The 130,537-nt window shown below is 40.2% G+C and overlaps 2 protein-coding genes across 3 annotated transcripts; one reads left to right on the top strand and one right to left on the bottom strand.

The window, feature by feature from the left end:
- Window positions 1-22,869: 22,869 nt before the first annotated feature.
- MRPL1 (mitochondrial ribosomal protein L1) lies at window positions 22,870-94,582 on the top strand. Of its 2 annotated transcripts, XM_007519830.3 has the most exons (9): window positions 22,870-23,022; window positions 30,972-31,083; window positions 53,478-53,736; window positions 57,547-57,630; window positions 59,070-59,141; window positions 64,890-65,001; window positions 77,466-77,572; window positions 92,018-92,099; window positions 94,301-94,582. In XM_007519830.3, exons 1-9 carry the CDS (start codon window positions 22,992-22,994, stop codon window positions 94,402-94,404), a joined length of 963 nt encoding a protein of 320 aa, XP_007519892.1. In that variant the 5' UTR covers window positions 22,870-22,991; the 3' UTR covers window positions 94,405-94,582. The 2 variants fall into 2 exon arrangements, with proteins under 2 accessions (XP_007519892.1, XP_060043896.1); XM_060187913.1 differs by lacking the exons at window positions 22,870-23,022; window positions 30,972-31,083 and adding an exon at window positions 42,184-42,207.
- Window positions 29,516-30,054, bottom strand: LOC103110661 (small ribosomal subunit protein eS19-like). Its single transcript, XM_060188623.1, has one exon. The coding sequence runs from the start codon at window positions 30,001-30,003 to the stop codon at window positions 29,647-29,649; it is 357 nt and encodes a 118-aa protein (XP_060044606.1). The 5' UTR covers window positions 30,004-30,054; the 3' UTR covers window positions 29,516-29,646.
- Window positions 94,583-130,537: the final 35,955 nt, after the last annotated feature.

Here is a 130,537-nt window from a genome sequence, read left to right on the forward strand (position 1 = left end):
ATCCTTACTTTTTCTGGCAGAGTTAGGCTTAGAGTGATTGAGGGAAGTGAAATAGGAAGGATATCTAGGTCTATGTAGGAAATATTTGATTAAGTTCTTTTTTTTAAAATCTTTTTATTTATTTTTATTTTTCCCCCTTTTGTTGCCCTTGTTTATCATTGTCCTGTTATTATTGTTGTTGGATAGGACAGAGAGAAATCAAGAGAGGAGGGAAAGACAGAGAAGGGGAGAGAAGGCACCTGCAGATCTGCTTCACTGCCTGTGAAGCAAACCGCATGCAGGTGGATAGCCGGGGCCTCAAACTTGGATCCTTACACCGGTCCTTGTGCTTCACACCATGTGTGCTTAACCTGCTGTACCACTGCCCAGCTCCTGTAATTAAATTCTTTATGGTGTCTTTTTTAGGTCTCTCAACTTGCTTGCTGCACTTATTGAGTCACTGTAGATTGCTGCATACTTTTACTTTAAGACATATATTTCCCCTAAATAATGGATACATATGCACATGTGCCCTGTCTCATGGGCCCTAGTCTTGATTCTGTGACTATACCAGGACCAGGAAAGGTTCTCTGTACCTTGATACGCTTTCACTTGTGGCAATAAAGTATTGAAACAACAGACCACTCAGCTGGGAGAAGCATTCAATGTTGACAATATATTCATTATTGGCAATCTTAGAGAGTAATTTAAGATTCCCCTGGGTTCTTCTCAATAGAAGAGTTTAATTTATTTCAGTTCTCTCAATAGAAGAGTTTATAAAATGATTTTTTCAGTATCTTGAAAATTATTAACTTCTGAGGTCACCTGTAATAATTTAAGGTATAGAATAAAAGTCCAGATAACTAAACATGTTCATGGTTATTACTCTTGGGAATGAGACTGTCATTTTCACCTAAGTATCTATGCTACTTTTTTAAAAATAATTTTTTAAAAAATTTTTTTTCGGCTGTGACGCGGAGAGAGAGGAGATCCGGAGTGGAGAGGGAATACAATTCTTTATTCGTGTGGGCACCTCAGAGTTGGGTGAGAGTGCAGCAGTTTGGGTCATGTGGCGCTAGCGAAAATGGCTGCCTCCCGCTATAGCACCCTTCTCTGCGTCCATTCACTGAGGTGAAAAGCAGGCAAGAAAGAGAGAGGCAGAAGCAAGAGGGCTTTATAGGGCAAAAACCAGGAGTGACTAGTCAGGACAGGATTGGTTGGGAAAGGTACTCTGAGAATATCGAATTAACTCTGTTGGGAACTGGCAATAACCTGAGGGGACAACATGGTGGAACAGGCACTCTGAGAATATCGTCTAACTCTCGTGGGAACTGGCAATAACCTGAGGGGACAACATGGCGGTGGTGACTGCATCTGCACAATTTCCCAGCAAAATTTTATATATATTTTAAAAATATTTATTTATTCCCTTTTTTTGCCCTTGTTGTAGTGATTATTGTTGTTGTTACTGATGTTGTTGTTGGATAGGACAGAGAGAAATGGAAACAGGCAGAGAGAAAGATAGACACCTGCAGACCTGCTTCACCACTTGTGAAGCTACTCCCCTGCAGGTGGGGAGCCAGGGGCTTGAACTGGGATCCTTAACTATGGTCCTTGTGCTTTGCACCATGCGCGCTTAACCTGCTGTGCTACCTCCTGACTCCCAATTTTTAAAAATATTTTATTTATATTTATTTATTTTCCCTCTTGTTGCCCTTGTTTTTTTATTGTTGTTGTTATTGATGTTGTCGTTATGCATGATAAAGTATGTGCTTTACCCAGTGAGCCATCTCCCAGCTCCCAATTCTAGAATTATTATCAAAACTTTGAGCTCTTTATATATTGTATATGTGTCTTTCATCAAATATGCAAATTGGTGAGCGTTTTATCTGTCTCTTCTTATTCTGCTAAATATTTTAAGTTCAGGATTTTTGTTGCTATTTTAATTTATTTATTTAATTAATTAATTTATTTATTTATTGCCTCCAGGGTTATCATTGGAGCTTGGTGCCAGCACTGTGAATCCACTGCTCCTGGAGGTTATTTTACCATTTTTTTACCCTTGTTGTTGCCCTTGTTGTGGTTATTGTTATTGCTGTTATAGCTGTTGTTGTTCTCAGATAGGACAGAGACAAATTGAGAGAGGAGGGAAGACAGAGAGGAGAGAAAGATAGACACCTACAGACCTGTGTCACCACTTGCAAAGCGACTCCCTACAGATGGAGATCCGGGGGCTCGAAAGGGGATCCTTACATCAGTCCTTGAGCTTTGCGCCATATGAGCTTAACCCTCTGCACTACTGCCCATCCCTCAATATTATTTATTTATTATTGTGTAGAGACAGAGAGAAATTGAGAAGGGAGGGGGAGACAGAGACCTGCAATTCTACTTAACCACTTGTGAAGTTGTCCCCCTGCAGGGGGTGCTAGGGGTATTGAACCCACATTCTTGTGCACTGTAGTGTGTGAGCTTAACCAGGTACTCCACCACCTGGCCCCTGATAATATATTTTCATAGGTCAAATATTTTGTTGGAGTCTCTACCGGATTACTCTGAACAGGACACCTGCAAATATTGTCTGTGTATCCTGTTGAGCTGAACTTCATGGGATAAGGCCATCCTTTTATGTAAAGAAGGCATTTCAGCCCAGACTAGAGTAGAATTATATTTTGGAAGTAAGATGAAAGTGGTACTCTTACAATGCCGGGCTAGTGTGAGGGTGCCTCTTCCCAGGCGCATACTCTCTGGGTTGGAGAGAACTTGACCGGACAGAGCCAGCCTGGGCTGCTACTCACTCAGCGACACAAGGGAGATGACTCAGGAACCAAACACATGGTGGTGAGGCAATGCAAATATTTATTGATCAGAGAGCCAAGGCTTTTAAAGGGCAGAGCCAGAAGTGGCAAGTCAGAAATGGAAATGGCTAGGAAATTGGCGGAGAAAGGCAAAAGGGGGCTGGGAAGGTAGAAACTTCCTTAGCAACTGTTGCGAGGGTTTTAACTGGTAGGATTAATAATACCCTGCAGGCAGGGAGGTCTTGAGGGTAGAAAGAAGATAGATCAAAGGAATGGAATGGGTGGGGATCTTTCAGGCAAAACAGTGATTATATAGATAGGCCATAGTACCAGTAATGCAGGGTGCTCTGCTGAGCTCAACCACATCCTCACAATTTCCCGACATCTTCCCCTTTCTTTTTATCTAATGGCCATAGTATCCAGAATGTGGGGTACTTTGTGAGGCAGGGAGTTTGATAAGACAGGGCAAATCTTTGGGTTTACTCCTGTCTTTTCTTGCTCAACCTCTCGGTAGAGAGAGAGACTGACAGGATAGACACACTCCTCAGGTCAAGCCCTGCCAAGCTCATCCACATCCTCACCATTTCCTGACATTACAATAGCACAGACATCTGGACAGAGTCAAGAGCTAAAGGCAGTTATGGAGGACCTGCTGTGAAGGATTTGACACTCGCCAGCATTTCTTTGAACTATGGAAATTGTTATTAGCATACTGCTAAGTTTGTTTCATTGGTTCATATATACATATTTATCAAATATGTATATACATGGTAGAGATAGAGACATTTAGAGGGAAGGGGAAGACAGAAAGGAAGCAAGAAGGAGAGATACACACAGTGTTGCTTCACCCCCATGAAGCTTCCCCCCTGCAGGTAAGGACTCAGGGCTGGAACTCAGTTCCTTGTGTACTGCAGTGTTTGAGCTCAACCTGGTACACCACCACACAACTCCTTTGTAATTGTCTTTGTTTATTCCAACCATCAGTTAAAGTCTGATGTATTGATAGCAATATATTAAAAGATATCTGGTATCTATATTAGCCAGGAATGATACCATTTAAAGTAGTGGGTTTCTTTTTAAAAAATATTTTTTATTTATTTTATTATTGGTTAGAGACAGAGCAATTGAGGGAAGGAGATAGACAGGGAGAGAGACAGAGAGACTCCTGCAGCCCTGCTTCACCATGTGTGAAGCTTTCCCCCCTGCAGGTGGTGACTAGGGGCTTGAACCTGGGTCCTTGCACACTTTAATTTGTGTGCTTAACCAGGTATGCCACCACTTGACCCCAAAAGAGTGGTTTTCTTTTTTTCTTTTTTTTATTATGTTTATTTATTTATTAGCTAAAGGAAGTCAGAAACTGAAAGGAAGGGTGGATAGAGAAGGAGAGAGACAGAGAGACACCTGCAGTCCTGCCTAACCATTCATGAAGCTTCCCCTCTGCAGGTGGGGTCAGGGGGCTTGAACCTGTTTCCTTACACATTGTAAAATGTACAGTCAACCAGGTGCACCACCACCCGGCTTCAAATAGTGGATTTCTAATGGTACATTTGGAAAAGTGGAAGGGGGTGAGCAACAGATATGGGAATACATATTCCATGCAGTGATAAAGACAGAAGCCAGGGAGGGCCAGCAAGATAACACACTGCTTTTCCACATGTGAGACACTACTGCATTAAAGGCAGGTTTCTGCAATCTCTTTCACTCTCTTTCTCTGTCTCTCTTTTTGTCTCTATTCAAACAAAGAAGGAACCCACACAGAGGTAGAATCCAGAGTCTTCTGCATGAATTATGCCACTAATCTACTCCCTTAGCTTTTTTTTTTTTTTTTTTTTTTTTTTTTTGCTGTTGTTTTTGACCTGGGCAGCATTTAGCTCAGGTTATTGGTAATACCAGGGATTGAATTTGGGATGTTTCTTGTGTGCTGTATCTCTGTAGCCCTCCAACATAATTAAAATTTATCTATCTATTGATAGCTAGCTATTTTTGCAGCACCAAGGCCTTATGCATGCACAATTCTATTGATCCTAGTCCACTGTCTTCATTCTTTTCATTTTCAGATAGAGGCAGGCAAGAGGAAAGATAGAGGGAGAGAAGGGAGAGAAAGAGAGAGAGAGAGAGAGAAACCAGGGACCAGGTGATGTCTTATCTGGCTAAATGCACACAGAACTCAGGTTCAAGCCCCTGGTCCCCACCTGCAATGGGGAAAGCATCACGAGTGGTAAAGCAGGGCTGTAGGTGTCTGTCTCTTTCCCTCTCTATATTCCTCCTTCATCTCAATTTCTCTGTTTCTATCCAATAGCAAATAAATAAAGCTATAAAACATATTAGAGAGAGAGACCATACCATTGCTCTGGTAAAATAAATTAACAAATAATATATAATAAAAAAAAGAATATTATGGTATAAAAAGCTGTCACCCCTATTTTCAGACTTAAATAAATGAAACACTGGTGACCCGGGAAGTGGCACAGTGGGTCACAATGGGCTTGCAGGCAAGAAGGCCCTACATTCAATCCCCTGCATTGTGTGTGCTGGAGTGATGCTCTGACCTCTCTCCCTTGTGAAATAAATAAAGCACATATTTATTTTATTTTTATTTTTATTAGTGATTTAATAATTATTGACAAGATTGTGGAATAAGAGGGGTACAATTCTACATAATTCCCACCACCAGAATTCCATAGCCCATCCCTCCATTAGAAGCCTCCCTATTCTTTATCTCTCTTGGAGTATGGAACAAATTATTTATGGGGAAAGCACATAGTTTTTTATAATTAAACCTTTTTTTATATTTACTTCTTGTAACATGTGTGTTCAACCAGGTTGAGCCACTGCCTTCCCCTGCCTTTTTTTTTAAATTTTTTTATTTAGTCTTGGAAAAGATAGGGGAGAGAGAGAGAGAGAAAGAACCAGACATCTCTCTGGTACACGTGCTGCCAGGGATTGAACTCAGGAACTCATGGTTGACAATCCAATACTTTATCCACTGCGCCACCTCCTGGACCACTTACTTTTTTTTTTTTTTCCTCTTTTGTTGCCCTTGTTGTTTATCATTGTTGTTATTATTGTTGTTGTTATTGTTGTTGGATAGGACAGAGAGAAATCGAGAGAGGAGGGGGAGAAAGAGGGAGGAGAGAAAGACAGACACATGTAGACCTGCTTCACCACTTGTGAAGCAACCCCCTCCCCCCGCAGGTGGGGAGATGGGGGCTCCAACAGGGATCCTTACATGGTCCTTGCGCTTTGCATGTGCGCTTAACCCGCTGCGCTACCGCTGACCTCCCCCTTTTTAAAAAAATACCATGAAGGCTATCACTGGGACTCAGTGCCTACATGATGAATCTACTGCTCCTGATGTTTTTTTTTTTTTTTGGGGGGGGTGGGGAGGTTTACATGACAGTGAGAAACTGAGATGGGGGGGAGCTAAAGGGAAAGAAAGAGACACCAGCGGTACTGTTTCACCCTTCATGAAGATTCCCCCTTATAGGTGGGGCCAGAAGCTTGAACCCAGGTTCTTACACATGACAGTATGTGCACTCAACTGGGTGTATCACCATCCAGCCAAAAATGAAGCAGTGGATGGGATATAACAGTGGATGGAAAAAAAAAACAAAAAACAGTGGATGGGGTTGGCCAAACTGAGATGCCTGCCCTGCACCTCTAGCTGCCTGTTTGTTTCTTAAAGGATGTGTTCTGCTTTGAGGTGCTTTTGTTGCCATTCTTCTCACACTGTTCATATTCTACCTCTGTCCCCTTCTAATTGTAAGAAGAGGAAAAATGCTGAGCCAGGAGCAACAGCAGAACACTTGTTAGAAGGAATAAAACAGCTTAGACAAAGATGAGATGTTACTGGATGGGTGAATAAGGGAGCATTTGGACTCAGTATTTTTCAGATAAAAGTGATCAAGAAGTAATTCCCAGGAGTCCCTGAAAATCTTGGACTCATTTCCTAAGGCGGTGAAAGGGGAAGTCCAGAGACAGAAAAAGGTTTTATAATTATTTAAAAATATCTCTATTGAGGGGGTTAATGGCTTACACTGACACATGAGTACAGTTTCATTATGCAACAGGACCCCAAAGTTCTCTTCTGCCCTTCCCTCCACCTTCCACAGTCCTTTGTTTTGATGCAATACACCAGAAAGTTTTTTAATCCATAGGGCTGGGGCTTGTGAGGGACAGCCTCAGTTTGACCTAATCAGAAATATAAAGGACAGGACCTCAAAAGGAGTTTAGGAGCTAAATGTCAAATTCACGTCTGAGTCCACAAAACAATAAAGGCCCATAGTACAAAAGGGAGGAAGAGAGTCACATCCTCTCAGCTAACAGCCTGCCCTGGTGAGACGTGTACATTCTTCTATAAAAATAAAACTGCCTTCCTGAGAAGTGCTTTGTCAGTGCTGTTACTTTTCCCACATCTGAAAAAAAGAAAACGGGTTTTTTAAATGCCTTACTATATTTTAAATAAATGCTGCAAACAAGTTTTCCTTGTTTGCAAATAAAAATAATTAACCCCAGGTGGGGGTAAATAGCATAATGGTTATGCAAAGAGATTCTCAGGCCTGAGGCTCCAAAGTTCAATTCCCTGCATCACCAGAAGCCAGAGCTTTTGCAGTGCTCTGGTTAAAAAAAAAGAATTATCCCTAGTTGTTAAGTGCTTTGCTGCTGCTTGTGATTTATATGCTTGACTTTGAAGATCAAATAATAATAATAATGAATATGTGCTTACATATTACTTACTTTCTCCCACACATGCTGATGTTATCTGGTTATTTCCTAATTTAAAACATCAGCATGAAAAACATTGAATCATGCATGGGTATATGTCTGTTTAGCCCTGAAAGTTTATCATGGTGGTGAAGCTGGAGGAAAGTTCAAAGTCAAGTGCGTTGGTTCTGATGTTAGGAACTAACCTTTTATTTTATTTATTTTATTTTTAAAAATTATTTATTTATTTATTCATGAGAAAGATAGGAGGAGAGAGAAAGAACCAGCCATCACTCTGGTATATGTGCTGAAGGGGATAGAACTCGGGACCTCATGCTTGAGAGTCTTAGCCTTAGCCACTACACCACCTCCCGGACCACGGAACTAACCTTTTAGCTGTCTGACCTTGGGTAACTCCTAACATTTTTGGAGCTTTAATTTCTTCACCTATGAAATGGGAATCAAAGAAGATACTAAATGATGCAATGTACTTAGAACAGTGTCCAGCATGAAATATGTGTGGTAGTGGTTAAGGGTATAGCTTCTGGAGCCAAGCATCCTGGGCTCAAATCCCAATTTAATTTTTTATATTTATTGAAAAAATATTATGACTATATCAAGTCAAATACATTTTAAAATTAATTTTACTCGTTTTATTTCACTTATTTATTTATTTATTTTTAAACGTTATTTATTTTTATTAGATAGAGACAGAGAGAAACTGAGGGGAAGGGGCGATAGAGATGGAGAGAGACAGAGAGACACCTTCAGCCAACTTTCCCCCTACAGGTGGGTACCAGGGGCTTGAACCCCGGTCCTTGCTCACTGCAGTGTGTGCGCTTAACCAGGTGTGCCACCGCCTGGCCCCGTTTTATTTAACTTTTTAAATATTTATTTATTTATGTTCCCTTTTGTTGCCCTTGTTTTTTTGTTTGTTTTTAATATTTTATTTATTTATTCATGAGAAAGATAGGAGGAGACAGGAAGAACCAGATATTACTCTGGTACATGTGCTGCAGGGGGTTGAACTCAGGACCTCATGTTTGAGAGTCCAATGCTTTATCCACTGCGCCACCTCCAGGACCACAACCCTTGTTGTTTTTTATTGTTGTTGTAGTTATTACTGTCGTTATTGATGTCCTCGTTGTTAGAAAGGACAGAGAATTGGAGAGAGGATGGGAAGACAGAGAGGGCGAGAGAAAGATAGATACCTGCAGACCTGCTTCACTGCATGTGAAACGACTCCCCTGCAGGTGGGGAGCTGAGGGCTCCAACCCAGATCATTAAGCTGGTCCTTGTGCTTCGCTCCATCTGCATTTAACCCGCTATGCTACGGCCCGGCCCGACTCCAATTTTATTTCACTTTTTAAATGTATCTATGAAAACACTTGGAAATATCTATGATTTGTATTGTATTTGAATTGTACAGAGTTACTCTAAGATGCAAAAATCTTAAGTATTTCACAAAAAAGGAAATCATCATTTGTTTAGCTCAAAATCTATGAGATATATGGTAGCTTTTCATGATAAGTTAAGAAGTATTGGGTGGGGGTAGGTAGCATAATGGTTATACAATGATACTGTCAGGCTTGAGGCTCCAAAAGTCCCAGGTTCAATCCCCATATCACCATAAGGCAGAGCTGAGCAGTGCTCTGGTTAAAAAAAAATAAAGTACTGAACACTTGGAAGTAGTAAGAGGTATGTGTAGGTGTGACTTAGAAAATAAGTGAAGACAGGACTGTAGAAAAACTGGGTGGTATAGATAGATATAGATATAAAATATAAAGTCAACCCAAATCTGTGACTTTAGGAGAACTATTGCAGTTCTGCTGGAAGGGGATGGGAACACAGAATCTGGTGGTGGGAACATTGTGGAATTACATACTTGTTATCTTATCATTTTGTAAATCATTAATAATGTTTTAAAGTACAGAACAAAGGAATCAAAAAGTACTAAGTGAAGTTTCTAGAACTGCCAAAGAAGTTGCTGCAATTCTAGGTTGCAATAATTTTTCCATGAAAAACTCTCTCCCTGGAGAGTTCTGTCCAGTTGGGAGAATACATTTAAAGACATATGCAAATTACATCATATCTTGGTAAGGCTTCTGGTAAGATAAGAGATTGTCATTGGTGTCCCACAGAGGGGAGGAGCTATGTGTGGTGTAGTATATAGGTAAACACAACCCAGAGAAAAGGCACAAATAGCATTAACTATGAGAGCCATTTGACCATTCCCAGTCAAACACAAGGAAGCTTGCTATGTGGAAATGGAATTGAGCCAAAGAACTCAGTCAGGTCCAAGCTACAGAGATGGTGGCTTAAGTTTTTTTTTTTTTTTATTTCTTTATTGGGGAATTAACGTTTTACATTTGACAGTAAATACAATAGTTTCTACATGCGTAACATTTCTTAGTTTCCCATATAACAATACAACCCCCTCTAGGTCCTCTGTCATCCTTCTTGGACCTGTATTCTCCCCCCACCCCCACCATCCCCTAACCCCACTCCTGAGTCTTTTACTTTGGTGCAATATGCCAATTCCATTTCAGGTTCTACTTGTGTTTTCTCTTCTGATATTGTTATTCAACTTCTGCCTGAGAGTGAGATCATCCCATATTCATCCTTCTGTTTCTGATTCACTTCACGTAACAAGAATTTTTCAAGGTTCATCCAAGATCGGCTGAAAACGGTGAAGTCACCATTTTTAATAGCTGAGTAGTATTCCATTGTGTATATAGACCACAACTTGCTCAGCCACTCATCTGTTGTTGGACACTTGGGTTGCTTCCAGGTTTTGGCTATTACAAATTGTGCTGCTAAGAACATATGTGTATACAGATCTTTTTGGATGGGTGTGTTGGGTTCCTTAGGATATATCCCCAGGAGAGGAATTGCAGGATCATAGGGTAGGTCCATTTCTAGCCTTCTGAGAGTTCTCCAGACTTCTCCACAGAAGTTGGACCAATTTGCATTCCCACCAGCAGTGTAGGAGGGTTCCTTTGACTCCACACCCTCTCCAGCATTTGCTGCTGTTACCTTTTCTGATGTATGACATTCTCACAGGAATGAAGTGGTATCTCGTTGTTGTCTTTGTTTGCATTTCTCTGACAATCAAAGACATGAAGCATTTTTTCATGTGTTTCTCGGCCTTTTGGATCTCTTCTGTGGTGGATATTCTGTCCATGTCCTCTCCCCGGCTTAAGTTTTAATAAATAAAACAAACTTAGCAATTAAAGTTGTCTAAAATTGAAATTAACTGCCCTATAGGGTATGAAGACTTTGTCACCAGAAATTTAAGCAGACTTTATTATGATAATGTTAATATCTTATTTATTTATTTATTTGATAGGGAGAAAAATCAAGAGGAAGATGGGAGACAGAAAGGGAGAGGGGAGAGGGTGGGGAAAGAGAGAGAGTCATGTACAGCATTGTGTCACCCACCACTAAGGAAGCTTACCTCCTACAGGTGAGGATCAAGGCCATGAACTCAGATCCTTGTGGATTATAACATGCACACTCAGCTGGGTATACCACAAGCTGGCCTCTAAGCAGAGACTTAATAAGAGAGAGTTTATATTTCAGGTAAATAAAAGACCCCCTGAAACTTCTCAAGCTCTGAGAATCCACAATTAAACTGTTTACTATTCTATGCTTTATAGCCAGAAAAACTAGAATCTCAAACAAATGTATTATTATTATTATTTTCTGTCTCTACCTACAACAAAATCAGGCTGAGACAGCTGCTCAATGATATCCTATAAGCACAAGACTCTGGATTTATTAACTCCTCAGTATAGCATTAGAAAAAAAATAAATAAAAGACTATTAGGAAACTTCTAATAGTATGCTGTAGTCATGCAAGAGCTTAGTCGTGCCAAACTGTGGAGTTGATTGCTTTTATGTGGAAGCTTGAAATTGACTCCTGTCAGATTACAACACCATGGAGATTGGCCAATGCTACAACGTTGTTCATTTGATACTGAAGAACCAGTGGTTAAGACATTAACTTGGATATTTCTTTCTTTCTTTCTTTCTTTCTTTCTTTCTTTCTTTCTTTCTTTCTTTCTTTCTTTCTTTCTTTTTCCAGCACACTGCTCAGCTCTGGCTTATGGTGGTATGGGAGATTGAACCTGAGACTTCAGAGCTTCAGGTATGAGAGTCTGTTTGCATAACCATTATGCTATCTACCCCCATTCTGTGTAGTCTAGATATCCTTCTTCTTCTAGCGTTTGCCCTTCTTCCGTAGCCAGTCAACAGCGTCAGGTTGAAAGCTGTCAGGAGCTGCTTGTTGCTGGCTTTGAAAGTGACTGGGATCCATGTGGATTCAGTCAGCTAGGAAGGAGCGTCAGTTTCCCCAATGAATGGGTACTCACGGGATGCACCACGAGAAGGTCGATCCAGTGCATCCCTAGATATCCTGATCCAGTGCACCCCTAGATATCCTGATTCAGTCTGACACTAAAATAGTCTCCTATGACTTTGTTTTGGGCAAAGAATGTCCCATTTATGGAACAAAATGAGTTCTTGCTTTTCATCAAACTTTTAACCTTATGAGCCTAGAACAATGATTCTAACAGGTCATTTATTTATAAAAAAATTAGTCTGAGGATGGAGAGTAGATAGCATAATGGTTATGCAAACGGACTCGCAAGCCTGAGGTTCCAGAGTCCCAGGTTCAATCCCCCACATCACCATAAGCTAGAGTTGAACAGTGTTCTGTTTAAAAAAAAAAAAATTAGTCTGAGCCTCAATACAAAGAGGGATATGTATTAGGAACTGGTGACACTTCAGATGCAGACAGACAGATGGATTGGCAGTCCCTCAACGTTCTCCCAGTTGACAACTGGATAGTTTTTGAACTGAAAGCCAGGTGTGGGATAGTATCAATAGCATCTGTTCCAAGGATGTGAAAACAAGGGTGAGTAGATTTTGTTCCAAGAGATAAAACACAAGGCAAATTCATACTTTTTTTTTTAAAAAAAGATTTTATTTATTTATTAGAAAGATAGGGGGAGAGAGAAAGAACCAGACATCACTCTGGCACATGTGCTGCCGGGGATCGAACTCAGGACTTCATGCTTTAGAGTCCAAAGTTTTATCACTGTACCACCTCCCGGATCATGCAAATTCATACTTTTACTGTCTATATTGTATTAACCATTAAATCGTTCAACAAAACAACTCCCCAAGTTCATGGCCGGCATGCATGCAAATGTTTTATGGTACTACTTAGGGAGTAGCTCTTAAAGTGCAATCTTGGGACAACCACATCAACATCTCTGGAGAAGCCATTACCTATGTGAAGTCATGGGCTCCACCAGAGGTCTACTGGAGTAGAAAGTCTGGGTGGTAGAGCATTTGAGTTGTCGAAAGCCTTCAGGGTGATTCTGATGTACATTACTGATGTAGGAGGTGTTGTGGAGTTCCTAGTTTTTGTCCATTAAGAGCATCTACCTTAAAATTGAACCAGGTTCAATTCCCCTCACCACCATAAACCAAAGATGAGCAGTGCTCTGGCAAAATAAATAAGTAAATAAATAAACGAAATTTAAAAGAAAGAGAGGGAGAAACTCTGCACTGGTCTATTCGTCAAGAGATAGGCAGCTGGCGTGTTGTTACGGCTTCCAGAGAAATAAACCTGCCTCAAATTCAACTACATAAAGTTTCATTTAAAGTGAACTCTGAGGAAGTCTATTCTTCTTCTAGAGTTTGCCCTTCTTCTGTAGCCAGTCAACAGCGTCAGGTTGAAAGCTGTCAGGAGCTGCTTGTTGCTGGCTTTGAAAGTGACTGGGATCCATGTGGATTCAGTCAGCTAGGAAGGATCGTCAGTTTCCCCAATGAATGGGTACTCACGGGATGCACCACGAGAAGTCTATAAACACAGTTAAAGACTTTCTGCAAATACTGATAAATGTTCTGATATAAAGAAAGAGACATCCTAGCAGGTGCAGAAGAAATAGCTATATATATCTCACCATTAAAAGCAGATATTGGAGGAAGGGCCATAAGAACACCTTATTCATTTGCCTCTCTTGTTGAGCTCTCACTGGCTTCTTGCTAATGACAACATTGAACGTATAATGAATGTTTACTCTGTGCCAGGTACTGAAGTAGTTTCACAAATTATTTCATTTTCAGTCTCATACCCACAGCCCAAGGAAGCTGAGCCCAGACTGGTACAGAAACTTTTGCTTAGTAAATGACATTATTGAGCTTCAAACCAAGCATGTTTAGCGCCAGAGTATCATAGCTTAATCAAGACTGTCTTCACTGTGAATCTCATTTTGTATTAAATAGAGGCTTGACGTTCCTAATTTCACAATATAATCTCAGTCATTTTTATAAAATTCTTTGCCATTTTTATAAGAACTTTATAAGCTAAAGACTTTCTTCTTGTATATTATAGATAGAACTGGATTCTGGAGCTTATCTGACTAATTTCATCAAGCTCTCGATCTCCAGACAGGTAATCAGGTCTGCTGTCTGCACCTCTGCGAACATGGCTTTAATAAAATCCCTGCTGCAGTGGTCTGGTGGGTGGAATAGTGGATAAGGCACTGGACTTTCAAACATGAGGTCCTGTGGTCCAGGAGGTGGTGCAGTGGATAAAGCATCAGACTCTCAAGCATGAGGTCCTGAGTTCAATCTCGGCAGCACATGTACCAGAATGATGTCTGGTTCTTTCTCCTTTCTCTCCTCCTATCTTTCTCATGAATAAATAAATAAAATCTTAAAAAAAAAAACACATGAAGTCCTGAGTTCAATCCCTGGTAACACATGTACCAGAGTGATGTCTGGTTCCTTTTCTTTCTCCTCCTATCTTCTTCATAAATAAATAAAATCTTATTTTTTTATATTTTATTTTATTTTAAATATTTTATTTTATTTATTCCCTTTTGTTGCCCTTATTGTTTTATTGTTGTAGTTATTATTGTTGTTGTCGTTGTTGGATAGGACAGAGAGAAATGGAGAGAGGAGGGGAAGACAGAGAGGAGGAGAGAAAGATAGACACCTGCAGACCTGCTTCACCGCCTGTGAAGCGACTCCCCTGCAGGGGGGGAGCCGGGGTTTGAACCGGGATCCTTATGCCGGTCCTTGCGCTTTGCGCCACCTGCGCTTAACCCGCTGCGCTACAGCCCGACTCCCTTTATTTTATTTTTGAGAGATGCAGAGGGGGCGGGGGGGGCGGGGAAGAGACGGAAACACCAGAGCACTGCTGAGCTCTGGCTTATGGTAATTCAAGGGGTTGAACCTGGGACTTTGGAGGCTCAGGCATGAGAATCTGTTTGCATAACCGTTATGCTATCTCCTTCACCCAATAAATAAAATCCTTAAAAAATTCTTTAAAAAATTAAAAACAGGACCGGGAGAAATAAGTAGTTAGGTCCTTTTTACAATTATGACACCAACCCCCTAGACAATAGCTTAGGTCACCTGCACATTAGATGTCAGACACAGGCAAAAACTAGATGGGTCATGGGCCCCTTGGAATAGACCTAAAATAGACCTGCTAGCTTTTTCCAAAATGGAGATCCCAAATCTCCATCTGTAATATTCTTGCCTTTAGGTTCATAATTGGTCAACAATTTGCTCTGCTTTCTATCTTAACTGTTTTTTTTTTTTTTTAACTCATTCCCTTTTGTTGCCCTTCTTCTTCTTTTTTTTTTTAATGTGACAATTCTTTTTTTTTTTAATTTTTAAATATCTTTATTGGGGAATTAATGTTTTACATGTGACAGTAAGTACAATAGTTGTACATGCATAATATTTCTCAGTTTTCCATATAACAATACAACCCCCACTATTCTATTTTTAGTGTTTTAAGAAATCACTGTACTATCTTCCAAAACAGCTGTGACATTTTATAGTCTCACCAGCAATACATAGGTTTCAATTTTTTCAAGTCCTTGCCAATGATTGTTATTTCCTGGGTTTTTGATGTAGCCATTATAGTGGGTATAAAATTTTGAGTCACAGTTCTGGGATGATTAATGATGATGAAGATCTTTTCATATATATATCTTCTTCTTTGGGAAAATTTCAATCCAAATATTTTGCTCACAATTTAATCTAGTTGTTTTCTTATTGAGCTTCGTGAGTTTTTTATATATTCTGAATATTATTCCTTACTAGATAAATTATTTGCAAATATCTTCTCCTGTTGTTTGGGTTTCATTGTTGATTGTATTCTTTGTTTATGATTACAAAAGGTTTTTAAAAATTTTTTTTTGCACATCCTAGTTATGTTTAGTGGGGAATTAAATGCTGGGAGGGCAGCAACTATGTCTGTCACAGCTGAGGACTTGGGGTCAGAGTCCCCTGTTCTATTTCTTTTTTTAAAATTTCTTTATTGAGGAATTAATGTTTTACATTCAACAGTAAATACAATAGTTTGTACATGCATAACATTTCCCAGTTTTCCATATAACAATACAACCCCCACTAGGTCCTCTGTCATCCTTCTTGGATCTGTATTCTCCCCACCCACCCACCCCAGAGTCTTTTGTTGCCCTTCTTAATTCTTTTTCAGACACCAGGTTCCAGATGCTATCATGATGCCAACCTGATTTCCCTGGGCAGACAACCTCACCATGTGTCCTGGAGCCCAATCTCCCCAGATCCCCATCCCCCTAGGGAGAGAAAGAGAGACAGGCTGGGAGTATGGATTGACCTGCCAATGCCCATGTTCAGCGGGAAGCAATTACAGAAGCCAGACCTTCCACCTTCTGCACCCCATAATGACCCTGGGTCCATACTCCCAGAGGGTTAAAGAATAGGAAAGCAATCAAGGGAGAGGATAGGATATGGAGTTCTAGTACTGGGAATTGTGTGCAATTGTACCCCTCTTATCCTATGGTCTTGTCACTATTTCCATTTTATAAATAAAAATCCAAAAAAAAAAAAAAGAGAAGAAAAAAAATCCCTGCTGCAAACATGCTGCATGCCCTTCATGTTGTTGTGTTTGTTTATTTATTTTGGAGGCCTCATGCAAGTTTTCCCCCTGCAAATTGGGACTGGGGGCTGAAACCTGGGCTCATGTGCATTGTAACATGAACCTGAGTCTTGTGCATTGTAGCATGTGAGCTCAACCAGTTGCGCCACCTCCCAGCTCTGTCAGACCTTTCCTAACACATGGGACGACCTAGTTCCACTTCAAATGCTGCAGTTTCTAACAAAGTTACAGACCCTAGATATACGCCAGGGCCTAGGGAACTGGGTACATGTATACACATATCCTTAAGTTAGGGCAACTATATATATATATATATATATATATATATATATATATATACCCTAAAGTAAAAGTTTGTGATCAGAAACGAAAACACAAGTAGAACCTGAAATGTAATTGGCATATCGCACCAAAGTAAAAGACTCTGGGGTGGGTGGCTGGGGAGAATATAGGTCCATGAAGGATGATAAGTGACATAGTGGGGGTTATATTGTTAAATGGGAAACTGGGGAATGTTATGCATTGACAAACTATTGTATTTACTGTTGAATGTAAAACATTAACTACCTGATAAAGAAATAATTTAAAAAAAATAATAAAGTAAAAGTTTGTGATTAGACTTAGACCTAATTACTGTGGTTCACTTTGATTAGACTTAGGCCTAATATGCTTGGCATGCAAGTAGAAAGGCCTAAAGAAGGCACCATACATTATCTAATCCAATATTTACTACATAGGCCTAGATACTCTCCTCTCCTATCCCCTACTTCACTTCCCTCAATCACTCTACTCAACTAACTACACAAAATAAAGTAAGACATCGTTCCTAATTTCTTCTGACAGCATCAGCATTATTGTCAACCCCTAATTATCTTTATTATTTTATTTATTTATTTTTATTTTTAATTTTTCTATTTTTTGCCTCCAGGGTTATCGCTGGAGTGCCTGAACCATGAATCCACTGCTCCTGGAGGCCATTTCTTCCCATTTTGTTGCCCTTGTTATTGCCATTATCCTTATTGTTGTTGGATAGGACAGAGAGAAATTGAGAGAGGAGGGGAGACAGAGAGAAGAGAAAAAGATAGATACCTGCAGACTTGCTTCACTGCTTGCAATTCGAGCCCCCTGCAGGTGGGGAGCTGGGGGCTCCACCGGGATTCTTTCGCCAGTCCTTGTGCTTTGGGTCATGTGCATTTAACCTGCTGCTACACGGCCCCCTATTTTATTTTTACCAGAGCACTGCTCAGCTCTGGCTTATGGTGGTATGGGGGATTGAACCTGGTACTATGGAGCCTCAGGCAAGAGAGTCTCTTTGCATAATCATTATGCTATCTACCCTCGCCCACCCCCCCATAATTTCTAGAAGAAACCCTATTATACAATTGGCCAAGAGATATACTGGAGATATATATATATATATATATCAACTAAAGGACAATTATTGTCCATATAGCAACCTTTAGCAGAATCATCAAAACAAGTAAATGCAGTAAAAGTTAAGGTTAACTTAGACCTCACTAAAATTCTAGCTGTATTTCCCCAAATTTTCTTTTTTTAAAAGTTTTTTATTATCTTTGTTTATTGGATACAGACAGCCAGAAATCAAGAGGGAAGGAGGTGATAGAGAGGGAGAGAGGCAGAGAGACACCTGTAGGACTGCTTCATCACTCACAAAGCTTTCTCCCTGCAGGTGGGAACCGGGGGCTCGGACCAGATCCTTTCCTATTGTAATATGTGCACTCAACCAGGTGCGCCACCACCCGGCCCCTCCAAATTTGCTTTTTTTTAAAATTGTTGTAGTTATTGTTATTGTTGTCTTTATTGATGTTGTCATTGTTGGATAGGACAGAGAGAAATGAAGAGAGGAGGGGAAAACAGAGAGGGGGAGAGAAGATAGACATCTGCAGACCTGCTTCACCATCTGTGAAGCGAATCTCCTGCAGGTGGGGAGCCAGGGGCTCGAACCAGGATCCTTATGCCGGACCTTGCGCTTTGCTTAACCCACTGTGCTACCGCTCGGCTCCACCAAATTTGCTTTTATGGCTTGCAAAATAGCTTGTCTGTCTCAAGCCTGGGCCCTACAACAGTGGAAGAAGCTTAAGTGCTATCATCTTTCCTTCTCTTCCTCTGTCACTGTGTATCTGAAAAGTTGGCTTGGAGCAGTGAAACCCAGACAGCAATAACAACAACACAAATGGTTTGAATACCACAAGAATTGGTTTTGCTCACTGCATTTACATACAACCAAGCACATTACTTGATACATGGCAGGTACTCACATGTTTGTAGAAAGAGGGGAGGGAAGGGCAACAAAAGGGAAGAAATAAATAAATATTAAAACATACACATAAAAAAAAAAAGAAAGAGGGGAGGGAGGGAAAAAGAAGGGAGAAAAGGAAGACAGTTATAAAGCCGGACTCCAGTCCTTTTATTCTATTTATTTTATTATTTTTTTTTGTATAATAGCCACACATGAATGGGATGTAGAACCTTTGAAATAACTGTTTAGGTGCCAACAAATAGCACAATAAATTGGAGATATTATCCTTCCTATAGATGGTACATTATATAAATATGAAACTAATAACCTTAAATTCCCACTTTGATCCAGTCCAACTTTTTTCAGGCAGCTTTATGCAAATATTTGCAGCTAGCCTTGCCACTAAGTCACTCATTCATGTAGGCATATATTCATTCATTCAACAGATACTTTCTTTCTCTCTTTCTCTGTCTCTCCCTATCTCACCAGAGCACTGCTCAGCTCTGAATTATGGTGGTGTGGGGATTGAACTTGAGACTTTGGAGCCTCAGGAATGAGAGTCTTCGTGTGTGTGTGTGTGTGTGTGTGTGTGTGTGTGTGTGTGTGTGTGTGTCTGGAGTGAGAGGCCTGGGCAGGGACTGAGGTCAGCTCCAGAGGCAGTCACTGGAAGGCTTTATTTGAACTGTAAAGCAATATAATACATGGTCAGATTTGTTTTAGGTAAACCACCCCAACAGTTGTGACATAAAGAAAATGACTCCCTCCTCTGTCAGAATAATGCATGCCAAGGTCTCAGATCTGCCATTTTAGGGCTAGGAGTGTTCTATAAATTTGTTAATAATGTTATTTACTATTCCATTGATCTTAATGGCACAGAAGAGGTGATATATGTCAATTAATGTAATCAACTTTATTTTTATTAAAAGATTTTATTTATTTATTAATGAGAAAGACAGGAGGAGAGAGAGAAAGAACCAGCCACCACTTTGTTACATATGCTGCCAGGGACTGAACTCAGGACCTCATGCTTGAGAGGCCAATGCTTTATCCACTGCGCCACCTCCCAGACCACTGTAATGAACTTTAGATGGACTTTTATTGCACCAAAGTAAAAGACTCTGGGGTGGGGGGGAGGGTTCAGGTCCTGGAATATGATGGCAGAGGAGGACCTAGTGGCGATTGAATTCTTATGTGGAAAACTGGGAAATCTTGTACATGTACAAACTATTGTATTTTTTTTTAAAGATTTTACTTATTTATTAATGAGAAAGATAGGAGGGCAGGGGTAGATAGCATAATGGTTATGCAAAGTGACTCTAATGCCTGAGGCTCCAAAGCCCCAGGTTCAGTCCCTTGCACCACCATAAGGCACAGCTGAGCAGTGCTCTGGTTAAAAAAACAAAACAAAACAAAACAAAACAAAACAAAACAAAAAGGAATCTATTAAAAAAAAATAGGAGGAGAGAAAAAACTAGATTTCACTGTGGTACATATGTTGCTGGGGATTGAACTCAGGAACTCATACTTGACTTCAATGTTTTATCCACTGCACCATCTCCCAGACCACCAAACTATTGTATTTTACTGTAAACCATCAATCCCCCAATAAAGAAATCAAAACAAACAAACAAAAATAGATGAACCTTAAAAGACACTGATCTTGCGCTGAGTTAAATAGAAAGTTTGGGAAACCCACTTTGGGGGGATATGAGAAAATCTACAGATTTCTTCTTTTTTTTTTTTTTTTTTTTTTACATTCAACAGTAAATACAATAGTTTGTACATGCATAACATTCCCCAGATTCCCATTTAACAATACAACCCCCACTATGTCATTCATCATCTTTCATGGACCTGTATTCTCCCCACCCACCCACCCCAGTCTTTTACTTTGGTGCAATACTCCAATTTCATTTCAGGTTTGACTTGTGTTAATCTACAGATTTCTAAGTCTCCTCCCCTTCCCCCCTTATTTTTTTGCCTCCAGGGTTATCTTTGGAGCTTGGTGCCTGCATTATATTAATCCACTGCTCTTGGAGGCTTATTTTTTCCATTTTGTTGCCCTTGTTTATCTTTATTACTGTCGTCGTCGTTGAAATGGAGAGAAATGGAGAGAGGAGAGGAAGACAGAGGGGGAGTGAAAGATAGACACCTGCAGACTTGCTTCACTGCTTGTGAGGCGAACCCCCTGCAGGTGGGGAGGGTGGGGGCTCAAACCCGGATCCTATGCAGTTCCTTGAGCTTCGCACCATGTGCGCTTAACCTTCTTTTTTTTTTTTTTTTTTTTTTACAAACTGGACAGACAGACAGCATTATCATCAAGATTTACTATTAGAGGTGGACCAGAACATCACTTGGCACACGTGATGGATGCAGCAGTCAACTTTGGGACCTCCATGCCTGAGCGTCCAATGCTTTATCCACTGTGCTGTTTACCTATTGTTCTTTTTTTTTTTTTTAATTTAAGAAAGGATTAATTAACAAAACCATAGGGTAGGAGGGGTACAACTCCACACAATTCCCACCGCCCAATCTCCATATCCCACCCCCTCCCCCGATAGCTTTCCCATTCTCTATCCCTCTGGGAGCATGGACCCAGGGTCATTGAGGGTTGCAGAAGGTAGAAGGTCTGGCTTCTGTAATTGCTTCCTCGCTGAACATGGGCGTTGACTGGTCGGTCCATACTCCCAGTCTGCCTCTCTCTTTCCCTAGTAGGATGGGTCTCTGGGGAAGCTGAGCTCCAGGACACATTGGTGGTGTCTTCAATCCAGAGAAGTCTGGCCGGCATCCTGATGACACCTGGAACCTGGTGACTGAAAAGAGAGTTAACATACAAAGCCAAACAAATTGTTGAGCAATCATGGACCCAAAGCTTGGAAAAGTGGAGAGGAAGTATTAGGGAGGTACTCACTGCAAACTCTAGTATACAGAAGTATACTTTCTTACTTTGGTGCCATACTCCAAACTCAGTCAATTTCTGCTTTGCGTTTCTACTTCTTTTTTTTTTTTTTTTTTTTTTTTTTTACATGCATAACATTCCCCAGATTCCCATTTAGCAATACAACCCCAATGCGCTTAACCTTCTGTGCTACAGCCCGGTCTCTTTTCCTCTTCTTTTGTACCAGAGTACTGCTCAGCTCTGGTTTATGGTGGTTTGGGGCATTGAACCTGGGACTTCGGAACCTCAGCCATGAGTCTCTCTTTCTGTCTCCCCCCGCCCCTCCAGTGTTATCATTGGGGCTCGGTGCGTGCACTACGAATCTACTGCTCCTGGAGGCTGTTTTTTCCATTTTGTTGCCCTTGTTGTGATTGCTATTGCTGCTGCTGTTGTTGTTGTTGGACAAGACAGACAGAAATCGAGAGATGAAGGGAAGACAGAGAGGAGAGAAAGACAGACAGACACCTGCAGGCTTGCTTTACAACTTGTGAAGCAACCAGACCCCCATGCAGGTCCGGGACTCAAACGGGGATCTGGTCGTTGCGCTTTGCGCCATAGGTGCTTAACCTGCTGCGCTACCGCCCAACCCTCCCCATGAGAGTCTCTTTGCATAACCATCATGCTATCTCCCCACCTCTGTTTTTCCATTCTTCATGTTTTCTTTTTTCTTCTCTTGCAGGGGAGTCGCTTCACAGGTGATGAAGCAGGCCTGCTGGTGTCTATCTTTTTCTCCCCCTTTCTGTCTTCCCCTCCTCTCTGCATTTCTCTCTGTCCTATCCAACAACGATATCGATAACTACAACAATAAAACAAGAGCAACAAAAGGCAATAAATAAATATTTTTAAAAATCTTAAAAAAAAAAAAAAAAAGAAAGAGGGCGGAGGGTAGATAGCATAATGGTTATGCAGAGACTCTCCTGCCTGAGGTCCAAAGTCCCAGGTTCAATCCCCCGCACCACCATAAGCCTGAGCTGAGCAGTGCTCTGGTTAAAAAAATAAAAAAAGAAGAAGAAAGAAAAGACAGCTGCAGAATTAGAAATTTTAAAAAGGCCACAATCGGGTATTACTACCAATAGCACATTTTTTCAGTAAGAGCACTTGGCACTGAAGATGGTTCAAGTAGTCGCACTGGAACCACTAAACACGGGGTGCTAGTCCGCACGGAGCGCAGGAGGTAACACTGCCAACCGGGCACTTACGCCCTCCTCTAAGAGGCTTGAAAGCCTCTTTTGGTTCCCGCCCCCTTTCCTCTTGCTCTGTCTAATCCCTTCCCCTCTTGTCCATTCCGGAAGGGAACCTTTTTCAGACTTTTCCAGTTGACACGTAGGATCACTTTAGTCGACACAATCCGGCATAGCCAACATGGCGGCGGCCGTGAGCTACCTCCGTAGAGGTAAAACGGGAGGGGTTGTCTGGGCCTGCGGGCAAACCAAGTCTGTCTCCGAGTCTCCGGTTGCAGCGAAGTGCAAACCGGAATCTCCTAGCCATTGGTCTGGTCTGCATCGGAGACTCGAAAAACCTACTGTTTCTGGGTTCTAGATTGTCTGGAGGGTCATTACTGCTTAGTAGCGATTTTATTATATTCCTTTTGAAGCCGTCCATTCTCGCGGTGGCATGGGAGGGGGACCTGTATCTCCCATAGAAACGGAGGCAAGTAGAGGATCTGTCTCCAGTAAGGGGCTGTGGGGTGGAGGAGAAACATGAAGCTGGTTCTGACAAAGAAAAGGTGGTATATTTTGAGTGGTTTACATCTGTAAACTCTAAGTTTGCAATGCTCTTTGATACTTTTGCTCTCCAGTTCTTAAAATTCCATTCATTTGGAAACTAGTTCTGCAATGCTGCTTAGTAGCAGCGCTCCTTCCCCCACCGCATGCAGTTTATAAGGTTCGGTTTTCTGCTTGGGATTACAACCCCCTCCTTTTTTTTTTTGGTGCAGTCCTTTCTTTCGGTTTCGTTTCGTTCCCCCCCTTTTAGCATTATTATTTTAACTTATTTTATTTATTGGATAGAAACAGCCAGAAATCAAGAGGGAAGAGGGTGATAGAGAGAGACAGACACCTGCAGCCTTGCTTTACTATTCATGAAGCTTTCCCGCTGCAGGTGGGGAGCAGAGGCTCCAACCTGGGTCCTTGCGCATTGTAATACATGCGCTCAACCAGATGCCCTACCACCTGGCCCCTAACATTATTTTTTAACCAGAGCACTGATCAGCTCTGGCTTATTGGTGTTGCGGGGGCTTGAACCTGGAACGTCAGAGCCTCAGGCATGAGAGTCTCTTGCATAACCATTGTTATCTACCCCCGCCCAAAAAAACCAATTAAAATTTTTATTATTTTTATTTATTGGATAGAAATGGCCAGAAATTGAGAGGGAAAGGGGTGATAGAGAGAGACACCTGCAACACAGTTTCACCACTCATAAAGCTTTCCCCCCACTAGGTGGGCACTGGGGCCTCGAACCTGGATTCTTGAGCATTCTTGAGCACTGTAACATGTTCCTTCAACCAGGTACGCCACCACCCAGCCCCTAGTTTTGTGCTTTTCTTTTTCTTAAATATTTTTATTTTATTTTTATGTATTACTGGATAGAGACAGAGAACTTGAGAGGGGAGGTAGAGAAACAGACACCTACAGCCCTGCTTCACCACTTGTGAAGCTTTCCCCCTGCAGCTAGGGACCAGGGGCTTGAACCTGGGTCTTTGTGCACTGTCATGAGTGTGATTAACCAGGTGCGCTATCAAGCACAGTGGTGCAAATTGCTATTTCATTAAGGCAGATCTTTAATTGATGACAATTAAAGATGACGATTGATCCACATTTTAAAGAGAAAGAAACTATCCTGTTAGGTATGCAGCCAAGTTCATGTAACTATTAAATATCAAAGAACTGAGGCTTACATTCCTAGACCACTGACTATGAAAAAAAAGAAGCAACAAGGGGCCAGGTGGTGGTGGCACCTAGTTAAGTATACACATTGCAGTGTGCAAGGACCCAGGTTCAAGCCCCTGGACCCTACCTGCAGGGCTTCAGGTGTCTCTGCTTCTTTCCCTCTCTATCTCCCCGCATTCCCTTTCAGTTTCTCTCTGTCTCTATCTGATGATATACATAGAAATATTTAAAAGGAAAAAAAAAAGGAAAAGCTGCATAATAGTTTTCAATTTCAGCTTTTCACAAGAAATTTCACTGTCGAAACCAGCATTTTCTACTTGGTATAGTTGTTGAACTTTATCAAAAGTATATCTTTATAGAAAAAACTTGCATTGTCTTCATGTGGGACAGAAATAATGTTATTTAAACAAACCACCAAAAGAAGTAGCCTTTTTTCCTTCAAGCATTGCCTTTTCTTGTCAGTCAGGATGCCACATTCTTACTCTTCTTGTAGTCTCACATGCACCTCTCACATCATGTTGCTATTTTCAAATATTTATTTATTCATTCCCTTTTGTTGCCCTTGTTTTATTGGTGGTGTTATTGCTGTTGTCGTTGTTGTATAGGACAGAGAGAAATGGAGAGAGGAGGGGAAGCGGGGAGGGGCAGGGGGATGAGAAATATAGACTCTTGCAGACCTGCTTCGTGAAGCAGGTGGGGAGCCGGGGGCTCGAACTGGGATTCTTATGCTGTTCCTTGCGCTTGGCACCTCGTGGCTTAACCTGCTGCGCTACCGCCAGACTTCCAATGTTGCTATTTTTTTCTGTCATTCATTCATTCATATACATCTTTCATTGCCACAAAGGCTATTGCTGGGGCTCAGTGCCTATACGAAGAATCCACTGCTGCTTCCAGCAACAGTCTTTTTTCCCTTTTTCTTCCTTTTTGCATAGAGACAAATTGAGATGGAAGGAGAAGATAGAGAAGGAGAGGTAGACACCTCAGCATTGGTGAAGCTCTCCCCACCACCCAAAGGTGGACAACAGGGGCTTGACTGTCCTAAATATTTTACTCTGGAATGTTCCAGGAGCCAAGATTCTGTCCATCATAGCTGTAGTGATCTTTTCCAAATCTTGTAATCTTTGTCAGATAATTGACATCGTTTTTTAAAAATTTCTTTATTGGGGAATTAATGTTTTACATTAAATACTTGACATCTTAATGTCTCTAAAAAGTAATGGGGGCCTTGCTATTGAACTTTAGATTCTTTTTTTTTTCTAATATTTATTTATTTTGGAGAGAGGGAGGGAGGGAGAAAGAGAGAGGGTGCCACCAGAGCACTGCTCAGCTCTGGCTTTTGGTGGTGCAGGGGATTGAACCTCGAACTTCAGAATCTCAGGCATGAAAGTCTTTTGCATAACCATTATGTTGTCTCCCTAGCCCAGACTTTAGATTTATTTATTTATTTGTTTGTTCATTTATTTAGTTTTGCCTCCATGGTTATTGCTGGGGCACAGTGCCTACTCTATGAATCCACTGCCCCTGGTGGCCATCTTTTTTCCATTTGTTGCTGTTGGGTATGACAGAGAGAAATTGAGAGAAGAGTGGAAGACAGAAAAGGGGAGAGAAAGATAGACACCTGCAGACCTGCTTCACCGCTTGCAAAAAAGCGATCCCAGGTGGCTCGAACCTGGTTTCTTGTGCTGAACTGTGATCCTTGAGCCAGGACCTTGAGCACACTTTGCATTATGTATGCGGTAACTTGGTGTACTACCACCTGGCCCCCAAACTTTAGATCCTTAAACTAATCTGCCCATTAGACAGGTCTTTAAAGGTCATTCCAGATGTCATTCTTGTATCTTCATAGAATTCCAGCTTTCCTGTGGAAGATTAGAGATAACACTGAGTTTATTGATCAAATAACTTTAGGGAATTCTGGGCTGATAACAAGCCATGGGAAAATAGATGTTGCAACCCCTTAAAATGATACTTTAAATGTAAAAGCCCCTAGGAAGGAATTAACTTGAAGGGTTTAAGGACCAGAATAAAGGCTTCTACTGAGCAAGTAGGAGAGTGGTGTTGATAGACAAGGAGGAGCTAAGGACTTGTAGCTAGCTTTTTATTTTTTTTAAATAACTTTTTAATTTATTTATTCATGAGAAAGATAGGGGAGAGAGAGAAAGAACCAGACATCACTCTGGTACATGTGCTGCTGGGGATTGAACTCAGGACCTCATGCTTGAGAGTCCAAAGCCTTATCCACTGTGTCACCTCCTAGACCTCAGTAGCTAGCTATTCTGCCAACATAGTAGTGTGTACCTAGAAACTTAAACCTACAAAAAATTCACTTGCTATGTTGCTGAGTCTTAGAATTTCCATATTATTGGTCATTACATGGGTATATAAGATAAAAATTTTTTAAAGATTTTATTTATTTATTTTATTTATTAATAAGAAATGATAGGAGAGAGAAAGAACCAGACATCACTCTGGTACATGTGCTGCCAGGGATTGAACTCAGGACCTCATGCTTGATAGTCCAATGCCTGATCTACTGCTCCACCTCCTGGATCACTGTATAAGATAAATTGAGTTTTTAAATTTTATTATTATTGTTATTATTATTATTTTTTTTAGCAAAGTACAGATCTATTTAGGAAAAGACACCTAAGGTCCATGTCATCTTAGTTGTTAAGATAAAGCAGCGGGCAAGGTTGGAGAGTATAATGGCTATGCAAACAGACTCTCATGCCTGAGGCTCCAACGTCCCAGGTTCAATCCCCTGTACCACCATAGGCCAGAGCTGATCAGTGCTCTGGTAAAAATAAATAAATTAATTAAATAAATTAAAAAGTTAAAAAAAAAAAAGAAAGCAGCAAGTGGAACAGGAAATGAAGTTAAAGAAAGGAAAAGATATTACATTCTCCATCCAGTCAAGCTTGTCTCCAAGTGACAAAATGCTACCCCTGGAGTAGAATATGTACCTAGTTAGAGAAAAAAAGCAAAGGAAAAAGGAATAAGTGAGACAAGCCTGAAAATTTTAATCTTCACTGCATTCTTTTTTTTATTTCTTTTTATTTTTTTAAATATTTATTTTATTTATTTATTCCCTTTTGTTGCCCTTGTTGTCTTATTGTTATAGTCGTTGTTGGTTAGGAAATGGAGAGAGGAGGGGAAGACAGAGAGGAGGAGAGAAAGATAGACACCTGCAGACCTGCTTCACCGCCTGTGAAGCGACTCCCCTGCAGGTGGGGAGCCGGGGTTCGAACCGGGATCCTTATGCCGGTCCTTGTGCTTTGCGCCACCTGCACTTAACCCGCTGCGCTACAGCCCGACTCCCACTGCATTCTTTTTATTAGTGTTTTATTGAAGCAACATTGCATTGCAACATGTTTATCTTTTTAAAAAAATTTATTCCCTTTTGTTGCCCTTGTTTTTTATTGTTGTAGTTATTATTATTGTTGTTGATGATGTCATTGTTGTTGGATAGGACAGAAAGAAATCAAGAGAGGAGGGGAAGCCAGACGGGGGGAGAGAAAGATAGACATCTGCAGACCTGCTTCACCGCCTGTGAAGTGACTCCCTTGTAGGTGGGGAGCCAGGGGCTCTAACTGGGATCCTTACAGCGGTCCTTGTGCTTTGCGCCATCTGCGCTTAACCTACTGCACTACCGCCTGACTCCCCTATTTCTTTTTAATTATCTTTTTACTTATTTATTGGATAGAGACAGTCAGAAATCAAGAGGGAAGGAGGGATAGAAAGGGTGAGAGACAGAGACATCTGCAGTACTGCTTCACCACTTGTGAAACTTTTCCCTTGCAGGTGGGGACTGGGGGCTCAAACCTGGGTCCTTGTGCACTGTAACATGTGCACTCAACCAGGTGCATCACCACCCGGTTGGATAGATAGAGGGGAAGAGAGATAGACACCTACAATACTGCTTCAACACTCTCAAAGCTTTCCCCCTGCAGGTGGGGGTTTGGGGTTCAAACCTTGGTCCTTGCACGTTGTAAAATGTATTCTCAAGCAAGTGCACCCTCACCTGGCCCCACATAAGTTTCAAATGTGACTCATTGAAGATTAACGTGCTATCTACCCCTGCCCCACTTACTAAATTTCTTGCACCATGATTTAAAATAACATCCCTGCCATATTTAATTAATTAATTAATTTTTTTTACCAGAGTACAATTCAGCTCTGGTTTATGGTGGGTGTGGGGGATTAAACCCTAGGACTTTGGAGAGTCAGACATGGCAATCTCTTTGCATAACCATTATGTTATATACCCCTTACACTCCTGCCCCCACTTACTGAATTCTTTGCATCATGATTTAAAATAACATCCCCTGCCATATTTCATATCCTGTAGATATGCTTTGGTCTTTCACTGGGCTAGTTACTCTTCAATCTAATGCTCTCCCAATTGAGCTATTTCGGCACACTGGGCTAGTTACTCTTTTATTGGCTTGTCTTTCTTTTCTCTCCTTTTCTTTTTTTTAAATTTTATTTATTTATTAATGAGAAAGATAGGAGGAGAGAGAGAAAGAACCAGGCATTAGTGTGGTACATGGGGATTGAACTCAGGACCTCATGTTTGAGAATCTAATGCTTTATCCATTGTGCCACTTCCCAGACCACTAGCTAGTTTAGAAAGGTGTTATAGGTGTTTTTTTTTAATGCCGGTCATTGCTGCCATGTGCTTTTAAACTGCTGCGCTACTGCCAAATTCCAGTGTAGTCTTTCTATACTTGTGCCAATATCAAAGTATTTCAGTTGTCATAGTTTTATAAGAAGTCTTGCTCTCTGGTAAGACAGCTCCCTTCAGAAATCGTCTCAGCAGCTCTGAATGCAGAGCACAATTTAAATTATTTTTTAAAGATTTGAGGCTACAAATACATATGCTGTCACAGTAGAAGTAACATACTCTAAGCCTGAGCCATCTTAAGTTAAAAATATGTGAAGACAAAATTGTTCTGTTAGATGTGTTTGCTCACTTTAGTGCAGTTTCCATGATTACACTTTATTTTTTACTTTTATTTTATTTTATGAATGAGGCAATTTATTAACCCAGCATAATTTGTTCTAATGCTTCTTGTTGGCAGCTGCCACCTGTCTGGCGATTCTGTCCAGATCTTTCTGTCCCTGAGGTGTCAGTTTGCGGCCCCATCTTGGTCCTTTTCCACCATTTTCAGCCCTTCTAGGGCTTGGAGGACTTGGCGGGCCATACTCTTGAAGTGGCTGGGCATGACACCTTTTCTCTGACGTCCTCCATAAATCTTGGTCATGGAGCCAACCCCAGCACCACCCCGAAGGTACAGGTGCTGTGCTGTGGAAGCAGCTTGTGTGTAGAACCAGTTCTCGCTGAAGGGAGCAAGCTCTTTATGCTTAGCCAGCTTGACCGTGTTCACCCATTCTGGGACCTTCAGCTTCCCGGACTTTTTGAGGAAGGCTGCCAGAGCTCGAAAGAACTCCTGTTGGTTCATGTCTTTTACAGTAACTCCAGGCATCGTGCAGCCTCTGCGCTGCCAGCCAGGGGAGTTATTTTAATTTTTGTCATCACTGGAACTTCACTGCTCCTGGATATTTTTCAGATGTCTAAAGAGGCAAGAGAGAGAAAGAGAGAGAGAACTCACCACACCAAAGTGCCATACAGTGCAGTGGGAGCCAAGCTTGAACCTGGGCCGCACATATGCCAAAACCATGCACTAAGTGAGCTATTTCTTATTTATTTAGCCCCCCTTTTTTTGCCCTTGTTGTTTAACATTGTTGTGGTTATTATTGTTGTTGTTACTGATGTTGTTGTTGGATAGGACAGAGAGAAATGGAGAGAGGAGGGTAAGACAGAGAGGGGGAGAGAATGAGAGACACCTGTAGACCTGCTTCACCACCTGTGAAGCAACTCCCCTGCAGGTGGGGAACCAGGGGCTCGAACCTGGATCCTTATGCGGGTCCTTGCACTTTGCACCACGTGCACTTAACCCACTGCGCCACCGCCCCACTCCCCTAAGTGAGCTGTTTCTCCAGCCCTCATGATTACACTTTAAAAGACTAGTTAAGAACCACACAAAAGGACCACGAGATGGCTCAGTGTGTAGAGTGTGGGCCTAACTATATGTGAGAACCTGGGTATCATATGGGAGCGTCATGGACTGCACTGAGAGCTCCTTGGACAGTGGTGAGCTGTTTTGGCAGCTTTCCCTTCTCTAATTTAGAAGGAAGAAATTGGTCTAGGGAGGCAGCTCATTGTTGTAGTGTGTGTGCTTAACCAGGTGTACCACCATCTGGCCAGCAAGGCAGCTCATTGTTATCACACGTGTGCATTGTCCTTGGTTCAGACCTGGTGCTGCACCATATTAAAAATTCCATTGACTATTGAATATTTTTGTTGTGGAATAAATGGATTGGAAATGTAAAAATTATATAGGTAATATTTATTTAATACTAATGTTTTATATGTTCTTTTTTTTTTTGCAAGTTTTGATGCATCATCAAAGGCATAGTCTTTCCAAGATCATTTATCAGGCGCCCCTTCATCCTTGTTCCCTATGTAGTCAGATGTCCAGCAGACATTTTGCTACTGCTGTAAAGTAAGTATTTTAACATTTTATTTTATTTGCTATCATTTAAACTTTTTATTTCAAAGTATGCCTCATTTCATAAAGACATATAGGCCCTATACTTGACTTTAGCCAAAAGACTAAGAAGCTGTCATTAAGACATAGGGACATGTGTTGAATAGTTGTAAAAAATTACTGTATCTGCTTCTTTGACCTGTGGTTCTGAAGCAAAGTTATGACTTGTTATAATACTTAATGTTTATTGATCACTGACATTCAATAAATTTAATATGTAATTTATATCAAAGTTACTGCTTCTGGCTTCTTTTTTGAGATTGAAACAAGGCAGGCACAGATAGATTATATAATTTGTCTGAGGCCATAGAATTAGTAAATTTTGGAGCTGGGATTTTGTGACTTAATATGGGCAGGGGTAGATAGCATAATGGTTATGCAAAGAGACTCATGCCTGAGGCTATAAGGTCCCAACTTCAGTCCCCCACACTACCATAAGCCAGAGCTGAGCAGTGCTCTGGTTAAAAAAAAAAAAAGAGAGAAAAGAAGTACTTAATGTTGTTCTCTGCCCCCGACTTTGACACAGAACTCTTAAGCCCCTTATAATCTGCAGAGTAATATGAATTCCAGGAGCATCTATTCTAATATTTTACCCAGCTCTTGAAAGAGAGTTTCTAAAACCTTTTTAATACTCTGGGTTTTACAAGCACACTTTGTTCAAATGCAATTACTCGTGGTGGGCTCCTGAATAGTCACCAGAAAGGCCAAGCTATGATTAGAAGCTTGGAACTTTTAGCCCCACTTCTCATTTTCCGGGCTGGGGAGAGGGGCTAAAGACTGAGTTTATAATTGGTCATGTCTATGTGATAAACCTTCATAAAAATCTCTTGAGTTTTGGGGCTCAGGGACCTTCTGAGTCCATGAACGCATTCACATGCTGGAGAGATTCAGTGCATCCTATCCTTATGGGGCCAAAAGCTCCTATATTCCAGATCTTTTGGGGGTGTATAGTGAACAAGCAAATGTTAAGTAAGGGTTTCTCTGAGTTCTCTGTGCATTTTTAGCAAATTATGAATGTGGAGAGAATGTGGGACCTACTGATTTATAGTTTATTGTTCAGGAATTTGAAGCCCTCAGTTTGAAATTGGTATTTGAAATTGGGGTTGAGCCCTTCTTCTTCTAGCGTTTGCCTTTCTTCCATAGCCAGTCAACAGCGTCAGGTTGAACCTGATATAAAGTTTCGAGACCTCCTTTGAATCTGGAGAGGTGGCAATCGTTGACTGTGGGTCATAGTCTGTCTGTAGCCGCAGGGGCAGTTCGGGTCGTCTCTGGCTCCCCAGCGATGGAACATAGCGGCGCACCGGCAATGGCCTGTTGGATAGCGATTGAGGAGGGCCCAATCATAACGTGCTAGGTCAAAGCCGGGTTGACGCTTGCAGGGGTCTGTGATGAGGTGTTTGTTCTTTACCTCAGCTGACTGCCAGCTCTGTTTCCAAGAGACTGGAACAGAGAAGTTCAGTGTAGGCGTAGGGGACCAGATTGGGTGACGAGACGTCAAGCGTTGGACAGGGTGGGTGAAGACATCCGCGTATATTGGCAGGTTCGGTCGAGCGTAGACGTGGGAAATGAACTTAGATGATGTCGCATCCCAACGAATATCTGGCGGGGTGATGTTGCTAAGAACTGGCAGCCATGGAACGGATGGTTCCAGAAATTATCCTCATGGAGGAATATAATTTGGAATCGACCAAGTGGACATGGGGGCTACGGAACCATACTGGGGCACAGTATTCTGCAGTGGAATAGCATAATGCCAGAGATGATGATCGTAGTGTGGAAGCGCTCGCGCCCCATGAGGAGCTGGCCAGTCTTGCAATGATGTTATTCTTCACGCCCACCTTTGCTGCAGTTTTTATGAGATGTTCGTGAAATGACAGGGTGCGATCGAGAGTAACACCAAGATAGACTGGCTGGGCTTCATGCCGGATTCTCGTATCGCCAAGCTGCACATTAAGCTCACGTGAGGCCGAGGCATGGTGTAGATGGAAAACAGATGATACCGTTTTTGCAGTGCTAGGGATTAGTTGCCATTTTTTACAGTAATCAGATATCAGAGACATGTCTTTCTTGAGTGTTTCCTCGAGGATGTCGAACTTTGATGCCTGAGTTGCACAGCAGATGTCATTGGCGTAGATGAACTTCCTTGAAGAAGTTTCTGGGAGGTCATTGATGTAAATATTAAATAGCATAGGAGCCAGAGCCCTGAACAGTGGGGTCTGATGTTAAACCTACATATATAGGGTCAAAATTATATTGACTGATAAATAACATTGTGAAGTGAAAGGATGTGTACATTTCTAATTCTGATAAGTAATAACAAACTTCTTTCATAGAGGTTTTATTAATTTACATACTTGCCAGTAAGATTCAGAATGACAAAAGTGAAGCAAGCACAAGCTTGTCTCCAATCTAATTTTAAAAATCAGCCAAAAAAAAAAAAACCTGTTTCAAGGGCTGTGGAGATAGCATAATGCTGATGTAAACAACAACAATGATAACAACACATTTAAGGTCTGGGGCTCTGAAATCCCAGACTCAATCCCAACACTACCATAAGTCAGAGCTGAGCAGTGCTCTAGTATAAAAAAAAAAAAGTTTGCGGGAGCCTTTAGAGTAAGGTATTTCAGTGAGGTAGAGGCATGAAAAGTGAATGATAGGGAGTCAGGCGGAAGCGCAGCAGGTTAATCGCACGTGGTATGAAGTGCAAGGACTGGCATTAGGATCCCGGTTGGAGCCCCCGCCTCTCCACCTGCAGGAGAGTCGCTTCACAGGTGGTGAAGCAGGTCTGCAGGTGTCTGTCTTTCTCTCCCCTCTCTCTGTCTTCCCCTCCTGTCTCCATTTCTCTTTGTCTTACCTAACAAAGACACCAATAACAACAACAATAACTACAACAACAATAAGATACAAGGGCAATAAAAGTGAAAATAAATAAATATTAAAAAAAGAAGTGAATGATAATGGATATCATAGAATAATCTGATATGGTTTGAATATAGGTTAGAGGTGGCTATGTAGCTTTTTTTGTTATTAATAATAAGTATTTAAAACAACTTTTTAAAATTATCTTTATTTATTTATTGGATAGAGACAGCCAGAAATCGAGGGGGGGACAGAGAGGAAGAGAGACAGACACCTGCAGCACTGCTTCACCGCTTGTGTGAAGTTTTCCTCTGCAGGTGAGGACTGGGGACTCGGACCTGGACCCTTGCACACTGTAACATGTGCGCTCAACCAGGTGCACCACCACCTGGTCCCTTAATAGTAAGTTCTATGAGTGTAAGATTACAATGTATAGTTCCCCACCACTAAAGTTCTGTATCCCCAAAGTTTACCATAGTTCTTACAAGTCTTACAGTTGGTTTGGCTTTTTTTTTTTTTTTTTTTGGCAACTTCATGTGAATCAAATCTTTGGATCCCACCTATGAGTGAAACCATCTGCTAGTTGTCTTTCATCTCTGTTTATTTAGCTAAGCATAATCACCTCCAGTCCCATCCATTTGTCTCAAGGGACACAATATCATCTTTTCTGATTGCAGAGTAGTTTTCCATGGAATAAATATCCCATGACTTCTTTAGCCAATTAGTAATGTAACTATTGATATAAAAAAGGCTGGCCTTCTTTCAGTGTAAATATTACCTGGGTTCTTTTTTTGTTATTGAAAAATTGAAAGAGGGGTGGGGGTGGATAGCTTAATGGTTATGCTGAGACTCTGAGGCTGAGGCTGCAAAGTCCTAGGTTCAGTCCCTTCACCATCACGAACCGGAGCTGAGCAGTGCTCTGGTTAAAAAAACAACAAAACAAACAAACAAACAAAAATGACGGAGAGAGCCCACATTCCTGACAATCTTGGATGTCATCAATCTCTATTTCTTCAATGTATTTTTTTTTCTTCTTCTTCTTCTTCTTCTTCTTCTTCTTCTTATTAGTAGTATTTACTAGAGTACTTCTTAGCTCTGGTTTGTGGTGGTACAGGGAATTGAACCCAGGATGTTGGAGCCTCAAGCACGAGAGTCCCTTAGCATAACCATTCAGCTGTTTCCCCCTACCCCCATTCTTTGTATATCACTGGTCATCTCCATCAGGAACAACATAATGAACCCCTTTTGGTTGTTGTTCCTGATGGAGATAACCAGTGATAATGGAGGGAGGGATCTATTTGAGGTCTAGGCTCATCATGTTTGCGTGGGAATCCCAGGACTCCCCCACTAGGGCCACAGATGATGGGGTAACCTGATAGTGACTAAAGAGTCATCATTAAAGTATGCCAGTCTCTTGCCCTTATTCAGCTTTTGTAATAGGAAGTATTGTATTAATTTTATAATATATTGAAGCATTGTTTTGTTTGTTATCAGAGCACTGCTCAGCTCTGGCTTCTGGTGGTGCTGGGAATTGAACCTGACACCTTTGGAGCCTCAAGCATGGAAGTCTTTTTATAGAGGCACTATGCAGTTCCCACAGTGCTTGAAACAGGTTTTTTTTTTTTTTTTTTAAATGACTGATCACTGCTCAGCTTACCTTTTAGTGGTATAAAGAATTGAACCTGATTGTGGTCTATATATATACAATGGAATACTACTCAGCTGTAAAAAATGGTGGCTTTACCATTTTCAGCCGATCTTGGATGGACCCTGAAAAAATCATGTTGAGTGAAATAAGTCAGAAACAGAAGGATGAATATGGGATGATCTCACTCTCAGGCCGAAGTTGAAAAACAAGATCAGAAAAGAAAACACAAGTAGAACCTGAAATGGAATTGGCATATCGCACCAAAGTAAAAGACTCTGGGGTGGGTGGGTGGGGAGAATACAGGTCCAAGAAGGATTCAGAGGACCTAGTGGGGGTTGTATTGTTATATGGGAAACTGGGGAATGTTATGCATGTACAAACTATTGTACTTACTGTTGAATGTAAAACATTAATTCCCCAATTAAAAAAAAATCAGAAAAGAAAAGAATTGAACCTGAGACTTTGGAGCCTCATATATGGGAGTCTCTTTATATAAAGGCTATGTTATTTCCGTGGCCCATGACTGATTTTTAAAATCAGGAGCGAAGGCAATGCTTGTGCTTGCTTCTCTCTTGTCATTCTGAATCTCCATACCCCTCCATGTATGTGCTTATATACATGGTTTACCACTAGCATTTTTTAAAAATATTTTTTTCTTTTTGTTGCACTTGTTGTTATCGATGTCATTGTTGTTGGATAGGACAGAGAGAAATCAAGAGAGGAGGGGAAGACAGGGAGAGAAAGACACCTGCAGACCTGCTTCACTGCTTGTGAAGCGACTCCCCTGCAGGTGGGGAGTCGGGGGCTGGAACCGAGATCCTTACTCTGGTCATTGCCCTTTGCGCCACGTGTGTTTAACCCGCTTCCCTACCGCCCGACTCCCCGGCATCTTTTTTTTTTAAAGACTTTCTGGTCTGAAGCACCAAAGGGCACAGGTTGTTTATTAGTTTGTTTATATTTTATTTATTTGTTCATGAAGAATGATAGATGGAGAGAAAGAACTAGACTTCACTCTGGTACATGTGCTGACATTGGGCTAGCTCTGACTTCTATTTCTCTTTTGATGATAGCTTCTTTTTCTTTTTCTTTCTTGGATTTCATAATTGTTTGCTGATTGCTGGACATTGTGTGCTGAACAGTGAAGACTGAAGTACATGCCCTTTATGCCCGGAAATGAGTGTAGCTCTTCTGACAGAGCATTGAGTCAGTACAGCCCCAAGTTGAGCTAGGTTTCGGTTTTGTTGTTGCTATGGTTACCACTAGCTTCACATTTCAGTGCTGTCACCTTATGCTGGAAGGTTTTTCTGAGTATTCCTTCCCTCACTGTTTTCTGCCTGCCTGTGCAGCTGTGTCTCAGGAGCTGGAGGTTCCTCTCCACCCTCCACCCTCCCAGCCCCAGGCGGCTGTTCCTGCTACTCACTGCTTGTCAGGAGAGGCACTGCTGAGGAGGCCTTCTCTGATTTCCACACCCAACCTGTATCTTAAATGTGGCTGGGTCTTCATCCTGGTGTCCCCATACCCCCCCCCCCCATTGTTTCTGTCCCTTTTCCTTGTATGTGTTTATTGAGATCTTGTGGGAAAGTGCCTGGACTTGTCCCCAGGCTTTTTTTTTGGGGGTAGGGTGGGGGGGGTAGGGTGGGGGAGATCACTGCTCAGTACTGTTTCTTGCCTTACTTTGCAGGGGAGAAGGTATTGTGTGATCTTTTTAAAAAAGATTTTATTTATTTATTTATTCTTTTTTTAATATAATTCTTTACTGGGGAATTAATGTTTTATATTCAACAGTAAATACAATAGTTTGTACATGCATAACATTCCCCAGATTCCCATTTAACAATACAACCCCCACTATGTCATTCATCATCTTTCATGGACCTGTATTCTCCCCATCCACCCACCCACCCCAGAGTCTTTTACTTTGGTGTAATACTCCAATTCCATTTCAGGTTCGACTTGTGTTTTCTTTTCTAATCTTGTTTTTCAACTTTGGCCTGAGAGTAAGATCATCCCATATTCATCCTTCAGTTTCTGACTTATTTCACTCAACATGATTTTTTTAAGATCCATCCAAGATCGGCTGAAAACAGTGAAGTCACCATTTTTTACAGCTGAGTAGTATTCCATTGTATATATATACCACAACTTGGTCAGCCACTCATCTGTTGTTGGACACCTGGGTTGCTTCCAGGTTTTGGCTATTACAAATTGTGCTGCCAAGAACATATGTGTACACAGATCTTTTTGGATGGATGTGTTGGGTTCCTTAGGATATATCCCCAGGAGGGGAATTGCAGGGTCATAGGGTAGGTCCATTTCTAGCCTTCTGAGAGTTCTCCAGACTGTTCTCCACAGAGGTTGGACCAATTGACATTCCCACCAGCAGTGCAGGAGGGTTCCTTTGACCCCACACCCTCTCCAGCATTTGCTGCTGTTACCTTTTCTGATGTATGACATTCTCACAGGAGTGAAGTGATATCTCATTGTTGTCTTGATTTGCATTTCTCTGACAATCAGAGACTTGGAGCATTTTTTCATGTGTTTCTCGGCCTTTTGGATCTCTTCTGTGGTGAATATTCTGTCCAAGTCCTCCCCCCATTTTTGGATGGGGTTATTTGTTGTCTTGTTGTTGAGTCTGGCAAGCTCTTCATATATGTTGGTTATTAAACTCTTACCTCATGTATGGCATGTAAAGATCTTCTCCCATTCTGTGAGGGGTCTCTTGATTTGGGTAGTGGTTTCTTTTGCTGTGAAGAAGCTTTTTAATTTAATGTAGTCCCATAGGTTTATACTTGCCTTAGTCTTCCTTGTAATTGGATTCGTTTCATTGAAAATGTCTTTAAAATTTATGCGGAAAAAAGTTCTGCCAATATTTTCCTCTAAGTATCTGATAGTTTCTGGTCTAACATCCAAGTCCTTGATCCACTTGGAATTTACTTTTGTATTTGGTGAAACAGAGTGATTCAGTTTCATTCTTCTGCATGTTTCAACCCATTGTTTCCAACACCATTTGTTGAAGAGACTCTGCTTTCTCCATGTAATAGTGTGGGCCCCTTTGTCAAAGATTAGATGTCCATAGGTGTGGGGCCTCATTTCTGGGCTCTCAGTTCTATTCCACTGGTCAGTGTGTCTGTTCATGTTCCAGTACCAAGCAGTTTTGATGACAATGGCCCTATAATACAGTTTGAGATCTGGGAGTGTGATGCCTCCAGTTCTGTTCTTTTTTCTCAAGATTGTTTTGGCAATTCTAGGTCTTTTCTGGTTCCAGATAAACATTTGTGTCATTTGTTCTATTCTCCTAAAAAATGTGCTTGGGATCTTGATGGGGATAGCATTAAATTTGTAGATGGCTCTGGGTAATATATTCATTTTGATGATGTTAATTCTTCCAACCCATGAACATGGAATATCTTTCCACTTCTTTGTGTCTTTTTCAATTTCTTTGAGTAGTGACTAATAATTTTCAGTATACAAGTCTTTCACTTCTTTGGTTAGGTTTACTCCTAGATATTTTATTGTTTTTGTTGCTATAGTAAAAGGAACTGATTTCTGGATTTCAATTTCTTCTTACTGTTTGCATAGAGGAATGCCACTGACTTTTGAATGTTAATTTTGTAGCCTGACACCTTACTGTATTGCCTGATGATTTCCAAAAGCTTCTTGCTGGATTCCTTAGGTTTTTCCATGTATACTATCATGTCATCTGCAAATAAAGAGAGTTTGACTTCTTCTCTTCCAGTCTGTATGCCTTTAATTCCTTGCTCCTGCCTGATTGCTATGGCAAGAACTTCCAACACTATGTTGAATAGTAATGGTGATAGTGGGCAGCCCTGTCTAGTACCTGATCTGAGTGGAAATGCTTCCAGTTTTTCACCATTGAGTATGATGTTGGCTGTAGGTTTGCTATATATAGACTCCACTATCTTCAGGAATTTTCCATCTATTCCCATTTTTTGTAGTGTTTTGATCATAAAGGGATGTTGTATTTTGTCAAAGGCTTTCTCTGCATCTATTGATATGACCATGTGGTTTTTGGTCTTGCTTTTGTTGATGTGGTGGATCACATTGATTGATTTACGTATATTAAACCAACCTTGCATGCCTGGGATAAACCCTGCCTGGTCATGATGAACAATCTTTTTGATATACTGCTGTATCCGGTTGGCTAGAATTTTGTTCAATATTTTCGCATCTATGTTCATCAGAGATATTGGTCTGTAGTTTTCTTTTTTGGTTGTGTCCCTGTCTGCTTTTGGTATCAGGGTGATGTTGGCTTCATAGAAACTGGCAGGGAGTATTCCAGTGTCTTCAATCTTCTGGAAGACTTTTAAAAGTAGAGGTATTAGTTCTTCTTTGAAAGTTTTGTAGAATTCATTTGTAAAACCATCTGGTGCAGGACTTTTATTATTGGGTAGATTTTTGATAACTGTTTCAATTTCATTAGCTGTGATGGGCCTGTTCATGTTATCCACTTCCTCTTTACTTAGTTTTGGAAGTTGGTAGGTATCTAGGAAATCATTCATTTCTTCCAGGTTCTCTAGCTTGTGGCATATAGTTGTTCATAGAAGCCTCGCATGATATGTTGAATTTCTGCAGTGTCTGTTGTGATATCTCCTCTTTCATTTACTATCCGATTTATTTGGGTCTTCTCCCTTTTTTGTTTTGTGAGTCTGGCTAAAGGTTTGTCGATTTTGTTTACTCTTTCGAAGAACCAACATTTACTTTCGTTGATCTTTTGTATGGTTTTCCTATTCTCAATGTTATTTATTTCTGTCCTTCTGGTTGCTTTAGGATTCCTTTGTTGTTCTTCTTCTAGGTCTTTAAGATGTGCAATCAGGCTGTTTATTTGTGCCTTTTCTTGTTTCCTACTGTGTGCTTGTATAGCTATGAACTTCCCTCTTAGGACTGCTTTAGCTGTGTCCCAAATATTTTGATAGCTTGTGTCTTCATTTTTATTGAACTCTCGAAACATTTTGATTTCTTCCTTGATTTCCTCTTTGACCCAGAAGTTGTTAAGAAGTGTACTGTTGAGCTTCCACATTTTGGCACTGTTACTAATCTTTTGTTGATTGTTAAGTGTTAGTTTAATTCCACTGTGGTCTGAGAAGATGCTTGGGATGATTTCAGTGCTCTTGAATAGGCTGATGCTGTCTTTGTGGCCTAACATATGGTCTATCCTTGAGAATGATCCATGTGGATTTGAGTAAAATGTGTATTCCAGTTTCTTGGGATGAATGACTCTGAAAATGTCCAATAGTTCTAGTTTATCTATCTCTTCATTTAGCTCCCTTATGTCTTTACTGATTTTCTTCCTGGATGATCTGTCAAGTTGAGATAGTGGGGTGTTGAAGTCCCCTACTATGATTGTGTTACTGTTAATATATTGCTGTAGCTCTTTTAGTAGAAGTTTGATGTATTTAGATGGCTTCTCATTGGGTGCATAGATATTAATAATTGTTAAGTCCTCTTGATTGACTGATCCTCTGAGCATTAAGTAGTGTCCATTCCTATCTTTTTTAATCTTATCTATTTTAAAGTCTATCATGTCAGATATGAGAATAGCTGTTCCTGCCCTTTTTTGTGAGCCATTGGCTTGTATGATAGTTTTCCATCCTTTCACTTTAAGTCTGTGTTTGTCTTGTTGAGTTAGGTGAGTTTCCTGTAGACAACATATTGTTGGGTTGTGTTTTCTGATCCATCTTCCTACTCTGAGTCTTTTAATAGGTGAATTCAGGCCATTGACATTTATTGATACCAAAGATTGAAGATATTTTAACACCATTCTTGTAGAGTTTTAGAGTGTTTTGATATATGTCCTATTTGTGGTGGTCTGGTTGTTTATAGGAGACCTTTCAGAACTTCTTTCAGGGCAGGTTTGGTGATGGTTGCTTCCTTCAACTGTTGCTTGTCTGAGAAGGTTTTGATGCTTCCATCTAGTCTGAATGACAGTCTAGCAGGATATAGTATTCTTGGCTGAAAGCCTTTCTCATTGAGCACTCGATAGATATCTTGCCATTCTCTTCTGGCCTGTAGTGTTTGTATGGAGAAGTCTGCTGCTAATCTTATGGGTTTTCCTTTGTAGGTGACTCTTTGTTTTTCTCTTGCAGCCTTGAGGATCCTTTCTTTATCCTTATTCCTTTCCATTCTAAGTATGACATGTCTTGGTGTCTTTAGGTCTGGGTTAATTCTGTTTGGGACCCTCTGGGCTTCTTGAATCTTTATGTCTTTGGTGTTGTCTAGACTAGAGAAATTTTCAGCTATTATGGCCTGGAGAATGCTTTCTTCCTCTCCTTCTCTTTCTTCCTCTGGTAAGCCAATAATGCGTATATTGTTTCTTTTGAAGTCATCCCATAGGACTCTGTTGTTGTTTTCAGCATCTCTTAATCTCTTTTTGAGATCTCTTACTTCTTTTTTAGTTGTCTCTAATTCATCCTCAATCTTGCTAATTCTGTCTTCAGCCTCATAGATTCTATTCTCTCTGCCCTCTACTGCTTTCTGGAGTTCATCTATTTTGTTGCAAGAGAGAGAGACACTTGAAGCACTGCTCTACCGCTTGTGAAGCTTCATCCTTGCAGGTAGGGACCGAGGGCTTGAACCTTGGTCGTTGAGCGTGGTTATGTGTGTGCTCTACCAGGTGCGGCCCCTCTACAGTTTTTATTTTTTTAATTTTCATCTATCTGTATTTTAAGTGAGCTTACTCTGTCAACTCTTAGAATGTAGAGGTAGAACTGTTGCATTTAGCTGAATAACTAGACCAGTATTAGAGATGCCAGAAAGTTATTTATGTGATTACATTGAGAAAGGAGAGTCCCAGACATTCACATTCCATTTTTATTTACCTATCCTATCTCTTTTGTCCTATTTACTTAAAAAAAATATTCATTTATTTATTTATTTTCCCTTTTGTTGTCCTTGTTTCATTGTTGTTGTAGTTTTTATTGTTGTTGGTGTCATCGTTGTTGGGTAGGACAGAGAGAAACGGAGAGAGAAGGGGAGAAAAAGACAGACACTTGCAGACCTGCTTCACCGCCTGTGAAGCGACTCTCCTGCAGGTGGGGAGCCGGGGGCTCGAACCAGGATCCTTACGCTGGTCCTTGCACTTCGTGCCACCTGCGCTTAACTTGCTGTGCTACCGCCCGACTACCTTGTCCTATTTACTTTAACAGAAGTTATATTTTGATCCCTTACCTCATCCCCACACCAATTCCTTAGTATGTTATTTAAAATAAAAAAAAAAAAATTTTGTGAGAAAAGGGGCTGATGGGGAAACACCAGAGCATCTCTCCAGCACATATGATGCTGGGGATCTAGCCCAGGACCTCATGCTTGAGAGTCTAAGACTTCATCCACTGTGCCACCTCTCCAGCTGCTCTTGAAAAGACTCGGATTGGTCTCTCTGGGATTACAGATCCTCAGTGATCTTAAATTGAACTAAATTATAACCCCTCTCCTCCCCTCATTCTTAGGCTTTGCTTGAGTATGACAATGGAATTCTTTCTCTTTTCTTTCTTTTAAAATTTTATTTATTTATTTATTTATTTATTTATTATAACCAGAGCACTGTTCAGCTCTGGCTTATGGTGGTGTGGGGGATTGAACCTGGGACTTTGGAGCCTCAGGCATGAGAGTCTGTTTGCATAACCATTATGCTATCTACCCTCCACCCTTCTTTTTTTAAAGATTTTATTAATTTATTAATGAGAAAGATAGGAGAGAGAGAAAGAACCAGACATCACTCTGGTACATGTGCTGCCTTTTAGTATGAGTTATTTTCCCTGAAAATCACTGCTGAAGCTCTCTTGATAGGGCTTTTTAAAATTTAATTTAATTTAGGGAGTCGGGCTGTAGCGCAGCGGGTTAAGCGCAGGTGGTGCAAAGCACAAGGACTGGCATAAGGATCCCGGTTCGAACCCCGGCTCCCCACCTGCAGGGGAGTCGCTTCACAGGCGGTGAAGCAGGTCTGCAGGTGTCTATCTTTCTCTCCTCCTCTCTGTCTTCCCCTCCTCTCTCCATTTCTCTCTGTCCTATCCAACAACGACGACAACAACAATAATAACTACAACAATAAAACAAGGGCAACAAAAGGGAATAAATAAATTAAATTAAATTAAATTAAAAAAATACTTAAAAAATTTAATTTAATTTAATTTTACTTTTTAATTTTATTTATTTATTTCTTTTAAAGATTTTATTTATTTATGAGAAAGATAGGAGGAGAGAGAAAGAACCAAACATCACTCTGGCACATGTGCTGCCGGGGATCGAACCCGGGACCTCATGCTTGAGAGTCCAAAGTTTTACTACTGTGCCACTTCCTGGACCACCTGACGGAACAAAAGTTCTTCTGGATATGATTCTTATGAATAAAAATAGACTGTTATGGAGGGTTGTGGAAAACTGGCAGAACACCTTTAAGGTTAATTATTGACATTTTGTTTGTTTTATTTGTATGTTTACTTTTTGGAGAAGGTATTTTCCATAGAGGCCTATTTGTTCTGTGTTATAATGATGTTATATATGAGTAACTAAAATAATTTTCATTTATAGCTTTAACATTTTCACCAAACCACCTCAAATATTTTGTAAGTCCAAAGTATAAATAAGTAAACTGCTATATTCTCAATTCAGTCTCTGTATGTCAAACTTTTATTGGGTTTTACAAATATTAATTTCAAAATCTTACTTTCGCTCCTGGGAAATTTATATTACCTGCAAATTAAATGAATAGGTTCAACTATGTGTTGAAACCAGCATTTATATAAAGTAAATCTGTGGGCAACATCTAGGACATATTTACTTTTCTTATTTTAGATAGGAGAGTTTATTACTAAAACAGACTCTCTAGGCTCCTCCTCCTATTGTCTTCTATGCCCTTGGACTAATGTAAATTAAAAATGTGCTTTCTCCGGTTTGGAAGGTTTTAGGACTTTGTGGAATTATTCCAAGTAGGTGTAGAGGCATGTTGTATCCATCCACTAGGCTCATGCTTAGACTTGTACTCAGTCCAGAAGGACACCTGTATCCTATTAAAGAGGAGTGTTGTCATTATCTGCTAACCTGTTGAATCACTTATTATCTAGGAAGATGTAATTAATAGTTGAGGTGATAAGACTCCATTGAGTGCTGAGAGAATGGAATATGTTAGATTGGTTTTGGGGCATTAAAAGAAAACAAACTCCGGAGTTGGGAGCTAGTGCAGTGGGTTAAGTGCACGTGGCACAAAGCACAAGGACAGGATCCTGGTTCGAGCCCCCAGCTCCCCACCTACAGGGGAGTCGCTTCACAGGCGGTGAAGCAGGTCTGCAGGTGGTTTTTCTCCCCCTTTGTCTTCCCCTCCTCTCTCCATTTCTCTCTGTCCAATCCAACAACGACGACATCAATAACTACAATAAAACAAGGGCAACAAAAGGGAAAATAAATAAAATAAATATTAAAAAAATGAAAAAAATACTCCATTGTTAGCCATTTCTTTTGCATATGTTTTCTAGGACCCCATATTTGTTTTCTACTGCTGACATGACAAATTGCAATAACTTATTGGTACAGTATTCCTTTTGTTATCTTAACAGTTCTCCAGCTCAGAAGTCTTGTGGGCTGAAATCAAGGTGTCAGCTGGGCTATAGCGCTCTGTAGAGTCTCAGGGAGCATCTTAGCCGTTCCCAGCTTCAAGAGACTGCCCATGTTGCTTTGCCTCTTTCCTCCATCTTTATTGCCAGGATTGAGTCATTCAAACACCTGGATTTCTGCTGTCTCTCTCCATCTTTATTAGATGAGTAGGGGAAGGGGCCAAGTTTCTCTGTTTTCAGACTCGTGATCAGTTAGTTATAGCTCAGCAGGATAATCGTGGATAACCGTCTCCCTTTCTGGAAGCATTTTAACCTTAAGCATATTTGCAAAATCCTTTTTGTCCTGTAGAAATGAATTTCTTGGAAAGGCATTTTTCTGCCAATCTTTCTAGAATATTATGTACTAATTTAAAACTTTTATGGTTAATAGGATCAATAGATTATCAGTATGAACTCATATAACAAGGAGATGAGAAATTGTGTGTCAGTCATTGCCCTATAATCCACTGTTTTCCCCAATAAAATGATTTGGATAAAAAAAAATGCAGGGAGTCGGGTGGTAGCGCAGCGGGTTAAGCACACGTAGCCCAAAGTGCAAGGACCCGCAGAAGGATCCCGTTTTGAGCCCTCAGCTCCCCACCTTCAGGGGAGCCGCTTCACTGGCGGTGAAGCAGATCTGCACGTGTCTTTCTCTCCCCCTGTCTTCTCCTCTCTCTATTTTCTCTGTGTCCTATCCAAAAATGACATCAATAACGACACTAATGCAACAGTAAAACAAGGGCAACGAAAGGGAATGAATAATAAGTAAATAAATATTTTTTTAATATAAAATAAAAGAGGGGAACACATGGGGCCAGGTGGTGGCACCCCTGGTTAAGTGCACACATTTCTGGTGCTGAAGGCCCTAGATTCAAGCCCCTGGTTCCCACCTGAAGGGGGGAGTTTCACTAATACTGAAGCAAGGCTACAGGTGTTTCTCTGTCCCTCCCTATCTCCTCCTCCCCTCTCAATTTCTTTTTTTCTAAATGCCTTTTTTTTTTTTTTTTTTAACCAGAGCACTGATCAACTCTGGTTTATGGTGGTGCAGGGGATTGAACCTGGGACTTTGGAGCCTCAGGCTTGACAGTCTGTTTGCATAACCATTATGCTATCTACCCCTGCCCTAAAGATGATTTTGACTTTTTTTTTTTTTTTAACCGGAGCACTGTTCATTTCTGGCTTATGGTAGTGTGGGGGATTGAACCTGGGACTGTGAAGCCTCAGGCATGAGAGTCCGTTTGCATAACTATTATGTTATTTACCCTTTTCTCCCCTCTCAATTTCTCTGTCTCTATCCAATAATAAAATAAATTAAAAAAAATTTTTTTTAAAGAAAGAAAACTATTCTTTTAGAAAAAGAATCACTAAGGGTTTGGGAATGTGTTCAATTTTTAAATATTTTTATTTATTTTATTTTAATAAGAAAAAGTAGATATGGGGGAGGGTGGGGGGGGGGCAGAGAGACCAACCAGAATATGGCTCAGTTCTGGCTTTTGATGGTGCTGGGGATTGAACCTGGGACCTCAGAGCTTCAGGCTTGAAAGGCTTTTCATAACCATTATGCTGTCTCCCCAGCCCTGGGATGTGTTCAATATCTTGAATTTTATGATGACTTCACAGACTTGCCAAAAGTTATCAAACGGTATAAATTAATTTTATATAATTTGGCAACTGGGAAAAGGGCTCAACTGTTAGAGTATTAGATTTTTTTTTTTCTTTTTCTTTGAATTGCCGCAAAAGTTAACTCTGGAGCTCTGCCTGCACCAGAATTACTGCTCCCAGTGACTTTTTATTTTTTTATAAAGACAAATTTTGAAGGAAGGGGGGAGATAAGGAGAGAGAAAGAGAGACACCTTCACTGCTTCATCATTGACCCAGGGCTTGAACTTGAATCCTTTTGCATGGTACTGTGTGTACTCTCCTAGGTGAACCACCCATGGCCATGAGTATTGGACTTTTATTTTATTTTTATTTATTTGTTAATGAGAAATATAGGAGGAGAGAGAAAGAACCAGACATCACTCTGGTACATGTGCTGCTGGGGATTGAATTTAGGACCTCGTGCTTCAGAGTTTAATACTTTAGCCAATGTGCCACCTTCTGGACTACAATATTAGACTTTTATACGTGAGGTTTCTGGCTTGATCCCCTACTTTGCCACTTACCAGAGTGGTAATCTCTCTTTTTAAAATTTATTTATTTATTTATTTATTCATGAGAAAGATAGGAGGAGAGAAAGAACAGGCCATCATTCTGGTACATGTGCTGCCAGGGATCAGACTGGGGACCTCATGGTTGAGAATCCAGTGCATTATCCACTGCGCCACCTCCCGGACCACTCTGGCTTCTCTCTTTCTCCTTCTTTCTGGCTTATGTGAAACTCTTTCTCATATGCAATAAATAAAAAGTAAATCTTAAAATGTACTTTTTAAGATTATAGGTGTTATTTAGTATTTTTATCAGAGCACTGCATAACTCTGGTTTATGCTAATAGGGATGAAGCTGAGCCCTTTGGTGCTCCAGGCTTGAGTCTTTGTGCAGAACCATTAAGCTATCTCCCCAGCCCTAGGTGCGATTTGAATAGATGTTAAGAAAATCTATCATCCCTACTTCCTGTATTTTCTTGGTAGTTTCTGACTCTTATCTGCAATTATGTGTCAGTATATTTTCATAGTTATTTTGTGAACACCTTGTTAGCTTTTGCAATGTAACAAACTACCCCACAATTATTTATCACCACCCACACATTGGTGGGTCAGTGGGTCTAAGCTAGGTTTAGACACTGGATGTCTCTGATGACCTTGGCCGGGCTAGCCAAACAGCTGAAGATCAGCTGAGAATTGTCTCAGCTGCCTGGGGCTATGTGGGGGCAGATGTTACATAGCTCTCTAATCCTCCCACGTTGGGCTAAGCCCAGACATGCTCTTGTGAAAATGGTAGAAATACATGGACATACAAGCAGAACCATATGAAATCTCTAGTGGGCCAAGTTAGAACAGAGAAACTCACTTTTGCTTTATTTGATTGGCTAAAAATAGTCACCTGGCTAAATTGAGGTTATGGGAAATGAAAGGATAAAGAATTATGGAAGCATCAACCTTTTTCTTTTCTTTTATTTAAATATTTATTTTTTTCCTTTTTGTTGCCCCTGTTTTATAGTTGTAGTTATTATTGTTGTTGTTCTTGATGTCATTGTTGTTGGATAGGACAGAGAGAAATGGAGAGAGAAGGGGAAGATAGAGAGGGGGAGAGAAAGATAGACACCTGTAGACCTGCTTTACCACCTATGGAGTGACCCCTCTGCAGGTGGAGCTCGAACCGGGATCCTTACGCTGGTCCTTGAGCTTGGCGCCACATGTGCTTAACCCGCTGCAGTACCGCCCGACTCCCTTTTTCTTTTCTTTTTTTTTTTTTTAAGATTTTATTTATTTACTCATGAGAAATGATAGGAGAGAGAGAAAGAACCAGACATCACTCTGGTACATGTGCTGCCGGGGATTAAACTCATGCTTGAGAGTCCAAAGCCTTATCCACTGTGCTACCTCCTGGACCACTCTTTTTTTTTTTTAATATTTATTTTATTTATTTATTCCCTTTTGTTGCCCTTGTTGTTTTATTGTTGTAGTTATTATTGTTGTTGTCGTTGTTGGATAGGACAGAGAGAAATGGAGAGAGGAGGGGAAGACAGAGAGGAGGAGAGAAAGATAGACACCTGCAGACCTGCTTCACCGCCTGTGAAGCGACTCCCCTGCAGGTGGGGAGCCGGGGTTCGAACCGGGATCCTTATGCCGGTCCTTGTGCTTTGCGCCACCTGTGCTTAACCCGCTGCGCTACAGCCCGACTCCCCACTCTTTTTTTTTTTCTTTATTTTTTAAAGTTCTTTTTTTATATAAAAATATGTATATATTTATTTATTACTGGATAGAGACAGAGAGGGTTGGGGAAGATAGAGAGGAGAAAGACAGAGATTATTTTTAATTTATTGGATAGAGACAGCCAGAAATAGAGGGGGAAGGGAGCGATAGAGTGGGAGAGACAGAGAGACAACTGAAGACCTGCTTCACCACTGGCAAAGCTTTCCCCCTGCACATGGGGACTGACGGGGCTTGAATCAGGATCCTTGAGCATTGTAACATGTGCACTCAACCAGGTGTGCCACCACACAGCCTCTCTCTTTTTTTTTCTTTTAAACTAAAGTATTACTTAACTCTAGCTTTGGGGTGCTAGGAATTGAGCCTGAGTCCTTGGAATGTAAGGCATTAAAGTCACTTTGCATAACCATTATGCCATCTCCCAACTCTTTTTTTTTTTTTTTTTGTCTTAATGACACTACTCTCTGCCTAGACGCCTTAGCCAGAAACTGCATCTGAGATGGAATTAGAGTGTACTATGAAAGGAAAGGTCTCACCCGAGTAATGAAGCTGAAGGGTTGTCATTCCACACGTGAAGTCTCTGGACACAGTCTGAAGTGAAGCATGTGAGGTGGCAATTGTTGCGTTGGTTAGGTTGTGATCGGCAGATGCAATATTATTTGATATGGATTGGGAGAGGCATACGGGAAAGTGGGCCCTATCTAAGGGTTCCAGGACTGGGGGAAGTACGGGCTCTTTAGTGGAGATGTGAGGTTCCTGCTGTCTTAGGGTTCAAAAAGACAATAGATAGTTAATGTTAACATCACATTGTTTGGTAATTGGGTTAACTTTGAAAAGTCCTTTTGTTATGGTTTGCTGTACAGTACCCAGTATCTTGTATATAGCTGTGCTATTGGATGCTTCTGATCTACTTGGTCTAGGCTTTTGAGAGAGTCTGCATATCAGTTACACAGCCTATATATTAAAAAGATTCAGTTTGTGTTTTGAAAAACTTTGAGACATACAATTGATTTTCCCCCTCTCATATTAATTAACTAGTGATTTATATGTCTACATTTTACTAGGAGTGTACATAAACACCATTCCCACCACCAAAAGACTGTGACCCATCCCTCCCACCCACTCCCACCCCCCACTGTCCCAGGAAGCTGCATGTCTGCCCCTCAGCACAGGGTTTTTACTTTGGTGCCCTAATTACAATTTGGTCAGGTCCTGCTTCTCTCTCTCTCTCTCTTTTTTTTTTTCTCCCAGAGCACTGCTCAGGTCTGGCTTATGTTTGGTGGTGCAGGGATTGAACCTGGGACCTCGAAGCCTCAGGCATCATTATTAGAGTCTGTTTGCTGGGATGATCTCACTCTCAGGCAGAAGTTGAAAAACAAGATCAGAAACGAAAACACAAGTAGAACCTGAAATGGAATTGGCATATCGAACCAAAGTAAAAGACTCTGGGGTGGGTGGGTGGGGAGAATACAGGTCCATGAAGGATGATAAATGACATAGTGGGGGTTGTATTGTTAAATGGGAAACTGGGGAATGTTATGCATGTACAAACTATTGTATTTACTGTTGAATGTAAAACATTAATTCCCCAATAAAGAAATAAATTTTTTTTAAAAAAAAGAGTCTGTTTGCATAAACATTATGCTATCTCCCACCTGGCTAATACACTATTGTATAGATTATATATCTATCAGGTGATGGATATCTGAGTTTTAACTCTATGACTGTTGTGGATAATGCTGCTATAAACATTTGTTTATAATATTTTTGTGTAGTCAGACATTTTCCTTTCTCTTAAATATATATCTAGATTTAAACTCTTCCTTCTTCTTCAAGGAGGGGTGTAAAGGAGTTTGGGAAGGGGCCATTCCTTTCCAAACTCCTACTTAGTCGTGTGAACTGGGTTACATTGTCTTTTTTCCACGTCTACAATAAGTTTTCATAGTACTAATTTCTTTCTTTTTTTAGTATTTATTTTTGTATATCTATTTATTTTCCCTTTTGTTGCCCTTTTTTTTCTTTATTGTCGTTGTAGTTATTATTGTTGTTGTTATTGATGTTGTTGCTGGATAGGACAGAGAGAAATGGAGAGAGGAGGGGGAGAGAAAGATAGACTCCTGTAGACCTGCTTCACTGCCTGTGAAGTGACTCCCCTGCAGATGGGGAGCCGGGGCCTCAAACTGGGATCCTTATGCTGCTCCTTGTGCTTTGTGCCACGTGCGCTTAACCCGCTGCACTACCACTCAACTCCCCATAGTACTAACTTAATTACTTCATTATATTGAAATTATCTGTTTGCATGTCTAAGTTTTTAGGAAGTAGCATCATTGCCTTATTCAATTTTGCCAATTGCAAACAGTACAAAAATCCACCTAATATTTATTGAACTAGAAAAACTATAAAATAATAGTCTGTTCCTCTGAAATAAAATAAAATTTGTCTTTTTTCTATACACACACACACACACACACACACACACACACAATATATATATCTATAGACAGAGATATTTTCCTCTAAGTATTTGATAGTTTCTGGTCTAACATCCAAGTCCTTGATCCACTTGGAATTTACTTTTGTATTTGGTGAAATACAGTGATTCAGTTTCATTCTTCTGCATGTTTCAACCCACTGTTTCTAACACCATTTGTTGAAGAGACTCTGCTTTCCCCATGTAATAGTCTGGGCCCTTTTGTCAAAGATTAGATGTCCATAGGTGTGGGGCCTCATTTCTGGGCTCTCAATTCTATTCCATTGGTCAGTGTGTCTATTCATGTTCCAGTACCAAGCAGTTTTGATGACAATGGCCCTATAATACAGTTTGAGATCTGGGAGTGTGATGCCTCTGGTTCTGTTCTTTTTTTTTTTTTTTTTAATATTTATTTATTATTTATTCCCTTTTGTTGCCCTTGTTGTTTTTTATTGTTGTAGTTATTATTGATGCTGTTGTTGGATAGGACAGAGAGAAATGGAGAGAGGAGGGGAAAACAGAGAGGGGGAGAGAAAGACAGACACCTGCAGACCTGCTTCACTACCCGTGAAGCGACTCCCCTGCAGGTGGGGAGGGGGGGGGTGCTCAAACCGGGATCCTTAGGCTGGTCCTTGTGCTTTGCGCCACCTGCGCTTAAGCCACTGCGCTACAGCCTGACTCCCCGGTTCTGTTCTTTTTTTCTCAAGATTGTTTTGGCAATTCTAGGTCTTTTCTGGTTCCAGATAAACATTTGTAGCATTTGTTCTATTTTCCTAAAAAATGTGCTTGGGATCTTGATGGGGATAGCATTAAATTTGTAGATGGCTCTGGGTAATATATTCATTTTGATGATGTTAATTCTTCCAACCCATGAACATGGAATATCTTTCCACTTCTTTGTGTCTTTTTCAATTTCTTTGAGTAGTGACTCATAAATTTCAGTATACAATTCTTTCACTTCCTTGGTTAGATTTACTCCTAGATATTTTGTTTTTGTTGCTATAGTAAAAGGAGTTGATTTCTGGATTTCAATTTCTTCTAACTTAGTGTTTGCATAGAGGAATGCCACTGACTTTTGAATGTTAATTTTATAGCCTGACACCTTACTGTATTGCCTGATGATTTCCAAAAGCTTCTTGCTGGATTCCTTAGGTTTTTCCATGTATACTGTCATGTCATCTGCAAATAAGGAGAGTTTGACTTCTTCCAATCTGTATCCCTTTAATTCCTTACTCCTGCCTGATTGCTATGGCAAGAATGCCAGCCCTCTTTCTATCCCCCCCCCCTTTCCCTATGTACAGTGGCTTCTTAAAATGTCTTCTGGGAGGGAGTTGTGCGGCAGCGCAGCGGGTTAAGCGCTCCTGGTGCGAAGCTCAAGGACCAGTGTAAAGATCCCAGTTCGAGCCCCCGGCTCCCTGCCCACGGGGAGTCACTTCATAGGAGGTGAAGCAGGTCTGCAGGTGTCTATCTCTCCCCCTCTCTGTCTTCCCCTCCTCTCTCCACTTCTTTCTGTCCTATCCAACAACAGTGACATCATCAACAACAACAATACTAACTACAACAACAAGAAGAAATAAGGGCAACAAAAGGGAAAATAAATAAAATATAAAGAAAAAAAAAAAGAAAAAAATGTCTCTTGGGAGGGACCAGGTGGTGGCACACATTGTCAAACACACATGTTACAATGCGCAAGGACCTGGGTTTGAGCCCCCACTCCCCGTCTATAGGGGAAAAGCCTTACAAGTGGTAAAACAGTGTGGTAGGTGTCTGTCTCCCTCTTTATCACCCCCTTCCCTCTCAATTTCTGATAGTCTCTATCCAATAAATAAATAAAGATAATAAAAAAATGTCTCTTGGGCCACATATTGAGATAATTTATCTTTTTGATTCTTTTTAAGGCCTGCTCAAAAGAAGAAAAAAGATCCCAAAGCAAAATCATCAGATGAGATAAAAGAGGAGATAGAAAAAATAAAGTCCTCCGTCTATATGGAAGGTGACCCTGAAGATGATGTCTACCTAAAGCGCTTATATCCGAGGCAGATGTATGAGGTGGAGAAAGCTATCCATTTGCTTAAAAAATTTCAAATTCTCGACTTTACTTATCCAAAGCAAGGCGTTTACCTTGATTTGACTCTGGATGTGACACTAGGGAAGAAGGTATGTTGACTCAATGTTTTTTTTTTTTTTTAAGATTTTATTTATTAATGAGAAAGTTAGGAGGAGAGAGAGAAATAGCCAGGCATCACTATGGTACATGTGCTGCTGAGGATTGAACCTGGGACCTCATGCTTGAGAGTCCAATGCTTTATCTACTGCACCATCTCCTGGACTCTAATCTGAGCACTAGTCAGCTCTGGTTTATGGTGATGCAGGAGATTGAACCTGGGACTTTGGAGCCTCAGGAGTGAGAGTCTGTTTGCATAACCATTATGCTGTCTATCCTCTCCTCTTGTTGACTCAATTTTTAAAAAAGCTTTATTTATTTATGAGGAGAGATAAACAGTATCACTCAGGCACATGCAATGCTGGAGATGGAACTCATGGCTTGAAGTTTGAGAATCTCACATTTTTTTAGACATTGTGCTACTAGATTCAGTTAAAATGAATTTACTTGTGAATAATGAGTATGAATTGTTGTTTCTTAAAATTTTTAGTTATTATCTCTCATAATAATTTCTAGAAGATTAAGCTCTTTTATATACTTAAATTTTTTAAAATAAATTTATTTATTTAAGTATTTATTTATTCCATTATATTGCCCTTGTTGTTTTATTATTGTAGTTATTATTGTTATTATTGATGGTGTTGTTGGATAGGACAGAAATGAAGAGAAGAGGGGAAGACAGACAGGGGGAGAGAAAGATAGACACCTGCAGACCTGCTTCACCGCCTGTGAAGCAACTCCCCTGCAGGTGGGGGTCCGGGGGCTTGAACCAGGATCCTTATGCTGGTTCTTGTGCTTTGCGCCACCTGCGCTTAACCCTCTGTGCTACCAGCTGACTCCCCATGTACTTAAATTTATATCTGTTTTAAACACCCCCCTGTATATGATGTTAAGTATATATATTATTCACCCGAGTAATCACTGGTAAATATTTCTATAGAAGTAGTTTTTAAATAAATTTTTTAAATAATTTATTTATTTATCATTGGATAGAGACAGAAACTGAGAAGGGAGAGGGAGATAATCTGAGAGACACCTGCAGCCCTATTTCACTACTTATGAAGTGTTCCCCTTGCAGGTGGGGACTAGGGGCTTGAACCTGAGTCCTTATGCAGTATAATGTGTGCACTTAACTAGGAGTACCTGGCCCTGTTTTTAAATTAGATATTTCTTAAACTTTATATATATATATATATATATATATATATATATATATATTTTTTTTAATTTTATTTTCCCTTTTGTTGCACTGTTAAACTTTTGTTGTTGTAGTTATTATTGTTATTGAGTCGTCATTGTTGGATAGGACAGAGAGAAATGGAGAGAGGAGAGGGAGATAGAGGGGGAGAGAAAGACAGACACCTGCAGACCTGCTTCACCTCCTGTGAAGCTACTCCCCTGCAGGTGGGGAACACTGTTAAACTTTAAAAAATCACTTAATTACTGGGTGTTATGTTCCTTCTCTGTGACTGAGGGTTTTTTGTTTAGCTCAGTAACCTTCAGATACTTTCCTTAAATTCTCAGTTGAGAATGTTCCCTAAACCTTGTTTCAACCAAAACCCTTTTTTTTTTTTTTTTTTTTACAGCATTGCTCAGGTCGGGCTTATGGTGGTGTGGGGGATTGAACATGGGACCTTGTAGCCTCAGGCATGAAAGTCTCTTTGTATTACCATTATGCTATCTACCCACACCCCTAGATCTAAGTTTTATAAGCCTCTCACTTGAAAAATCTTATTTTCCTAGACATGATGTTTATTATGTCAGGATTTGGGTGGGTGGGGGTTTAAACTGGAAATTGTAACTTTTAAAATACAACTTAATATCCTCAACAGCATTGAACACTAATGCGGAGACAGTATAGTTTAGTGCTTGAGAACCTGGACTCTGAAATCAGATCTCTTACAAGGGAGCTTACAGTGCTTACAGTTTATGTGGTTTAGTGAGGTTGAAGTGAGATAATGCATATGAAGGACTTGGTATGTATGTAATAACATTTACTGAAAATTGTCTCTGTTGAGTGTCTTGCATGCAGTTTCTCATTTAATCCTATTCAAGAAAAGGTTGTTGAGGTAATTAGCATAAAATAACTTGCTCAAGGTTATGTAGTAGGGAGTAGAGTTAGCATTTGAACTAAGCTGTAATTTCTCTATAATTTGTTACAAGTAGTTGGTATCAGTGGATATCTAAATTTATGTTGCTGTTCTTTTATTTAAAAAATATTGTGCCCACATAGATCACTTTGTTATTCAACTAATAATGTGGTTCCTAAAGAAATCACAAGCTTCATTTCACAAATGAAAATTCACATTTCACAAATGGAAACCACTTATAAGCTAATAACACTGCAAGAATGCTGTTGTCTTCCTAAGACTTTTTGTTTGGGTGGTGATGGTTTTTGTAGAGTGCTCTACAAATAGCCAGTATTCCCGCCCCCTCACCCTTACCCCACCTTGGGGATGCTATTACTGTGATTGTTTGCCACTGAAAAATGGAAACCAGTTGTGACATGTTAATGACAGAGGAATGCCAGTTAAAGTGAATTGCATGTCTGATCTGATATAAGTGTGTTTAAGGACCTGTGTCTTGTCTGAAAAGAAATCCTCAGGAGATTATCTCTACTCAAAAGATTCTCTGAAAATAAATTATTTGAATCAGTTCTCTTTCTTCCAGCTCTTAAGGCTATGTCAAAATTAGGGACCTAGAACTTATTTCCATGTGAAGTTTCCCTAACAGTTCTGAGCCACAGGCCTATACAGGTCCTTGATAAAATAACTGAACAAATTAGTTTTGAGACTCTGTGGAGTGTCTCCCCATATTCTGCTGCCACAAACTCATGCCACTATTTATTTTGGATTTGCCAGCTGGCTTCCCAAGTATATCTGAAAGTGGTAGTGGTTCAAGTTGTTTCAAAAATAGATGCACTCAGAAGAGCTTTGGAGTTAGGGTTAATATTAACTGATTGTTTAGAGCTAGTTTTTTTTTTTTTTTAAAGATTTTATTTACTTATGAGAAAGATAGGGGAGAGAGAGAAAGAACCAGACATCACTCTGGTACATGTGCTGCCAGGGATTGAACTCAGGACCTCATGCTTGAGAGTCTAGTGCCTTAGCCACTGCGCCACCTCCCAGACCACTAGAGCTAGTATTGGAGATTGGGGTGACCAACTGAGCAGCTCACCTGAATATTTTCCATTGTTCAGCATGTGGAACTACTGGGTTGCGAGCCCAGTATATTCATATTCTCTTTGATGGTCATGAAATTACATGTTCTTTTGGATTTAAAGTTAGCAAATGTTAACATTGATCATGTAGAGCATTGAACTAGGAACTGTGGAAGAATGAGTGTGCAAACACTTCTCAGATAATGTGAGAGAGTGATGAATGATCGAGAGATAGATGCCAACTGTGATTGGAGTATGGAGCTGGGAAGAGGCTTTATGATTCTCATTATAAAGCGCTTCTTATAAAAATTTATAATCTGTGGTCTGGGAGGTGGCGCAGTGGATTAAGCGCTTGACTCTCAAGTATGAGGTCCTGAGTTCAAGCCCCAGCAGCACATGTACCAGAGTGATGTCTGGTTCTTTCTCTCTTTCCTCCTATCTTTCTCATCAATAAATAAATAAAGTCTTTTAAAAAATTTTATAATCCTTGTGCCTTACATTGTAATTGATGAGTAGTCCTGGATTAACGAGTGGAAAGATGGCAGAATTAAAACATTTTAATAAAGCGTGTCAATTTTGTTTTGTTAATTAATATATGAGGTGAATGAATATTTTATAATTGTTTTTCCATTGTTATATTTAGAAAAAATCGGAGCCATTTGCCAGTGTTGTTAGTTTTCCATACCCCTTCGTTTCAGAAATCAATAAAGTTGCTGTATTTACAGAGGTAAGTAACATTGACAAATATATATACATACATATACATATATAAACATATATATGTAACATACTACTTTGATCAATGAATAAAATAAGAGAGTGATGAAATAAAAAGCAAAAGGATTTATAGAATATCTTTTTTTTAAATTTATTTCTTTATTGGGGAATTAATGTTTTACATTCAACAGTAAATACAATAATTTGTACATGCATAACATTCCCCAATTTCCCATATAACAATACAACCCTCACTATGTCATTTCTCATCCTTCATGAGGATTTATAGAATATCTTACCATTCACTTAGCCTTTTTCTCCCCACTTGAAGCTCAAAACAAATTATATGACTTATCTAAAGTTGTTACTAGTTTGAGAAAGCCTAAGTAGAACATTAATTCCATCACTGTTAGGTTGCCATAGTGTTTCCCACAATAAAGTAAGGAGAATTATGGAATTTGCCCTACTAACTTCAGTTTCTTCCTCAAATTCCTTCTGCTCAAACAATAACAGGACTTTATTAAAGTAATGGGGCCACTTACTGTGTTGTAAAAGCCACAGTAACTAGAACTTTAAAAAAGGAAAACAAGGGGGTTGGGTGGTGGCGCACCTGCTTGAGTGCATATATTACTATGCACAAAGGCCTGGGTTCAAGCCCCTAGTCCCTACCTGCAGTGGGAAAGCTTTTCCAGTGGTGAAGCAGTGTTACAGGTGTCTCTCTTTCTCTCTCCCTCTCTAACACCCCCATCCCTCTTGATTTCTGGCTGTCTCTATCCAATAAATAAAGATAATTAAAAAAATTTAAAAAAAGAAAAACAACTTGGAAAGTCAAGATATATTAGAAATATGGTATCAATTCTTTGTTAGACTTTTGTATCATAAATATTTGTAATTTGTTTTATAAATGTGTTTTGATTCTTCTCCTTTGGCCTCACTTTCAAGGAAGGATTTCTTCCCAGAAAAGTGGGAAGTGTAACTGTTGAATAATCAAATAGCAAAATAAACCATAGGAATACTTGTATTTTCCTTTTGACTTTTTAAGCAACTGGCTCAATTTTGGTTCTGTCATTTCTTAATTTTTCCTTCCTATATTGGTTTGATAAGGTGTCTCCTTTTAAGTTAACAAGACTAATTTTGCTTTAAGCTTTCACTATTGGAAGATTGTGTATTGAAAAAGTTTGGGATATTTGCTGAAAACAGTTAGTTTCCCTAATATGTCATTTTGATGTATTTCCTCACTTGTTAGTCAAGATACAACTTAGTCATGTGCAAACTAAACCTTTTGTGAAATTCAGTATTTCTGACTTATCTGATTGAAAATATATATGAATTTTTAATTAAAAGTTAAAAACTATGATTTCTTTCCTGAATGGTATTATTTATGGCAAACTACTTGAAAGCAGACTAAATTTGTATGAAGACTAATGTTCAACCTGTTGTATTTGATAGAATGCATCAGAGATCAAAATAGCAGAAGAAAATGGAGCTGCATTTGCAGGAGGAGCTGATCTGGTTCAAAAGGTACAGTGCTGTTTTCGTGTTCATTAGTTACAGAAATTGTTCTGTTAATCTTTGCTATGCATTGATATATTACTTTTGGAACATAGCCATTTTTGCTCATATCCTTTGGTAAATAGTAGAGCTTTATAAAATAGAGGAGAATGTTACTACTTTTGAGCCTCAAAAAGCAAGCTGTTGAGGGTTGGGGGGTTGCACACCCAGTTAAGCATACACATTACTATGCATGAAGACCTGGGTTTGAGCCCCTGCTCCCCACCTGCAGGGGGAAAGCACCATGAGTGGTGAATCAGTTCTGTAGATGTTTCTCTTTCTTTCCCTCTCTATCCCCCTCCCCTCTCAATTTTATCTGTCTTAAAAAAATTTTTTGTTTTAAAGGAAAAATGGCATCTGGGAGCAGTGCATCATGTCTGCATCATGCAGACACTGAGCCCTAGCAATAACCCTAGTGACAGTAAAAGAAAAGAAAAAGAAAAAAAATAAAGCAAACTGTTTAGATTGTCTGATGTGAATTATGCTTGATTTATGTTGTGACTTTTTTTCTCTGCTGGTATATTTGTGAGTTTTGTGGCTAGACTTGAAAGAATAATACTGTTGGGCTTGTGCAGTGATGCACCTGATTGGGTACACTAGTTACAGTTCACAAGGACACAGGTTTGAGCCCCCAGTCCCCACCTGCAGGGGGGAAGCTTTGCAAGTGGTAAAGCAGTGGTACAGGTGTCTCTCTGTCTCTCTCCCTCTCTCCCTCCCCTACCCTCTCAATTTCTCACTGCCTCTATCCAATAAATAAAGATAATAAGAACAATTTTTTAAAAAGAATAATACTGGGTTTTGAATGTTAGATTTAAGTTGAGATCCAAAAGTACTATACTGGACATCTCTATTCATATTTTAAAGAAAAGCCATCCTGCCTTCTTAGAAAAGTATGATGGGCTTTGGAGATAGCATAATAGTTATGCAAAAAACTTTCTTGCTAAAGATCCCAGGTTTAATCCCCAGCACCACCATAAATCACAGCTAAGTAGTGCTTTAGGGGGAAGAAAAGTATGATTAATTTTATTAGATCACAAATGATAGTATTTCACCTCTGTAATATAGAACTTTTGGTACTCATAATTCCCACCTGCCTGGGTTAGTTTAAAATAGCCTAACAAATATTTATGCATAGGGCGTCAGTTGGTAGGCCAGCAGTTAAGCGCACGTGGTGCCAAGCTCAAGGACCAGCTTAAAGATCCCTATTCTGAGCCCCTGCTCCCCACCTGCAGGGGGGGTCACTTCACAGGTGGTAAAGCAGGTCTGCAGGTGTCTATCTTTCTTTTCCCCTCTCTGTCTTCCCCATCTCTCTCCATTTCTCTCTGTCCTGTCCAACAATGATGACATCAATAACAACAGTAATAACTACAACAACAATAAAAAACAAGGGCAACGAAAGGGAAAATAAATACATATAGACAATTAAAAAAACTATAAAAACCCAAATAATTATGCATCAAAAAATGATATGAGAATCTGTTGAAAACAGTAACATTTATTTTTTAAGTAGATGGTAAGGCGCCGGGTGATGGTTCACCTGGTTGAGTGCGCACAGTGCACAAGGACCCAGGTTTGAGTCCCTGGTCCCCATCTGCAGGGGGAAAGCTTTGTGAGTGGTGAGGCAGTGTTGCAGCTGTCTCTCTATCTCCTTCTCTATTTCCCCCTTCCTCTCAATTTCTGGCTGTCTCTAGCCAATAAATAAATTAAGATAATTAAAAAAATGTGTTGAGATCCTGGTTCTAGCCCCCCCCCTTCGCTCCCCACCTGCAGAGTATGTTGAGCCAGCCTCCCTTCAGAGAGTGGGGCAGTTTTTCGCCATTGTTCTACAACAAAAGGGTTTATGATGTTATTCCTGATGGAGATGACCATTGATGGAGAGAAGGATCTGTTAGAGATTTATTTATTTATTTATTTTTATTTTTATTTTTTATTTAAGAAAGGATTAATTAACAAAACCATAGGGTAGGAGGGGTACAACTCCACACAATTCCCACCACCCAATCTCCATATCCCACCCCCTCCCCCGATAGCTTTCCCATTTTTTATCCCTCTGGGAGCATGGACCCAGGGTCATTGAGGGTTGCAGAAGGTAGAAGGTCTGGCTTCTGTAATTGCTTCCTCGCTGAACATGGGTGTTGACTGGTCGGTCCATACTCCCAGTCTGCCTCTCTCTTTCCCTAGTAGGATGGGTCTCTGGGGAAGCTGAGCTCCAGGACACATTGGTGGTGTCTTCAATCCAGGGAAGTCTGGCCGGCGTCCTGATGACACCTGGAACCTGGTGACTAAAAAGAGAGTTAACATACAAAGCCAAACAAATTGTTGAGCAATCATGGACCCAAAGCTTGGAAAAGTGGAGAGGAAGTATTAGGGAGGTACTCACTGCAAACTCTAGTATACTTCTGCTTTCTTACTTTGGTGCCATACTCCAAACTCAGTCAATTTCTGCTTTGCGTTTCTACTTCTTTTTTTTTTTACATGCATAACATTCCCCAGATTCCCATTTAGCAATACAACCCCCACTATTTCATTCATCATTTTTCATGGACCTGTATTCTCCCCACCCACCCACCCACCCCAGAGTCTTTTACTTTGGTGTAATACTCCAATTCCATTTCAGGTTCGACTTGTGTTTTCTTTTCTAATCTTGTTTTTCAACTTCGGCCTGAGAGTGAGATCATCCCGTATTCATCCTTCTGTTTCTGACTTATTTCACTCAACATGATTTTTTCAAGGTCCATCCAAGATCGGCTGAAAACGGTGAAGTCACCATTTTTTACAGCTGAGTAGTATTCCATTGTGTATATATACCACAATTTGGTCAGCCACTCATCTGTTGTTGGACACCTGGGTTGCTTCCAGGTTTTGGCTATTACAAATTGTGCTGCCAAGAACATATGTGTACACAGATCTTTTTGGATGGATGTGTTGGGTTCCTTAGGATATATCCCCAGGAGGGGAATTGCAGGGTCATAGGGTAGGTCCATTTCTAGCCTTCTGAGAGTTCTCCAGACTGTTCTCCACAGAGGTTGGACCAATTGACATTCCCACCAGCAGTGCAGGAGGGTTCCTTTGACCCCACACCCTCTCCAGCATTTGCTGCTGTTACCTTTTCTGATGTGTGACATTCTCACAGGAGTGAAGTGATATCTCATTGTTGTCTTGATTTGCATTTCTCTGACAATCAGAGACTTGGAGCATTTTTTCATGTGTTTCTCGGCCTTTTGGATCTCTTCTGTGGTGAATATTCTGTCCAATTCCTCCCCCCATTTTTGGATGGGGTTATTTGTTGTCTTGTTGTTGAGTCTGGTAAGCTCTTTATATATGTTGGTTATTAAACTCTTATCTGATGTATGGCATGTAAAGATCTTCTCCCATTCTGTGAGGGGTCTCTTGATTTGGGTAGTGGTTTCTTTTGCTGTGAAGAAGCTTTTTAATTTGATGTAGTCCCATAGGTTTATACTTGCCTTAGTCTTCCTTGTAATTGGATTCGTTTCATTGAAAATGTCTTTAAAATTTATGCGGAAAAAAGTTCTGCCAATATTTTCCTCTAAGTATCTGATAGTTTCTGGTCTAACATCCAAGTCCTTGATCCACTTGGAATTTACTTTTGTATTTGGTGAAATACAGTGATTCAGCTTCATTCTTCTGCATGTTTCAACCCATTGTTTCCAACACCATTTGTTGAAGAGACTCTGCTTTCCCCATGTAATAGTCTGGGCCCCTTTGTCAAAGATTAGATGTCCATAGGTGTGGGGTCTGTTAGAGATTTAGGCCCATCATATCTATGTGGGAATCCTGGGATTACCTGACTATGGCCCCTCATGGTGGGGTGGCCTGGTAGTGACTAAAAGGGCCATTGTGTGCCAGTTTCTTGCCCTTATCCAGCTTTTGTAGACCTTACTTTATCTTACAGAGTTAGACTTAGAGTGATTGAGGGAAGTGAAATAGGAAGTAGGTGAGGAGGGTATCTAGGTCTAAATAGAAAGTATTTGATTAGGTACTTTATGGTGTCTTTTTTTTTTAATATTTATTTTTTTATTCCCTTTTGTTGCCCTTGTTGTTTTATTGTTGTAGTAATTATTATTGTCATTGTTGTTGGATAGGACAGAGAGAAATGGAGAGAGGAGGGCGAGAGAAAGACACCTGCAGAACTGCTTCACCACTTGTGAAGCGACTCCCCTGCAGGTGGGGAGCCAGGGCTCGAACCGGGATCCTTCTGCTGGTCCTTGTGCTTTGTGCCACCTGCACTTAACCCGCTGCACTACAGCCCGACTCCCACTTTATGGTGTCTTTTTGGGTCTTTCTACTTGCTTGCAGCACTTATTCACTGCAGATGATTGCACACTTTTACTTTAAGGTATATATTTTCCTCTAACTTGTGGATACCCGTACACGTGCCCTACCTCTTGCGCTCTGGTCTTATGTTTAGACTCTGTAGCTTTGTTAGGAAGTGTGCCACCTGAACTGGAACTAAGGAGTCCTGTGAGCTAAGGAAGGTCTCATCAGAGTAATGAAGCTGGAGGGTTGTCATCCTAGGCCTATTGTCTGTGGACACAGTTCCCAGTGAAACATGTTGAGGGGGTGCTGGTTGCATTGATTTGATTAAGATCAGAAGATGCAGTATTAAATGGTATGGATCAAGAGTAGCATGATGGAAAAATGAGCAAAGCCCTGGAGGTTCCAGGACTGGGAGAAATACGGGGTTGATAGGGAATGAGGGAGGTTCTTTACTGTCTTAGAGTTACTGTCTTAGAGTTGTCTTAGAAGGCAACAGGTTATTATTATAACCAAGTTATTTGGGAACTTGGTTTACTTTGAAAATTTTTTTTTTTTTACTTTGAAAATTATATGGTTAGGATTTACTGTACTATATAAGACCACCATGATTTATGTCATTTAATGCCATTTACAAATAACTATCTTTTTTTTTTTTAAAGATTTTATTTGTTTATGAGAAAGATAGGAGAGAGAAATAACCAGACATCACTCTGGCACATGTGCTGTCGGGGATCGAACTTAGGACCTCCTGCTTGAGAGTTCAAAGCTTTATTACTATGCCACCCCCCGGACCACAAATAACTATATCTTATATACTGACAAGACCGGTTGCTTCTGGTTTCCCTGGTCTAAGATTATAGGTGATTTAATATTTCAAAAAGAAGTTATTTTTAGAAACGCATTATCAATCTAAGCCCAATGTTAAAAGTCAGTTTACCAATTTGAAACCTTAAGTGCTTAGGTTGAAGGTATCCTCAGAACTGAAGCTTATGTTTTAAGAAACTATAGACATTAAATCTATTTTCCCCTCTCATATTGACTAAATAGTGATTAATAAGACTATAAGTTAATAGGAGTGTATATTAACACCATTCCCACCACCAAGGTCAGCTTTAGTGAACAGATGAGTTCAACATGGTAGGATTATACGAGCCAGTGCTATGTTCTGTCTTATAATTCTCCCATGGGAGAATTAAACCTAAGAAATGGAATTTTCTTTTTTAACATTGTGATTGTTTTTAAAAGAAAATATTAGAGACTGTTTCACTTCTGATAGTTTAGTAATTAGTAGATGTGTTCATATTGAATCATATATTGAAAAAAATAATGTTTAATGTTTGTTTTATAAGTTATAAGGGATATTTCTGCATTATACTTTATTTTCAGAAAAGTAAAGCTTTTCACACTATCTAAGGTTTTCTATTTTTCCCTAATTTTTAGATTTTGGATGATGAAATTCAACCAGACTTCTATGTTGCTGTTCCAGAAATAATGCAGGAACTTAATCCATTACGGAAGAAACTGAAAAGAAGATTTCCTAAGCTTAATCGAAGTAAGGGAGAATTAAAAAAAAATTCAATATCTATTAACAGCTTTCCTCTTAACCTTGTTTAGTTACAAAGCAAAACTACTAGACTGGCCAAATAGCTTGCCTGGAGAGAACACATGCTTTGCTATGTGTGCTACCCAGGTTCAAGGCTGGCAGCCCCTGCAGTGGAGTAGGCTTTGGTGCTTTCATGTCTGTCCTTCTTTGTCTTTTTCTGTCTAAAAAAGTTAGTTTGGAATGGTGAAATATCAGTAATATAAAAGGGAAAAAAGAAAGAAAGAAAGAAAGAAAGAAAGAAAGATTTCTAATGTAGAATAAATATGTCCTGGTATATGAACATGTTAATTTTATTTTTTCTTCTTTAGCATTAATATTGGCAATAGAATATAATTTGGGAAAAAGAAAAAAGGGCAGGGGTAGAGAGCATAATGCTTATATGCAAAGAGGCTCTCGTGCCTGAAGCTCCAAGGTCCCAGCTTCAATCCCCTTGTACCAGCATAAGCCAGAGCTGAACAGTGCTCTGGTAAATAAGAAAAAAAAAAAGAGAGAGAGAGAGAGACAGAGACAGAGAAGGAAAAAGAGAGTGAGAGAGATAAAAAGTGTGTGGGGGGAAGAATATAACTTGAAGGCTTAGTTATTTTGTAGCTTGTTCTGTAAATTTAGACGATATTGTAGCTCTAAAGGAGGAGGCCATATACCCACTAGGTGTGTTGTCATAATGTTATTTTATACCTCTTTGTCAATAGAATATACCTAGTCCGTTATGTAAGCATTTAACATTATATAAGTGCTTACTATATGCATGGTTCTGTAGGTATGTCGCTTAAGAAACTTTCCCTTTGTGGATATTTACCTTATAAAATGTAGTCAGGAATGTAAGATTGTTACACATAACTGTTTTTCTCTTCTCTTTTTTTTCCTATCAAAGCACTGCTCAGTGCTGACTTACAGTGGTACAGGGATGGAACCTGGAACTTTGGAACCTCAGTCATGAGAATCTCTTTGCATAACCATTATGCTATCTTCCCCCCACCCACTACACACATAACTGTTAAAAAGTATAACGTATTATATAGGTCCTGTAGGTGTTCATTTGAGGAATTTACAAGTGGGTGGGAAAAATGAGTGAAGGCATCATGAGAAAGGTAGTATTAGTAATGTGCCTTGAATAATTACATGAGTGGAATAGCAGGAATAAATTAAAATTGAAATAACTATTAATTGTAAATACTGAAGTAAGTCTGAAAGTACATGACACATACAAGAAAAGCCATTTAGTTCTTTTTGGCTGTAGTCAATGGCACACCTACATTGAAATGAGAATACTGGGAAATGTTTATACAAGGGTAGACTGATACCATATAGAAAAGGATCTTGACTATAAGATCCTGAGTTGCTTGTATTTTTTTTTTAATTTCTTTATTGGGGAATTAATGTTTTACATTCAACAGTAAATACAATAGTTTGTACATGCATAACATTTCCCAGTTTTCCATATAACAATACAACTCCCACTAGGTCCTCTGTCTGCTTGTATTTTTATTCTGTGTTCAGCAGGAATCTCTTAGAAGTTTTTTTTTTTGTTTTTTTTTTTTTAAGATTTTATTTACTTATTCATAAGAAAGGAGAAGAGAAAGAATCAGACATCATTCTGGTATATGTGCTGCTGGGGATTGAACTCAGGACCTCGTGCTTAAGAGTATATATACTTTATATACTGTGCTACCTCCCTAACCACCTCTTAGAAGTTTTAAATGGAGGATTTCTTCAGAGCCTTAATTTAGGAAGAATTCGTAAGGTATTTCTGCATGAATTAAAGCTAGCAGTACGGAGCTTAGTTCTGATTGAACTTTGCACAAGGAAGTTATGACCTAAGTTCGAAAAAAGGAAAAAGTCATGATGAGATTTTTGAAGTCTAGCGATGTTGCCTAGCAAATTGATACTGTTCATGTAAGCAGGCCATGGATTTGTGAGGGAAAATAAGTTGGTTTTGTTTTCTTTTGCAGACCTAGCTTGCTACAGGTGACACTGGGTGTCTGTTGATACCAGATCACTTATATTGAGATTTTATTTGTTAATGAGAAAGGAGGAGAGAAAGAACCAGACATTATTCTGGTACATGTCCTGCTGGGGATTGAATGTGGTATTTCATGTACTTCCAGTGCTTTATCCACTGTGCTACCTCCTGGACCATGATAACTGATATTTTGAATAAAATTTTAAAAAATAAAAAAAATTTTTTGTTAGAGACAGAAATAGATAAGGGGAGATGGGAGGAAGAGAAGGCAGAAAGACACCTGCAGCACTATTTCACCACTTGTGAAGCTTTCCACCTGGTCCTTGTTCATGGTAACATGTATGGTCAACCAGATGTGCCACTACTTGGCCCCACAAAATTTTTATAGTAAGGGCCAGGTGGTGGCAAACCTGGTTGAGTGCACATGTTACAGTATCCAAGGACCCAGGTTCAAGCCCCTGGTCCCCACCTACAGGGGGAAAGCTTTGCGAGTGGTGAAGCAAGTCTCTCTGTCTCCCTCCCTCTATATCTCCCTTCCTGATCTCAATTTCTGGCTGTCTCTATCCAATAAATAAATAAAGATTTAAAAAAAAGACACTTTAAGAAAAGTTTAAAAGATAATTTTATAGTGTGGGGCGGTAGCGCAGTGGATTAAGCACATATGACGCGAAAGCACAAGTGTAAGGATCTGGGTTGGAGCACCTGGCTCCCCACCTGCAGGGGAGTCACTTCACACGCGGTAAAGCAGGTCTGCAGGTGTCTTTCTCTCCCTCTTTCTGTCTTCAGCTCCTCTCTTTTTCTCTCTGTCTTAACGACGACATCAATAACAAAATAATTTCAACAACAATAGAAAAGGGCAACAAAAGGAAAAATAAATAAGTAAATATAAATAAAAAATAAATTTTATAGTGTAAACAATTAAAAAATTATTTTAGTAGATTCGTCCTCAAATTTCAACTCCAATTGAACTAAACAAACTTGTTAAAAGATTCTTCAGACAGGGTAATCACTGACACTAGGCACAATTACAGATCATGTTCTGTACTTTAAACAAATTCAGATAAACCCCAGTTCTCTTGTTGTACAAGCGTTTATTTTTGATAGTCTGCATTGATAGCATAATCTTATTAGATATTCAATTGAGATTCCTTGTTTGTTTTGAAAATTTTTTCTATTTATTTATTTTCCCTTTTATTGCCCTTGTTGCTTTTTTTAAATTGTTGTTGTAGTTATTATTGTTGTTGTTATTGATGTCGTTGTTGTTAGATAGGACAGAGAGAAATGGAGAGAGGAGGGGAAGATAGAGAGGGGGAGAGAAAGACACCTGCAGACCTGGTTCACTGCCTGTGAAGCAACTCCCCTGCAGGTGGGGAGCCGGGGGCTAGAACCGGGATCCCTAAGTCGGTCCTTGTGCTTTGTGCCACATGTGCTTAACCAGCTGCGCTACCGCTCCAGTCCCTGTTTGTTTTTAATTAGAGATTTCCTTTGCAGTACTATTTGTTATTGTAGAATCAGGCTTATATTCTTCCCTAAGTAAGATCTGAATTTGATTATTTAAAAAAAACATAATTTTGAAAAGTTAAACAATAATTAACTGTAGTTCAATTTTATGAAAATAGTTCAAGTGTGTTTATAATTAAACTATCAAAGTCACACATTATTAAATATAGTTCACCTCAGTGACCCTGGGTCCATGCTCCCAGAGGGATAGAGAATGGGAAAGCTATCGGGGGAGGGGGTGGGATATGGAGATTGGGCGGTGGGAATTGTGTGGAGTTGTACCCCTCCTACCCTATGGTTTTGTTAATTAATCCTTTCTTAAATAAAAAATAAAAAATAAAAAAAAAAAAGAAAAGAAAACACACACACAAAAAATATATAGTTGAAACTTAATATGTCTATTCAACTGGCTTTTAATTAATTAATTAATTTTTAAAAAAGATTTTATTTATTTATTAATGAGAAAGATAGAAGAGAGAGAAAAAGAACCAGACATTACTCTGGTAAATGTGCGGCCGGGGATTGAACTCAGGACCTCATGCTTGAGAGTCTTGTGCCTTAGCCACTGCACCTTCTCCTGGACCACTTTTTTTTTTTTTTTTTAACCAGAGCACTGCTCAGCTCTGGCTTATGGTGGTACAGGGGATAGAACCTGGGACATTGGAGCCTCAGGCATGGGAGTTTGTTTGTATAACCATTATGCTATTTACCCCTGCCCTTATTTTTTTTTTTAATTGCCACCAGGGTTATCAGTATGAATCTACTGCCCCCAGCGGCCGTTTCTTCCTTTCTTTCTATTATGTATTTACTAGATAGGACAGAGAAAAATTAAGAGAGGATGGGGAGCTAGAGAGAGGAAGAGAAAGATAGACAGACACCTGCAGATCTGCTCATGAAGCAGACCCTCCTTCAGGTGGGTGGAGTTCAAACCCAGACCTTAATTAGTATTATTATTGTAAAGCTGGAGAAATTGTTTTTAGTTTGAAACAATTTTAGACAAGAGAAATTGGGAGTCGGGCAGTAGCGCAGTGAGTTAAGCGCACGTGGTGTGAAGCGCAAGGACAAGCGTAAGGATCCCGGTTCGAGCCCCAGCTCCCCACCTGCAGGGGCGTGGGATTCACAGTCGGTGAAGCAGGTCTGCAGGTGTCTATCTTTCTCTCCCCTTCTCTGTCTTCCCCTCCTCTCTCCATTTCTCTCTGTCCTATCCAACAACAATGAGGACATCAATAACAACAACAATAATTACTACAACAATAAAACAGCAAGGACAACAAAAGGGAATAAATAAATATTTAAAAAAATGAGAAATTTCCCTTTAAAATATTTATTTTTATTTATGCATGTACAAACTATTGTACTTACTGTTGAATGTAAAACATTAATTCCCCAATTAAAAAAAAGAGAGAGAAAAATAAACAAATGAAATAGTTATTTACCAGGCAGGGTGCCCTCAGTGGCCTAGCAAAGCATCTTGAGAAATGGACAGACATTTCAACTTCTCTCACATTTCTTTTCCACCTCTGTATTTTCTGTTTGACAACTCTGCCACATTGACATTCTTTAAACATGAAGACAAATGATTAACCAGCCATAGATGTTAAAATAGAAAATACCAAATTTGCATTAGAACAAATGAAGCTTGTATGATGCAATGTCAGAGCTAATTCTGATTCTTGTTTTGGAACATTTGCTTCCCCAAAGACTTGAGGGTAAAATAGAAATTACATTTTAAGCAACTGGATAGAATTAAAAAACAAACAGACCCCTGCAGCTGAGCTCATTAGTGTCCCATTTTCTCTTACATGTTGTTTTGCTGGTGCAAGTGGGTGTAGCCGTCTTGAGTGGATTGAATGTGCATATTTTGGAGAATGTTTAGTGCTGCAGTTTTCTTTGTTTTATCTTAATTGCTTACATAACTGTAGGCAAGTACTTTATCAAATGCAGGTTTGATTTGTTTTCTAAATATAGCTCTTATATTTCATTTAAAAAGACATTTGAAACTTGCTTTTAAATTTTTCTTGAAAGAAATTTGGATTAGTGTTGCTTGTAAACTAGCTTTTCTCCCCTCCTAATATAAATGTTCCCTGAGATTCTTTTCTCTGATATAGGTGTGATTTAAATTTCTAAGCCTGTTTTTAGTATTTACTAAAATAATTTTAATATGAAAATCATCTTCACTGAATTGTTTCAGATTTTTATTATACATATAACCCCCTAGTAGGTACTGTGGCTAATATGTAAGTATCTGAATTGTATTTTATTTTATTTTTTAAATTTATTTAATTATTATTATTATTTCTTTTACCAGAGCACTGCTCAGCTCTGGCTTATGGTGGTTCGGGGGATTGAACCTGGGACTTCGGAGCCTCAAGCATGAGAGTCTATTTGCATAACCATTATGCTATCTACCCTGGCCCATGGAATGGGACATGTTTAGAAAGTTGGACTCATTAGTATTTATTCTTATATATTTCTCATATTGAACATCAGTGGCCCAGTTGAAAGTTGTGTGTATGGTGTTTGTTTTGCTGCCACCAGGGTCATCACTGAGAAATTCAGGAAGGAAAAGGGATAGAGAGGCAGAGAGGAAGAAGAAACACCTGAAACACTGCTTCACTGCTTGTTAAGTTTCCCCCCTGCAGGTGGGGAATAGGAACTTGAACTTGGGTGTTTGCACATGGTAATGCAAACACTATGCTGGGTAAGCTACTGCCTAGTCCCTTATTGTTTTACATATATATAGTGTGTAAGAACTTAGTACATGTTGATCCATAACTAGTACATAAATATATGAACTTCTATTATTACCTACTCCTAAAGGAGTTTTTTTTTTTTTTTTCTTTTTAAATCAGAGGACTTGTCAGCTCTGGTTTATGGTGTTGCGGGAGGATTGAAAACCTGGGACTTTGGAGCCTCAACCATGAGAGCCTCTTTGCCGAACCACTGTAATATCTTTCATGCCCACTATTCATTTTTCTTTCTTTTAAAAAAATATTTATTTATTAATGAGAAAGCTAGGAGGAGAGAGAAAGAACCAGACATCACTCTGGCACATGTGCTTCCGGGAATCGAACTCATTTTTAAAGAGTTAAAGATTGAGAGGCAAGAGCAAGGAGAAAAATCTGCTTGATTAAAATGCAGGGTGTACTAGTTGGATATAAAAGTACTTAGAAGAATGAGGGACTACTTTGTAGAATCAGATAACATAAAGAAGATACTAGCTTGGAGTCAGTAGTTAGTGCAGCGGACTAAGCACAATGGTGCAAAGTGCAAGGACCGGCTTAAGGATCCTGGTTTGAGCCCCCGGCTTCCCACCTGCAGAGGAGTCGCTTCATAAGTAGGTCTATCTTTGTCTCCACCTTTCTGTCTTCCCCTAATCTCTACATTTTTCTCTGTCCTATCTAACAATCAATGACATCAGTAACAACAATAGTAACTACAACAATAAAACAAGGGCAACAAAAGGGAATAAAGAAGTACTAAAAAAAAAAAAGAAGATACTAGCTATGCTGAGACTTTAAACACAAATAGAATTTGTTTTTCCTGACATGCATAAAGATATAAGAGAACCAGTTGTGCCTAGGAAATTATAAGTACCTTTTTAAAAATTGGCACATAAACTGTTATCAGATAGTAGTCATCAGTGGGGTTAGACAGTGCTAGGCAGTGGGCCAGATTACAAAGGGCTTTATGTGCCATACCATGAGATTAGATTTTATTCGTTTTGCAGGTAGGGCCATTGAAACCAGTACTTAGAAAAATGCTAAGGACAAGGGAAAAAAAAAAAAAAAAACAGCAGGCTGCTAGAGAAAGGAACAGCCAGATATACAAAGGGAGAAATGTCAGGCTTTCATCAGATTCTCATCATAAATCCTAGGGGCAAGAAGGGAGCGGAAAGAATTATTCACAGTATTAAAAGATAAGAATTGCCAGCCACGAATACTCTATCCTGTCAAATTATCCTTCAAGTTTGAAGGAGAAATTAATATCTCCCCAAACATCCAAAAACTAAAGGAATTTACCACTATCAACCCTGCCTTGCAAGAATTACTGAAAGGAGTCGTACATGAAAAGAAGCAAAGGAACTCCAACTCTAAGTGAAGTCGTCAGTGGTAAAATAGAAATGGGACCACATGGGGCTTGGTGGTAGCACATTGTGTTAAGTGCACATGGCATGAAGCGCAAGGACCAGTGTAAGGATCCTAGTTCAAGCCCCTGACTCCCCACCCGAAGAGGAGTCACTTCACAAGCGGTGAAGTAGGTCTGCAGGTGTCTGTCTTTCTCTCCCCCTCTGTCTTTTCCTCCTCTCTCGATTTTTCTTTGTCCTATCCAACAACAATGACAACAAAAGCAACAAAAGGGAAAAAATAGCCTCCAGGCGCAGTGGATTTGTAGTACAGGCACCAAACCCCAGTAATTACCCTGGAGGTAAAAAAAAGAAGTAATGGGACCACAAAAAGCGAGGAAGAAAGAAAGAAAGAATGAGAAAGAAACGGAAGAAAGAAAAGAAAAGGGACCACAAGCACCAACAACAGAAGAAACATAATGCATAGGAGAAAGGAGGGCAAAATGGACAGAGTGGTACAACCAATGTTGGTGAACCAAGGCCAACTATCAAAAGACCCGATTCTAAAATCCCAGTCTTAGACTCAGTGTAGATGGAACCAGAAGTGCTGGGTGTGTAGATGGAACCAGAAGTGCTGGGTAGGGTGAATCAGAAAGAGAGGATGAGTTACTGAAGTGACCATTAAGTGCGTGGCCATTAGGGAAAAACAAATGAACATTACCAGCTTTTGTTGGGGGGGGGAGAAGGAGGAAGAGGGAAGGAAAAATATGTAAAATCGAAGGAGATTTGTGTTTTTTATGATGAAATTGACTTGAAAATAAAAAATCTGTACCACTATGTCTAATCTACCACTCTTTTCTTGTGTCTTATTCTGACTGTGTAGGATGTATATGTATAGTATTCCATCAACAATTCGCTTCAGTTTGTTTTAATGCAGAGCTATTTTTTGTTCCTTTAAAAAAAATTTTTATTACATTTATTTTTTGGATAGAGACAGCCAGAAATCAAGAGGGAAGGGGAGATAGGGAGGGAGAGAGACAGAGAGACACCTGCAACACTGCTTCACCATTCACAGAGCTTTCCCTCTACAGGTGGGGATGGGGGCTCCAACCCGCGTCCTTGCGCACTGTAACACATGCGCTCAACCAGGTGTACCGCCACCTGGCTCCTGTTTTTTGTTCTTACTGCCTGTTTTCTCAACTCAATTATTACTACAATATGCTATATCAGACTTAATATTCTGAAGTCATTTGAGAGCTTGTTTGGAGGTTCTAGCAGGGGAGCGTGGCTACTTGTCATATACCCTCCACTGTCTATTTGAGGAAGGCCGTCCTCTTCGACCAAGAGCGCAGCTTCGGGAGGGACACACATGGAGTGGTGAGGGAGGAAGGGGACACCTGCCTAGCCAGCCAGATCAGCCGAATCAACCCTGGTGATCAGTGGGGTGACAGATGTCGCAGCCAGATCGCTCTCACATCCTGAAGTCACTTGTTTGTTCATCCTTTCAGCAAGCATTTGTCATAGTTTACTCCTGACTAATTACTTATCTCTGTCTAGGTGGAGATAACAAGTAGGTGCTTGGAGATTTATGAAAGAGGTTGTTTTTGGATAAATGGCTTATAAAGTCTGAATGAGAGGACTTAGTGAGGTGTGTGATGGCAAGAAAAAGGGAAATCAAATGATTGATACCTGAAGTAATTCAGCCTTGAGAATCAACTAAGGGAGGGTGGCTCAGCCAACCAAATCAAGCAGAACAGCTAGTGAGAGTGAAGTCTATGAGAGCATTGTAGGGAAAAGAAAGACATACTTTGTGGCATGCTGTTGGTAGTTCAAATCAGAGGAACACTAAGAAATGAATATAGTGTCTTCAAGGTAGATGTCATTGATGAACTTGACAATATTATTTTCAGTGGCATCATGATAACATGATTGAAGAGATAGGAAGAAGAAGAAATAGAAAGGTAGACAACTTTGGCTTTTTTCTTTTCCTTCTATTTTTTTTTCCCTTTCTTTTTCTCCAGAACTTTATGCTTTCAAGAACAGTATTGAGTAGCCAATGGAAGAAAAGTGAAGCCAAAGAAGACTTCTTTTAAGATGAGGGACTTTATAGTACATTTTTGCTGGTTTTTTTTTTTTTACACCCCCCACACCCTGTTGTTTGTTGTTTATGCAGTGCTTGAAGATGTGCTATCAGTACCTCATGCATGTATTTTACCACTGAGCAGCCATCTGGGCCACTGTTTGCTTTATATTTTTATGAAAGAGGGAGGTCTTAAAAGGAAGGATACTACCCTACCATCTATGGACTTTCCTGTTTCTGTTTATGGTGCACCCATGTCGTCCGTGGGGTTGAATCTAGCTAGAGATATTCTTGCTACTCACCTTCCTGACCCCTATAACCAGGTTTGTTTTGTTTTTGCCCCTCCCCCCCCCAGGTTATCACTGGGGCTCAGCACCTGCATGGCTCTACCATTTCTGGTGACTTTTCCCCACTTCCTTTTCAATAGAGGGGGAAGAGGAGAGGGAGAGACACCCATAGCATTGCTCCATTTCTTGTGAAGCTTCCTTCCTGCAGATGGGGGTTGGGGGCTTGCACTGGTGTCATCATGCATGGTAACATGTACAGACCTCTGCTGAATGAGCTACCACCTAACCACTATAGCTAGTTTTGTTTGTTTGCTTTCTTTATTGGGGGATTAATGGTTTATGGTCAATAGTAAAGTGCAGTAGTTGATACATGTGTAACATTTCTCAGTTTTCCATATAACAATTCAGCCCCCATTAGGTCCTCCTCTGCCATCATGTTCCAGGACCTGAACCCTTCCCCCACCAACCCCAGAGTCTTTTACTTTAGTGCAATACACCAACTCCACTCCAAATTATGCTTTGTGTTTTCTCTTCTGTTCTTAGTTTTCAATTTTTGTCTGAGTGAGATCATCCCTTCTGTTTTTGACTTATCTCACTTAACATGATACTTTCAAGTTCCATCCAAGATGAGATGAAGATGAGATGAATTCACCATTTTTAATAGCTGAGTAGTATTCCATTGTGTATATAGACCACAACTTACTCAGCCATTCATCTGTTGTTGGACACCTGAGTTGCCTCCAGGTTTTGGCTATTACAAATTGTGCTGCTGTGAACATAGAGATCCACAAATCTTTTTGATGGCTATGCTTGCTTCCTTAGGATACATCCCCACGAGAGGAATTGCAGGATCATAGGGTAGGTCCTCTTCTAACCTTCTGAGCATTCTCCAGACTGCTCTCCACAGGGGTTGGACCAATTTACATTCCCACCAGCAGTACAGGAGGCTTCTTTTGACCCCACAACCTCTTCAGCATTTGTTGTTGCTATCTTTTCTGATGTATGACATTCTCACAGGAGTGAAGTGGTATCTCATTGTTGTCTTTATTTTCATTTCTCTGACAGTCAATGACTTGGAGCATTTTTTCATTGTCCTTTTGGATCTCTTTGGTGAATATTCTAATCATAATCCTCTCCCCATTTTTGGATGCGGCCTTTTGTGTTATTTTTACTGAGTTTGGTAAACTCTTTATATGTTTTGATTATTAGCCTCTTGTAATATATGGTATGTAGAGATCTTCTAAGGGAGCTGGGTGGCAGTGCAGCGAGTTAAGCACACGTGGCGCAAAGCTTTGGAGGATATTAATTTGTTGAGATATGTAGGTCTTTCATAATTTGACACATTTCATTATTTGATATAAAATAATTTCATTAATATCACCCCCAAACTCTTAAAAAAATACCTGTACATACTGCAAAGCTGCACTGTAGAAAATACAAATTTCCAAAATTTGTATTTTCATTTGGAAACTTGAATTTTATTATTAACCACACATACTGTTGGTTGTTTCTTCTCATGTGACAGGCTTGCATTTTCAAGAGACTGTGTGTCAGATATCTAAGCCTGAATGATGGTAGTTTGCTAGCTCTTCTTTCATGTGAAAAATAGTGTTGCCTAAAAATATCAACTTACTAACTCAATTGTGCAAGTGCTTTTCCCCAAAACAACTGTTGTGCTGACTGTGGCACTGCACAGTTTTATGTTTATTTTCTATTTCTTCATACAGAATTCCTCAGTGTTTGAAATTTACTAAGAATGCTTGTTTTTTTTTTTTTGCTATCTCCTTAAGGTTATTCTTAAGTAAAACTGACAATTTATGTTTTGGAACATAAATTAAATCATATGCTGTCAAAAATAACCAAACCTACATATTTAATATTTCCAACTCTATAAATAAACAGCATCACTGATAGGAAAGAGAAAGAGCCAGGCATCACTCTGGTGCATGTGCTGTCTTAGAATTGAACTCAGGACCTCATGCTTGAGAGCCCTTTGCTCTGTCTGTCTGCACCCAGAGGACAGCATACACCTTTGAATGCAATTTCTGTGTCAGGAGTGTGTGTACTGTTCACCTGGATTCTCTACTTCAGGGTCGTATAGCTCCCACATGGTGTTGGCTGGGGACTGTGCTCTCATTTCAAACTTGACTTGGGCAAAGATTCCCTTTCAGGCTCATTTGCCTTTTGACAGAATTGAATTCTTTACAGGCTACTGAACTAAGGCCTCTCCATCTGTTAGCTTGCTTCCTAAATCTATCAGTAGTGGGAAGAGTCCATTACAGCTTTATGCCATGTACTGAACCACGTGTACATAATCACCCTGTCTCCTCGGTCAGCACAAGTTCCAGGCACCATCTGTACTCAAGGAGAGAGGCTCATGACATGAACATGAACGTGAACTCTGTCTGCCATAACTTATCTGATCTTTCAACATGAGATGAATGTTTCTTTTTAATCAGTGACTTTTGCTACTCATAATAGATATAGTGATAACTCTAGATTTTTAATATTTCAAAACAGATTCTATTGGACGTGACATTCCAAAAATGCTTGAATTATTTAAAACTGGACAAGAAATTAAAGTAGATGAAGAAAAGGAGAACTTTCTCAACGCCAAAATAGCAACAGTAAGTTACAATGTGACTTATTAAGTAAATCTTTTTCTTTCTTACTTAGGTAATTCCTAGTAATTTGTAATACAACAGTGATTGAAAGTTATTTTGTTACTCACTTAGAAGTCACATTAAATATTTACATATACAGTTTGTTTATCCTACAGTCTAAACTCATAAATTTACTTATTTTTACCTTTGTAGCCTTTCTTAATTTTGTAGACTTCTTTATCATAACCACCATGTGATGCTGGGGTTCAAACTCAGGACTCCATGTTTGAAAGATCAATACTGTATTCACTGGACCACCTCCCAGGCCTGAACTAATACATTTTAATGGCACATGGAAAGAGTAATATGCCACTCACTGACATCTTTTTTTTTTAAGCTTTTATTTGTGAAAAGGAAACATTGACTAAACCACAGGATAAGAGGGGTACAACTCCACACAATTCCCACCACCAGAACTATGTATCCCATCCCCTCCCTTGATAGCTTTCCTGTTCTTTAACCTTCTGGGAGTATGGACCCAAGATCATTGTTTTTCAACTTCTGTCTGTGTGTGAGATCATCTCATATTCATCCTTTTGTTTCTGACGTATTTCACTTAACATGATTTCTTCAAGCTCCATCCAAGATCGGCTGAAAACGGTGAAGTCACCATTTTTTTTTATAGCTGAGTAGTATTCTATTGTGAATTAGACCACAACTTGCTCAGCCACTCATCTGTTGTTGGACACCTGGGTTGCTTCCAGGTTTTGGCTATTACATCATCTCCCCGGACAATAACTTGGATCCACCTGTATATCAGATTTCAGGCTCAGGCAAAAACAAAAATAAACAAACAAAAAACCACTAGTATAGCCATAGGTCCTTTGGAATATAGCTAAAATATGCCTATTAGCTATCTACAAACAGAGACACCCCCCCCCCCAACTCTTCACCTGCACTATTCCAGCCTTTAGGTCCATTGGCTATTACAAATTGTGCTGCTATGAACATAGGTATACACAAATCTTTTTGGATGGGTGTGTTGGGTTCCTTAGGATACATCCTCAGGAGAGGAATATCGGAATCATAGGGTGGGTCCACTTCTAGCCTTCTGAGAGTGCTCCAGACTGTTCTCCACAGAAGTTGGACCAATTTACATTCCCAACAGCAGTGTAGGAGGGTTCCTTTGACCCCACACCCTCTCCAGCATTTGCTGCTGTTACCTTTTCTGATGTATGACATTCTCACAGGAGTGAAGTGATATCTCATTGTTGTCATTATTTGCATTATTTTGACAATCAGAGACTTGGAGCATTTTTTCATGTGTTTCTTGGCCTTTTGGATCTCTTCTGTGGTAAATATTCTGTCCATATCCTCCCCCCAGTTTTGGATGGGGTTGTTTTCTAATGCTTGGCAAGCTCTTTATATATGTTGGTTATTAGCCTCTTGTCTGATGTATGGCATGTAAAGATCTTCTCCCATTCTGTGAGGGGTCTCTTTGTTTGGCTGGTGGTTTGTTTTGCTATGCAGAAGCTTTTTAATTTGATGTAGTCCCATTGGTTTATACTTGTCTTAGTATTCTTTTTAATTGGATTCATTTGATTGAAGATATCTTTAAAATTTATAGATGTGTTTTCATGAGAAAAAAATCAACTTTTATGTCTGGCTCCAATTCAGTGAAATCTTAGATATGTAGAAACACTTATTGAAGTTTTCACGGGGCTTAGATTCTAATTATCAATTAAATTATAATTGAAAAATCATTTGGGACTAAGAAAGTCAGCTAAAGTTTGAAGATAAAAGGCAGATTATAATGCACTGGACCTTTGTAGTATGACTTCTACTTAATTTCAGATCCTTTTTTTTTGTGTGTGATTTTGATGTATTACTTTTTTTTCAGCCCAGCAACTTGGAAGAACTTTATAAAGCTTCCAAAAGAATAGTTAATGAGTATCTGCTGTATTTCTAATCTTTTTTACATTTTCATTTTTCACCCCAAAATAATTATTTTCATGCACAAACAAATTTTTAAAAGACTCATTCTTTAAAAATGCTTATTCATTTATTAATGAAAAATGAATGAAAAAGACTAAGCATCACTCTGGCATATGTGATGCCAGAGATAGAACATGGACCTCATGCCAGCAAGTCTAGGGCTCTAGCACTATCCTGGGCTGTTAAAATAAGAACCAATTTTTGGTTGCAAACATATTTTCTGACAAAAGGTTAAATCAGAAATCTTGATGGCTAACCTTCATTTATATTATAACACTGTGGATTCCTTGAACCTATAGTACTGTACAAAAGCAAAGATAAAGAGAAATTAAACATTAATAGTATTTTAGGTAAGAATGTAAAGACTTGAAGGCCAGCTCACTGGGTAGGGTACCTGCATTGCTGTAACCTGGTGTCAAACAGGGGACACCATGCAGTGGAGGCAGCTTTGGTGCTGTGGTGTCTCCCCTTCCCTGTCTCTCTGTCTGAATTTAAAAAGTGACCAAGATTGGTGAAATCAGACCTGAGACCCTAATTTCAGCAACACTAAAGAAATTTTAAAAAGTCAACTTACCAAAGTGCATGAGATTTTAGTTTTGTTCAAGATCTGGACTGGAGAGAGAGGGATAGGGGAGTGGAAGGGAGAGGGGGAGAGGGAGAGGCTTACAGCACTGTTTTACCACTCCTGAAGCTTAAACCAGGGTCTTGAACCTGAGTCATTGTGCACTGTAACGTGCACTCAACCAGGCATGCCACCACCTGACTCTTTCTTACTGCTTTATCACACAGTGTGCACATACACACATTGTGAATGTCTACTAAGGAGAGTTATAGATGTGAATGAAACCAGAACTTTTTGCCTTCATATAGCTTACTCTGTGGTAGTGAATAGAGGTGAGAGTGATTATTGGGGGCTGGAGGAGGTAGCTACTCCTCATAAGTTAGTCCAGGAAGGTGACATTTAAACAGAAAAGTATGGAAATATCTGTTGGAAAACTTTTTGGAAGAGGACAGCAAGTACAGAGACTTTGAGGGAGAAAAAAGAACTAGAGATGTTACAGATTAAGTTATTCTTTTAAAAAATATATATATATATTTATTAGCCCAATCAAATGGGGACTGGGGATGGCTGGCTAGGGGGTAGGGGTTGAAATCACTAGCCTTTTATATTTCTGTATATTGAGTTGGAAATAAAGTGGAGGAGCTTTGCTACTTTGAAAGATAACACAATAAATAGATTTTAAACATAAAAAATATTTATTTAATTCATTAAGATGGGCAGAGAGAAAAACAAGACATCACTCTGGTACATGTGCTGCTGGGGACTGAACTTAGGACCTCTTGCTTGAAAGTCGTGCCATCTCCTGGACTGCATAGATTAGATTGTTCTTAAAAGAATACATGCCCCCCAAAGTTTTGAGGAAATTATTAAATGCACAGTATTTGGGAGAGCTATTTTAATAAAGGGGAATCGAATCTTGGACATGCTTTAGTTTTTTTTAAAGAATATTTATGGGGGGGGCACGCTTTAATTTTTATTTATAAAGACATTTTGCGCAGAGGACCAGGAGATAGCTCTCATTACCATACATGAGGACCCAGGTTCAAGTTTCCAGCTACCACATGGGAGCACCACACAAAGGGGAAGCTTCACAAGCCCTGAATCAGTGGTATGATGTCTCCCCTCTGCCTTTCAATAAGTAGATACTCTTCCAGGACCGGTAGAATCATACAGGCTCAAAACTTCAGTGAAGCCCTGACAGCAAAAAGAACAAGAAAAAAAAAGAAAAAAACTTTGTACACAGGGTTTTATTATTATTATTATTTATTTTAAAAAGGAGAGATTAACAAAGCCATAGGATAAGAGGGGTACAACTCCACACAATTCCCACCACCAGAACTCCGTGTCCCATCCCCTCCCTTGATAGCTTCCCTATTCTTTAACCCTCTAGGAGTATGGACCCAAGATCATTGTGGGATGCAGAAGGTGGAAGGTCTAGCTTCTGTAATTGCTTCCCCGCTGAACATGGGCGTTGACAGGTCGATCCATACTCCCAGCCTGTCTCTCACTTTCCCTAGTAGGGTGGGGCTCTGTGGAAGCGGAGCTCTAGGACACATTGCTGAGATCATCTGTCCAGGGAAGTCTGTTTGGCATCATGCTATCATCTGGAACCTGGTGACTGAAAAGAGAGTTAACATACAAAGCCAAACAAATTGTTGAACAAGAGGGTTTTTTTTTTTTTTGAAAAATTTTAAACATTTTATTTATTTATTTATTTATTTATTGTTGTATAGAGACAGAGAGAAATTGAGAGAGGATAGGGAAACAGAGTGGGAAAGAAACAGAGAGACTCTTGCTCCCCTGCTTCACCACTTGTGAAGCTTTCCCCCTGCAGATGGGGACTAGGGGCTTGAACCTGGGTCCTTGCGCACTGTAATGTGAGTACTTTACTAGGTATGCCACCACCTGGTCCCTTAACCTCAGAAAAGCCTTACATGGTTTGCATTGGCTATATAGCCTCTGGACCTGGGTGTTAGTGGGCTATGTGCGAGGGAACAAGCACCCTCAGAAATAGGAAGGTTTGTTTGAAAGCAGTTGAAGACTTTTACATACTTTTTGACACTGCTTAACAGCTTTCCCCCATGCTGGCAGATGGCTGGAAAGATTAAAACAGAGTCTCTAAATGGAGAGATCAGGACTTCAGGGAATTGAAAATGGGGGGGGGGGCGGATTAAGTGACTATATTTGCTAAACACAGAGAAGCCCTCCCCGCTATCCACAGCCTCCCTCTCCCCTAAATTGACTCCTGGAACCTGGTCAGCCAGACTTCACCCTCTCGGCAGAGGATTATATGAGGCCTAATTCAGAAAGAATAATGATGATTCTGCTTTTGAGCCGCTTTACAATATTCCATTTTCCCTTGTACTGTCATTCTCTTTTAATCTCTGGGTGAAAAGATACTTGTTCATTCCTGGCACTTTAATGAGAATTAGTCAACATGACTTAAATGTGTAATTGTTATAAAATTTTAATTTGTTTAGTTTTTGATATTTGCTTTCATTTTCCTTTCTTTTTTTTGTTTATTATTATTTATTTACTTATCAGCTCTGGCTTATTTTGGTGCAGTGCTGTGGGGAGGGGGGGTTAGATTGAACCTGGGACCTCAGAGCCTCAGGTGTGTGCGAGAGTGTTTGCATGACCATTATCCCCCTCTTGCTGCCTGCCTCTCTCTCTCTCTCTCTCTTCCTCCCCTCCTTCCTTCATCTACCTGTACATTGGAAAGACATGAAAACTGTTATTAAATTTATGGGGAAATTAGTATGAATTAATAGAATGTTTCTACCACAGAATCATTTTTTTAATGATGTGCAACTTAATTAATCTTGATTACACAGAGTAATAAAAAATGTTGTTTGGTAGGTAGGTACAGCCTGACTTAATGCTAATTATCAAAAAAAGTTATTTATTAAAAAATAATTATAATTATCAAAAAAGTTATTTATTAAAAATGTTTTTAACATACCTTCAAAATCTATTATCTAAAAGTGTTTAAATGTTCCCCCATATTCTTTTTTACACCATTTGTTCATCTTACTTATAAAACCTTTGTTGTGTATATGAAGCCAAGGCCTTGTGCATCTGTGATTTCACTGCTCCCAGGCTGCTTTTTCTATTTATTTTTTTCTTCTCATGCTGCTTTTTCATTCAGTTAGAGAGAGAGAGCACTCTGCAGCACAGAGCTTCCCCTAGTGCACTGGTATTCTCCTGTGGTGCCAGGGTTTGAACCTGGGCTGCACACATGACAGGGTATATATTCCACCCAGTAAGCCTGTCTCTCCAGTACCACCTTGAAAAATCTTTTTTTGGGGAGTCAGGCGTAGTGCAGTGGGTTAAGCGCACATGGCGTGAAGCGCAAGGACTGGCCTAAGGATCCCGATTCAAGTCCCTGGCTCCCCACCTGCAGGGGAGTCGCTTCACAGGCAGTGAAGCAGGTCTGCAGGTGTCTATCTCTCTCCCTCTCTGTCTTCCCCTCCTCTCTCCATTTCTCTCTGTCCTAATAATGACATCAATAACAACAATAATAACTACAACAATAAAAAATAACAAGGGCAACAAAAGGGAAAATAAATATAAAAAATATATTAATAAAAGAAAAATCTTTAATAAAGTAAATTTTTTAATCTTTATTTATTGGATAGACAGGCAGAAATCAAGAGGGAAGGGGGTGATAGAGAGGTAGAAAGACAGAGAGACACCTGCAGCATTTGCAAAGCTTTCCCCCTACAGGTGGGGACTGGGGGCTGGGGACTGGGGGCTCAAATCCTGGTCCTTGTGCATTGTAATACATGCGCTCAGCCAGATGCGCCACCACCTAGCCCCCAAAAATCTTTAAAATATATTTAACAGTCTCTGGATTACTACTGATCCTAAATTATTGAAACCAGTAACTTTTTAAAAAAAATTTTATTTTTTATTTTTTAATTTTTATATATTTATTTGTTTTATTTTTATTTAAGAAAGTATTAATTAACAAAACCATAGGGTAGGAGGGGTATAATTCCACACAATTCCCACCACCCAATCTCCATATCCCACCTCCTCCCCTGATAGCTTTCCCATTCTCTATCCCTCTGGGAGCATGGACCCAGGGTCATTGTGGGTTGCAGAAGGTAGAAGGTCTGGCTTCTGTAATTGCTTCCCCACTGAACATGGGCGTTGACTGGTCGGTCCATACTCCCAGTCTGCCTCTCTCTTTCCCTAGTAGGGTGGGTCTCTGGGGAAGCTTGAGCTCCAGGACACATTGGTGGGGTCTTCAGTCCAGGGAAGCCTGGCCGGCATCCTGATGACATCTGGAACCTGGTGACTGAAAAGAGAGTTAACATACGAAGCCAAACAAGTTGTTGAGCAATCATGGACCCAAAGCTTGGAATAGTGGAGAGGAAGTGTTAGGGGGATACTCACTGCAGACTCTAGTGTACTTCTGCTTTCAGGTATATATTTTGCAGTAGTTTACAGATACGTGTGAACATATGCTCTTTCTCACAGAAACTGGTGTATATCTAGGTTTTGGGACTTTGTTAGAAAGTGAACCACCTGAGATGCAATTAGAGTATACTATGAAAGGAAAGGTCTCACCTGAGTAATGAAGCTGAAGGGTTGTCATTCCACACATGAAGTCCCTGGACACAGTCTGAAGTGAAGCATGTTGAGGTGGCAATCGTTGTGTTGGTTAGGTTGTGATCGGCAGATGCAATATTATTTGATATGAATTGGGAGAGGCATACGGGAAAGTGGGCCCTATCCAATGGTTCCAGGACTGGGGGAAGTAGAGGCTCTATAGTGGATATGTGAGGTTCCTGCTGTCTTAGGGTTCAAAAAGATAATCGATAGTTAATGTTATCATCACATTATTTGGTAATTGGGTTAACACTTTGAAAAGTCCTTTTGTTATGGTTTGCTGTACAGTACCCAGTATCTTGTATATAACTGTGCTATTGGTTGCTTCTGATCTACTTAGTCTAGGCTTTTGAGAAAGTCTGCATATCAATTACACAGCCTATATATTGAAAAGATTCAGTTTGTGTTTTGAAAAACTTCGAGACATACAATTAATTTTCCCCCTCTCGTATTAATTAACTAGTGATGTATATGACTACATTTTACTAGGAGTGTACGTAAACACCATTCCCACCACCAAAAGACTGTGACCCATCCCTCCCACCCACTCCCACCCCCCACTGTCCCAGGAAGCTGCATGTCTACCCCTTACCTCAGGGTTATTACTTTGGTGCCCTATGAAACCAGTAACTTTATGATGAAATACTGATTCCTCCTGTGAGTAGTGAAATCCTATAATTATTTTCTTTTATGACAGGTCCTCAGTGGCTCACTGTAATATCAAGTTAAGTAAATGAAAGTAAAGTTTTAAAGGAATTAGTGCTTTAAAATATGTCATGTGTTCTATTTTAATTCAAAGCTGTCACCATCTTTTTTCTTTTTGAAATATTTTATTTATTTATTTCAATTTTTATTTATTGATTCATGAGAAATGATAGGAGAGAGAGAAAGAACCAGACATCACTGTGGTACATGTGCTGCCGGGAATTGAACTTGGGACCTCATGCTTGAGAGTCCAAAGCCTTATCCACTGCGCCACCTCCCAGACCACCCATCTCTATTTTCTACCATCTTAATATATCACTACAGGGCTAGGCCATCGCATACCCGATAGAGCACACACAGTGCCATGTGTTCAAGCCCCCAGTCTCCACATATTGGAGGTGGAGGCAGAAGCTTCACCAGTGATTGAAGCAGTGCTGCAAGTGTTTCTCTTTCCTTTCCACCTCTATCTCTCCCTTCTTCCCCCAGTTTCTCTCTGTCTTATCAAATAAAAGAAAAAAAAAAACTTTAAAAAATATATGTAATTAGAACATAGAATGTTGAATAGTTTGGAATGAGGAAAAGTTCGAAAAACCAATAGGCAAGAACATCTTGTAATAATATGCGATAACCTAGCTTTGACATGAATGCTCACCATGGCACTTCTTCTTCTAGCGTTTGCCCTTCTTCCGTAGCCAGTCAACAGCGTCAGGTTGAGCCTGATGTAAAGTTTCGAGACCTCCTTTGAATCTGGAGATGTGGCAGTCGTTGACTATGTGGGTCATTGTCTGTCTGTCTGTCGCCGCAGGGGCAGTTCGGGTCGAACTGTAACCCCTGTGAAATTGTGTAAACTATTTGGATTTTGAAGAATTGTAAGTAGTAGTAGTAATTGTAAGGCAGAACTAAGCTCATTTCAAAAAAAAAGTAGGCTAGGGCTTCTTAGGTTTATGTTTATACTAAATAATGCTGAGGCTTGGTTTAATTGGTGTTTCATGTCTGGATTTCAAATATACTTGAAGCCTTAGCATATTTAAAATAGAGTTTAATATAGAGTTAGTGTCTTTGATGTACTTTTTTGTGTATTGACATTGTTCTTTCATAGGCATATATCACTGTTTTGATTGTGTAATGGTGGATTGTTTTGTGGCAAGAATATTGTCAACCTGGCAGCTGATAAAAGCTCAAGTATATGGTAACAAAAATAAACAGGTTCAGGACAAAGGAATATAAACAGTATAATCTTGTGTTGAAACCAGAGCTGTAGTTTTCAAGAACATGTTAAAACAAGAAAAGTGAATGTATTGGAGTTTAAACAAGATGTGGGTAGCATAATATGTGGAGATTGAAGGTTTAATAAGATAAACAATACAGGCTGGGGAGACAGCATAATGGTTTTGCAAAAGACTTTCATGCCTGAGGCTCTAAGGTCCCAGATTCAGTCCCCAGCACCACCATAAACCAGAGTTAAGCAGTGCTCTGGTCAGTCTCTTTCTCTCTCTCTGATAAAAATAAAAATTAAAATAATCAAAACAGTAGTTGGGTAAAAGGCTGCCACTTCCCTTCCTCCTTTTCCTTCATTTCTTCTGGTTGATGAATAACTTTTATGCTGCTACTTTTTTTTTGGTATACTACAGTTTGTTGTAACATAGGAACATTGATAAGGGAATTATAAAGAGAGGAAATAAAACTATAAAATGTAAAAGTCAAATTCTTGTTGTTTCTTTTTTTAAAAATTTTATTTATTCCCTTTTGTTGCCCTTGTTGTTTTATTGTTGTAGTTATTATTGTTGTTGTCGTTGTTGGATAGGACAGAGAGAAATGGAGAGAGGAGGGGAAGACAGAGAGGAGGAGAGAAAGATAGACACCTGCAGACCTGCTTCACCGCTTGTGAAGTGACTCCCCTGCAGGTGGGGAGCCGGGGTTCGAACCGGGATCCTTATGCCGGTCCTTGTGCTTTGTGCCACCTGCGCTTAACACGCTGTGCTACAGCCCGACTCCCCAAATTCTTGTTGTTTCTCACTAAAAGTAGTGAAAGTAGATTGGTAATAGATCTTGGGTCTTCACGAATATGGAACCAATCTAGCTAAGCAGAAAGAGAGAGAGATCCTGCATCCACTGCGCCACCACTCTGACCTCTTTGGTAGGACTTCTGTTCTCATCTGCTTAGGGCATTATGTCTGACGTAATACTGGCAGCTAAGCCAGAAGTAGATTCAGTAGTTTCTTCTACTTCTGTGCTACAGAATGAGGAATAATTATTTTGTCCTGTGGTTATCAGTTACTTTAGTAACTTTAGTAAACATAGAGGGTATTGTGACCACTATATATTTTCATACAAATATAGTGCTTATCATTTTTCAGTAGCCCTTCAATGTCCTCTTCTCCTCCTTCGTATCCTCCTCCTCCACTTCCTCCTCTAGAGAAAGAGAAACACTGAAATATTCTTCAGTGGATCACATACATGGTAAAAGCAGCACTGTATCCAAGTGAGCTATTTCACTGGCCCTGTTTTTGTTTTCCTTTCTTTGATATTTTAGTTATTTTTTAAAAATATTTATTTATTCCCTTGTGTTGCCCTTGTTGTTTTATTGTTGTTGTTATTGTTATCATCATTGTTGGATAGGACAGAGAGAAATGGAGAGAGGAGGGGAAGACAGAGAGGGGGAGAGAAAGATAGACACCTGCAGACCTGCTTCACTACCTGTGAAGCGACTCCCCTGCAGGTGGGGAGCTGGGGGCTCGAACTGGGATCCTTGAGCCGCTCCTTGTGCTTTGCGCCACCTGCATTTAATCCGCTGCGCTTACGCCCTACTCCCCTTTAGTTATTTTTTTATTTACTTATTGGATAGTGACAGCCAGAAACTTAGTGGAAAGGGGAGACAGCTGCAGCACTGCTTCACCAGTGGTAAAGCTTCCCCCTCTAAAGGTGGGGACCAAGGCTTGAACCCGGGTCCTTGCATATTGTAACATCTGGGCTCAGCCAGCTGTGCCATCACCCTATCCCCTTTTTATGTTATTTTATTTTATTAGTTATTTATTTCCCTTTTGTTGCCCTTGTTTTTTTTATTGTTGTTGTAGTTATTGTTGTTGTTGATGTCACTGTTGTTAGATAGGACAGAGAGAAATCGAGAGAGATGGGGAGATAGAGGGGGAGAGAAAGACAGACACCTGCAGACCTGCTTTACCACCTGTGAAGCAACTTCCCTGCAGGTGGGGAGCTGGGGGCTCGAACTGGCATCGTTCTGCAGGTCCTTGCACTTTGTGCCACGTGCGCTTAACCCGCTGTGCTACTGCCCGACTCCCTTTATTTTATTTTTTAATAGGCTGAACCAAGCTTCATTTTTCTGCTATTGTGAATCTAATAGATAATACTGATTCTTCAAAATGGGTATCCTTGTTTTCCTCCATAGGACCATAGAAACTTTTTTTCTGGGGCAGGGGAGATAGCTTAATGGTTATATAGTCTCTCATGTGAGTGGCTTTGAGGTCCAAGATTCAATCCCCTGCACTATACCAGAGCTGAGCAGTGCTCAGTTAAGTGCACATATTTCAATGTGGAGGGACCTGGGTATAGGCTCCTGCTCTCTACCAGCAGGAGAGACACTTCAGAAACAGTGAAGTAGGGTTGTAGGTGTCTTATCTTTCTCTCCCTCTCCCTCCCCCTCCTTTCTCAATTTCTGTTCTATCTAATAAAAATTAGATAGAAAAAACAAAAGTCTCAGTGATAATTCTAGTGTCAAAAAATAAAGTTGCTTTCCTGAGTTATCTCTAGATTACTCTCACCCCAAATATGTTTCCTGTGCAGGTTTGGTAAAACTCCTACCTGTATACACTGTTTGTAGATTACTACCAATATTCAAATTATAGATATAATTTATATATGTTTTGTTTGACATTTTGATTATCATCCTTACTTATTTGATAGAGATAGCTAGAAACTGAGAGGGAAGGGAGAGACAGGGAAGGAGGGAGGGAGAGAGAGAGAGAGAGAGGAAGAGAGAGATACCTGCAGCCCTGCTTCACCACTTGCAAAGCTTTCCCCCGCAGGTGGGGACTGGGGGTTCAAACCTGGGTCCTTGTGCATTGTAACATGTGCACTCAACCAGATGCACCACCCTTCCCCCCGCACCCCACCTGCTTTGTTTTCTACTGAAAGAGGTACAGCAATATATTAACAGCAACACAGTCATAGTAGGGGACTTCAACACCCCACTTTCTCAACTTGATAGATCATCCAGGCAGAAAATAATAAAGACATGAGGGAGCTAAATGAGGAGATAGATAAACTAGAACTATTGGACATTTTCAGAGTCATTCATCCCAAGAAACTGGAATACACATTTTACTCACGTCCACATGGGTCCACCCCATGTCATCCCCCCCCTTTTTTTTTTTTACTAGAACACTGCTCTGTTCTGGTTTATGGTAGTACAGGGTATTAAACCTAGGATTTTGGAGCCTCGGGCATGAGCGTTTCTTTGCATAATCATTATGCTATCTACCCCTGCCCTCCAAATAATATTTATGCCCATAAAATACTTTTTTCCCACAATTTTGCTCAATATCTAAAATAGTGAAAGAAATATGGATTTCTTCTTCTTCTCCTCCTCCTCCTCCTTCTTCTTAGTGTTTGCATAGAAGAATGCATAGAGGAATGCCACTGTCTCTGTTGTTGTTTTCAGTAGCTCTTGAACTCTTTTTGAGATCTCGTACTTCTTTTTTAGTTGTCTCTAATTCGTCCTCGATCTTGCTAATTCTGTCCTCAGCCATATTTATTCTATTCTCTCTCCCCTCTACTGTTTTCTGGAGTTCATCTATTTTGTTATCCTGTTCTGATACTATTTTAGCTTGTTCAGCTAGTTGTGATCTTCGCTCTGCTATTTCAGCTTTCAGTTCTCTAATAACCTTGAGATAATTAGTGTTTTCTTCCAGAGTCTCATTTGTTGTTTCTGCATTTCAGATGACAATTCTTTCAAACTCTTTACTCACTCCTGTGATTATTACCTTAACTAGTGTTTGGATGTTGATCTCATTATTTGTGCTTCACCCTTTGGGGGGCTTTTAGCTGGACTCTTGTTCTGGTTCATTTCTCCAGTATTTCTTCTTGTTGGTTTAACCATTTTATATAGTATGTTATGAGGTCCCTCTCATTACTTTTGAAATTACTGATCACTCTTGCCTGGATTGACTTGTATCTAAGTAAGGTAATTAAAGGGTTCACAGTTGTGGAAATTGACAATTGCTTCAAAATTATTTTAATCCCTGAGTTGGAGCACTGTGCCTTAAAAGCCTCTTTTGTGCTTTTTCTTCCCTGTAGGGTATGGGAACCTGAGGGCTTTTAAACTATAAATAGGCTTCTTAGCTTCATCCCTCCTGACCAAGAGATAAAGCAGGGTGGGGCAGAGATAATCCAGTGTTATGCAAAGAGACTCTCACAGCCCCACTGCTAGGCCACAGAGGTATAGATCTTCTCCTGAGTTTCCTGGTTGGTTCTCTGTCCCCTGGTGTCAGCACAGGGCCTCCTTGCTGCTGCTCCAGCTTCTGAGGGCAATGGAGACTCACAATGGAGCAATGGAGACTCACAGTTGCATTTGGTGAGTCTTAAGAGGAGTCCTCTCCTCCTTTCAGCCATCTTTTTGTTGGTGAAACAGACTGGAGGTGGTGTCTCAACTGGTAAACTGCCAGACTGTTACCAACCACTTACTCTCTCCCTAGGCTCCCCTCTGTCCATGAGCCACACGTGTTTGCACTCACTGGTGATTTGGTGGGTTCCTGAGTCGTTCTAGTCCTGTCTTGTTGCAGTCCCATGTGGTCTCCTTTGGTATTGCTAGTTGACCCGGGAGAGGAGAGGTGAGGAGAGAAACACAGCTGCTGCTGCTCTATAGCCCCTTCTCCCATAACTGGTTTTAATTGTTATGCTTAAGAAAATATAATAAGCAGTGAATTGGCATGATAAACACGAAGACCTTCCAAAAGTATGAAGTAATTTTATGAATACAGTTCATTAACTGTATGCTCACTTGCTATATTTTTTCCTCCAGCTAGACAATTGTCATTAGAGTATGAGCATAGTACCCTGAAAGTGTCAGTGTGAGACCTTGTACAAAGTCAAGTAGTTTTCTTGTTTTGTTTTTGTTTTTTAATATGCTACCGGAGATTAAACCTAGGTTTCTCATGCATGTGTTATACAGCCCTCCCTGGCCGAAACTTACTTGTTTATTTATTTCCCTCTTTTTTGTATCAAACACTATTCCACCATTACTAATTCCTTGGGGGTAAATGTGGGGTGAAAGGGAAGGCGTCTTCTGCCTCAGTATATGTTTCAGGGAAATTAGCTGGAAGCCAAGAACTCTCTAGTGGAACAACTTCAATATACTTTGCTATAATTTGTTCTGTAAGATAGTGTTGAAAGTAAAAACATCTGACTGTAGCATTCTGAAAGAGGTAATATGCAAGTTGTTTTTTTCCCCTTTAGGATCATTTCATAATTTCCCTTAGTTGAACATTTGAAAAATAGTATCTAGTACAGCTGACACAGTTATCAACAATTATATTTCTTTTATGTTGTTAATATTAGACATTCTTTTCTTTCAGCTGGACATGCCAGATAACCAGATAGTTGCCAACATGAAAGCACTGATTAATGAAGTTTGTAAACACAAAGCACTGAGTTTGGGTGAGTGGCAGCTGGGGTAGATTTCCTTTTAGCTCTGTGATACTAAAAAAAAAAGAGTAAAATATTAGAAAGCAGGTTAATACTTAGCTATAATTCAATAATACTGGGTTGTCATGACACATTTTAAAAATATTTTATTTATTAATGAGAAAGATAAGAGGAGAGAGAGAACCAGACATCTCTGGTACATGTGCTGCCGGGGATCAAACTCAGAACCTCCTGATAGAGTCCAATGCTTTATCCACTGTGCCACCTTCCAGACCACTCATGACACATTTATGCATAGAAAAATACATCCTGGGGATCAGGCAGTAGCACAGCAGGTTAAGCGCACATGGCCCAAAGCGCAAGGACCGGCTTAAGGATTCCAGTTTGAGCCCCTGGCTCCCCACCTGCACAGGGGTTGCTTCACAGGCAGTGAGTCAGGTCTGCAGGTGTCTGTCTTTCTCTCCCCCCTCTCTCTTCCCCTTCTCTCTCCATGTCTCTGTACTATCCAACAATGACAACATCAATAAAGACAGTAACAATATCTGCAACAATAAAACAAGGGCAACAAAAGGGAAAATAAATAAAGATTAAAAATAAAAATTATTAAAAAAAAAAAAAAGAAAAATACATCCTATAGAAATAGGCTGGTGGTATGGATCCTACTGCCAAAACATTTATGTCCAGTGGAGAAGCAATTACAGAAGCAAGAACTCCCACCTTCTATACCCCAAAAAGAATTTTGGTCCATACTCTCAGAAAGATAAATGATAAGGGAAGTAATCCAGAGGGCTCTGTGCCCCCATTCCACTAGGACCATAGCATTTGTCACCAGGAATCTTTTTTATGTACCACCAATGAGAGGGAAGAGAATCTGGAAAACACCAGAGTTATAGTCTCTTTAACATTAATAGTGAATACATTTTGAAACCCTTGTAAATTCTTTTATTATTAAATGTAATAGTTTGATAGAAAACTGTAACTGATTGTCTTAAATATATAATGGTGTTAAACAAAAACTAAAATTATTTATGTGATGATGTTTTGCAGCCATTTACTTTGTCACTCTCACTAACAGTTGTCTTTCTTTTATATATATATATATTTATTTCCTTTTGTTGCCCTTTTTTTTTATTGTTGTAGTTATTACTGTTGTTATTGATGTCATTGTTGTTGGATAGGATAGAGAGAAATGGAGAGAGGAGGGAAAGACAGAGGGGGAGAGAAGATAGACACCCACAGAACTGCTTTACTGACTGTGAAGCGACGCCCCTGCAGGTGGGGAGCCGGGGGCTTGAACTGGGATCCTTAGGCTGGTCCTTGTGCTTTGTACCATCTGTGCTTAATCCGCTGTGCTACCGCCTGACTCCCAACAGTTGTCTTTCTTGAACTTAGTTACTGATTTTGGAAAAGAAACAAGGGTCTTAATCTTGCCAGAGAATCATTTCTTATTAAAAGTGATTTATAGGGAACAGTGAAATTTGGGTCCACATCTGGCAGTTGTTTGGTAGGGTAGGAATACTTTTGGGTGCCTTCTCATGGTATTGCATGTAATTCACATTCTTTCCTCAGACAAATTTCACTTTTCGCTGCTTGAATTGAAGTAAGGATCCCTTAAATTCAATTAATGCTTCACTTATAGGCTTATCATTACAGAAGTCTGCTGAGTTTTCTTTCAAGTATATAATTCAAACATAATCTTAAGTTACTTTTCCACTTTGGGAATTCAACACATTGTTAACAAAATACCTCATTTATTTGTGTATGGATTCTTACATGCCATAGAGAGTTTTGACTTCAGTATAGACTCCTCTGAGACTGTAGCAGGAGTAAAATGATGGAAAATAAATCTCTAAACGTTATGTAATCATCTTATTCTTACTGTTTTAAATGAAGTTACTTAATATCTTTTGTTTTGAAAATATTTTTAACTTTTAGATTTTTACTAAGCATTTGGTGACACAGAGGAAAGTAACATCTGTGCTTATTACTGCTTTAGGTAAATAGTTAGGATCTTGCCTTCATATGTAAATATTACCACCTGTTCACTTCTCTTTTGAGTTCGCAATAAAAGTCTAGGTAATCATGTTCTGGAAGAGATAAATGAGTTATTAGTGAATAAATGTAGTTAAGTTTTGTTGTTGTTGTTGTGTGTTTACTTGCTCACTGGATATCTATGGGATAAAGTGAAAATTGACTCTTGTCTTTGTTTCCAGGACCCTTTGTTGTACGAGCTTTCCTTCGCAGTTCAACAAGTGAAGGATTATTACTAAAGATTGACCCTTTGTTGCCAAAAGTGGAAACCAAAGAAGCTGACTAAAAGTGTGGCACTATGCAATTATTTTCAGTTAATTAAAAAGAAGAGGAAATTAGAAAACCGTATACTTTTTCCTTTTGGTGTCTTATTTCTTGATCTTGATCATTATATATGTAAGTTTTAATGATGGAAAACATTTAAAGCTTTCAAAAATGAGAAAATAAACATGTGTCTGAAATTATCTTCTAGACCCTATTATAGTTTCTTCCTTAGAATTCATAGTGCAAATGCTAGTGATGGTAACAGCAATTTCTAGCTTAATAATTTCCCTTTGAGACCTAAATCATCTTAGGGGAAAGTACCACCCCCAACTCTCATACAAGAGAAAAGGATAGAGTCATGAACTACTTCACAAACATGGTTATTTTCCAAGTAAAAGCAAGCAGACATGGAAGCAGAGGCTAGATGGTGGTGTACCTGGCTGAGTGAACATGTTGCAATGTGCAAGGACCAGGTTTAAGCTACTGGGATGTGTCTTTCTCCCACTTTCCCTCTCTTTTCCCTCTTGATCTCTCAGTCTCTATCCAATAAATAAACAAACAAACAAATAAATAAACATTTTTAAAATATGGAAGCAGCTAGGGACACTGTGCACATCAGTGGATACTGCAGAATGTGGCATGTGTGAGACCCCAGGCTCAATCCCCCTTACGCTGCCACAGAGCAGTGCTCTGATCTGTCAGTCTTTCTCTCATAAAAATAAATCCTTAAATAATACTCATGGAGAAAATGTTAATTTGAAAACAGTTAAATATCATTGTGATAGCATGAATATGTGAAATGACTAAACTTTTATATAATATGTGGACTTTTTTTCCCTTTATAACAATGTATTTTTCCAATATATTTTCATTATAGTCTACAATTTACAAGGCACAAAGCATAGCATCTTCACATATTTAACTTCATTTAAACCTCAAATTCTACTTTTTTTTTTCTCCTGATTCCATGAGCTAAGGAGAGAGAGAAGTCAGAGCAGCATTATGACATGTGCAGTGCAGGACTGAACTTGCTATATCATATTTGGAAGTCCAAACTTTTACCATCATGCCTCTCCTGGACTGTTGTTCAGTGTGATGCTGGTGAATGAACTATATGTGTCATACTACGGAACTGCCTCTTCAACTGATTTCTATCCTGTATTTTGAGAATGAGAGACAGAAGGAAGAAGAGAAGGGGAGGGACACTACAGCATTGCTTCACTATCCACAGAGTTCTCTTGGTGTTGTCCACGGTGCTCCCATATGGTAGTGGTGCTTAGACTCAGGGTAAGGCATGAATCATTCTTGCTGGACTATTCCCTGGAACTTGGTGGTTAGTGAGTGTTAAGTGAACATCTCATGAGATAGAGCAGCTTCATTTAAGGATGAAGAATCAAGCTCAGAAGTTGTGCCATCAAGTGCAATTTTGTAAACTCATTGATCCTTTTTTATTTTTATTTATTTATTTATTTTTTGCCTCCAGGGTTATTGCTCGGGCTCTGAGCCTGTCCCACAAATCCACTGCTCCTGGAGGCTATTTTTTTCTCTTTTGTTGCCCTTGTTGTTTTTTATCGTTATTGTTGTTATTTTAAATATTCCCTTTTTTGTCCTTGTTTTATTGTTGTAGTTATTATTTATGTCGTCGTTGTTGGATAGGACAGAGAGAAATGGAGAGAGGAGGGGAAGACAGAGAGGGGAAGAGAAAGATAGACACCTGCAGACCTGCTTCACCACCTGTGAAGCGACTCCCCTGCAGGTGGGGAGCCGGGGGCTTGAACCAGGATCCTTACACCAGTCCTTGCGCTTTGAGCCATGTGCACTTAACCCTCTGCTCTACCGCCCGACCCCCAACTCATTGATCCTTAATACATACTAGTATGTGACAAAAAAAAAAAAATTGCAAGCATACTTTCACTGGCTCCATTCAAAAAAAAAAAAAAAAATCAATGGCGGCCAGGCGGCAGCACACCCGATAAAGAGCACACATTACAGTGCACAACGCTACAGGTGTCTCTGTCTCTCTCCCTCTCTATTTCCCCTTCCCTTTCAATTTCTCTCTACCTCTATCCAATAATAAATAAGTACAAATATAAAAAGAAATATTTAAAAAGAAATCAAGATTATATGAGTGAACTTTGGCATGCACTTGCCAACTGTTGTTTATTGGGAATGATTTACTCTCAGATTAGCTTTCATTTTCTTTTCTTTTTAATATTTATTTATAGAGACAGAAAAGTCGAGAAGGGAGGGGTAGACAGAAAGAGAGACACCCGCAGCACTGCCTTACAGCTTGTGAAGCTTTCCTCCTGCAGGTGGGGACCAGGGGTTTGAACCCAAGTCTTTGAGCATTGCAACATGGACACTCAGCCTGATACGCCACCACCTGGCCCCAGTTTTCACTTCCTATGGGGATGTTCAAAATACATTTTTTTTTTAATGAAATACAAGTGCTGATAATTTTGTTGGTAAATTTTATTAATACACTGTAAAGAATATTTTGGCAATTATATGTGGTTCTCCCAAGAATGCTTTTGTGTGTTCACTTATATACTAATGGTACATTTGCCATGTATCATCATGGAATACAGGCTAGAGAATTTTCTGAGTTCAGGGCAACACTCTATATTGTGTCAAAGATCGTGTATATGTTTTAGCAAACCTGTGCACTCATAAATCATTAATAATTTCTATTATAGGTGGTTTTATTTTAGCACTTGTAATTCTTTTCTTTTAATATTTATTCATTCCCTCTTGTTGCTCTTGTTTTTATTGTTGTAGTTATTATTGTTGTCATCGTTGTTGAATAAGACAGAGAGAAGTGGAGAGAGGAGGGGAAGACAGAGGGGGGGAGAGAAAGAGACACCTGCAGACCTGCTTCACCGCCTGTGAAGCGACCCCCCCTGCAGGTGGGGAGACGGGCTCCAACCGGGATCCTTAACGCTGGTCCTTGTGCTTTGTACCACGTGCACTTAACCCACTGTGCTACCGCCCTACTCCCAACACTTGTAATTCTTGCAGAAAAAATAAACATACTACACACATTTAAAAGGCAGTCAGTCACTTGGGGCCAGGCACTGATGCACCGAGCAGAGTAAGGACTCAGGTTCAAGTCCCAAGCCCCCAGCCCCCATCTGCAGGGAGGGGGGGAAGCTTCAGGAGTGGTGAAGCAGTGTTGTAGGTCTCTTTCTCTCTCTCTCTCTCTCTCTCTCTCCTTTATCTCCCTATTTCCTCTCTGTCTCTTTCAAAAAAAGAAAAAGAGGTGGTCCAGGAGGTGGCACAGTGGATAAAGCATTGGACTCTAAAGCATGAGGTCCTGAGTTTGATCCCCGGCAGCACATGTACCAGAAAGATGTCTTGTTCTTTCTCTCTCTCCTCCTTTCTCATTAATAAATAAATAATTTTTTTAAAAAAAGAGGAAAAAAAGGGAAAAGAATACATAGCCACCAGTAGCAGTGGATTTGTCATGCAGATACAACCACAGTGTTAACCCTAGTGGCAAAAGAAAAAAAAAAAACTTTGTTTACATTTGCATTAGACCTTGAAGTATGTATTTCTGTGTGTGTTTGTGTGACCAGGACCGAGTGCATGGCAATTTTACGGTTCCCAGACCACATTTTATTATTCATAGAAACACCCAGCACTAGAGTGTCCTCAAGGCCATGGCACCACAGTGTGGTACTGGGTCTCCAATCAGGCTGTATATATCCTATCAGGTGAGCTATCTCCCCAGCCACCCATGCTTTTATTTCAACGTGACATTTAAAGGACCAGCATTGTGGTTTGTGTAATAAGACTTTAATGCCTGAGGCACCAAAGGTCCCAGATGCAATCCCTGGCACCACCATAAGTCAGAGATGATCAGTGCTCTGGTGAAAAAAGAAAAAATTAATTATTCTAGTAGAATAGCAGGAAAAGTGTAATGTAGAAAGTACAAAAGAATGTTGTGGTCCAGGAGTTGGTGCAGTGGTAAAGCCTTGGACTCTCAAGCATGAGGTCCCGAGTTCGATCCCCTGCAGCACATGTGCCAGAGTGATACCTGGTTCTTTCTCTCCTCCTATCTTTCTCATAAATAAATAAAATCTTTTTTTTTTTTTAAAGAGTGATCTGGTTCGAGCCCCCGGCTCCCCATCTGCAGGAGAGTTGCTTCACAAGTGGTGAAGCAGGTCTGCAGGTGTCTTTCTCTTCCCCTCTCTGTCTTCCCCTTCTCTCCATTTCTCTCTGTCCTATCCAACGACGACATCAATAACAACAATAATAACTACAACAATAAAACAAGGGCAACAAAAGGGAATAAATAAATATATATATTTTTAAAAAAGAGTGATCTGGGAGATGGCACAGTGGATAAAGCATCGACTTCTCAAGCATGAGATCCCGAGTTCAATCCCTGGCAGCACATATGCCAGAGTGATGTCTGGTTTTTTCTCCTGCTATCCTTCTTCATAAATAAATAAAATCTAGAAAAAGGAAAAAATTACAAAAGAGCTAAACTGGAATCAGTTACTTTCATGTTTACAGGTGTGATTCTGAAAGCCCTGAGCAATTCTATTAACAGGTTCTTAGGTTTGCCTTAAACATACACACATTCTCTGTTGTAAAGCTATAATTTTATATTCCTTATTATATTGTCCATGACCCCACCAGACCAAAAATCTTAAGTATTCAGTGAGCTCACATTAGGGAAAAAAAAAAAATGTAACTGGGCTAAATCGCATGCCTATCTAATGGCAAAAGCAACTGGGAGTGCTTCAGAGTTGAACTGTTGTCTTCTTGAAGAAGGTGGGCATTTTGCAGATGACAAGTCTCCTTTTTTTCCCCCCTAGATCTTTTTCATGGAATAACCCACAGCAACAGTCAAAGCTCCACAGCAAAGCCTTGGATCACTACACACATGTGGGTCAAGTGAATGGGCATTTTAGTATTTCCTCGGCTCTACTATTTGTTTAATCTGTATGCAATATGCAAACCCTGCCAATCCAAAGGGGACAAATGGCATTCTCTTTTATCATTATCCTCATCATCACCATCTTTATCTATGTATTTATTCGAGATTGCCAGAAATTGAGGGGAATGGGGAGATAGGAAGAGAGACAGAGATACCTGAAGTCTTGCTTCACTGCTTGTGAAGCTTTCCTTCTGCAGCTGGGAACCAGGGCTTGAACCCAAGACCTTGCACATTGTAATCTGTGGGCTCAACCAGGTGCACCACCGCCTGGCCCCAGCTACTTTCATTTTTTAGATAAGTCTAGATTTCTGACCTTCAGATACATCTATGTAAGAATGAAGAATCTTCCCAGAGCTACCAGACCCCTAATATTCCACTGGGCTTCTCGAGTCTCCCAAATTGTCTTTGAAATGTTAGTCTTTGAAGTCCAAATGACTAACCATTGTATCCCTTTAAGCTTTTTCACACACACACACACACACACACACACACACACACACACACACACACACTAAAAGCTATTTACCTGCCCTGCTAGTTGGCTTACCAGGATGGTGTGCCTGCTTTGTCAGCATGAGACCCAGGTTTGAGCCTGGGCTACATTGGAGGAAGCTTCGGCACTGTGGTACCTTTCCCTCTCTACCTCTGTCTCTCTCTGAACATTTGGGCCAGGAGCAGTGACAAAAAGGAATAAAAAAACATCTACCAAAAGCAACCAAAATAGTAACATGAATTACCTTCTACTGAGGGCTTACTTCTCTACCATGTTTTAAGGGGTGAGGGTGAAGATGAGGGGGGAGTTGTACACCCATGTTAGGGAGGAAGAAATTGAAACATAAGGTCCTGTAAGTCATCACACTAGATTCAAATCCAGATTCAATTCATTTTGAAGCCTGTGCTCTTAACTATTAATTTCAGGTGGGGGTAGATAGCATAATGGTTATGCAAAAAGACTCATGTCTGAGGTTCTGAAGTCCCAGGTTCAATCACCCGTACCACCATAAACCAGAGCTGAGCAGTGCTCTGATGTTTCTCTCTGAATCTCAAAAATAAAATAAGTGCTATCCTATGCCAGACAAGGCTTGGTGGAAGTTGAGGTGCTGAGCTAGTTTGGGGAGATGTGAAATTGTACCCCTTCTTTTTTTTTTCAAACAAATCACCCCCTACGTTTTAGTTCTCCATGGACGGTATGCTTATAGATGAGAGAATATAGCATGCTTTTTGTTTGTTTTTAAGTGAGCTAGAGCCTCCCACATATCTTCATTGTCTGTAGGCTACTTTTTTTTTTTTTTTTGCCTCCAGGGTTATTGCTGGGGCTCTGTGCCTGTATCATGAATCCACTGCTCCTGGAGGCCATTTTCCCCCCTTTGTTGCCCTTGTGGTTATCATTGTTATCGTTGATGTCGTTCGTTGTTGGATAGGATAGAGAGAAATGGAGAGAGGGGGAGAGAAAGACAGACAACTGCAGATCTGCTTCACTGCCTGCGACGAGACTCCCCTGCAGGTGGTGAGCGGGAGGCTGGAACCGGGATACTTGCTCTTTGTGCCACTTGCCCTTAACCGCTGCGCTACCGCCCGACCCCCAATTGTACCCCTTCTATGGCAACAACAATCCTGTAAATCAACATTTACCTAATAATAAAATAATTACGAATGTGAGGGCTATCTGGCCATGACATGTCACTGCATTGATCACCGGGGTTGAGTCAGCTGATCTGGCTGGCTGGCGCAGGCATCCTCACCGCAGCATGTGCGTCACTCCTGAAGCTGGGTCCCTCCCAGAATAGCCAATTCATAAAAGATGTAAAATTTGCAATAAAAAGTAAAAAAAAAAAATTAAGATCAACATTTAAAAATATATTTATTTATTCTCTTGTTGCCCTTGTTTTATTGTTGTAGTTATTACTGCTGCCGTCATTGTTGGATAGGACAGAGAGAAGTGGAGAGAGGAGGGGAAGACAGAGAGGAGAGAAAGACAGACACCTGCAGACCTGCTTCACCCCCTGTGAAGCGACTCCCCTGCAGGTGAGGATCCAGGACTCCAAGCGGGATCCTTTTGCGGGTCCTTGTGTGTTGTTTTTGACGGGCTGGCTTCACTGGCCGGTAACAGACGACCGGGGACTCATGGCTGAGTTGTAAGCAGGATGCAGCGCAATCTATACCAAGCTAAGCTAAACTAAAAACTACAAACAATCTTGTCCTTATAAATATACTAGCCCAGTAGGGTGGGTACAGGATGCATGCAGAGAGGGTGGAGAGAAAAGTGACTGGTGAAAATCAGAGTATGACAAGGAGAGGGGGCGGAGCAGGCAAGAATTCTACCACTAAACCACCAATGCCCTGGAGGGAGGGTGGTGCTTGTTAACAGAGGTTATGTAAATAGAATACAGTGTTATGTAAATAGAATGCAGGGGGGATTAAACCAAATGAAACAGAAGGGGTTTTTAAAAGCAGAATTAGAAGCGTGCCAACACTTGTGCTTTGTGCCACCTGCACTTAACCCGCTGTGCTACCTCCTGACTCCCTAAGATCAACATTTTAAAAAAAGCAATACACTGAATTTAAGAGTTAGTACTAGTTTTGGGCAGGGTGGTGGTGTACCTGGTTGAGCGCACATGTTACAATACAAGGGCCATGGCTCAAGGCCCCCAGTCTGCACCTCCAGGAGGGAATCTGTGCAAGTGGTGAAACACTGTTGCAGGTCTCTCTCTCTCTCTCTCTCTCCCTGCCACCCCCTTCCATCTCGATTTCTGGCTGTCTCTATCCAAGAAGTAAGTAAAGACTATACAAAAAAATTAAAATTAAAAGTTAGTACTAGTTTCTTTTTCTTTTTTTTTTTTTTAGTTTCTCGTTTTCTAATGTGTAAATATTCTATATAAATGTTTATAGCAAATAATCACAATGCCCAGTAGGTGGCAGTAATAGCTTTCGTATAACTTAAATATACGCTTTCTTATTCATGAATCTTTGCCTACAAATAGCAAAAATACTTCATCGACCACTTAGAGGTTTGTTTTGAAATGAATCTTATTTGCTCATTTTGTTCTGAGTGTGTTAAAGAGGTTGCTTTATCCAACAAGTAAATAAAGATTTTAAATATATATATATGAGGTTGCTTTAGGTGTCATTGTAATAATGCATACTGAGAATTTCTTTTTTTTTAAGTTCTTTTTTTTATATTTATTTTATTTATTTATTCCCTTTTGTTGCCCTTGTTGTTTTATTGTTGTAGCTATTATTGTTGTTGTCGTTGTTGGATAGGACAGAGAAAAATGGAGACAGGAGGGGAAGACAGAGAGGAGGAGAGAAAGATAGACACCTGCAGACCTGCTTCACCACCTGTGAAGCGACTCCCCTGCAGGTGGGGAGCCGGGGTTCGAACCGGGATCCTTATGCCGGTCCTTGTGCTTTGCGCCACCTGCGCTTAACCCGCTGCGCTACAGCCCGACTCCCGAGAATTTCTTTTTTTTAATGTTTATTTATTATTCTCTTTTGTTGCCCTTGTTTTATTGTTGTTGCTGGATAGGACAGAGAGAAATGGAGAGAGGAGGGGAAGAAAGAGGAGGAGAGAAAGATAGACACCTGCAGACCTGCTTCACCGCCTGTGAAGCGACTCCCCTGTAGGTGGGGAGCCGGGGGCTCAAACCGGGATTCTTACACTGGTCCTTGCGCTTTGCGTGGCTCAACCCGCTGCGATACCGGCCAACTCCCAAGAATTTCTTTTAACCACAGCACCGCTTAGCTCTGGCTTATGGTGGTGTGGGGGATTGAACCTGGGACTTGAGAGCCTCAGGCATGAGAGTCTGTTTGCATAACCATTATGCTGTCTACTTCTGCCCAGATGTTTCCTTTTTTATTATATCTTTCATATCATAGTAGGGAAAATGCACATTTTTTTAAACCAGAACACTGTTCAGTTCTGGCTTATAGTGGTGCAGGGGATTGACCTGTATCTTTGGAAACTCAGGCATGAGACTCTGTTGGCAATCATGCTATCCTCCCTCGCCCCCCTATTAAGTTTTTTTAATCTAATACAAAATATAGTTTTTACAGTCCCCCCCCTCTTTTTTAACCAGAGTTCTGGCTTATGGTGGTGCAGGGGATTGAACCTGGGACTTTGGAGCCTCAAGCATGAGAGTCTCTTTGCATAACCATTATGCTATCTAGCCCCACCTGGGAAAATGCACATTTCTTTTTTTTTGAAGTATATTTTTATTTATTTATTATTGGATAAAGACAGCGAGAAATTAAGAGTGGAGGGGAGATAGGGAAAGAGACAGAGACATCTGCAGCCCTGCTTCACCATTCGTGAAGCTTTCCCCCTGTAGGTGGTGATTGGAGGCTTGAACCCGGGTCCTTGTGCACTGTAATGTGACCGCTCAACCAGGTGCCCCACCAACCGGCCCCTGAAAATGCACATTTTTAAGTGCCTTGAGAAGCCACAGTATATAGCAAAATAAGTGATCACAAAAGGTATATAAATATTTTTAAATAAGAAATATAGTCACCTAAATTATTTTTGAATCAAAACACAGCATTAGAAATTTCACTGTTAATTACAAAAAATATACTGGAATAATATTTTTTTCCAGAGCCCCAGGAGGAATATAAGTTTTGATGTATTTCATTTTTAAAAAGTGGAATCATGGGGCAGCTGATGGTGCACCCGGCTGAGCACACACATCACCATGCTCTAGGACCTGGGTTTGAGGTCCCGCTCCCAACCTGCAGGGGAGAAGCTTCTCTGAATAGTTAAGCGGGTCTTCTGGTGTCTCTCTTTCTCTCTCCCTCTCTATTCCCACTTCACCTTTCAAAAGAATAAAGGAAAGGGGCCAGGCAGTGGAACACTTGGATAAGCGCATACATTATAGTGTGCAAGGACCGAGGTTCAAGCCCTGGGTCCCCACTTGTGGGGGAAAGCTTCACAAGTAGTGGTGAAACGAGGCTACAGGTGTCTCTGTGTCTTTCCCTCTATCTGCCCCTCTCCCCTCAATTTCTTTCTGTCTCTACCCTATAATAAATTAAAAAATTAAATAAATAGAGGAAGAAAAGGAAAAAAAAAGTGAAGCATGTTAGGTAAATTTGGCAAGTTAGGAAAGAAATAATAATTTAAAGAAAACCATGAGTCAAACACTTAATATTTTGTTATACTTCCTTTCCCTCCAGTCCTATGTGGAGGTCTCCTTTTAGCCTCAAGTAACAAGATTATTATAATTGTGCTGGATGGAGATATGCCTAGACACATTGCACATTCCCCATGTCTTCATCTCTTTAGTCATTTTCAATTCGTGGGGGGGAGGGAGGAGAAAGAAAACCAAATAATTTTCACGTTTTTGCCAAATGGAAACACTTTATTATTATTATTTACTTATTGGATAGAGACAGTCAGAAATCGAGAGGGAAGGGAGGGATAGAGAGGGTGAGAGGCAGAGAGACATCTGCAACACTGCTTCACCACTTGAAAAGCTTTCCCCCTGCAGGTGAGGACTGGGAGCTTGAACCTAGATCCTTGCGCACTGTAACATATGCTCTCAACCAGGTACGCCACCACTCGGCCATGCGGAAACACTTTCTATAGCTCATAATATGCTGCATAAAACTTTATTGTTCCCCAATTTGGTAATTACTTTAATGAAGATTAATTTATTTAACTTTTTTAGTTTGTTTTGTTTATTTATATTGGATAGAGACAGAAGGTGAGAGGGCAGGGGGAGATAGTGAGGGAGAAGAGAAAAACCTACAGCTTTGGATCACAACTTCCCCCTGCAGGTGGGAGTTAGGAGCTTGAACCCTTGTCCTTGAGCATAGTAATGTGTGTGCTCAGCCAGGACCCTCAATATTTTATTTTAAATAGAATAAGCCAGTGCTTGCCAGTGGAGGATATGTATAACTTTTAGTGGCACAAGAAATTAATTCTGGGAGCCAGGTAGTATCGCAGCGGGTTAAGTGCACGTGGTGCAAAGCTCAAGGACCAGCGTAAGGATACTGGTTCAAGCGCTTGGCTCCCCACCTGCAGGGGAGTCCCTTCACAGGCGGTCTGCAGGTGTCTATCTTTCTCTCCCCTTCTCTGTCTTCACCTCCTCTCTCCATTTCTCTTTGTCCTATCTAATGATGACATCAATAACAACAACAACAACAATAATAACTACAGCAACAATAAAAAAGACAACAAGGGCAACAAAAGGGAAAATAAATAAATTTTTAAAAAAGAAAAGAAAAAAAAAACAAAAGAAATTAATTCCATGACAGTAAATCACATTTTCAATTAATAGTTATGTATGGGGGCTGGGTGGTGGTGCACCTGCTTGAGCACACATGTTACAATGCTCAAGGATAAGGGTCTGAGCTCCTAGAACCCACCTGCAGGGGGAAAGATTTGTGAGTGGTAAAGCAGAGTCACAGGTGTCTCTCTGTTTCTCTTCCCCTCTACTTCCTCTTTCTCTCTTGATTTCTGTCTTTATCCAATAAATAAATAAAGCTAATAAAAATTAAAAAGCATAGATAGTTAAGTATGTTTTTAATGTATTATAGGAAAATATAGCATATGAAAACCATGATTTTATGAATATCATTGGGTAGGATGACATAAGACAAGATTTGTATTTATAAAGTCTGATTAAACAGATTAATTAAGTATATGAATTATATAAATTTTGTATATAATTAGCCATACCATTTTTAATTATCTGTATTTATTTATTCACTTTAATGAGAGAGATACAGAGCACTGCTCAGCTCTGGCTTATGGTGGTGCTGGGGATTGAGCCTGGGACCTTGGAGCCTCAGGCATGACAGCCTCTTTGCATAACCATTATGCTGTCTTTTCAGCCCCCGTTTTACATTCTCTATAGCAATACACAAGGGTTCCAACTTCTGAAAATCTTTATCATGTTTTAATCAAGAAAAATGAGTTGTATTGCTGATAAATTATTTAGGGATAAGCTGTGGGTTTTGTTGTTGTTGTTGTTTGTCTCCAGGGTTATCAACTGGGGCTCAGTGCCTGCTCTACGAATCCACTGCTCCTGGAGGCTATTTTTTTTCCCTTTTGTTGCCCTTGTTGTTTATCGTTGTTGTTATTACTGTCACCGGTATTATTGGATAGGATAGAGAGAAATCGAGAGAGGGGAAGACAGAGATGGGAAGAGAAAGACACCTGCAGACCTGCTTCACCCCTTATGAAGCGGCCCAGGTGGGAAGCTGGGGGCTCCAACCCGGATCTTTACGCTGGTCCTTGCTACTTCACACCATGTGCGCTTAACCCGCTGAGTTACAGCCGGACCCGAAGTTCTGGTTTTTTAAATATAGCCACTAGGAAGGTAGACTGTGTTTATGCTGTGAAGCTCCAGAAGTACTAAAGCAGACAAGCTGAATAGAATGAGAATTATGGGGAATGACCACATCACCATTACATTATGAAAAGTGAGTAGGAGTGATTAAGGAGCCATAAGAAAAATCTGTATGGGACTCGGGCTGTAGCACAGCGGGTTAAGCGCAGGTGACGCAAAGCACAAGGACCGGCATAAGGATCCCGGTTCGAACCCCGGCTCCCCACCTGCAGGGGAGTCGCTTCACAGGTGGTGAAGCAGGTCTGCAGGTGTCTTTCTCTCCTCTCTGTCTTCCCCTCCTCTCTCCATTTCTCTCTGTCCTATCCAACAACGACAACAACAATAATAACTACAACAATAAAACAAGGGCAACAAAAGGGAATAAATAAAATAAATATTAAAAAAATCTAAAAAAGAGAAAAATCTGTATTTTGGAGGCACCTGATTAAGCACACATGTTACAGTGCACAAGGACCTAGGTGCAAAGGCCTGGTCCTCATCTATAGGGGAACAAATCTTCCCAAGTGGTGAAGCAGAGCTGCAGGTGTTTCTGTTTCCCTATCACCCCCCCTTTCAATTTCTCTCTGTTTATATCCAATAATAGATAAAAATATAAAAGAAAACAAAACTGGAAAATCTGTATTTATCTCAGGCCCTTCAAATTTCCATTCTTGCTAAAACTCCAGCAGCCCCTCAGGGTGACATTCCTGAGAGACCCAAACACTATTAAGTGTTTTATTTGGTTTGAGTTGTTTACAGAAGTATTTTTTAAGTAACTAGTTTCAGACAAAGTTAAATTTGTGGTGTTTGAAATGCATTGCTCTAGGGCACTCAAAACAGAAATGCAAATTTCCCACTTCTCCATTATCTTTAAGACAGTGGGGGGGGGGCAGGGGAAAAATGGTACAATGGTTATGCAAACAGATTCTCATCCGTGAGGCTCCAAAATCCTAGATTCAATCCCCACCACCACCATCACTAACAGTAAACACCAAGCAATCACCTCTCTTCTGCACATATCAATATCAACTCACAACCTATCATTTCTCTACTTAGATATCAATTATTTGTCCCCTGAATTTATCTGTTTACTGTTGAGTTTATTCCAACAAGTGGCAGGAATTCCAGATAACAATTGAAATTCCAGATAACAATTGAAATTGAACCAAATTTCTCATTTTGGTTCCTGCAGATCAGTCCATATCTCATTTCTTTGATTCCACAAAACATGCTTGATTGTTCCTCCTCACCCCTCCACCCCACACTCCTCAGCAAACTCCATAAAAAGTGGGGTGCAGCCAGAGCCAGGCTTTTTCTCACTCTGTAGTCAAGCCCTCATTTTATCCATGGTGTATCTTTTTTGCTTTCCCCAATTTTTGCTTCTTTGGTGAGTCTTCTGGTGTGAATTCTTTCTCACATCAACAACTAGATCTCCCGTCAAGCTAAATAGTTACAGTACAGTTGAGATGAATGTAGACTTTAAAGGAGAGCAAATTTTGTCACAAAGAATTAAGCAAAGCTTAAATGCTATGTACTCCTAAACTAGTAGTAAGATTTTTATCCAGTTATATTTTAACTGGTTGTATCAGTGATTTTTTAAAAAATTATGGTTAGTAAAATTTGACTAACTGATTAAACTAGGTGTTTTTTTTTTTTCCACCAGGGTTATTTCTGGGGCTCAGTGCCAGCACTAATGATCAACCCACCTCTCTCCAGGTGGCTTTGTCCCCCCCCCCTTCTTTCCTGTCTGTTTTATTTGATAGGACAGAGAGAAATTGAGATGGAAGAAAGAAAGGGCCAGGCAGTGGAGAATGTGGTTAAAACACACACTACAGTGGGCAAGAACTCAGGTTCTAGCCCCTGGTCCCCACCTGCAGGGGGAAAGCTTCAGCAGTGGTGAAGTAGAGCTTCAGGTGTTTCTTTTTTTTTTTTTTTTTTTTTTTTCCTCCTCCAGGGTTATTGCTGGGCTCGGTGCCTGCACCATGAATCCACCGCTCCTGGAGGCCATTTTTTTCCCCCTTTTGTTGCCCTTGTTGTAGCTTCGTTGTGGTTATTATTATTGCCCTTGTTGACGCAATTCGTTGTTGGATAGGACAGAGAGAAATGGAGAGAGGAGGGGAAGACAGAGAAGGGGAGAGAAAGATAGACACCTGCAGACCTGCTTCACCGCCTGTGAAGCGACTCCCCTGCAGGTGGGGAGCCGGGGGCTCGAACCGGGATCCTTGCCGGTCCCTGCGCTTTGCGCCACATGCGCTTAACCCACTGCGCCACCGCCCGACCCCCTCAGGTGTTTCTTTGTCTATCTTTCTATCTTTGCCTCCTCAACTTCTCTCTGTCTTCATCCAATAATAAATAAAAGTCTAAGAGCAGGGGAAGAGAAAGAGAGACACTTGTAGACCTGCTTCACTGCTCGTGAAGTGTCCCCCAGCAGATGGGGAGAGAATGTAGGTCCTTGTGCATGCTAGTATGTGTGCACTGAATCCAGTTTGCCAACACCCGGCCCTCAGAAATGAAAAAGAAATTTAAATATTTACCAGGGTTTCACAACTCCTAAATGATTTTTTTCAGATAGACAGAGAAAGTAAGGGGGAAAGACCACAGCACTGAAGCTTCCTCCAATGCAGTGGGGGCGAGACTTAAACCAGGGTTATTCAAATGAGCAATTATGATGATCCAATGATTTATTTATATATTTCTAAAGGAGAGGTGGAAGCAGAGGCTTTATTCTGGTACATGCTATGTCAGGAACTGATTCAACACTTACTGTGCCATCTTCCAGGCTTAAGAAAAAGAATGCATTATAATGATATGCTGTGATTTACAGAATTAAAAGAAAAGCCAAACAACTGAAACTTAGAAAAGATTAGAAGCAGCATAGTTGAATGGATCTAAGTACCAAGACTTCTTCCCCAGAGTGGTACTGTCAAGTTGAATCAAGTCTTGTTTTCTGACCTTGTGTCAGTCATTCCACTCAAGATTTCAGTTCTTAAGGGAGACAGTCTGCTTGACCTAGTTTGGTTTACAAGTCCATTTGGTCAGGAGAAGGCAGAATTGATCATCTTAGCAAAAGTGCATGCAGTAGGGTTGGAAAATTCCCCCAAGGGAATATTGAAGGCCTTTATTAAAAGAAAGAATTACTGAGTGGTGGGCAAGCATAACCAGTAAGTGCTCACTGCACTAGAGCACTACAAAAGGGAGGAAAAACTAAAACCAAGATTTTAAAATACAGAGAACAGATTGGTATTTGCCAGAAGCAAGGAGAAGGGGGAGGTGCAAAAGGTACAAGTTTCCAATTACAAAAGAAGTAAGTTGAAATTTAGCAAGATAATAAAGATTTAGCAAGATGTAACAATGGTAATTGACAAATCACTAAGTCCCATTTGGTCTTTGAGTATGTATTAAATGACTTCTGACTTCTCTGAAAAAAAAATTCAAAAGATTTTACTTATTTACTAATAAGAAAGATAGGAGGAGAAAGAGGAAGAACCAGACATCACTCTGGTACACGTATTGCCAGGGATTGAACTCGGGATCTCATGCAATGTTGCCTGTTTATTTTCTGGAGAGGAGACATGACAGTTGACGGTTTCATTTTATTAAACATATTAAACGTAGAGAGAAACACAGGAATAAACCCCTTATGATAAAGTTATTTCAGTCAGAACATTACTCGGGATTGAGCCTGGGACTTTGGAGCCTCAGATATGAAAGTCTTTTACATAATCACTATGCTATCTCCCCCCACCTAAGCAAAGCTTCTATAATCCCCCACCTACCCTCCCTCTTGGCTCCATGTGAGTTCTATACTTCTTCTTCTTCTTCTTCTTCTTCTAGCCTTTGCCCTTCTTCCGTAGCCAGTCAACAGCATCAGGTTGAGCCTGATGTAAAGTTTCGAGACCTCCTTTGAATCTGGAGAGGTGGCAGTCGTTGACTATGTGGGTCATAGTCTGTCTGTAGCCGCAGGGGCAGTTTGGGTCGTCTCTGGCTCCCCAGCGATGGAACATAGCGGCGCACCGGCCATGGCCTGTTGGATAGCGATTGAGGAGGGCCCAATCATAATGTGCTAGGTCAAAGCCGGGTTGACGCTTGCAGGGGTCTGTGATGAGGTGTTTGTTCTTTACCTAAGCTGACTGCCAGCTCTGTTTCCAAGAGTCTGGAACAGAGAAGTTCAGTGTAGGCATAGGGGACCAGATTGGGTGACGAGACGTCAAGCGTTGAACAGGGTGGGCGAAGATATCCGCGTATATTGGCAGGTCCGGTCGAGCGTAGACGTGGGAAATGAACTTAGATGATGCCGCCTCCCGACGAATATCTGGCGGGGCGATGTTGCTAAGAACTGGCAGCCATGGAACCGGGGTGGAACGGATGGTTCCAGAAATTATCCTCATGGAGGAATATAATTTGGAATCGACCAAGTGGACATGGGGGCTACGGAACCATACTGGTTCTATACTGATATAAAGTATGACTCTAGGGAATCAGGCGGTAGTGCAGTGAGTTAAGCGCAAGTGGTGCAAAGCGCAAGGACCAGTGTAAGGATCCCGATTCGAGCCCCCGGCTCCCCACATGCGGGGGGGGGGGGGGGGAGTCGCTTCACAAGTGGTGAAGCAGGTCTGCAGGTGTCTATCTTTCTCTCGCCCTCCCTGTCTTCCCCTCCTCTCTCCATTTCTCTCTGTCCTATCCAACAACAACATCAGTAATAACTACAACAATAAAACAAAGGCAACAAAAGAGAATAAATAAATACTAAAATAAAATTATGGCTCTAAATCAACACAGCTGTTAGCATATAGAGGTTTTCATATTTAAAAATCGTATTATATGATACATGTTATTTTGCAATTAGTTTTTCCACCAATTAAATTAATTTTACTCAATAGCATGATATATGACTATTGAAGCAACTTCTGACATGTATTACAATAGTATTGAAGAAAAATTGATAAGTATTAGCTTCAGATTTACACCATGATTCAGTATATATATATATATATATATATATATTAATTTCCTTCTTTTTTTTACTTCTTTGTTGGGGGATTAATGTTTTACATTGACAGTAAATACAATAGTTTGTACATACATAACATTTCTCAGTTTTCTTTTTAAAAAATACATATAGATGTATATATTAGGTATATACATATATATATTTAAACCTAACATGTATTTTATTTTATTTAAAAAAAATTTTGTTTCTTTTTTTCCCTTTTTTAAAGTTTTTTTTTTATTGGGTCATTAATGTTTTACATTTGACAGTAAATACAATAGTTTGTACATGCATAACATTTCTCAGTTTTCCACATAACAATACAACCCCTACTAGGTCCTCTGCCAATATTTGTATATACTGTGAAATGATCACCACAATAAATCTAATTAACATCCAGCACTATATATAGTTATAGTTTTTTTTTATTGTGGGGATGAATGGTTTACACTAAGTATAGTTATTGGTACTTGTTTAAAATTTCTCAGTTTTCTGCAAAACACAATCACCCCTAGGCTGGGTCCTGTTCCACCATAATGCACCAGGACCTGGAAGCCTCCCTTACTCCAGAGTCCTTTTTTTTTTTTAACTTTTAAAAAAATATATTTATTTATTTATTCCCTTTTGTTGCCCTTGTTGTTTTATTGTTGTAGTTATTGTTAATGTCATCGTTGTTGGATAGGACAGAGAGAAATGGAGAGAGGAGGGGAGGACAGAGAGGGGGTGAGAAAGATAGACACCTGCAGGCCTGCTTCACTGCCTGTGAAGCAACTCCCCTGCAGGTGGGGAGCCAGGGGCTTGAACCGTGATCCTTATGCCAGTCCTAGAGTCCTTTTTAAAAAAGGTTTTATTTATTTATTAATGAGAAAGATAGGAGGGAGAAAGAAACAAACATCACTCTGGTACATGTGCTACCAGGGATTGAACTCTGAACCTCAGGCTTGAGTGTCCTATTTATCCTCTGTGCCACCTCCCAGACCACCACCCCAGAGTCCTTTACATTGATGTAACCAATGGTTACAATTTTAAAAAATATTTACACTTTCATCAATTTTTCATCAATTTCATTAATATTTACATTTTCATCAAACTTTCATCAATATTTATATTTTTTAATTTTATTTACTTAATTTTTTTTTACCAAAGCACTGCTCAGCTCTGGCTTCTGTTGGTGCAGGGGATTGAACCTGGGACTTTGGAGCTTCAGGCATGAAAGTATCTTTGCATAACCACTATGCTATCTACCCCTGCCCAATATTTATTTATTTAGTTTTTAAGTTTTATTTATTTGTTATTGGATAGAGATAGATAGAAATTGAGAGGGAAGAGGGAGAGAGACAGAGAGACATCTGTAGCACTGCTTTACCACGTGTGAAGCTTTCCCCCTGCAGGTGGGGACCAGGGGCTTGAACCCAGGTCCTTGTGCACTGTAATGTGTGCATTTAACCTGGTGTGCCACTGCCTGGCCCCCTATTTTTTTATTATCTTTATTTGATAGAGACAGCCAGAAATCAAGAGGAAGGGGGATATAGAGGGGGAAAGAGACAGAGACACGTACAGCACTGCTTCACCACTTGTGAAGCTTTTCCTCTGCAGGTGAGGACCAGGGGCTTGAACCTAGGTCCTTGCCCATTGTAATATGTGTGCTCAACCACTGAGCCCCAATTTTTAAATATTTAATGCAGTATTTTGTTTAATTGCCACCAGTATTAACGTTGGGGCTTGATGCCAGCACACTGAATCCACTGTCCTCAGCAGCTTTTCTTTTATTTTTAGATTTTATTTATTTATTTTCGATACAGAGAGAAATCGAAAGGGATGGGAAAGTTAGAGGGGGAGATAGACAGAGACACCTGCAGCACTGTTTCACAACTCATGAAGTTACTCCATGCAGGTGGGGACTGGGGGCTTAAACCCTGATCCTTGTGCACTATAATATGTAAGCTCAACCAAATATGCCACCCCCACCCCCACCCCTACCCCCTTTTTTAAAAATAGGGACAAAGAGAAATTGAGAGGGAAGGGGGACATAGAGAGGGAGAGAGAAAGACACATGCAGCACTATTTCATCACTTGAGAAGCTTCTCCTCTTGCAGCTGGGAACTGGAGACTTGAACCTGTATCCTTGCATGTGGTTATGTGTGTACTCTACCAGAGAGACCACCCCTCATTGCAACTGGGAACTGGGGACTTGAACCTGTATCATTGCACGTGGTAATGTGTGAACTCTACCAGAGAGACCACCCCTCAGCCTCCTAAGAGACTATTGTTAACCGTGCTATACGTTGTACCCTGGGACTTCTCTCCACTCCTGAAGCTTCCCCCACCCCTGCAGGTGAGGACCAGCAGTTTGAATCCAGGTGTTTGCACATGATATCCTGTGCTCTTAACCAGGTAAGTTTTTTTTTTTTTCCCCAGAGCACTGCTCAGCTCTGGCTTATGGTGGTGTGTGTGGGGGGGAGGATTGAACCTGCAACTTTGGAGCCTCAGGCACAAGAGTGTTTTTGCATAACCACTATGCTATCTACCCCTGCCCTCAGGTAGATATTTTTATATAGTAGATTAAATAAATACAGGATAATTTTTGAATATGCTCAAACAAGAGCACTGTATTCAATCAAATAGGTTGTACATCTTTTAAGAAACAGTCCCATTTACTAGCTGGTATTTTGATTCATCTCTTACTTATTTAAGAGATTGTTCAATTTGAAAGTTAAAAATCCAGATTATAAAGTTACCAGGTTGTTTAGGTTGGTGTAAGCATTTAAAAATATTAATTTTTATAATCTATGGGAACAATATCTTTCCATTTATTTGTCTTTATTTTAAAACTATTATTTATTTATTATTGGATAGAGACAGAGAGAAATTGAGAGGAGTGGGGGAGATAAGGAGGGAGAGGAAGACAGAGAGACACCTGCAGACCTGCTTCACCACTTGTGAAACTGTCCCCCTACAGGCAGGGACCAGGGGCTTGAACCTGGGACCTTATACACTGTAATGTGTGTGCTTAACCAGATACACCACCACCTGGTCCCTATTTGTCTTTATATATATGTATATATATTATCATTTATTTGTGTCTTCATTTTCTTTTTAAAAGATTTTCTTATTTTGGAGTTGGGGAGTGGTGCACCTGGTCGTTGAGTGCACATGTTACAATAAGTTCAAGCCCAGGTCCTTCTGATCCATACCTGCTGGGGGGAAGTTTTGTGAGTGGTGAAGAAGGGCTACAGGTGAGTATCTTTCTCTCTCCCACTCTATTTCCTTCTCTCTCTCACTCTATTTCCTATTACCTTCTCAATTTTCAATAAGTAAAGATAATAAAAATAAAAGGACTTTATTTTCATGAAAATGAAAAGAAAAAAGACCAGAAGGGGTAGAGGAGACTTTCATGGCTGAGGCATTGAGTTCCCAGTTTCAATTCCACACACCTTGATAAACTAGAGCTGAGTACTGCTCTGTCTCTCATTATATCTATCCCTCTGTACCTCTCTTATTAAAACACAAATGTGGGAGTCGGGTGGTAGCACAGCAGGGTAAGCACACATGGCGCAAAGCACAAGGACAGGCATAAGGATCCCGGTTCGAGTCCCTGGCTCCCCACCTGCAGGGAAATCGTTTCACAGGCGGTGAAGCAGGTCTGCTAGTGTTTGTTTTTCTCTCCCCTCTCTGTCTTCCCCTCCTCTCTCCATTTCTCTCTGTCCTATCCAACAACAATGATATCAATAACAACAACAATAAAAGAAGAGCAACAAAAGGGAATAAATAAATATTTAAACAATTTTTAAAAATTAAAAACAAAACACAAATATGTAGAAGGAAAGAGAAAGAACCAGACATCATTCTGGCACATGTGCTGCCAGGGACTGAACTCGAGACCTCATGCTTAAAGGTCTAATGTTTTATCTACTCTGCCACCTCCCAGACCACTTTGAATTCATTTTCTACTTTCAGTAATTTTGTCATAAAAACACAGTCTTTTTCTCACAAATACTAGATTATTTTTTCTTTTAAATTATTCGCTATGATGCATCTAACTTTCTTATTATTTCTAAAAGTGACTCATGACTGGCAGTGTGTTTGGTAATCTTTAACATTTGCCGGCTTAAAATGTTTGAGTGTCAGCCACATCAAAATAAGAGCATGTTTACCAGCAGTTGCTCTTTATTGCAAATACAATGTTCCCCTTCTTAATGTTCATTTATAAAGAAGGTTGATTTCAACTCTTGCTCTTCTCCCAATATTGCCTGCAAGATCAAAAGCAATTTTGCATAGATTATAAGTCTTAATCACCAAAAGCAGGTGTACCTGTCAAAAATCTCAATGGACTCATTGAGAATTCAGGGAACTGACAAATAAGAGTCTCCATTACATGCCTTTTGTTTAGAAGAAAATTATTTTTCAATGAGAAAGTGAGTCATTGAACTAATATATGTTCCCATGAGAGAATAACATTAGCCCTTAACATTCTGAAAGACCAAATTCCTTGCAAAACCTCTCAGGTGACTACAATTTGAAAGCGTCTTTTGAGACTTATAGCCAAGTTTTAATATTAAAATAAACAAAAATCACTGATGTTTTAGTTGTATGAACTAAAATGACGGGGTTAAGTAAGACTGTCACTGTTTCTCTAAATTTTTATTTTAATAGCTCTGCTTTAGATAATCAACTCCAGATGACCTTGACAAGTTTCTCTAGATTTGGTGATAACTGGAAAAAGTAAAATATATGAAAATTCTCTCCAAATACATGTCTTGTTAGGAGAGTGAATTGTTGATCAATTTTAGTTTATGTGTTTAGACATGAATTCAGGTCCCTCAGCCCCACTTGATTTATACCAGTTGCTGTTTTATATAAAATTACTATTTGCCTGTTCATTTGTTTCATGTGTACCTTCTTTTTGGCCTCCAGGGTTATTGCTGGAGTTCCATGCTGGCACTATGAATCCATTGCTCCTGGCAGCCATTTTTTCCATTTTATTGGGTAGGATAGAGAGACATTGAGAGAGGAAGGGGAGATAGGGAGGGAGAAAGATAGCTCCCTCCTTCTTTCCCTTTTTCCTTCCATCTTTCTTCCTTCCCTCCCTCTCCTCAATCTCTTCCTTCCTTCTTCTCTCCCCCCCACCCCAGGATTATTGCTGGGGCTCTGTGCCTGCACACTGCTGCTCCTGGTGGCCATTTTTTTTCTTTTTAGAGAAATGCAGAGAGAAAGAGAGAGAGAGAGAGGGAGAGGGAGAGGGAGAGGGAGAGGGAGAGGGAGAGGGAGAGGGAGAAAGGAGAGAGAGACCCGGGAAGTGGTGCAGTGGATAAAGCACTGAATTCTCGGGCATGGGGTCCTGAGTTCAGCCCCCCGCAGCACATGTACTGGTGTGATGTCTGGTTCTTTCTCTCTCCTCCAATCATTCTCATTGATAAATGAATAACATATTTAAAGGGAGAGAGCCAGAGACGCAACACTGCACGACTGCTTATGAAGTCTTCCCCCTTCAGGCATTCCTATATGATTGGAGTTTGGGGATGGAACCCAGTGTGGTTATGTATCCCCTCTACCAGACAGGCCACATTCTGTCCCCTCTCCATAATGTTATTTTTGTTTGTTTTTGCCTCCAGGGTTATCGCTGGAGCTCAGTGCCTGCACTAAGAATCCACTTCTTCTTGGAGGCTATTTTTTCTCCTTTTGTTGCCGTTGTTGTCCTTGGGATTCTTAAGCCGGTCCTTGCACTTTGCGCCATGTGCGCTTAACCTGGTGTGCTACCGCTCAGGCCCCCACCACACCCCCCTCTTATAACATTCACAGAATGGTTGTTGTATGCTGGGTATACTTATAGCTATTAAGGATTTATCAGTGAACCAACAACAAAAGAAAAGAGAGAAAGAGAGTTATAAGAAGAAAGGACAAAAAATGAAAGCCACTGCTTTAATTTGGTAATCACAATAGCCTTGTGAAGTGGACAGGTTGGATATTAACTGACTAATGTGGAAAAAGGAATTTAAAGTAGTAACTGAAGATTAGCTAATGAATCCAAGAGCCAAATATTTCATGTGCAGTGTCTTTTTTCTTTCTCCTCTAACTCCTTATCTATTTTGTAGGGATTTTTTTTTAAATATTTATTTATTCCCTTTTGTTGCCCTTGTTGTTTTATTGTTGTAGTTATTATTGTTGTTGTCGTCGTTGTTGGATAGGACAGAGAGAAATGGAGAGAGGAGGGGAAGACAGAGAGGAGGAGAGAAAGATAGACACCTGCAGACCTGCTTCACCGCCTGTGAAGCGACTCCCCTGCAGGTGGGGAGCCGGGGGGTTCGAACTGGGATCCTTATGCCGGTCCTTGTGCTTTGCACCACCTGCGCTTAACCCGCTGCACTACAGCCCGACTCCCTTTGTAGGGATTTTTAAAGGAAAAGTGAAACCCAATTTGTTAAACATCTTCTGCAAAATACACTGCAAAAACAGAAAGTAATGGCATGGTTCAGGTCATAAAATGGTTTTAAAGAACTACCATTTCCAAAACCTTCAATCCAGGGGAAACTTAAAATTTAAGACTCAACTTTTGCTTAGCGAGTCCCTGTTGTTATTTATGGAACCTCTGGCTCTTAAACCTAGACCCTTGACTGTAGAAGCTGAGACTTCCTATTGTTAAATCTTCTCATACTCACATTCATATGGAAATGTAGACAGTGCCCATAGCGGATAACATATTAGTTGCTAAGCAAGGGAAATTATTATGCCATCTGCTCCCTCTTATAATGTGTGTTATTACCCAACTCATTTTCCAAACCAACACACCTAAAGCACCATAAGTAATGTAAATTATTGTAGTTTGCACATTTTTCAACTAAATAAGTACTTTATAAGTGGAAAAAAAAAAAACAACTTTTGGAAGCCAGGTGGTGGCACAGTGGGTTAAGCACACATGGTGCAAAGCAAAAGGATGGCCGTAAGGATCCCAGTTTGAGCCCCCAGCTCCCTACTTCATAGGCGGTGAAGCAGGTCTGCAGGTGTCTATCTTTCTCTCCCCGTCTCTGTCTTCCCCTCCTCTCTCCATTCTCTCTGTCCTATCCAACAACAACGACAGCAATAACAACAATAATAACAACAACGATAAACAACAAGGGTAACAAAAGGGTAAAGAAATTTTAAAAATTAAAAAAAACCCAACTTTCGGGAGTCAGGCGGTAGCAAAGCGGGTTAAGCGCACCTGGCACAAAGTGCAAGAACCCACGTGAGTATCCAGATTTGAGTCCCTGGCTCCCCACTTGCAGAGGAGTCGCTTCACAGGTGGTGAAGAAGGTCTGCAGGTGTCTGTCTTTCTCTCCCCCCTCTGTCTCCCCTTCCTTTCTCCATTTCTCTCCGTCCTTTCGAACAACAAGGACATCAATAACAACAACAATAATAACTACAACAGTGAAAAACAACAAAAGGCAACAAAAAGGGAATAAATAAATAAATATTTAAAAAACCCAACTTTTGCATCTTTTCAATTTTAATGTGTGCTTTGGACAATTATCTTTGTCCTCTAAAGTTTGTTTTCATGGTCCTTTATAAGACCAAAAGACTTCCTATATTCAAACTTAAACAAGAATTTGCTTTTTGTTATGAATTTACAGCAGTTCTGTAATTGTTGTAACAGGCTATCTATAGAAAAGCTGGTACTTATTTTAATTAGAGCACTTCAAGTTTTATAATGTATTAACATGCTCCACCCAAGTATGCATAAGCTTATATAGAGGAAAGGATTTATTAAGTTTTTTTAAAATTTTTTTATTATCTTTATTTTATTTACTGGATAGAGACAGCCAGAAACTGAGAGAGAAGGGGGTGATAGAGAGAGAAGGGGGTGATAGAGAGACACCTGCAACACTGCTTCACCACTTGCAAAGCATTCCCCCTGCAGGTGGGGACTGGGGGCTCGAACTTGGGTCCTTGTGCACTGTAACATGTGTGCTCAACCAGGTGTGCCACCACCCAGCCCCCAAAGTAAGTTCTCTATGACTGCCCTAGGGAGTCGGGCAGTAGCACAATGGGTTAAGTGCACGTGGCACAAAGCACAAGGACCAGCATAAGGATCCCGGTTTGAGCCCTCAGCTCCCCACCTGCAGGGCGTCACTTCACAAGCAGTGAAGGTCTGCAGGTGTCTATCTTTCTCTCTCCCTCTCTGTCTTCCCCTCCTCTCTCCATTTCTCTCTGTCCTATCCAACAAGGACGACATCAACAATAATAATAACTACAACAATAAAACAACAAGGGCAACAAAAGGGGACGAATAAATAAAATTAATTAAATTTTTTTTAAAAAAAGAAAAAAAAAAAAGACTGCCCTAAAGGTCACACATTTGACATATAATTCTATCATTTGGCCTTTTATTTTACTAAAGAAAAAACTTTTTAAGTTGATTTTTTTTCTTTATTGGGGGATTGAAGATGTACAGTTGACAATAAAATATAATAGTTTGTACATGTGTAACATTTCCACATAACAATACAACACCCACTAGGTTCTCCTCTGCCATCATGTTCCAGGACCCGAACCCTCTCCTCCACCCCAGAGTCTTCTACTTTAGTGCAATACACCAACTCCAGTCCAAGTTCTGTTTAGAGTTATCCCTTCTGATCTTGTTTTTCAACTTCTGTCTATGAGTGAGATCATCCCATATTCATCCTTTTGTTTCTGACTTATCTCACTTGACATGATATCTTTGAGTTCCATCCAAGATGGGTAAAGAAGGTAAAATCACCATTTTTAATAGCTGAGTAGTATTCCATTGTGTATATAGACAACAACTTGCTCAGCCACTCAACTGTTGTTGGACACCTGGGTTGCTTCCAGGTTTTGGCTATTACAAATTGTGCTGCTAAGAACATAAGTATACACAAATCTTTTTTGTATGGGTATGTTGAGTTCCTTAGGATATATCCCCAGGAGAGGAATTGCAGGATCATAGAGTAGGTCCATTTCTAGCCTTCTGAGTTCTCCAAACTGTTTTCCACAGAGGTTGGACCAATTGATATTCCCATCAGCAGTGCAGGAGGGTTCCTTTGACCCCACAACCTCTCCAGCATTTGTTGCTGCTACCTTTTCTGATGTATGACATTCTCACAGGAGTGGAGTGGTATCTCATTGTTGTCTTTATTTACATTTCTCTGATTGTCAATGACTTGGAGCATCTTTTTATATATTTGCTGGCCTTTTGGATCTCTTCTATGGAGACTATTCTGTTCAAATCCTCTCCCCATTTTTGGATAGGGTCATTTGTTTTCTTGTTGCTAAATTTGGTGAGGTTTTTATATATTTTGGTTATTAGCCTCTTGTCTGATGTATGGCATATAGAGATCTCCCATTCTGTGGGCAGTTCCTTTGTTTCGCTGGTGGTTTCTTTTGCTGTGCAGGAGCTATTTAATTTGATGTAATCTTACTGGCTTATTTTTTGTTTAGTCTTCTTTGTAACTGGATTCATATCATTAAAGATGTCTTTAAAATTTAGATGGAAAAGTGTTTTGCCAATATCTTCCTCTAAATATTTGATAGTTTCTGGTCTAACATCCAAATCCTAAAGAAAAAACTTTTATGCCACCATAAAAACACACTTCTCAGAGTGTCTTTCTTGAGTGTTTCTTAAGATATTACTGCGGGGGGGGCAGTTGGTGGTGTACTGGGTTAAGCACACACAGTACAAAGCTTAAGGACCTGCACAATGCACAGGGATCCCAGTTCAAGCCCCTGGCTCCCCACCTACAGAGAGGTCACTTCACAAAGCAGTGAAGCAGGTCTGCAAGTGTCTATCTTTCTTTCCCCCTCTCTATCTTCCCCTCCTCTCTCCATTTCTCTCTGACCTATTGGGGGAAAAAAAGTGACCACAGGATCATTGGATTCATACTGCAGGCACTAAGCCCAGCGATAATCCAGGAGGCAATATATATATATATATATATATATATATATATATATATATATATATATATATATATATATATATATGGAGCTGGGCAATGGTGCAGTGGGTTAAGCACACATGGCACAAAATGCAAGGACCAGCCTAAGGAACCCAGTTGGAGATCCCGGTTGGAGGCCCAGGCTCCCCAGCTGCAAGAAGTTTGCTTCACAGGCGGTGAAGCAGGTCTGCAGGTGTCTGTCTTTCTCTCCCCTCTCTGTCTTCCCCTCCTCTCTCCATTTCTCTCTGTCCTATCCAACAACAATGACAGCAATAACAACAACAATGATAAACAACAAGGGCAACAAAAGGGAAAAAATTTTAAAATAAAGTTCATTAAAAAAAAAAAAAAGATCCCCACACCTATGGACATGTAATCTTTGATAAGGGGGCCCAAAGCATTAAATGGAAGAAGGAGGCTCTCTTCAATAAATGGTGCTGGGAAAACTGGGTTGTAACATTCAGAAGAATGAAATTGAACCACTTTATCTCACCAGAAACAAAAATCAACTCCAGATGGATCAAAGACCTATATGTCAGACCAGAAACAATCAAATACTTAGAGGAAAACATTGGTAAAACACTTTCCCACCTACACCTCAAGGACATCTTTGATGAATCAAACCCAATCGCAAGGAAGACTAAAACAGAAACAAACCAATGGGACTATATCAAATTGAAAAGCTTCTACATCCAAAGAAACTATTAAACAAACAAAGAGACCCCTCACAGATGGGAGATCTTCACATGCCATACATCAGACAAGAAACTAATCACCAAAATATATAAAGAGCTCAGCAAACTTAGCACCAAAAAAGCAAATGACCCCATCCAAAAATGGGCAGAGGATATGAACAAGACATTCACCTCAGAGGAGATCCAAAAGGCTAACAAACATATGAAAAACTGCTCTAGGTCACTGATTGTCAGAGAAATGCAAATTAAGACAACACTAAGATACCACCTCACTCCTGTAAGAACGGCATACATCAAAAAGGACAGCAGCAACAAATGCTGGAGAGGCTGTGGGGACAGAGGAACCCTTTTGCATTGCTAGTGGGAATGTAAATTGGTATAGCCTCTGTGGAGAGCAGTCTGGAAAAGTCTCAGAAGGCTAGACATGGACCTTCCATATGATCCAGTAATTCCTCTCCTGGGATTATACCCCAAGGTATAACACCCAACCAAAAAGAGGTATGTACTCCTATATTCATAGCAGCACAATTCATAATAGCTAAAACCTGGAAGCAACCCAGGTGCCCAACAACAGATAAGTGGCTGAGGAAGCTGTGGTATATATACACAATGGAATACTATGCAGCTATAGTATTCCATTGAACCCACCTTCTCTGACCCATCTTGGACAGAGCTAGAAGGAATTATGTTAAGTGAGCTAAGTCAGAAAGATAAAGATGAGTATGGGATGATCCCACTCATCAACAGAAGTTGAGGAAGAAGATCTGAAAGGGAAACTAAAAGCAGGACCTGACCAAATTGTAAGTAGGGCACCAAAGTAAAAACCCTGTGGTGAGGGGTAGACATGCAGCTTCCTGGGCCGGTGGGGGGTGGGAGTGGGTGCGAGGGATGGGTCACAGTCTTTTGGTGGTGGGAATGGTGTTTATGTACACTCCTAGTAAAATGTAGTCATATAAATCACTAGTTAATTAATACGAGAGGGGGGAAAATTAATTGTATGTCTCAAAGTTTTTAAAACACAGACTGAATCTTTTTAATATATAGGCTGTGTAATTGATATGCGGACTCTCTCAAAAGCCTAGACCTAGTAGATCAGAAGCAACCAGTAGCACAGCTATATACAAGATACTGGGTACTGTACAGCAAACCCTAACAAAAGGACTTTTCAAAGTTAACCCAATTACCAAATAATGTGATGATAACATTAACTCTCGATTGTCTTTTTGAACCCTAAGACAGCAGGAACCTCACATCTCCACTAATGCGCCTCTACTCCCCCCAGTCCTGGAACCTTTGAATAGGGCCCACTTTCCCGTACGCCTCTCCCAATCCATATCAAATAATATTGCATCTGCCAATCACAGCCTAATCAACACAACAATTGCCACCTTAACATGCTTCAGCTCACTCTGTGTCCAGAGACTTCATGTGTGGAATGACAACCCTTCAGCTTCATTACTCGGTCACCAGGTTCCAGATGCCACCAGGATGCCGGCCAGGCTTCCCTGGACTGAACACCCCACCAATGTGTCCTGGAGCTCTGCTTCCCCAGAGACCCACCCTACTAGGGAAAGAGAGAGGCAGACTGGGAGTATGGACCGACCAGTGAACGCCCATGTTCAGTAAGGAAGCAATTACAGAAGCCAGACCTTCCACCTTCTGCAACCCACAAGGACCCTGGGTCCATGCTCCCAGAGGGATAGAGAATGGGAAAGCTATCAGGGGAGGGGGTGGGATATGGAGATTGGGTGGTGGGAATTGTGTGGAGTTGTACCCCTCCTACCCTATGGTTTTGTTAATTTATCCTTTCTTAAATAAAAAAAAAATGGAAAAAAATATATTACTAAGTATTACTGGGGGAGAGGGATGCATTGGATCGACCTTCCCGTGAGTACCCATTTATTGGGGAAACTGACGATCCTTCCTAGCCAACTGAATCCACATGGATCCCAGTCACTTTCAAAGCCATTAACTGGCTATGAAAGAAGGGCAAACGCTAGAAGAAGAAGAACTGGGGGAGAGAGACTGAAAGAGACCACAGCACCAAAACTTCTTCCTTCAGTGTGGTGGTGGTTGGGGAGGGGCTGGTTGGAGCCTGTTTCATACACATGGCAAAGCAGCACATGATCCAAGTGAGACTTCCCAGAGATTTTTTTTTTTCTTTTGCCACCAGGGTTCCGGCTGGTGCTCAGTGCCTGTGTGACTCCTTAGTTCCTGGTGGACTTTTTTTCCCCCCTATGCTAGAATGTGAGAGGCAGTGAGATAGGAAGAAAGAGAAGAGGCAAGAGGTAGAAGGAGAGACACACAACGTGGCTCCACCACTGGTGAAACTTCCTGCTGCAGGTGCTCCCATGTAGTATCTGGGGACTCAAACTCAGGCCTTCATGCATGATAGCCTGTGTGCTCTACTGGGTCAGCTACCACCCATTCCCTCAGAGCTGTTTAGCAGATTAATATGTCATGCTTCTGACAGCTTTTAATGAGTAGGTTTTCATTTCTCTTTCTTTCTTTCTTTTTTAAATCAATTTTCTATTTTTTTTTTTTTGCCACCGGACAACTTTTCTTCTTATAAATACTTTGTGGGTTCAATCTTCAGTAACACTAAAGAAAAAAAAAGCCCAGCTATTGTCACAAAATATGCATAATCATGAGTTTTTCAAATTTTATAAGTGTCCAGTCACTATTTAAGTGTAAGCAAGCTGCTTGTCTTACCTTGTCAGAAGGCTCCAGAAAGTCCAGGGCCCATGCTAAGCTTTAGAGAGATGAATGAATTTCACTGTCACAGTACATTTTGGGAAGTAATGGTCTCCCTGCTGCTGGGAAACAGCTGAAGCAAACCCACTAATGAGGAGTAAATGGGGGGAGTGAAGCAATGTGTATTTCCAACACTGCAAACATTGGCCCTTTCAAGACCCTTCATCATCCTGACTTGGTTTCTATTTATCAGGAAGTGAGGGATGAAGAAGCATGAATCACAGGACGCTGGCGGGATGCTGAGCGGCTTGTGCGTGGTGCTCCTACTTGATGGCTGCTGTCAGAGAGGCCACTTATAAAGCAGAGCCAGAGCCTACACAGCACTTACCAGTGGGAAGACAGTTTGCTGGGGCTGGACCATCTAGCTGACATTATACATGGGTTTCTATACCTCTTCATTTGGGATGCTTTCTCTGGTTGAAGAAACGGAACTCAGCAATTTGGGATCGCCTAGGCACCTGAATCAGCTGTCACAGTACTGACCAGAGGGCTTCATGTGAAGGCTGACATGTTTCTTCTTAGCTCTTACTGTGCCACATCAAAGAGTGGTTGCTCTTCAGTGGACAGTGAGATATCTTGCTTGGTAGGGTGTTTGCCCTGCTACAGACAGGACTCAGATTCGAACCTCAGGTACACCAGATGGGTGTGCCACTGCACCAGGGGGACTTTCTTGTCCTCCTCCTTCTCTTCTTCCTCCTCACCTCAGAAAAAGTTGTCACTGGAGCTGTGAAAGTCATCCCAGAGCAGCAATAAACATACAAAGTGATTGGCTCTGACACACCTGTGTAGGCAAATTTGAAATTCTGTTGGCCATAAAGAATAGATCAGGGAAGGACTGAGCTAAATCTTAGCTTTCTCTCTCTCTTTCAAGAAAGTCTTCATACCAGAAGATTTTGTTTTTAAGATTTTAAAAAAAAATTTATTTATTTATTCCCTTTTGTTGCCCTTATTGTTTTTTTTATTGTTGCAGTTATTATTGTTTTTGGATAGGACTGAGAGAAATGGAAAAGACAGAGAAGGGGGGGGGGAGAGAAAGATAGATACCCACAGACCTGCTTCACCGCCTGTGAAGTACTCTCCTGCAGGTGGGAAGCCGAGGGCTCGAACCAGGATCCTTACGCAACAGGAGGCAAAAAAAAAAAAATTCTCAACTGTTATCTTATTTGTTGCTTTCCTTTTCGCTCAAGTCTCATTGTTTATGTTCAAGCTTTATTACTTTTCTCCTTCATTTTACCATCATTAATCACCTTTGCAAATCTCTCCATAAAACACAATACCAGGCTCAGAAGAGAGAGACATCCAACTATAAGCTGAAGGAAATAAATCCAGTGCAAATAAATGGTCTGGGCAAATTAAATAACCCAGTTGTCTTCATTGTCTTATCAGAAAAAGAGGTAAATAATTTTATTTACATTTTACACATATATATTTCTAGTACGAATATACAGTGGTAAATGAACAATAGCCTAGAAGGTGATTATACAAACTCAAGGAAGGAAGTTACCTTCTGGTTCTCTGCTATGGTGTAACTGAAGACAATGCCATGTCCTTTCTTTTGTTGATGCTGTAAACACCTGGGCATCTTGCTGTTCCCACCCAGTCCTGCACCTTTGTAGTAGAAATGCCTTCTGGACTTCTCACTTCCATTGGGTAACAAGCTGCTCTTCAGATTTAGTGTAAATCAGAATTTAACTAGGAATCAGAGCAAAGGCCAATTGGTGTCTCACTATGTGGACTGAGAGAGGGTAGTTGAAGACTACTGCATTTTTTTAAATAACATTGTTTTATTTCTTTATTGGGGAATTAATGTTTTACATTTGACAGTAAATACAATAGTTCATATATGCATAACATTTCTCAGTTTTCTGTCATCCTTCTTGGACCTGTATTCTCCCCCCCACCCACCCCAGAGTCTTTTTTTTTTAAATTTCTTTATTGAGGGATTAATGTTTTACATTCGACAGTAAATGCAATAGTTTGTACATGCATAACATTTCCCAGTTTTCCATATAACTAGGTCCTCTTTCATCCTTCTTGGACCTGTATTCTCCCCCCCACCCCCACCCCAGAGTCTTTTACTTTGGTGCAACAGGCCAATTCCAGTTCAGGTTCTACCTGTGTTTTCTCTTCTGATCTTTTTTTTCAACTTCTGTCTATGTGTGAGATCATCCCATATTCATCATTCTGTGTCTGACTTATTTCACTTAACATGAATTTTTCAAGGTCCATCCAAGATTGGCTGAAAACGGTGAAGTCACCATTTTTTATAGCTGAAGACTACTGCATTTTTGTGTGGCATTAACTGCCCATTAAAAAAAGAACTTGAATTCAACAAAGGTGTGAGGGCAGAGGGGGCCAGGTGGTCACACACCTGTTTCAATGCACATGTTACAGTACACAAGGACCCAGGTTTGAGCCCCTGCTCCCCACCTGCAAGAGGAAAGCTTCACAATTGGTGAAGCAGTGCTGCAGGTGTCTCTCTGTCTCTCTCCTTCTGTATTACCCCATTCCTTCTCTATTTCTAGCTGTCTCCAATCAATAAAGATTTTTTTAAAAGAAAAGCCTACACGGCTTTATCTAAAAAAAAAAAAATAAGAAATTGTGAGGGCATATGTGTTAAACTACCTGCAGTTCCTGGGAGCCAAAACTACTTCATCAACTGTGCTCTGGCAGGTAGGTGCATGTCTTCAGAAACCAGTTTAAATGACAAAATGCTCACTTACCTGGGACTTCTTAGGGACTTGTACCCTCTACTTCCTGCCTATAGTCAGCGGATCCTGAGGAGGCTGGATAATCCTCTGGAACTCTTGTCATACCCACAGGGGTTTAGAGTCTTCAGTTAGAGAGTATCAGCTTACTTAAAAATTTTATTTTCACTTTTTGACCCAGCCAATTCTTTTCTGGAATTTTTTTTAAAGTATTTATTTTATTAATTTTACTTTTGAGAGAGAAGCAGAGAGAGACACACACACACAACTGAAAGAAACACCAGAGTACTGCTCAGCTCTGGTTTATGGTGGTGTGGGGGAATGAACCTGGGATTTAGGAGCCTCAGGCATGAGAGTCTGTTTGCATAACCATTATGCTGTCTCCCCCGCCTGGAAATTTAATAGAGTGAAAAATTCAGAGATTCAATGTGATATTTATTAACACATCATTTGTTTAACATGTTTATAATATCAAAACCCTACATGCAATTATGTTGTTTAAGAAAGATGTTGGCAGCTGGAGAAATGGCTTAGGGCTCGAATGACTGAGATTCTGGATTCAATTCCCAGAGCTGCATGTACCAGTGTGTGCTCTGGCTTCCTCCTCTCCTCTCTGTCTCATGTGACTTTCAATCTCTCTTTCTCTCTCTCATATGTAATCAAGAAAATAAGTGGAAATAAAAGAGGTTGATTAAACAATTACATAATCATACAGTAGGATTCGGTGTAGTCACGAAAACTCATTTTTTTTAACAAGACAGGAAAATAATCATTACATAATATGAAGAGGGGAAAAAACAGAATAAAAATCAGACACGTGTAAGATAGTTTTCTGCAAAGCAAAATTAAAGAAACTTAAATAAAATTTTAAAAGTGTATTTAGTGAGCTTATAGATGTTTTCCCTGCTAACGCCTGTCTGTGTTTTCTAGGCTTTCTGTAGTTTTATCAGAAAGACTTATTTTCAATAAAATGTTAATTCACCTATTTTTTTAAAATTATTTATTTATTCATGAGAAAGATAGGAGGAGAGAAAGAACCAGCCATCACTCTGGTTGGTACATGTGCTGCCGGGGATCAAACTCGGGACCTCATGCTTGAGAGTCTAGTGCCTTAGCCACTGCACCACCTCCTGGACCACTATTCACCTATTTTTTCTAGAGTATAACTCACACATAGAGAGAGTGGGAATCATCTCTGAAGCAGAGCATGTAAATGGACAGTCTCAGCAGGACCAGGGCACCAACGTGGAGAAGGACATACAGATATAGGTCATCATGACCTGGGAGCTGCGGAGGAAAGTCAAGTTGGAAACCTTCAGAGCTCAAGACTGCGTTCAGATAAACCATCTTCTTCTAGCATTTGCCCAGATAAACCATTAGCACATTACTCATCTTAATAGGGAGGCAGCTGGTTGTGGCTCTGTTCATGGCAGAAGAGAGAAGCTTGGGTCAGCCGGTAGAGCTGCCCACCTGATTAAGGAAGCACCTGGAAGCCAAGCTGATGGCAGAGCTACTTGTAGCTGGTATGGGTGGAGCTGAGCCCAGCAAGCAGAGCAAGAATAAGGTAAACCAGCAGCTTGGCAGAATATAGTGATGAGAAATAACAGGCTGAGTGGAGTGATGTCGGCAGCTAAACCCAGCATTGGGAGTTGGAAAAAGTTAAGCGCCCTTTGCCATTTCTCTGCTTTAAACTCTCTAGGAGAAACTCCATTTACTCAGAGTAGAGGCCGTGGTTGTGAAATCTAAACTTTAAAAATTTCCTTGGAAATCATCTGGCAAGATCATGTGGCCCTCTTCTCTGTGGTTCTATTACTCCATCAGGATGACAAGGAAACAGGACAATCCTCTGCACTCTCTTCTCTCCTGTTGGGAGCTGGGGCTTCCTTTAGAGAGAGTCTCAGTCTGCCTTAAGTATATTTTTATTCTTTGACCCAGTAGTTCTTATTCTAGGAATTTAATAGAATGAAATTGTCCGAGAGCTAATATGGTGTTCATATATAGACAACTCAATTAGCACGCTTATATAGTAATAACAAAAACCTGGAAACAATGAAAATGTTTAAGTAGAAGACTGATTACATTGATTTAATTTAAATGACTAAACAGTGATATAATTATGCAGTGGAATCCTGAATCTTCAAAGAGCCGTAAGTGCTAAACCTGGAGACTTAGAGTCTACAACATTTAATCCAAAAGAGAAAATGTTGGAAAATCAATGCAAGTTGAAATCTAGGTCTGGAGGCTTATGGATAATGTACTGAAACTAAGGATTCTGATGTTAAAAAGTGCCCTTGTGCCTTTGGGGTAATTGTTACTGTGTTGTGGCCACTGTCATTGAATCCTCGATTTCAAAAAATGTCTCCAATGTGCTCAGCTGCTTCAAGCAAGTTTAAGTAGCGAGACCACATATTGGGAACATACCTTTCCTGTATTCCATTAATTTCCTATATTCCATTAATCCCCAAGACTTGAAATTGCACCACAGTGGTCTTTGCTATTAATGAGTTGACTTAGTTGATATATGAGAAGCATACATTATGAAAAAGTAGGGTGGAGGAGATGTGAGAAGAGGTAAAACTTCTTTTTAATAACTATTTTAATTATCTTTATTAATTTATTGGATAGAGACAGTCAGAAATCATGAAGGGAAGGGGTGATAGAGAGGGAGAGAAACAGAGAGACACCTGCTGCACTGCTTCACCACTTGCAAAGCTTTCCCCCTGCAGGTGGGGACTGGGGGCTTGAACCTGAGTCCTTGAGCATTGTAGCATGTGTGGTCAACCAGGTGTGCCACCACCTGGCCCAGAGA

The sequence above is a fragment of the Erinaceus europaeus genome, chromosome 3 (assembly GCF_950295315.1).
Source record: "Erinaceus europaeus chromosome 3, mEriEur2.1, whole genome shotgun sequence".
NCBI lineage: Eukaryota > Metazoa > Chordata > Mammalia > Eulipotyphla > Erinaceidae > Erinaceus > Erinaceus europaeus.

Coding starts and splice junctions, on each gene's coding strand:
- MRPL1 (XM_007519830.3), top strand. CDS start 22,992: ATGGCGGCGGCCGTGAGCTACCTCCGTAGAG. Junction 65,002..77,465: donor ATTTCCTAAGCTTAATCGAA/GTAAGGGAGAAT, acceptor ATTTCAAAACAG/ATTCTATTGGACGTGACATT. Junction 92,100..94,300: donor ACACAAAGCACTGAGTTTGG/GTGAGTGGCAGC, acceptor CTTTGTTTCCAG/GACCCTTTGTTGTACGAGCT.
- LOC103110661 (XM_060188623.1), bottom strand. CDS start 30,003: ATGCCTGGAGTTACTGTAAAAGACATGAACCAACAGGAGTTCTTTCGA.